The 140,890-nt window shown below is 35.7% G+C and overlaps 4 protein-coding genes across 7 annotated transcripts; 2 read left to right on the top strand and 2 right to left on the bottom strand.

Moving 5' to 3' along the window:
* The first annotated feature begins 23,396 nt into the window (after positions 1 to 23,396).
* LOC149805401 (uncharacterized) lies at positions 23,397 to 25,332 on the top strand. Its single transcript, XM_089936177.1, has one exon. It carries the CDS (start codon positions 23,575 to 23,577, stop codon positions 25,150 to 25,152), a length of 1,578 nt encoding a protein of 525 aa, XP_089792303.1. The 5' UTR covers positions 23,397 to 23,574; the 3' UTR covers positions 25,153 to 25,332.
* A 15,994-nt stretch (positions 25,333 to 41,326) lies between these two features.
* On the top strand, positions 41,327 to 67,056 carry LOC149805400 (malate dehydrogenase, cytoplasmic-like). 2 transcript variants are annotated; one of them, XM_089949932.1, is made up of 6 exons: positions 41,327 to 41,523; positions 49,434 to 49,532; positions 52,213 to 52,309; positions 55,480 to 55,658; positions 56,601 to 56,690; positions 65,196 to 67,056. In XM_089949932.1, exons 1-6 carry the CDS (start codon positions 41,521 to 41,523, stop codon positions 65,430 to 65,432), a joined length of 705 nt encoding a protein of 234 aa, XP_089806058.1. In that variant the 5' UTR covers positions 41,327 to 41,520; the 3' UTR covers positions 65,433 to 67,056. The 2 variants fall into 2 exon arrangements, with proteins under 2 accessions (XP_089806058.1, XP_089806059.1); XM_089949933.1 differs by lacking the exon at positions 41,327 to 41,523 and adding an exon at positions 41,821 to 42,431.
* Positions 67,057 to 67,193: 137 nt separating this feature from the next.
* On the bottom strand, positions 67,194 to 134,357 carry LOC149805398 (protein O-mannosyl-transferase TMEM260-like). Of its 2 annotated transcripts, XM_089949927.1 has the most exons (19): positions 134,233 to 134,357; positions 129,848 to 129,917; positions 123,559 to 123,680; positions 121,999 to 122,030; positions 120,364 to 120,515; positions 117,143 to 117,317; positions 115,464 to 115,577; positions 114,420 to 114,599; positions 111,410 to 111,453; positions 105,866 to 105,949; positions 101,552 to 101,669; positions 88,672 to 88,745; positions 84,620 to 84,701; positions 79,514 to 79,644; positions 78,246 to 78,300; positions 75,277 to 75,608; positions 74,505 to 74,558; positions 68,506 to 68,590; positions 67,194 to 67,692 (listed from the first exon to the last, which is right to left on the bottom strand). In XM_089949927.1, exons 2-19 carry the CDS (start codon positions 129,910 to 129,912, stop codon positions 67,429 to 67,431), a joined length of 2,163 nt encoding a protein of 720 aa, XP_089806053.1. In that variant the 5' UTR covers positions 129,913 to 129,917; positions 134,233 to 134,357; the 3' UTR covers positions 67,194 to 67,428. The 2 variants fall into 2 exon arrangements, with proteins under 2 accessions (XP_089806053.1, XP_089806056.1); XM_089949930.1 differs by lacking the exon at positions 121,999 to 122,030.
* On the bottom strand, positions 93,271 to 100,534 carry LOC149805399 (uncharacterized). Of its 2 annotated transcripts, XR_016419294.1 has the most exons (6): positions 100,287 to 100,534; positions 98,623 to 99,635; positions 95,184 to 95,421; positions 94,533 to 94,704; positions 93,994 to 94,133; positions 93,271 to 93,685 (listed from the first exon to the last, which is right to left on the bottom strand). XR_016419294.1 is itself a non-coding variant. In XM_089949934.1 (5 exons), the coding sequence occupies exons 3-5, from the start codon at positions 94,541 to 94,543 to the stop codon at positions 93,492 to 93,494; spliced, it is 345 nt and encodes a 114-aa protein (XP_089806060.1). In that variant the 5' UTR covers positions 94,544 to 94,704; positions 95,184 to 95,421; positions 99,119 to 99,194; the 3' UTR covers positions 93,271 to 93,491. The 2 variants fall into 2 exon arrangements, 1 of the variants encoding a protein (XP_089806060.1); XM_089949934.1 differs by lacking the exon at positions 100,287 to 100,534 and having other exon boundaries at positions 99,119 to 99,194.
* Positions 134,358 to 140,890: the final 6,533 nt, after the last annotated feature.

Here is a 140,890-nt window from a genome sequence, read left to right as displayed (position 1 = left end):
GCAGGTACAAAATAAGGCGCCGTGCACAGTGACACAGGCGCAAGGTCGTTATGCGTAGCAGCAGAGAGGGTGAACAGACCACTTAGGGGAACGGTCACCCTTGTGTTTTACCAAAAAAAAAATAGTGACCACTCATAGAGGTCAATTACCACGTCTACGATTATTGTTTGTCCCAAACAGAATTGTAGACGAGCCCTCTCTGCTGCTATCAATATTGGGAATCATCATCTGAATCATTGGAATCTTCATCTGTTTCATCCTTATTTGTTTCATCTTTATTTGTTCTATGTTTCAAGTAATATTCAAGTTCTGATGGTGGTTTTTCTATTTTTGGATTTATGTTCTTTCTGTGTTTATAATATATCATCAAACTTCTGTATCGATCTCCACCGCAATTTTTACAAATCTGATATAATCCTCTAACGCCGTTGTTACATCCAACACATCTTCGTGGACCAGCATGAGGGTTTTTCTTTATAAGATAATTATGTTTCTTGCAATATTCTCCACGGCATTTTTTATTACAATTGTTAGTGGTTCCTTGACGCAGCCACGCACAGTTGTTCATTATATTAATGATATCTATTTAATTCAATTTAATTTTATCATCACCCCTCTCTGCTGCTCCTCTTCTGCTGATATTAATTAAATCATTATGTTATAATAAAAATGGTACATCCAGAATCTCATACTGCAAGAACAACACGAGAACGATTAGAAACAATTAAAAAATTTCTTCCTGTCAGAGACTCATTTAGAAAAAATCTGCAAGCGCAGCAAGAATCAAAAGTTGAGTACGAAGAAGACACTAAAAAACTATTTAAACCCGTCACTGCAGCTACTGAACAAGTTACAACTGTCATCAAAGAAGATCTTCTTCCGGTATCAAAACAAACTGCGGCTCAGGCTGAAAAAATAGCAAGAAGAACCAAACAAACAAAAAAGATTTTACGAGATCTTCCAACTGACATAGCCGCAGCTCAACCACCACCTGTTGATGAGGAAATACTTGAACGTATTGGAGAACTTCGTACTGAAGTCGCCGATGTGAGAAAAAAACTTGCATCTGAACCCAAATCAGCAGAAGAAAACTTAAGATTAATTGCAAGATTTAAAGAAGGAGTTGTTGAGGAAATTAGAAACACTGAAAGAGAGATATTACCTGAAGCAATATTAAATAGTATATCTAATAAATCTAGTATTTTAAAACCCGGTCATGAAAAAACAAACGATGATAATTTCATTAAATGGATATATCGCGTATATTACAATAAAAAACAAGCTAGAGGTCAAGAATTTAAAAGACTTAAAGAAGAAGTAGAAAGACTTAGATGGAGACGGGAACAACTAGGACAAGGAGAGTCCTCCCAGTATCAGCTTCCTCCACCTCTGCAACAAATAGAACAACAACAACAATCTTCTTCGCCACAGCAAGTGTTGTTGTCGAAAATTAAAAAAGCTAAAGAGTCACTTAAATCATCTTTTTCGAAGAAAATTCCTGCACCGAAAATGACATTTACACCGATAGATTCACCACATGGATTTCGAGAAGGTTCACCCCCGGACACCACTGAAGTACTTACTCCGGTAACGCAACCACCACCCCAAGATGATCCTAAAACAGGATCTGGTTTATGTCCTGATAATATCATCAATGACGTGTCACGGTTAGAAGTTCTCATAGGAGGAAAACGTGCCGGAAATAATTCACCAGAAATAACCAATGAAGCAGCTGATATTTGTCGGCGACTATTTCAAGGTGGTATCATGGATATTGGCGTTTACCGAGAACTTATTGATGAGCTCGTTGATGACTAGTTGTTAGATAAATGGTAAATAAAATAAGATGATTGTGCATGATAATCATCGTAAACCCACACAGGTTAGAGCGGTAAACTCACGATTACCAATCTATGAAGCAATTTACGGAAATGGACTTGGTGATGTCATTCGAGGATTATTCACGAGGATAGCTCCAAAAGTAGCACCCGTCGCAAAACAATTATCGATGAAGGCTATTGATATTGTTCGTGATAAAGCTCCTGGTGCAATTGTCAATGTTGCTGGTAAGGCGTTCTCGGCGATCAAAGAAAGACTAGCACGATTATTGCGACGAAAACAACAACCACTAGTAAAATTACCAAGTACTGAGGTGATGCCTGCAGATGTTAGTAAAATAATAAATCAGGCTGCAAATCAAAAACTAGCGGCGATATCTGAAGAAGCAGAAAAAAATATAACATCAAATTTAATAGCAGGAAGTGGTCTTCGTCGACGATGATCATCATTTGGAAAAATGGTAACTATAATAAAAATGTTCAGGCGCGAATCAGACCCAGCATTTGATATGGAGGCACCTGTCCTTAAGTACGAGTCAGTACGTGATTATCAATTTTATTCTTATGACGCAAGACTACCAAATCAGCGGGGGAGAATCGAATTACAGGTTCATGATACAAGTAGATATTTCTTGCCCGCTGAAGCGTTTATTGAAGTAGAAGGTAGACTTGTAACGAATGTTGTAGCTAATACGCCATATGCTGCTAATTTGCGTGTTGGTTTTGTCAACAACGGAATTATGGCACTGTTTGATAGCGCCACATACATGATTGATGGAAAAAATATTGAATCAATTCAGAAGGATGTTGATGTTGCTACAACAATAATTGGTCTGGCGAGATATTCTGACGACTTCACAAGATCAGCTGGTCCAACAATGATGTTCGCTAAAGATATCACCGACAACGCTAACCATAATCAGTATACCAAGGTATTCACTCCAAGGGCTACTGCAGTTGATCCACAGGCAGAAGCTGCCAACCCCGATCGTGAAGCTAGACCAGGTGCTGATTTTGAAATCATAAAAGATACTGCCCCGACTTTCAACTTAGGGTTTGCAACACGCCGGGCGGCGCTGTCAGGAGATAATAGAAATTTTTCGTGTGCAATTCCATTATCTCACATCTTTGGATTTTGCAGAAATGTTAGAAAAGTCATCTTTGGAGCTAAACACACAATTGTGCTCGTAAGAAAAGGTGATGATAATGATGCAATCTGGCGAGGTGCTGGTGCTGTTGCTGATGGTAAAGTAAATATATCAAAACTTTCACTATGGATGCCAGTAATGACTCCATCTATTACTGAGGAACAAAAATTACTATCTTTTATGGATCAAGGGGGTAAATCATTGCTATCATGGTTAACAGTAACCACAGATGCTGCTCAAAGCAATATTAATGGTTTATTTACATGGCATATAGCATCACAACAGGGTGTTTCTGCACCACGACATATTTTTATTGCACTACAAGATAATGCTCGGATAAATGATCAACAACAATCACATATGATATTTGATAATCTTGGAGTTAGTGAGGTTTCTTTACGGATAAATGGACATCAAGAACCATCCGAGGATATACAACTAAATTATGCACAAAATCATGTAGCGCGCGCATATCATCGTTTAATGTCATTCATGGGACGTGATCAAAATATAGATACCGGGTTGCAAATATCACAACTAGATTTTACAGGTCTATATCCGATTTATTATTTTTCATTAGAACATCTTGATTTATCCAAACAATCTGTTGTTGATATACACTTTCGAGCTCATGTTACTGCCCCACCAGCTGGTGGTGCCTACAGAGCGATCGCGGTCATACTTAGCGACAAGGCCATGTTACTTGAAGGTGGTAGTGGTCGAATGAGGGTCGTTGATGCACCGGTGGAAAATCTTTAATCGTGTTATTTAGAAAAATATATTTTATATAAAAATGTCGTATGGTCATGTTAATGTTACTCTGACCCCGGGTCAGGTAAAAAAGCTTCAATCAAAAACCGCCAACAAATGCGGAACTAAAATATCACTAAAACGAGATCAGATTAGTGGTGGTCCAAACAAATTATCGTTGACAAATAATCAGATTAAACATTTCAATAAAGCCCTAGAATCAAAAACTGGAGTTCAATTCCATCTCTCCCCGAGCGCCATCAAAGACATGGTTAAAACGGGTGGTATATTTCCACTTCTTGCGGCCATTCCGGCATTAATAGCTGCAGCTGCTCCAGCCGTAGCAAAAGCGGCCGCGTTAGGTGCTGTTGGAACAGCCGCTGGAATGGCACTAAAGAAAGCAACAGGGCGGGGGTACAAAAAAAAGGGGCGCGGTCTAAGATTACCGGGATCTCGTTGGGGGAGAGGCCTAAGGCTTCCAGGGTCATTTCGTTAAATGTTCCATCATCAAATTTTGATTTACTTGATGCTGCTAAAAAATTAAAAATATCCGCCTTTAGAGGTGTTTTTATGCGAGATCAATTACCGAAACAACCAAACAAACTAGAAAGAGGTATTATTAATCTCGATGAACGTTCTGGACCTGGTACTCATTGGGTATCATACGCGATTGATCCGCGTGGAATTGTTTATTTTGACTCGTACGGGTTAGCTCCACCTGTTGAATTTATCAAGTATGTCGCACCACTCCACGCAACAACTAGCGGTTATAAAGTTTGGTATTCAACGCTACCCACACAAACAATGACAGATCCGCCAATATGCGGCCGTGAAGTAATTAATGTACTCGACGCAATATCAAAATCATCCAAGCCGCCACATAAAGTCGTGCACGATTATACAAGCAACCGATATGTTGCGCGTAAAGCATTTTAAACAACGGATCTTATTATAATGGTTGATATTTACGGAAGATCTTCTACTGGTAAGAAAATAAAATCCGACGTTGATCTGTCAAAGTATGCGACTAAAGATGACCTCGCTGATATCATGAACCTTGCTGGAGTTGACCCAGATGAAGTTGTTATTTTTCAAGATCGATACGGTAAACTAAAAACCAGCAATATCAGATGGAATGATATAGTCCGGCGAGTACTCGGTGCAGTTACGGATAATATTCCCGTGTTTACTGATAGCGGCAAAATCAGAGATTCAAGTATGTCACTTAAAACCATCAGAGATGAAATTGTAAAAAGTGTTGCTAATCGCGTGAGAAACACCGGTGACACAATGATGGGTGAACTCAGCATGAACGGAAACAAAATAGTAGTTTTAAAAGATCCAACATCTGACGAAGACGCAGCAACAAAAAAATACGTTGATGTCAACTATGGCACCGTAGACGGTAAATTATCCACGCTACGGGCCGAATATGATGTTCACACGGGCGCGTTTACAAGGCTTCGAAGAAATTTTCAGAAAACCGATGATGCCACAAATAAGTTCTTTGGAAATCCTCCCGTCATTGACATGAAACTTTCTGATATCAAAAGTAACCTAGACACGATCAAACGAACACAACTAGACATCGTAGCGGGAATTCCTGAGATTATCAATAAAACCAATCTGATTAAAATTCCAGCTGAAATAACTCCCGGGCATATCACAAACATCGTATGCACGGTATCATCGGGATTTGCAACATGGTCGCAGCAAAATAAAAATATCAAATATACCGCAACAGTCACTGGCGTGTACAGGCTATCTGTGTTTAGTGCTGCAAAATTTGAAATATTTACAACGTTTCCATGGCGTCATTCCACCGACAAGTTTTCCGGGGTTGTATCTGTTGTATTAAATAGCGGAACCGAAGAAGTATTTATGCTGGTTGCAGATGATAAGAAATTAACCGCAACATCCTTCTGGTGGTGTTTGGAATTTGTAGCTGAAACACCTCAATTGTTTACTGCATAAAAATATATATGGACGGTGCACAATACAGATACAATCAAGCGCGTGAATGGCAGGCGGCGCTAAAAGATCAAGTCGATCAATATACAGTAAAAGTAAAAAAATATCGACGACGATTGGTTATCGTTGATGTGATTGTTTATTCAGTATCCGCTGTTGTTGCTGGAACCGGTGTAATATTATCAGCGTTGACAACGATGGCACCAGTAGCTGTAACTGTTTGTATTTCAGCAGCAACAACTATTGCAGGTGTGCTTGGTATCATCACAAAAAAAATATGTACTTGTACGAACGAAAAATTATCCGATTACAAAATAAAATTACATACAGTGACGGTAGCATACTCGAAATTATCCTCGTTGTTATCAGCGAGTCTCAGTGATGGAATTATATCTGATTTCGAATTTTCAATGATGACCAAAATATACGATGAAGGTATTAAAGATACAAGTATTAATAATGACAGAATTACTCCAGCAGATCGTGACCAACACAACTCCGCCAAAGATAACGATGATCTCGGTAAGTTCAACTAATCCTGAATTTAGTGTTAATTTTCCTACTGCAATTCCAGTAAAAGAAATAGCATTAGCACAATTACGGGTATATTACAGCTGGCCAAATATCAGATCAAAATCGTTTCATGGTACACCAGCAAATAATTCGCTTGTATTTGCTAACAAGAACAAATCCGATGGAACACCTGACTGGGTTGTTGTTGGAATACCAACCGGCAGTTACCAGATTGAAGAGATCGGTGACGAATTTGCGCGTAGAATAAAATCAATAACGGGAAAGGAATCAAAAATATCAATTAATGTTCATGAACCCACCCTGTCCTCGACGGTTGAAATAAACTCGCCTGATTATGCCGTTGATATTTATCAATCTTCAATCAGATCAGTGCTAGGATGGCCTGAAATATCACCACCGATAACACCGATACCACCAGAACCGAAAAAGTCTGATTATGTCACGGATAGACAATCATATCATGAAATTAATCCATCATACGGGGAAAAACTACGTATTATAAAAAATAAATCAATGCTTCACGATTTTGCCTTCTTCGGTGAAATTGAGATATGGACTTTTAAAAATCCGGGAGAAACAGGATATTTTGGGGGTTTTTATCGAGAAGATATTATTGAATATTTTCAGGAAATCAATCAAGAGTGTAAAAAACAACTAGATCAACTAAATCAATATTTTAACGAACATATTTTTGACATATCAGCGTCATTGCGTGAAAAAATCATCACGCGTGTGGAAATATTAAATCAGCTTATATCAGATATGGAATATATTAATAACCGAATAGTTCAGGAGATGGTTAGTCTTTTAAAATCACCTAAAAATTCTGATGCAAAGGCATGGTTAGAAAAATATAAATTAACAGAAGCCGATGTACCAAATTTTAAATTTCCCGGGTATAGTGTAACCGAGTTAAGAAAATCTGTCAGTGATGTCATTGATGAGTTTTTTCCTAAAATACTCGATGCATGGAGAAAATTAATTCCACCAGCAGTTGTTCTTAGATATGATAATGATCCACATGGCGGCGGAAGACACGTATCCCCGCGGATCGTTAATATAACACCGACGGTCGCGGTCAATCTGGTTTGTGACGTAATCGATGGCAGCTATCAAATAGATCTCGGAAGATCAAATCAAGCTCAACAAGGATACATCCTGTACACGTTCACACCACAAGTTCCCCCTGGAAATTTAATCGTGCAAGAACCAACTAATCCCGTGTATTTGCGGTGTCACAATAATATGTTAACACGAATCAATTTTAAACTCACAGACCACCTTAATCGCTTGATTGACATACGTGAAGAAGAGCTTGTAATAAATCTGTATGTGAAGTCCTAGGACTTCCGTCTTAAGGACTTTTGTCGTAGATCTTCATGTGGAGGAGGGTTTTTACACACGAGGATTTCTTAACAGTTAGTAACAGATCAGAATCAAATTCAATCAACTTAAAAAAATATTTTATTATTACTAGCACAAATTTGTGTTTGGATCACATTTATTAATTTTACTGAAATTGTACAAATTACTTGATTTTGACTACCAACTACCCCCTCAGAAACATAAAAATGCACGAATTACTTGATTTTGACTACCAACTACCCCCTCAGAAACATAAAAATGCACGAATTACTTGATTTTGACTACCAACTACCCCATCAAAATCAAGAAAGTTCTAACCTTGTCAAATTGTTCCTAACAAATTTTATTTATTTATTTACTGAGATTTTTATTTTTTTTTACTAAAATACAACGAAATTGCTCAATTTTCCTGATTTTGACTACCAACTACCCCGTCAGAAATCAAGTAATTCGTGCATTTTTCTTTGATTTTGACTACCAACTACCCCGTCAGAATCAAGCAATTTGTGCATTTTTTCTTGATTTTAGTAAAAAAAAATAAATCCTCAGTAAAAATAAAATTTATAATAAATAAAATTTATAATAAATAAAATTTATTAGGAACAAATTTGACAAGGTTAGAACTTTCTTGATTTTGACTACCAATACACGTGGTCAGCGTTGACATGGACCCCAGTTACCAAAACTTTCATTTTCATTATCATCAGTAACGAAGTTACCTTGGATCGTTTCATCAGTAACGAGGTTACCTTGGATCGTTTCATCAGTAACGGGGTTACTCTGGATCGTTTCACCAGTAACGAAGTTACTCGCTGACATTATTTTTCTTAATTGTCTTATGCGAGTACTAATCGTTTTCTTTGCCTCATACTCGTGGGATAATAACGACTTAATTCTTTCTACGGCGGTAGAAAGAGGAACGAACTCCTTCACATGATCATCTTCTACGGTAGCTAGCGACTGAAACATTGCCGATTGAATCCGTTTCATGAGCCTGTATTCAGATGATAGTGTGTGTGTCCCCATGGTTTTACGTTCTTGTAAAATCTCAAAGTCAGAAACTATTTTTTCAGGATTAAGTTCATCAGATATATTAATTCCATCTTTTTTTAATTTTTTAATAGCGACAATTACATCATTGATATTTTCATGGTTCATTATATAATATATGAATCTTTAAAATAAAAAAAATATCCCGGAACACCTATCGAGTGTATTAGCGAGTTCGTCGGGATGTTTCAGGGACAGCACAGCCAAGAACTTGTAGCATGCCACCGCAATCTACCAAGTTCATTAGGCAAATTATTCCCTCTACGAGAGCCCCTAACCCGCCAAACAACGGTCTAGAGGCCCAAGAGGGAGGACAGCACAACCCTCATTAAACTCGTAGCTTGCCACCGCAATCTACCAAGTTTAGAGGTATACACATAACATATAACTAACTAAGGACAGCACAGTCCTCATTAAACTCGTAGCTTGCCACCGCAATCTACCAAGTTTAGAGGATATACATATATACAATGAAATGGTTATATACAATGAATGAAGAGCCCCTATCGAGTGTATTAGCGAGCTCAGATTATGAATGAAGTACAAACATATAACTTAACTAAGGACAGTACAAACATGTACGCTCAGCAAAATCACACCCACAATAATTAATCCAGTGGGTGATACGAAAATATGTATCAACCACAAGTCAATATTGTGGTTTGTGAATTTGCTGAGCGGAGGGGTTATTGCGGTTCCCCCCACTATTATAAAAATCGCAATTATGCGCACCACCGACAAATTGTCAGCCATGGGGATTCGATCCTGGACCGCGAGCGTCACAGTCCAATACCATACTGATCGAGCTATCAAACATTGTTACGAACATATGTTTCGGAAGTTAATATATAGCTAAGGAACCAATATTTACACTAAACAGCGGTTTCTGAATAATAACGGTTTCTGTATTTAACAGTTTCTGTATTTATAACAGTTTCTGAATAATAACAGTTTCTGTATTTAACAGTTTCTGTATTTATAACAGTTTCTGAATAATAACAGTTTCTGTATTTATAACAGTTTCTGAATAATAGTTTCTGTATTTATAACAGTTTCTGAATAATAGTTTCTGTATTTGTAGCAGACCGAAAATCAATAATAACAGTAGCATTAATGCACCAGTCAAAGAACTTTCCAGAATTGTAAGTTCAGTGAACACACAACTGCAGGTCAATTACAATGAGTAACGGTTTCTGTTTACACACAGCTTCCTACGGATCATGTGTTGTATGATGGGAAAATATTTAAAAAACATAAATAATACTTCTACGAGTAATTAGTTACGATGTAATTAGTTACGATGTAATTAGTTAAACTGACTAATTACGATCATAAAAAACCAACCATCTACGAAGAAAACTATATATTACAAAGTAATCTCCCCTTAAATCAAAAATTCAGTAGTGTATGGAGGACCTACTGTGACATAAATTAAAAAAATTAATTCAATGTGGTGATGATAGTTAATAATGTGGTGATGATAGTTAATAATGTGGTGATGATAGTTAATAATGTGGTGATGATAGTTATTGATACTGAAATGTAATTTTCTGTTTATATTTTTTCGAGAGAGCAGATCTGGTTATATTATCTGCTACATTTTGTACTGAACGCGAGTTAATATCAAAATATGTCGCAGCCGCGTTCATAGACTGAAACATAATTACTTTACCGGTTTCTATGTTTGTAGAAATTACCGCCCTCTTTCCGATTGTCTTACATCTTCCTGTATTACCACATGCAGAGTTCACGCTTCGAGTTGTCACTCGAAGGTTGGATAAATTATTGTTTTGAGGATTTCCATCAATATGATCAATAACAAGACCGTCATTGATCAAACCCTTGTGACACTCGTATGTAAATCTATGACATAGATATCTTCTCTTTCCAACTGTAAATCTAAGATAGCCAGTATTAGAAACATTACCAACTTGTCTCTTCAACTTGCGGTGTCTGATGATACCATTAATATTTGATTCATAGTTTGTTATGACAGGATGTGGGACAAATATATTTTGCTCCATTATAATAATATTATATGTTTAAATCATTGTTTGTCTGAAATCTTGATATATAATCCTTCACGGATTTTATAGCGTTTTCACCGCTATTATTTTTTTTGTCATAATATCTTTTGAGCTCTCTGAACCGTTTCCCGCCACACTTTCCACATAATTCTGTCTTTCCACGTACTCCAATACCACACCGTAGACATGGTATTGGTCCTAGACTTCCTCGTCGTATGTTTTGTGAGTGCATCCAACAAAATTCCTTTCTACAGGATTTGTTGCATCGATTTACTGAGCCGATCATCAACCATCTACATTGGGACATTGTATATATATATATAATTTTCTTTATTTAAATATTTGTTTTAATTATATGAACGAGTTTGAGAGATTATCTCAAACTAGGCCTGTTAAGTATAAATTCAACCTTGACAGATTATCTTCTGACTTGCCAGTACGAGATCTGGTTGATCCGAAAAATAAAAGTTTGATCTCGAAAATTCATGACGCTAAGAAAGAATTTTACACGGATGGTGCATCTCATACATGGTCAACGTTCAAGATTATACGAAACACTGACTTTGTCACGGACGCCACAATGAACGACAAGCGAGCAGCAACTATCATTAACTACATCGCTGAATACGAGGGCAATCAAAAATATTTCTTCAGAGTAAAATTTATTGTATTAACAGAAACAGGTAGTTGGATTATCCGTGACAAATATGATCCTGTTCTTGGCAATAATAAAACTATCATATTAAGTAAAAATTCCAGACCGGGTCTATTGACTGGTATTGATAGACCGTATTATGAGCGAGCGTATCCTGTAACAGCAGTTATTTATGGAATTTATGAGATAAATAAAAAAACCTAACGTTGATAAACTAGCGCCGATGAAATTATCATCCTTGACCTTGTCAAGGTTAAATTGTGTGGCTGAACGAGTAATAGAACACTTTACAAACGCGATGCGTGGAAATGGATTAACCGATTTAAGGCGTGAAAAAATAAACTCGTGGGCTGATTCAGTTAGGGATACTGGTGCTACAATAAAAGATGTTGCTGAGTTAGGAAAAATATTAAAATTTCCAATAACCGTAGCAACAATAACGGGAGAAGTACTGTACCAGTCGAAATATAAATCGAAAGGAGCTCCAATAAATATTATCGATCATAACGCGCACGCATGGACTAACGCAGTAACAATATTTCCACGTGATCGAACTGTTAGATTTTACTCCACAGATATGGCTGTGGCAGACATGTTTGATTTTATTAACGAAATAAGTAAAACCGATCCTGTATCGGTATGGTTATTCAAAAGTAATGAGGAGGGTGAATTTGATCAGTTTGTCAAACCGAACGGTGAAATATATCGCACAGAATCCCTCCATGACGAGATGAAAAATCTTGCGACGTTTTTACAGTGCAAGCACGTGGAAAATACTGACAAATTACTAACTAATTGTTTTACCGTTCCATCTGTTGCGGATCATTTCGCCAGAGAACGAAATTCATGGAAACCAACACGATTTGATTTACTCGAGGACGTACGCGCAAGTTGCGTCGAATATGGACATGGCGGATTATGGAATACCAAATACAATTACAATGATGTTATTTCGGTTGATATGGTTGCATGTTATCCGGGAAGTTTTCTAGGATACGGAGATTGTTCTACGTACTTTGAAAGATTTGGTCACCCTACAAACGAGATGACGCGAGTGGCAATTAATGGACCATTACCTGATTTTGATCTGACTGGATTCGCCTGTATTGAGTCATTCGAGTTTAACGAAAATCTTCACAAGATTTGTTATGTTTGGTTTGGCAGACATTTTTGTGAAAAACGTTGGGCACCTATAGTTCTGTTGCGATATATGCTAGATTGTATGATACTGACATCGTTGGTGGTCAGTGAGGCAATTATATCATATCATGCACAGACCAAAGTTTGGTTGCCCATGTCAGATTCTGAAGTTATGGATGATATTCCTAATAAACTCAAAACCGCAAAAGATCTCGGTAGAAAAATTATAGGTAAATTTACTCAAGGTGGTGCATATGATTATAAAAGACATCACGCACGATTAATTTTAGATGATGCCGAGTACGATTTTATAATCGCTGATACAACGGCGAAAAATACATTTGTAAATCGAGAGAGTGTTTATTTATCCGACGGAACAAAATTAGGTACGATCGTTAGTTACATAAATGACGTATCCCCGCAATATACTCATCTAAGATCTTCCATGTTGGCTTATGTTTCTATAAATTTATTATCGATGATTAATAGATTTCCTGAGACCGCAGTCAGAGTCGCAACAGATTCGTTTTATATTTCAAGTAAATATTTAGAACCTGTTATGAAATTTACAAGTAATGATGAACGATGGGGTTCGTGGAGAATAAAAAAGGAACTATTACACAATTATGTAGAATCAGCAGATGTTCCAGTGAGAGATGTTTATCGTGAGGGTAATAAAATATCAGAAATGTCGAAGGCACCATCGTTGAGTGATCCAATAACCAGATATAAGACAGTATATCTCAATGGACCTGGTGGATGCGGCAAAACGACTCGAGCGATTAATGTTTTTAGAAATTCAGATATGATCGTGCTGACACCCACACATAGACTTGCACGTGAGATGAAACAGCGGCAAGTACAATCGTGCACGTATCATAGTTTCTTCCGATGGCGCGGGGATACATGGACTCCTCAACGGATGGGGGAGAAATATATACCTAAAATAATTATTTGGGATGAGATATGCACGGTCTCATTGGATACATTAAAAACGTTTCTTGATTGGTTGTTGACGAAAAATACCGCTATAATAATGTGTGGCGATCATGGTCAACCTCCGCCCTTTGTTGGACCATCTCCACATGATTGGTTAAAAAATTTCGTTGATTATTACGAAGAAATAGATGATGATCATAGAGCTCTTGATGCAAATTTGAAGGAGTTTAAAAAATTAATCAGATTACAATCAAACAAAATTCAGTGCGAAATATTACGTGGAGTGATCTCAGAGACATCAATGAGTGATTTTCTGAACTCATGGAGACCCAACGATTTGATCGTAGCAAGTAGAAAAATAATCAGAGACGCTTTACAACAACAGTTATTTCAGCTGCATAAAGAACAATATTCAGAACTACCCGTACCGTTGTGTTATAGACCATCAGATACACGAAAACAGAATATTAATGTTGATATTCCAGGACCCTTGACAGAGTCAAGGAAGCAGAATCTCGTATTAAATGATATTGTCGCCGTTGATATCAGTGTGGTCGAAGATGCATTACGCGCTGACAAATCTCCATGGGTGTTGGGATACGCTATGACGATCCACTCCTCTCAGGGATTAACTATTTCTGATACACGAGTCTGGATTATAGACGATCGAATCGAGTGGTCAAATTTAGTTTATTTAGCGGTATCGAGGGTCAGAAATATATCTCAATTACGTAGAATTATAATTCCTGAAATCGTTGATAAATTTAACATCATCGATGATGATATAATAAGAAAAAAATTAATCGGATACAAACAATCTGACAAAAAAAATAAACGTGACTTTGATCTTGATGTTGAATTTATTATTGAGTTAAAACAGCAGCAGAACAATCATTGCACATGTTGTAATTGTATAATGTTATGGCGGTATTCGAGTAATGATTCAAGACAATTTACCGTAGATAGAAAAGATAATAGTCGCGGTCATACACGAGAAAATACCATGTTAACCTGTCTTGAGTGTAATCGACGTCGGGGTGCAAGCGCTAGTTAAGTGATCGAAATCACCGGAGTGATCGCGGCGGTAGTTGTGTATCCGCGGAAATTATTTGTAGTTGTTCACGTGTAAATCCACGTTGAGGAGCAGCAGAATCTAATCTGTAGATTGCAGGTCTGGAAACGCCTACATTTCTTCCAGTGGATCTTGTCACGGTAGATATTTTGTGTGTGGTAACACTCCAAATAGGATCAGTTGCTCTCGCGCTACCACCTTCAAGTTCACCAGGCTCATATAAATATCTGACTGTGACATCACCTAATATTTTTTGTTTTCCAGCATCTTTTCGTTGTGTTGGTATATTTTTTTTTGTGACCGCGCTAATGGGTTTCATGTTGGTTGTTCGTGTGATTTCATTATTTAATGCAGCTATCACGATTGGTAATCTTGCAACCCATTCGCGAGATCTTTTATCCTGAATAAATTCCCTCGCGTATTGATATCCAAATAACCGTTCAGCAAGTGTTCGATTAAATCGCTCAACAATTGCTTGATCACGATGAATTGCAGTATGACCTCGTCGTATTTTGGTATTATGTTGTTTCATCAACGATGATCCTGGACCAAGAAATTCCTTACCAGGATCAACCTGTAGTAGCTGCGGCCATCGTAGACCACCTCGTTGATAAATTCGTTCAAACGCATCAGCTACTTCAGATGATGTTTTCGCCGATAGCGGTTCTGCTTCTTTATATCTACTTGCAACATCAACTACGGTTAGCGCGTACTTGTACGTTTTTCCACGTACAGTATCATGCGGTAAAAACAGAATATCAGCTTGATGAACTTCATTAGGAACACTGACATCGAAATACGAGTACTGAATGTGTTTAGGACGTGGTAGATAAATTTGCCATATTGCTTGTTTAGATAACCACGTTTTAGCAGTAGAATGTTTAACCGATGCTGCATCAGCGAGTTTACCAATTGCTGCTTTGCCTCTCCAGTATCCTCTCGGTGAATAATAAATTGATTCCATTATTAATTACCAGCCCCAATCGCTAATTTACCTTTCATCGAGGATCTTACTAACCAATTAGCTAATGATTCTCTAATATTTTTATTTTTTATAGAATTTAATGAATGAATTAATTTTACATCTGCAATATGCCTATCTTGTAGATTTTGACTTTTATAAGCTACATCATGAGCATGACAAGCTCGATCAATAGCATTTATTGGTTCCTCGCCTGGTTTTGGTTGATCTTGATTATCGAGCCTGATATCGAGTCGAGTACCAGGACCGCAATAATTATATCCTGGTAGATGTTTTTCTCCGCTGTATTTAGCCCATGGAGCACCTGCAAACTTTGACATCAAATTAGCAATATCACCACCGCGCTTATTAGGTAAAAACGAAAATTTCTTTCTACAGCATACAGAACATTTTCCACCGTACGCTATTTTTTTGTTTTTTGTTGTAACCGTAGCTAAATCAATAGTTGGAGTTTTAACTTTACAGCGTAAACAATATAAAATCATGTTATAATATATATGGATATAATTGATTTCTCAGCAACTCGGCAGCGAGAGCCAGTTAAGCATCATCCTGCGCTACCGAACTCCATCAGAATGATTATCATAGGACCATCTGGATCGGGTAAGACGCAATTATTACTTAATCTGATAATGAGATGGTTGAAATGGGATAAGTTGTATTTAGTAGCACCATCCGTTGATGATCAACGATGTTATGATGTACTTAGAGATTTCAATGAAAACGCGCGATTACTGGATGAAGGTAATGATGTTATAGAGTTTATAACCGATATTGATGAAGCGCCATCCGTAGATTCCATAGATGGATTTATTAATAATTTAGTTGTATACGACGATGTGATGCTAGATAAACAATCAAATCCAGCCAGAATATTTTCCCGAGGTAGACATAAAAATACAGACGTGATCTATGTTACTCAACGATATACACAAATTCCGAAGGTGATCAGAGACAACTGCAACATTTTAGTTGTGTTTAATGGCGTAGACACACACACGTTGCGAAATATTCATCAAACCTGGTGTGGTGGTGACATGGATATAATTAAATTAAAAAATTTCTTCTCACGAGCGCAAGCTACCCCGCATGGATTTATAACAATAAATTTACATGATCCAAAAACAAGATATCGTGTGGGTATTGATAAAATATTTGGGTAACAGTGGTGATGATAAAATTAAATTGAATTAAATAGATATCATTAATATAATGAACAACTGTGCGTGGCTGCGTCAAGGAACCACTAACAATTGTAATAAAAAATGCCGTGGAGAATATTGCAAGAAACATAATTATCTTATAAAGAAAAACCCTCATGCTGGTCCACGAAGATGTGTTGGATGTAACAACGGCGTTAGAGGATTATATCAGATTTGTAAAAATTGCGGTGGAGATCGATACAGAAGTTTGATGATATATTATAAACACAGAAAGAACATAAATCCAAAAATAGAAAAACCACCATCAGAACTTGAATATTACTTGAAACATAGAACAAATAAAGATGAAACAAATAAGGATGAAACAGATGAAGATTCCAATGATTCAGATGATGATTCCCAATATTGATAGCAGCAGAGAGGGCTCGTCTACAATTCTGTTTGGGACAAACAATAATCGTAGACGTGGTAATTGACCTCTATGAGTGGTCACTATTTTTTTTTGGTAAAACACAAGGGTGACCGTTCCCCTAAGTGGTCTGTTCACCCTCTCTGCTGCTTGCGTCATTAAGCGCAGTCCCCTGATGTACAACCCGTAGTGGTCGCTTGCGTCTGGGGCGCATGCAACGTCCCATACCATCTTAGCGCCAGACAATAGTAGTACACAATATGTTAAGATTGTACAAAATGGTAAAATGAAAGGCACATATTCTGTTGTGAGAAAACCAGATTGCACAACCTTTGAGCCCATCCAACGCAGGTGTAATTTGTATGTCGCTGAACAAGTAGTATACACGGTGAAAGGTCTGAACCATGTATGCAAGCGCTTGTGTCTATCACAGAGAAGTTGACAAATCAGACGCAGCCATGTCGTATCAAACATCAACTTTTGACAGGGATGGTTCCTGGCCATTTTATAAGACCCATTTCGAGGCATTTACCCACCTTAATGGTTGGAATAGCGAGCAAAAAGGCATTATCTGTCTGTTTCCGTTCGGAAACCTGAAGTATGATGTTGGTGAGTATTACGAGCGTCTTTCAAGCGAACACGAGGAACAAGTTTCACCGCCCAATCAAACAGAATTATAGAGCACGGCTAAAAGAGAGAAGACAAAGAGCTGGCGAAACACTTCCCGAACATTAACAAAGTATCGGATCGCTCCGGTTGCCTAGTGGTTAGAGCGTCCGCCCCGGATGCGGGAGGTCGTGGGTTCGATCCCTGGCCGAGTCATATAAAATACTTTTAAAAATGTTACTCACAGCTTCCTCGCTTGGCGCTCATCATTAATAGGTTAGTGTTAGGACTGGTCGGCCTGGTGTCGGGATAATGTGACTGGGTGGGACATAACGCTACATGTCTGCGACATGATGCCACAGTGCTAGACATAACTAAAAACTTCCACACTGCAGACATCGTAGCGATATGACTGAAAAATTGTTAAATGTACGTTAAAAATCCAAATCACACACACACACACACAAAGTATCGGGAGACTTGTTCACTTAGCCTATCAGATAGCAACAGGTGATTTAAGTGAAGTTGTGGCCAAAGAGAATTTTATTGACGCGCTGGTAGATTCTGATATGCGACTTCGTATTTAACAGGCGCGACCAAAAAGTTTAAATGATGCCATATACCAAGCCGTGGAATTGGAAGCCTTTGATCGCGCAGAAAAACAGCGCAAGAGTGATCGTAGCTACTATCGTCAGTTAGGAACCGATGAAAAAGAATGAAAGGAACTGTCGGAATCAGTGCACATGGAGCATTTGCTGGTTCCACTGAAACGGAGGATCGGAGAGGTCCAAGACGAAATAAGCATCTTGGAAAAGTCGTCTGAGCCCAAAAAAGACCCAGTTATTAATGTTAGTGTGCATTCTTATAAAAAATTATAACTCTAAATCCCTGTTTCAAACGTGGCCATAGAGGGCATACTAAGAAACATTGTCCAGAATTAAAACAACCTTAAAAAGATGGTAACAAACCTATCAAGGGACAAGCTACGGCTCGCGGTGCGCGGATATTACGCAGCCACTAGGCCTGGGTCGGCTACGTCCATCGAAACCGACACTGGGAGAAAGAAAACAACTAGCTGCTCTCGGATGCAATCACATCTGTAGCTACCGGTGCAGTAATGTATGTAACAGTCAGCATCCAAGGTCTCGAAACCAAGGTTTTGATTGATACCGGAGCAACCGTCACACTGGTATCTGAGAAAGTTTATTGTCATATTCCTATCTAAAACCGGCCTTTACTCGTCAAAACTAAGCAGGATGTTGTCTCTGCAGGAGGTACCATGCTTATGATTTTAGGTCAATAAGTTTCACATTGTTTTAGGCGGTAATTTTTACCAGAGTAAAGCAGGGGTGGAAAAGATTGATGTCGCCGGGATCATAGCTTAGGACTTTATGAAGAAATATCTTGCGGGAATAGATGTTGCGAACGGCATATTTAAGAGTGGCGACAAGTCGTTGCCCGTCCCGTTTGAAGGAATGCTGGGTTGTTACAGAATACCTTTGGCAGTACCCGTAAACTTGTCGCCTACACACGAAATTGGACACTCTTGATGTCTGCTGTGTTCCTGAAAGAAAACCACCTCCCCACTTTGAGGGGCTGATATAGCCATCTACATCTTCTATGAAGAAATGCCAAGCATTGGTTGCCAGAACAGCTGTAATAGAGGTTCATACTGTTTGGCTACGGAATATGAATCCGTCAAATGGACTGTTAATACTATATCCAGGAACAGTAATAGACGAATTTTGCCCAGCTGAGATTGTATCCTATCAAATAGAAGAAAGCAATCTGCAGGGAGACAGTCTAACGGACTTTCTGAGTGAGTTTACCGATCAACAGCGTCTGGACTGTCGCCGGAACAAACGGAAAAAGTAAAACAATTGCTCTGTAAGCACACAGGAGTACTTTCGTCTTCAAGCCAGGATCTTGGGAGCACAGGTAAAGTGACACATACCATAAACACAGATGCTAAGCCCATCAAACAGCTACTGTATCGTCTGCCAGTGCATGTAAACGAAAAGGCGGATAGGCAAGTTGATGATATGATCATCAAGGGTATTGTAGTAACCTTTTGCAGTTTACAGTCTTCAGGATTCGTCCTTGTCAGGAACAAGGACTGGAACTCAAGGTTCTGTTTTGACTATCCCATACTGAATGATATCACAGTGAAAGAGGAGAATCCTCTTACGAAAATAGACGCATATCTTGATCATTTAGCAGGCACCGAATGGTTTTCAACACTAGATCTATGCTCGGGATATTTGGCAGATTGAGGTTGATGAAGCAGATCGGCAGAAACCTGCGTTCTCTACTCGAAGACGATCGGTTTGAGTTTAATATGATGCCATTTGGCCTTTGCAGTGCACCAGCGACATTCGACTGGTTTATGGAAACGGTTCTAGCAGGGTTGCAGTGTAATATTTGTCTCGTATATCTGGATAACATTATAATCATAGGAAAGAGTTTTTCTCTCGAATTTAGATGAAGAATTAAACTGATTGACAGAGGTAGAGCTGAAGCTCAAGCCTTCGAAATGTTGTTTATTTTCCAAACAAGTCGAATTCCTTGATCATGTCGTTTCAGCGAATGGTGTCTCGACTGAACCAAAGAACGTTAGCGCCATAATATATTAGCCAATACAACCAACCTCGGTGATGTACGTTCCTTCCTGCGTTTGTGCAGCTCCTACAGGCATTTTATCCCAAAATTTGTCGACATGGCAAAGCATTTATACATGCTGACAGAGAAGAGGAATATGTTTGTTTGGATGCCAGAGTCTTTTAAGAGGCTTCGCGACGCTCTAGTTCGCGCACCTGCACTAGCTCATCCTGATGTCTCTTTCATACTTATACACCATATTCGTTTGTAAATACAATGCGAATAAAGCGCGATTTACATGAGAAATCAATAAATACATTGGGATAATTACATACATTACTGTTTTAAGGTGTTAATACTTGCCTGATTTAGGAAAAGTTAACTTTATATTTTCTTTAGTGATATAATGGAATGTTATTTTGGTTAAAAAATCTAAATGTGATAGCTCATATATATTTTATCAGGATTTCTGATATAATTGTGCTAATAACAATATGATTTGAATTTAATAGCCGAATATGGATCTTTTTCATTGTTACTATACATGCGAAATAAGTAATAACTACTAAAATAAATCAAGCGTTCTATTTTATTTCTTGTAGTATTTCACATTGTCCGAATCAGCCTGGCATTTGGAACGAATCAGCCATGGTCTAAATCAGCCATGCTCAGAATCACACATCATTCGTTTGAAACTAACACAATATAATTATAATCCGAACAGAGAACAACACTTAATTAAACGCTCGTTGCAAGCAAAATTTTCATCTGATCGGGCTCCAGTCCCAATTATTTTCCCAACGCAGTCCCTATATTTGTTTGTCAGCTCTGAACTATCAGATGTGTCGATGTCCTATAAATTATAGTAATATTTTAATCTAAATTATCATCAACCATTTTAACCGACATTGTATTTTTGAAATGTTGAACTGTAAACGTACTCTGCTTATTCGGCCCAAAATTACGGGCTGATTGGGACCATGTGAAATATTTAATTTCGTCTTGGATTTAAAGGTGACATTTACATTTGCTAAAAATTTGGTATTTCCCTTTATTTCCTAGATACGTTGAGCTGTTCAAATACGCATTTAAGGAAATAATACCCCGACTTTACGCGAGATAATAGCGTTGTTATAGATACATATATTGAAATTATTGTTGTTGTTGTGTTTAACGCCATTTTTCAGCGCATGATAGGCTATACATGGCGGCCAGTATTAATGGTGGAGGAAGAACCCGGGAAAACCCCTGAAAGAACCACCGACCCACGAGAAGCTACTGGCAAGCTTTCTCACATACCCACATTGGCTGAATCCGAGACTCGAACCGGCGCAGACAGAGGTGAGATGGCAGTGATCCGTAACGGAGAGCGCTTTATACCACTCGGCCACTCGGGGCCCCCTATTGAAATTAAATAATAATGTAAGACGATTTATCTTTCATTTCCAGTTTAATAGTAAATGTTTTCAGAGCAGCTCATTCAAAACCTATGTGATTAATGCCTCTATAATTAAACATTATGTTGATACCGTTTTTGCTTAATACTTTGTTCGACAAGTACGTCCCTAATTAATTTAATTGCAAACATTAATAATGGGATCATCTGGTCATGAACTGGAAAAATATGTTTGATCAAGGCCTCTATAATTTAAAACACGGCTGGTGTCGTTTACCAATTTATAAATTTAATAACAATTAATAACACAAACTATAAGGCTGTCTTGATATAGCTTCATGATCTTTGGTTAATGGAAGTTTTACACACACACACACACAGACACACACACACACACACACACACACACATATATATATATATATATATATATATATATATATATATATATATATATATATATATATATATATATATATATATATATATATATTGAATTAATTGTATGTCTCCTTTTCCAAGAAATGTTTTCGAATGTTTTAAGAGTTGATATGAAAAACAGTTGGTTTACTGGATTGTGACTTTACTTTCAGAGAGAATGAGAGAGAGAGAGAGAGAGAGAGAGAGGGAGGAAAAAGGCAAGGAAAGCGGCCCAACAGGTTGAAATGCCTGAAGGAAAAGGAATACGGGCTTAGAAACCTAAACTGGATACCTTTGTGCAGAAATATTATTTTAAAAATTAAAAATTAAAAAAAAAAGAATATCAGTTCCTAATTCTTTTCTCAAATTATTTTAAACTGGAAAATACAAACACCAAAATAATAAGGGGAGTACAGAAATAATAACACATAAAAGCCATTACATTTTGCTCAATGATCCTAAATCTCTAACCAGTTCGATGTGCTGGGACGGGGCTGCTGGGTGTCCACAAATAACGAGATTTCTCAAAAGGTATAAATTCAACGATAACAGTAAAGTACGTTACACTGTTGCTCATCAATAACTGTTTGCAAATGATCTTGTTGGGGTTGGTGGGTGGGTAAATACATCGTGAAGAAAGCACGATCAGTATGAGAAACCAATAAAATCCATGGGTAAATGTATATGAATTACTATTTTATAGTGTTGAAGATCGGGCACAGTGGCCTGATTTATGAAAAGATTCAGCATGCTCTTCAGATATATTAATTCAAATAATAACTTCCTATTTTTTTAATTGTAAACATGGAAAAGTTATTTTGGTTAAAAATATAAATGATATGGCGCATATCTATTATGTTCGGATTTAGGCTAAACATTTGCTAATAACTATCTAAATTTAAGACCTATAAATCAACCTTTTACAGTCTCTTCATATGTTTGCGAAAAAGTAAAAACTACTACAATAAATCAGGTATGCGTGTTCCATGGCTTTTCTAACAATAGTTCACATGGCCCGAATCAGCATGTAAAGTGGGCCGAATCAGCCGCGGTCCGAATCGGCCAGCATTCCTTTTTAAGAATATATCGCGGTATTATCATAAAGGAGGTAACCCACTATGCGGAGTATGACGGAACATACAGTTCTGTCATTTTCAATCTTTAAAAGTAAAGTACGGAACGTTCGTACCATTTACCCATTATGCACCACGCTGATGCGAATATACCATCCAATCACTACAGTATAGTGGAAGTGGGGAGTTTTCAAACCAGTCGTGATCAGAATGACGTCACTGTTGTGTGAATGACGTCAATAACCAACCAATTGAGAAACAGACAATTTGCTACTTATCAGCCTTTTGCTACTGTCCTGCATGTGTAAGCCGGTATCAGCCAAACAAATAACACATGAACAAACTCTAGCCATTTGAATAAAGCCCGACCGGTATTTTGGGAGCAACTGCCATTTAACATGTCAGTGAGAATCCATCGGCCTAGATTTATCCAAAACAATGCCAGACCGCATAAAGAAGTTCAAGAAAGTTCTGAAGAAATGCAAACATGTTTTTTGTTGCAAGAGTAACAAAAGTAATTTTCCTGAAGGACAAAGTGCGTATGGTACGGATGAAGAAGTTAGCAGTGATGTGCCAAGAGATGTTCTCGACACTCCTTCACCTTCTCAATCACTTATAACATCACCAGCTGCAAACAGAAGATTAGACAAATTAACGAGAAAATATTGTTCCCTTAGATCCAAGAGGACTCAAAAGAATCGTTTCCATTTATTAAAAGAGCCGGGTGCACGCTTCAGATTTGCATATCTTTTCAGAAGAAAGACGCGCAAAAGATACAAATGTAAGTCAAGCCTGCGAGAATTGTATAAATTCATTTATACATCATCTTTCACCAGATCATTTTTCATGGCTGATTTCAGACAGTTTGAAGACTTCACATCTAATTCTACGTGGAGTAAAAGAAGAGTTGTTCATAGCTACGGTTTTCCATTTAGAAGAAATGCAGTTTCACGAAGAATGAATTATTCCAACATTATTAATACATCTGTCTCTGATACCTTTATTCTTGAAGATCGAACTGCGTTAGACGTAGACATTATATCTGGAATAAGATATCCCAAGTTCATACCCATTTTGGAACCAAGCGACCAATTTCATCCAGTATCGTCTGTAGACAAAATATTCCCCCGTTGCTGGATTGATGTACAGGCTTGGTATGATGGCTGGAGGAAACTGAGATACCAAGCCGAACTGGACGCGCCAGAAATAGAAGACTGTAAAGGAAAATCTGAAGAAATGTTATTTATAGACATCAAACAATCGCTGAGTGACTCCATGTTGTACGATGATGATGTTAAATCCGGTATGTGTCTACCGTTATTCATACACACGAATAATAAAGATGCACATTTCCGTTGGAAAGAAAACGGAATTAATATCAGAAAGGCGGATTTTGAAAAAAGTTTCAACTATGACAAATCTGATAAACATTCTGTCTTAGTTGCGAGAAGGGAAAGACCACATGTTCGTTCTAGTCGGCAACAAAAGTTTGAATACATTTACAAGAATCATCCTTTGGCAGAAAGGTTTTGTCGAATCAGCTTGGACCATTTTCGACTCGTCGCGAAATTAGCAGAAGACAAATTCTGCACAAAGCGACAATATTTTAACCTGAATGAGAAGCCATATACAGAACTTTACATAGAAGCAAAGGGTGGCCGTTATGCCAACATTTCTCTGTGTCATCTAAAGACAGAAATGGCACATGCATGTTTGAAGAGTTTTTTCTTCCCTTGTCAAGATGTGGCAAACGTCATGTGGATCAAAGACATTGGCGCAAGGATCCTGCAAAACATATTCATAAATGAAGGAAATGTGTACGATGTCTTCCAAAGATCTGTAAAAACTGCAGACATAACAAAATTTCAAGCGATAATTTTCCTTAGCCAAGGAGCTGCCATACTGCTGAAACATCGACACGTCTGCTTTTTAGATACACTATCCGTCTGTCTTGACATGGCAAAGGAGAACGTATTGCTTATCGACATAGGGTACAAACCTGTAGATATAATATAAATAGATTGCTACTACTGCTACTACTAAGTAGCCTTTCGATAAATAACTGTACATAACTAACTCATCCAGTACCAACTTCAATAAAACATTTCCATAGAGATGTGTCAACATCAACATGTAACTGAAAAAGACAAAGAGATATTTGTAATATTGTAATAACATTTACATGCTTCTGGTACATCGGGTAGTAAACACATTCCTTTAGTAATTATGAAATTATTAATTTTGGTATGTGAAATTTATATACATAAAAGATAACTTTTGATCCATCAATGAATATATATTTTATTTATCAAATACCATATTGCTGTGTGGAGACATAACAGGTGGGATCTGTAGTTGTCTGGCCTTGCAAGAGTCTAATTTTGTCATCGCCGAATTTCTCAAAAAGAATCCGGGAAAATCTTGGGAATACATTTCGACATGTTGTTGATTAAAAATGTCTAGTCTTAAAACAAAAATAGCAGGATATAAAGATTTTCCTTGCTATCAAAGACAAAGGTATAAAAGGATAAAAACAGAGTCAATCACCTATTCAAGGGGTTTCAAACATGCGGTCCGTGGGCCGCACGAGGCTTGATAAGCCGTATCCCGTGGCACGCAAAATGATTGGCGGCACAAGGTGTCATGAGAGATAACAAAGATGGGCCATTGAAAAAGCCTTCAGGGTGGTTTGAGCTTGAGACCTCTGATCTATTCGAATTAGATAGCGGTGTTTGATTTGTTGAATGCCAGTAATAACTTCAGTGTGAAATTATCAGCTTAACTCACGATATAGGGTGACTTGGGCTCCGAAAGTATTTACGAATATTCCGCCATTTTGAAAAATCCAGATCTGGTTTTTCAGCTAATCTGTTTCCAATGGGACCTTTCACGTTCTGGGTTCATTGTGCTCATATAGAATGCATTCTGGGTAATCTTAATTTCCTATGTATGGCCAACATCTTGGATTTACCCTTGAATAAGGTTTAAAGTCTTAAAATGTGCTTCAGGGAAAATACGAGATGGTGGTATATCTCAGACGCACTCTGCAACATCTCCGCTGGCGAGTTATCATACATGTTAAAAACTATCCTAACGACACACTCAGGATAGGGGAAGCGCTGAGTTCATATATTCTACCACGGAACCTTTATTTAACTTTCCATACTGGACTTGGAAATTAAACCAGCGAAACATTAGACAAATGTCTGACAGGATTTAATATTTAATGTGCACATAGACAAATTCAAGCCGCTGAAAGGATTTGCATGAATGATTTAAGAATGATAGAACTTGAACGCTACTAATAAGGTTTGTCTGTGCATGAAAGCGTGTAAATGTCAAGGTCATTAATTTTGTACCAAAAAACAAACAAAACAACTTCAGTTGAAAAACAAATATCCTAATAAAAAGAAACTATTCATACTGATAATTTTTTTAGAAGACTTTTACAATGAAATATACAGTATATGAATGCTATAGCTACTAAAATTTAAACAAAAATATTTGATGTAATTTACATTGTGACTCCGTTCATTCGTAGATTTCGTCGAATCGACATGTTTCAAATGGAATTAGATGCATACATGGATCTTCGTCATTCATATTTGGATTATTTCTATCTGCATTAAGCGCAAGTTTGATAAATTAACCATATAAATTTCAAAAGGTCAAACATAATATAATGAATTTAGCAACACTGAGATATGTATAAGAAATACGTGTACTGGTGTCTTTGTCACTGAATCATTTATGTCTATGACCTCTGTTATTAGAAGCGTGTTACCTATTTTCATTTTCATTTTAATTATTTTTAAATTTTCGTCTTCGAGTAATCTTTGTGACATTCATTTTTTCATGTATCTATTTCAGTGATCTCTGTTGATTTCAATCTAATTTTAAAAAATATTTCAGTAATCTTTTTTCATTCAAATTTATACTTACTTTCGTGCAGTACTTATTTGGGTTTGGTGTTTCGTAGCCACTAGTTTGATCAAAATCGGTAACATTTGTTTCTCTTTTATATTTTTTACACTAATTTTTGTCTATATGTTTTATTTACCCAGTTAAACTTTAATTATTTTTGATTACTCAGACAGAAATATGACTTGCAACTAAATTTTGCTATCATTCAAATATATCTTGAGAAAACCTAATGATTTCATTGCATTTTCGATGGAAGATAGCAAATACAAAAGCGCACTTGAAAACCAAGATGACAAAATATGTGAAAAGGTTTCATTGCAAAAACCACAAGTTCATGGGAAATAATTTGGAAAACGTTTATAAGATGTAAAAACTGAAGCAGGATGCTTTGGAAGAAAGAACTATTTTGCGAATGATTTAAATAAAAACGCACAGCATATTGACACAATCCTTACTACATAGTCTGAAGACACGTTTCACTGAAATTTATTTATGCGTTCATGGAGTAGACAGAAAATAAGACTTGCCATAAATGAAGAATAATACAAATCAATAAGAAATACAAAGCTCTAATTAAAAGAGCTTTTTCTTAAAATTATGACAAGATTGTGATAGGTTCAGTTATTAAGTCCAGTAGTATAAGCGGCAGAGTGCAAGTGGCATTATTAGTACATTCGTTATTTTCATTTTAATCAGAAATGCAAACAAAGGAACCGGGAGGAGGGAGATAAACTTGTGCAAACTAGTTCAATAGTAAACTGTGGTAATCTTTGTACCTGTTAGTATCAACATAAGCTGTGGTTATTTATTGTATTGTTTATATTGTTTATTCTCATTTGTAAAACGCCGTGTGTCATCTGAACGTCGGAATATCTAATCGCTTTGACAGATGTAACTGTGACAGTCATCGCTATAATCCTTTTTCGTAACATGTTTTACTCATTTTGTTTTCTTTTTTTCTGTTCTCAACCATTTTTCTTGTTCTGTCACAGACTGTTTTTCAGATTTTGGACAAGGTTCTGTCTTACGTAGGAGTAGATGGTATGATTTAGCCACCTTTTCAATGAGTCATTGAATTTCATCAAATTCATGTTTCATATGTATTCCATTATTAACAAGATTTTACACAATTTGGTCCCGTAAAGATATTTTACTGTCAGATAACAGTTTCCTTAGCTGAAAAACGGAAACAGATTTAATAAACTTGGAACACTTTTGTTTGCTAAGTGCAAGTATGACATTACACAATCAGAAAGTGCCATTACAATCGCCCAGTTTAGTAGATTATGCCAGAATCAAATATCACACTTTTCTATATTAATCAATTTATTCATCAAGTCAAATCTTAAAGTGTAGTTATATATTTTAATGGTTATATGTGAAGAATTATTAAATATATATTCGATGATCAGTTATCTTGCCAATATTAGGGTCAACAAAATAGTCGAACGCAGTAGCAGGGCATGGAAAAGGTGAATACTTGTTTAAATATATGTAGAATCTATTTCAGGAGCTTTATCTATATGGTAGTTCAAGATCAATAGGTTCTGCAGTTCCATTAAAGAATGCTGGGGGAGGGGGTGGTTGCCATCAGGACCAACGTCAAATTTAAGACCTCAATTGTCGGAATATCTTTAAGCAGGAAATTCTGTAGGTGCTTTCCCATATCAGTTATATATGCAATCATGAATTTCAATTAAATAAAATTAGGTTACAATAGTTATCTATTAAATGAGCCCTGCACAATCTATTTATGTATCATAGAATTAAAATGAAGTTTATTTTTCTTATGCACGCACATTAACCCACACTTTATCGCTCTTATTTTCAAAGTTGTTGTTTTTATTTCAATGTTATTATTAATTTTAATATTATTATTATTATTATTATTATTATATGTATGTAAATCTCCATCTTTTCTGAAACATTGCAGGACATTTTGTGTGATGTTTAAAATCAAACATTTTTATTCTCTAGTACGGTATTTTGTTTAACAACCAGTTTCAATACACTTTTATCACACTCGAACTTGAAAAACATCTTTTGATACCGATATTGTTGTATCTGTGTTAAAATGGTATAGAATTTCCATCACCTCTCAAACAACTGTTAAAATGACTACAATACAGTGTCTTGTCAAATTATCTGTGGTGTGCAATGCCCCGTTCTTTACTATCTAACACCCCACAATATACCATCAACACGTTGTGTGCATTGATCTAAACCCCGTCATCTACTATATAACACCCAACATTATACCATGAACACGTCTAGTGACTAAGACCCCGTTCTCTCCTATCCAACAATCTACACTGGGCAACAGATCAATACACACGGCGTGTTGATGGCATAGTGTGGAGTGTTGGAAAGTAGAAATCAGGACATTGTTCACTACACACGACGTATTAATGATATAATGCGGGATGATGGATATAATATAACGGGAGTTGGTCACTACACATGGTATATTGATGGCATAATGTGAGTTATTGGATAGTAGAGACGGGGCATTGATTACTGCACACAGCGTGTTGGAGGCATAACGTTGGGTCTTGTATAGTAGACGACTGGGTATTCGTCACTACACACTGCGTGTTGATGGCATAGTATGGGGTGTTGGACGGCAGACAGCGGGGCATTGATCACTGCACACGGAAATTACTGGTCTTGGAGAACCGGAATCAAGCGATGACGCTTGAAGGAAGAAATGCGTAGATGATAGCAACATTTCGATGATGAATTCGTTAATGACAACCAATGATGAAACGACCACATTTAGAACTGAATATTCTAATCATGTACAATCGTTTATAAATTTTCGCAAAAGAATAAATAGAATAGTTGACTATTTCTTTGGAAAACGAACATTTATCGGTATTTATCGGTATTAAACTCTGACATCAAAAAGATCACTGACAGTGTAGTATATACCGTAGCGTCTGGATCAGCATTATGGACACCAGTTAATAAATCCATCAAAACTCGCGCTGATGTTACTGGTATATACAGGTTCTCAGTACTTGTACTACGATATTTACGATATCTACCACAATTTCACGGTGTTATCCACTAACCGGATCCTCTGGATATATATTAGTGATGTTTGAGCAAAACGACGAGGAAACATTTGTTGTGGAATCCGAATCAATTTTTTTAAGGCTTGTTGTACTATTGGTGTCTTGAATTAGTCGCTAAACTACCACCTACTATATAATGATCTCCACAATCGACGTTGAACGTGATGTTGCAACGCAACATTACATATCCAGTCAAGTATGTGAGTGGCAAACCAAACTGAAAATATCGTTGTCGATTATACAGTAAACGTAAAAAAATAGCAGACGTGTAGTTGTCGTTGACATAATTGTGTATTCGGCGTCTACTGTTATCGCTGAAACAGGCGTATTGCTGTCAACAATAGCAATGACATCGCCAGCAGTTGTAACAATGTGTCAGCTGCATCAACAATTGCTGGTATTCTTAATATCATTGCAAAAAAAAATATCCACGTGCAGCGAAAATAAACTACACGAGTATACAATAAAATTACATACAGCTATGCTATCATACTCCAAATTATGTTCATTGATATCATCGGTCTCAGCGATGTAATAATATCAGATAATGAGTTCACATATATGATTAAGATTTATCAAGAAGGATCAAATGTACCTCTGTGAATGACCGTGTCAGACTCTACGAATAATTTAGAAAATCAGGATTTTAAATCCTGATTTAAAATCATTGCAAGAATTACTGCCACAGATCGTCGCTAATACACCACCGTCAAAAACCACTATGATATCAGCAGCCTCAACCAATCCCGAGTTCAGCAACAACTTTTCAAATGCAATTCCAGCGAAAGAAGTAACACTAGAACAATTAAGAGTGTACTATAGTTGGCCAAATATTAGATCAAATTCATTCGGTGGGTTGCAAGCAAATAATTCACTGGTATTTTCGTATAAAAATAAACAAGATGGAACTCACGATTGGAATGTTTTGAGTATTCCCACGGGTAATTATCAGATCGAACAAATTAACGATGAATTTCAGCACAGAAGCAAATCTTTTATAAGAAAAGAATCCAAAATCGCTAGTACGGTTCATGAACCAACATTATCAGCAACGAAAACCACACTGCACACATAACTGTGTTTCTCCTCTAATCCCAACACGACACTTCAAACACGGTTTTGGACTCCTTCTTCGCACGCTTTGTAGGTGAAGTCCACATAATTCATTTACGCAGGCTTTGTTACAGGGTGTTGTAGAACCGATCATTAATCATTTACAGCTATTCTTTGTTTGGATCATTATATAGATATTTATACTTCAATTCAAATATATATTTGTCTTAATTATACTAAAGAGGAGTTTAACAGATTATCTACAATCGAAACTCTTAAAGCTAGATTCGATCTTGACAGAAATACCAATGACTTGCCGATGCGAGCTTTGGTTGATTTATGCGTATTCATGACGTAAAGAAAGAATTTAGCGGCGATGGTGCATCTTATGTATGGCCAACATTCAGAATCATGCACAACGTTGACAAACGTCGCGTCGATGCTACAATGAATGACCAACGAGCAGCGACAATTATTAATCATCGACAATCAAAGATATATTTTAGAATAAAATTTATTACGAAAGGAGAAGATGCTTGGATTATCCGTGACAAACGTGACCCTGTTCGATTACACCAAGGCGTTGGAAACGCTGCTGGAATATTGTTATGTTAAATAAAAATTCCAAACCAGGAATGTTGACTGGTATTGATAAACCGTATTATGAACGAGCGTATCCTGTGACCGCAGTTATTTATGCAATATATCCGCTGAATCATAAAGCTATCGTTTATCATCTCAAACTAATGAAATTTTCAAAAATAATCTGTGTAGCCGAACGAGTAATGGAACATTTTACAAATGCGTCACGTGGAAATAAACTAACAGATCTACGACATGAAAAAATAAACAAATGGGCTGAATCAGTCAAAGATAAAGAAGCTACAATAAATGATGTTTTTAAGTTAGAGAAAATACTAAAATTCCCAATAACAGTAAAAACAATGACACAAGTATTATACGAGCCAAAATATTTATCAAAAGGAGCTCAGATAAATATCATTGATCATAATGCGCATGCTTGGACCTCTGCTATAATAGTATTTCCAAGAGATAGAACCATTAGATTATACCAAGGAAATGTATTTTATTTATATTAACGAAATAAGTAAGAATGATCCTGTATCAGTGTAGTTATTTCAAAGTTCTGAAGAAAATCACGACGAATTAATTAAACCTGATGGAAATACATGTATCTGTATCAAAGAAAATAAATTTGATCAGTTTGTAAGATTTAATGGTGAGATTTATCGGACAGAATTTCTTCATATAAAAATGAAGGATCTTGCGTCAGAATACACCAACGATCATGAAAGGTTGCTCAGTAATAGTTTTACAATTCCATCAGTCGCGGCTCATTTTGCTAGAGATAACAATTCATGGAAACCACCTCGGTTTGATTTTCTCGATGATATAATATCAATTTTTTTTCGAATACTGGCACGGTGGATTATGCAATACCAGATACGATTATAAAGATTTTATCTCGGTTGATATGGTTGCATGTTATCCCGGAAGATTTCTTGGAATGGGAGAGTGTTCTGCATATTTTAAGAGATTTGGACATCCAACACACGAGATGACCAGATTATCGACAAATGGACCTCTACAAGGTTTTGATATAACTCGATTTGCACGAATCACATCATTTAAGTTTTGCCGAAGGTCTTCATCCTGTGGTTGCTGTTTGGTTTGGAAAACATTTTTCAGGAAAATATTGGTCTCCAATAGTTTTATAACGGTATATGCTTGATGTAAAATTATTAATCTCGTTGGTTGTAAGTGAAGCAATTATACCATATTGTCCGCAGAAACCAGTTTAGTTACCACAACAAAAGAAATATTCTGATGATAAAAATCCTGATATAACTGATTTTGAGAATAAATCGCAAAAGATCATGGCATTAAAATAATTGGCAAATTTACCCAATGATGATCATTTGATCACAAACGACATTGTACAAGATTAATTATAGAAGACGCTGAACTCGATTTTATCATTTCTGATACAACGAAGATAAACGCATTTATAAGTCGAAGTAATTTTAATTTATCAGACGGATCTAAATTAGGTACAATTGTGTGTTACACTGATGGCGAGTCACCGCAGTTTACTCATTTAAGATCTTCGATGTTCGCGAAAGTTTCGATAAATTTATTATCGATTTTCTGATACCGCTGTAAGAGTCGCACAGATTCATTTTATATCAATAAAAAGTACAGGATTGCTAGAACAACTGCATATCGGCGCTGATGCATCATGGGGTGAATGGAGAATAAAACAAGAAAAGATACTTAGTTATTCTGAATCGGCCGACGTTGAAATTACGGTAATTTATTACAAAAATAATTAAATATCAGAATGGTCATCTGCACCATGATCCTGTGACCAGACATAAGACTGTTTATCTTAATGCACCGGAAGGTTCTTGTAAAACAACATGTGGGGTCGAATTATTTCGTGGACTTGATATAATTGTGTTAACCCCTACACTTAGACTCGCCAGAGAAATGAAGAACGAGGAGTTAAATCTCATACTTATCACATCTTCTTCCGATGGTAGGGAGATACATGGACTCCTGAACAAATGGGTGAAAAATATCTTCCAAAGATTATTAACTGGGATGAAATATGCACAGTGTCGCTGGAGACATTAACAATATTTATGGATTGGTTGTGGACAAAAAATACTGCTGTGATAATGTGTGGTGATCATGGTCAATCGCCACCTTTTGTTGGATTGTCTCCGCATGAATTATTAAAAACATCTGTTGATCGTTATGAAAAAATAACTGATGATCATAGAGTGCTTGACCCAGAATTAAGAGAGCTTAAGAAATTAATCAGACTACAACCAAATAAAATCCAGCGTGGAATAATGCGTGAGATAATTTCAGAATCTCCTATGAACAAGCTTTTGAATATGTGAAGACCAGATGATTTGATAGTTGCAAGTAAAAAGATAGTTAGTGATACACTTCAACAACAATTATTTCTGTTACATAAAAGAAACATTTTCAAATCTACCCATACCATTGTGTTATCGCCCAGCAGATACTTAACGGCAAAATATCGCTGTTGAAATTGCAGGTTGCGCTAGTAAACAAAATCTTGTGTTAAATGATATTGTTTTAGTTCCTGTCAGTGTTGTTGAGAGCGCGTTAACTCCATGGACGCTAGGATATGGTATAACGATTCATTCGTCACAAACATTAGCTATTTCGGATACTAATATTTGGATTGTTGATGATCGTACCGAATGGACAAATTTAGTTTATTTTGCAGTGTCTCGAAAAGAAGAATACCTTAGATGTGGAGGGTTATCGTAAATTTCACAGAAAATAATAATCAAACTCAGGAAATCAATGATCATGTAGTAAGAAAAAAATTACTTATAAACAGTGTGACAACAAAAATAAGCGCGACTTTGATCTCGACGCTGAATTTATCATGACACTGAAACAACGACAGAATAATCATTGTGCGAGCTGTAACACAGTAATGTTGTGGAAGTATTCAAATAAAAATTCAAGACAGTTTACCATAGTTAGAATCAATAGTAGTCTTGGTCCTAGACGCGAAAATATGATGCTGACCTGTCTTGTGTGTAATCGACGTCGAGGCGCTAGTTCATAAAAGTTAACGCGGTGGTAACTGTGTGTCTTCAAAATTACTTATAATTGTTCACGGACAAATCCACGTTGAGGAGCAGTTGAATCTAATCTGTAGATTACAGGTCTACCCGTGGATCTTGCCACGCTGGAAATGGTATGTGTCGTCACACTCCAAATAGGATCAGTTGCTCTTTTCTTACCCTTTCAAGTTCATCAGGTTCAAATAAATATCTTACAGTCACATTACCTAGTACTGGTTGTTTTGAGGAGTCGTGTCGTTGTATCGGTATATGTTTTTGTGTGATAACATTAATGGGTTTCATAGAATTTGCACGAGTAATTTCATTATTTAACGCAGCTATTATACTTGGTAGTCTTGCAAACCATTCACGAAATCACATATCTTTCTGAACTTTGTTCAGGGGTATTTCCTGCGCATACTGATATCCAAATAAGCGCTCAGCAAGTGTTGGATTAAATCGTTCAACGATTTACTGATTGCGATGAATTGCGGTATGTCCTCGTGTGATTTTGACGTTATGTTTTTTCATCAGAAATGATAATGCACCAAGAAATTCCTTGCAAGGATCAACCTGTAGCAACTGTGGCCATCGTAGACTACCTTGTGGTCCGGATCCTCATTGATAAAATCGTTCAAACACACTTGCTAGTGGTCCTGCTTCTTTAGATCTACTTGCAACGTCAACGACAGTCAACGCGTATTTGTATGTGCGTGATTGACGTCTACCAGTTTTAACGGTATTGTGTCGTAAAAAAAATATCTGCTTGATGAACTTCATTGGGAGTGCTGACATCAAAATGTGCGTACTGAATTCGTTTAGGGGGTGGTAGATAATAATAATAATAATAATGAGGACATTGTATAGCGCCTAATCTTTAGAAGCTCTAAGCGCTTTACAACATTAGACAACACCTATAAGATAAAAAACATAACGATATGATAACAAAAACAAACACCATGAAATTAGAAAACATTTTTAAAAAACATGCTGAGAATATTTAACGTAGGAAACATTATTAGGTCTTTAAGTTTGTTCTTGCAGTCGAAATAAGTGAGTTTTGAGAGCCCTCTTGAATGGGATCACTGTGTCTTTGTGTGTAAGTTCAGTGGGCAATTCATTCCACGTTGCTGGGCCCTGGTATGCAAAAAGAACGCTGTCCAAATGACTGTTTTCATAGTGGGAATAATGAGTATACGATTGTCAGAAGAGGAGCGTAAGTATCTTGCTGGTGTCTACACATGGGTGAGGTCGGATAAGTATGTTGGACTAGAGTCCGACAGTGAAACGTAGCACAGAGAACAAATTTTGTATTTGATTCTGGATCGAATGGATAGCCAGTGTAGGGTACAGAGCAGCGGGGAGGTGTGCTCTGATCGTGGTACTCTACGTATGATCCAAGCAGCTGTGTTTTTAACTTTTTGAAGTTTCTGGAGCAGATATTGAGATGAACCAGACAGAACTGAGTTACAATAATCCAGTCTTGAAAGTACTAATGAACACACAAGTGTTTTAGTGGCATCAACTGAAAGATATTTGCGAATTGAGCTGATGCGTTTCAGCTCAAGATATGCAGCCTTGCATATATTCATGACATGTTGGGACAATGTGAGAGTACTGTCCAGAGTAACACCAAGGTTTCGTACTGATTGTGTGAATTTAATGTTGGCGTTGCTGATATTTATTGTTTGAGGTAAAGGATGTCAATGAGAAAGTCTTTGTGTTGTGATCAGAATGGCTTCAGTTTTATCATCATTCATCTGCAGCTTGTTACATGTCATCCATGATTTCACATCAGAAATGCACCTCTCTACACCTTGGATGGTAGCATCAACTTCAGTTGGGTGGCTAGATTTGTATATTTGGGTGTCATCAGCGTACACTTGGTGAGACACTGGATGTTGATTTATGACACTTGAGAGCGACTGAGTGTACAGAATGAAGAGAACAAGTCAAAGAACAGACCCCTGTGGACCACCAAAACATAGATCAACTGGGCTTGAGTGTATTCCATTTGCAGATACAATTTGTGTCCTGTTTACCAAGGAGGACTTGAACCACAGTAAGGCTGTATCATGAATGCCAAATACATGCTGGAGACGGTGAAGTAATATATCATGGTCTATTGTGTCAAATGCTGCAGACAAATCAGGGAGGGTGAGGACTGTAATCTTTCCGCTATCCAACGCAGAGAGAATGTCATTAACTACTTTTAGAAGAGTAGTTTCAGTACTGTGGCAAGGGCGATATGCAGACTGTACATTGCTAAAAGGACTGTTTGAATTTAGATGAGATACAAGCTGGGATAGAACAACCTTTTCTAAGATTTTTTATATGAATGGGAGATTAGAAACTGGGCGGTAGTTCTTTAAATCGTTATGGTCTAGTGTTGGTTTCTTCAGCAGAGGCTTTACAGTGGCAGTTTTGAAAAATGATGGGAATTCCCCGGATGAGAGAGAGGTATTAATAACATCAGTTAGTGAAGGCAATACTGGATCTAAGCACTCAAGCAGCAGTGATGTTGGAATTGGATCAAGTTCACATGACTTTGGTGCACTCTTCATCACGATTGTACGTACGAAATCCATAGAGACAGGTTCAAATGCTGCTAATGGTTTCCGCTCAAATTCTGTATCCCAACTGTATGGTGACGACGAGTTAATTTAAACTGTGGTGTCAAGCTTATCTCTAATGGTTTGTACTTTGTCACGGAAGAAATCTGCAAACATGTCCGGAAGGTCGACTGGAGAGAAGGTAGGTAGTTGGAAGTGGTGTAGATTTGTTCCTTGACATTAGCTTGTTAGTAATCTCGAAGAGCTCTTTGCAGCTGGAACTTTCCATGATCTTAGTAGTGTAGTGGGCTGATTTCGCTGCATGGACTATATTTGTGACATTCTTCTTAGCGGCTTCATAGATATGCTTATGAATAGTGAGTCTGGTGGAAAGCCAGAGCCTCTCAGCTTTACGGTGGTCTCCTTTAGCAGTGCGAAGCTGGTCCCTAACACTGCTATACGACGGAGAACACTTTTGAATTGATAATCTGTACTTGGTAGCTGGTTCATGTTTGTCAAGCAATGAACGCAGGCAGTTATCGAGTTGTTCTGCGGTAGGAGGTAAGCAAGTTGTTAGGTTAGCTTGGATGTCCTGCATTAGTTTGGTTCTATTTATCATACGGAGATTTCTCTTAGTAACAGAAAAAGGTGGAGGGTTAGGGACTGATACGTCAAGATGGCATATAATGCAGAGGTGATCTGATGCAAGGTCATGGGATGCCAGGGAGGACCGTAGAATGTTGTTATCAGGTCTATGAAGAATCCAGTCTAAAATGTGACAATGTTTATGGGTGGGTTGGTTAACTGACTGTTTGGGGTTGAAAATATTAATGGAATCTATGAGTTTTGATGTATCTGAGTTTCCCGGACAGTCAAAGTGAAAGTTGAAATCTCCAAGAATAATCAGGTTGCCACCTATCGAATTTCCATTGTCCAGGAGATTCGGAAACTGCTCCAAAAAGAGAGAGTCAGCCAGCTTGTTTTTTTTTCTACTAGGAGGAGGGCGGTACAGGCAGAAAAAATGGACTGAGCTTTGCTCCAGTGTGAGTGTGGTTTGGACTAGTTCAAACGATGTGTGGTCGAAATTGAATGTTGTGGTGTGGTTAAGACGTTTTATCATGGAGTTGTTTGTGATGACAGCAATTCCACCTCCGCGAGAATTACGGGGGAACGACTTGATGGAGTAACCAGTGGGTGTTAGATCCGCACACTTGGGCTCATCGCCTGATGTTTATAGCCATGTTTCTGTCAGGAAAAATACGTCAATATTCTGGTCGTTGATAAAATTAACTATTTCTGTACGCTTTTCCAGTGGTCGTACTGACTGGGTTTTGAATAATGCAATACGCAGAGGTATTTCTTGGATAGTTGACACAAAGGTTGACGAATTAATAGGGATTTGAATTAAGTTATCGAAATTAACGGTCGAATTTTTTTTTAAATTGTTGAGCCGAAATAAGGGAGATAACTGGAATTCTTCTTCCTGTTTTACCTTTGAAACAACGTTTCTTTTTTCGCTTCTGTTTACATTTAGGTAATGATGAATGTAGTCCCAGTTCGTTTAGTCTAGATCACAATGTAGTGTGGAGAGCCAAGGAGTGATCATTTAAAGCAATTAATGAGGGTCCACCGTAGCATAAACGGGTTGACTGGCGAGTATCACGTGATACGGTTTGTTCAAAAACAGTGGAGCAAGGCAGCTGAGAAAAGTCTAATTGTTCTCATTTCCAAAACAAGGAGATGAAGAAACACATACGAATTTAACAGCCAATACATAATGAACACAATAACGAAGATGAAAACAGGCAACAAGTATAAATATCATGAAAAAGGCACTAATAAAAGGAACAGCTGCTTCAAGCCGGTTAAGCGATAGCGGCCATCTTGAATCAACTTTGCCATATTGCCTGTCGTGCTAACTGATTTGCAGCAACAAAACGTGTGACATTTGCTGCATCAGCGAGTTTACTAATCGCTGCTCTACTCCTCCAATATCCTCTTGGGCTGGAATAAATCGATTTGATTATAATAATAATCGGTTGATTAATTACCGGCCCCTAATACTACTTTACCTTTCATCTCGAATTTTACTAGGAAGCTAGCCAGTTTTTCGCTGATAGATTTAATTTTTATGGAATTTAATGAGTGAATCAACTTCACATCTACAATATGTCGTATTGTAATTCCTTATTTGTATATGCTACATCATGAACGTGACATGCTTGATCAGTCGCATTTATTGAATACTCTCCAGGTCTTGGTTGACCTCGCTCGTCAAGTCGGATTCCAGGACCACAATAATTAAATCCAGGAAGATGTTTTTCCCCTGGGTATTTAGCCCATGGAGCTCTTGGTAATTTTCCTAATGCAGCAGCGATATCACCCCTGTCTTCATACGAGACGAAATAAATTTGTATTCTTTGTACCACATTTCGCACATTTGCCGGTACGCGCACGCTTTTTATAATTTGTTATTATTGTTATTAATCCACTGGTGGGGGTGGATGCTGTACATCGAAAATATTATAAATCCATATTATTTATTATATTTGTACAATATGGATGCCATTGATTTTTTAGCGACACGAAGGCAAGAGCCAGTAAAATATCATCCAGTGCTACCAAAATCTATCAGAGCAATTATCATAGGTCCATATGGGTCTGGTAAGACGCAATTGTTGCTTAATTTGATAATGAGATTACTCAAGTTGGATAAGTTATATTTAGTGGCACCGTCTGTAGATGATCAACAAGGCTACGATGTGCTTAAAGATTTTAATGAAAATTCAAAATTGCTGGACGGGGATAGTAATGATATTATTGATTTTATCACCGATATTGATGAAGCCCCATCTGCAGATAATCTCGATGGATTTTTTAATAATCTCGTAGTATACGATGATGTGATGCTGGACAATCAATCAAATCCACTTCGGAAATTTTCTCGAGGCAGACACAAAAACACCGATGTTATATATGTTATATATGTTACTCAGCGATTTACACAAATACCTAAAGTGATCAGAGATAACTGCAATATTTTAGTTGTGTTTAATGGAGTCGAGACACATACGATGCGAAATATTCATCAGACCTGGTGTTCAGGGGATATGGATATGATTAAGTTCAAAAACTTCTTGTCACGTGCGCAAGCTACCCCACACGGATTTATCACGATAAATTGACATGATCCTCGGTCGTGATATCGTGTAGGTCTTGATACAATTTTTGGTTAAGAAACAGCAGCAGGGAGGATGACGACCAACAATGAGTGTTCGGGTGGGTAAACGAACACACATACAAACTTGAAAACACAAGCGACAAAGATAAAGTAACAAAATGAGCTAACCCGATTAGAAAAAAATATCGGTTTGATGTTATTGACCTTGTATTTGTATTTTTTTCTTTCTCTGTAGGAAGCTTTATTTTCAAAGAAGACTTGCTCCAAAATTGGTCTGTTCACCCTCCCTGCTGTTTCAGATGAACTGTCAACATGAAGAGAGGGTATTAAGAGGCGGAAAGATGCAATGTAGATTGCTGATTTGTGTAAAATAAAAAATAAAAAATAACGCACATAGAATCACTCGTGTATAAATTAATGATATGAACTTGCAGTATTCCAATATCACAGAATTAAAATTTAGAAAGAAAGAGGCAGCCCAGAATGTACATCATACCACAGGAGTCTGACGTTTTATCAATAAAGTACAGCGAAATCTCTGACAACATGAAATCACATTATCGGTAATATAAATGTTCATTTTATATTACCGATAAGGTGATTTCATGTTGTCAGAGATTTCGCCGTACTTTATTAATAAAACGTCAGACTCCTGTGATCATACACATAGAACATGCAAAATAGAATATATATCGCATATAAATAGAAAACATACACAAAAGTATCGCAGTCATCCTCTTCAGACATGTATGGTAAAATGAAACAGTGGAGGAGAGCAACTTGGTTCAAGTCACATGTTTACTATTGACAATTCGCGTGTGCTACATATTGACCCCGAAAATAGAGGGAGACGTCGATATGACAGAGAATACGTTTAGCTCAAAGTCCTTAGTTGCTCAGCTTTGTGCATACAAGTATCCTTTATTCCTCAACGACAGCAGTCAGTTCTTATAAAATACAAAATGGTAAGTCACAGATTGCGAACCTAATATAGCATATCTGCCATATATGCTCCCGAAGTCAGTAACACGACAATTTAGGAACCCTAATTTATAGATTCCACTTTGTTTTAGGTAAACCATAATTGTCTTATATTACTTTCCATGGCCAGTATGAGTACTTATCTGCAAAAGGCAAACTGTGTTTTTATGGTATTGCTGCAGATGGTACGGTAGGTCTACCGTGTAAGACTTAGGTTGGTGGGTGAGAGGGACGGGCGTCCACATCCTTTATTTTGACTGGGGGTGGGGCGTCGACATCTTACATTCTAGCACTACTGTCGCGATTTTTTTTTTTTTTGGTGTTTTTTTTAATGAGAAGTTGAGGAGGATCATTGTCATTGGTGTCATCATCGCAGTCGTTGATGTCAACATTATCATCATCATAATCACGATCTATGACAGCTTGGAATGACTGGGATGCCTCGGGTTACGGATGCACAATGATGTGATCAGAGATCACATTGGAATTAAAAGAGGGGTCGAAACCATCATTGCTGATAAGGAGGGGTTAGGAACGAGGGAAGAACTAACTTAAATATATTGTTAAGCTCCTTTGCCTATCATTTTAATGCCATAGAGTCTTTGTATAACATCAGTTTGTGAACAAGAAATAGAGCCTATATATGAGAGCAAGGCCAGTTAGGCTAACAGACACGGCCATCTTTAGGGGCGGGAAATACAGGCTACTATCCGGGACGCCAAGCTGAAGGAAGGGGGCATTTTAATTTTCGCGGAGTTTCTGGTATATCCTGAGGGGGGAGGTGGCGAAGAGAGTGAAGCTCAAACATCAAGTGCTGACTTGCGACGGCCCTGCTAACAACTGAGCACCCAGGAGAAATGTGTTGCCAAGATATGCACATAAAAGTTGTATAGTATGCATTTTTACCCAATATAATAATTTATGCTTATAATCAGCTTTAGTGACAGAAAGGTAAATTTTGTGTCAATGTTGACGTACACATAAATCAAATGTAACAGTTGTCAGTTGTAAAAATACAGGCACGTGTCAGGTTTAATATAGCTGCACAAATATTGGAGTCTGACATAACTAAGAAGTATAAACGCCTCTCATTATCGGCATTTTAGCATACACTGCAAACTAAGAAAATAAAAACAAAACAACCAACCAACAAACAAACCTTAAAAAAATAAACAAGCAAAGAAATCAGTTTGTGCTTCTGGTTATGGCGATTTTATCCTTTGGTCAAAATCTGTGAAATCAAAATAATAATTAAAAAAATGAAACTGCATGTTGCAACTTGTATCTCGTAATGGAAAGGACTCCCTTTCTCTGTTGGCTGCAGCCTGTGTAAGGTTTCTCCAGCTGAACTGAATCTAATTTGTTACCTTCTGTGGAATTTTACATGATCTTTTCACACAAAGTAAGTGAAAACCGCTGCCTTTAACATTCATCTCCCCCACTGAAGGAAATGGAATCAGACGATGCAGTGCCATGAAACATATACCATTGGATCTATCAGGTGATTATACTAGAATTTCTCTTAGCCTGACTCTTTTTGCCTCTATAGGACTTTTCGTGCTGACAGCAGAAAAACTGGATGCATTGCTTGCAGGTAAAAAATTTAGGATTTTACGTCGTAAAAGCTGTAGCTTCATCATCTTTGCCAAGGTTCCGATATGATCATATCTACATCTTTGTGTATCAAGCAGATATTTCTGTACTTCAGGTCTGTGAATTTCATTGGATTACATGATCCAGACAAGGGGAGAACACAATTTGCATGGACTGATAAATAAGCAATTTTCCTCAGCTGGTCCCAGTTTGCACAAATACTTTTCACTCAAATACACCTATAATAGCTTCCCTCTGGTACGTTGTTGTACTGTCGATGTTAAACTTACAATGCATGCTTTATAAGTCAATTGCCTCTACCATTTCCGGCCGATGTACAATGCACCACAATTATATGCTGTTGGTTAGTTGGCATTACATACTAAGGGAGGCAACTAATGAAATCCAACAGAAGTCACTAGGACAAGGCACTAAAATATATGTTCGATCCGCCAGGATGTATATAGGGTCATCATATCAGAACCTTGGCTCATGAAGATGTAGCCATGTGGATTAGCTCTGTAACTTCATGTACCAATACATAATGTAACGACAAAAACCCATGGACAGTAATTTTCACTTTGTTAATGTAATTTTTGTTTAACTAAAGTTTATATTCTGATTTTAAATGTTAGCGGGCTTTGTAGTGCCATAGTTTTGGGTCACATGATTTTGTATGGGTATATATACGTGCCAACTGTGGCAGCTACGGTGATGTGTTATGAAACAGTATTGTGTGGAAATGTCCGCTTGCCAGAAGAAGACCCAGTCTGCGACCAAGTCTATGATTCAGCAACCAGAGGAAGACCCAGTCCACGATCAAGTCTTCGACATAGTCGATGACTCTGCGACAAGTCTGCAACACAGTCTGTGACTCTGTGACACAGGCAGCAACTCAGCAATAAAGTCAGTGATAGAGTCGACAACTGTGACCACAGTCGACGACTCAGTGACCCAGTTGGCAATTCATTGACACATTCGGCGACTTGGCAACCCAGACGATGATCCAGTTGACAACCCATCGACCCAGCAACTCAGTTGACGACCAAAGGACACCCAGTCAATGACTCAGTGACTCAGTCGGCAGCAAGAAGCCAGGAATAAGATGGTATCCTGCTGGGGTAGATATCTTTTGCACTCTGGAGAGCCAGTCCTCAGACAGATTCAGCGGGGTATCACTCCAAATACAAAGACCTATCCTAAAGAACCTGAGATAGCGAGACTCTTGGTAGTGTAGCCGATGGAGTTTCTGCTACAATAATATATATACTGTAAATAAAAGACAATGTTGTAACTTCCATAACAACTATGCCTAAAAAAAATGGATCTTCAGCTAGCTTTCCAAGACAGTTTGATCAAACACGATAATAATTGTTCGTTAAAATTGGTTTCAACAAATTTATCAGCAGCTGGAGAGCATCCTGGTACCAAGGCTTGTGTCATCTTGTACAAACAAGGCTGATACTCTATTAAATATGGACACAGTACAAACACCGGTAACAAACTTCAAATTGTTGAATGACAATGACATTTCGTGTGATCTTTCCTGTGTTCTTAATTCTGGTAACCGATGGCTAGGCCATGGTCTAAGTTAAGCTGGTATTCCACAAACAGGTGTTACCTAGTGTGATATTTATTAATGGTGTCGGCAGTTTCACATTCTGAGCACAGGATTTCCTGAAATTATATATCCTTTGTCTTCCAAATTCTGACTTCTTTGTATTACCCTAGGTGCGCTTTTTTGTTGGGTGTACACAAATTTTGATTATCTTTCTTTAGTGCATATATGTTCAGGATCAGTGATCCAGTCAAAATAGATCTGTATTATAATGAGAGAGAAAGCTTTTGAAAGTAAAATAATTTTAAAATTTAAAAAATGTTTAGATATACACAAAAAATTGCTCCTATCTTGTCATCCTGCATATGAACAATGAAAAAAGATGAAGAAGAAAGAAAAAAATGCACCAGCACGAGCTACAAACTAGATTACAATGGAAATGGTGAGAATAGGTTTTCTAAATCAACTAAAATAACATGATCTTCACAGAAAATGTATTATATTTATCATGCCATCCTTTAACCAAAGGGTCACTGATACACTTTGTTTCATATCAATGATGCTTCATTATTTCAGGAAGATGCATGTAAATGAACAATGAAAGAAAAATATCACAATGCTATAGAAAGACCCCCCTTCCTAAAAAACAACCCAAGCATTATTATACAAATACTTAAATATCGTGTATTGATGTGGGCAGTTAATATTTATTTCCAGGAATACACCAGAGACTAAACCTGGACAACAGTTACACCAGTAAACCAAATTTGCAATTAGGATCTACTAGTTTCCATAGTATTATTGTACATGAAAAGAGGCATGTATTGTTTTGTTTTTGAAAGCTGAGTGTTTTGAACTGAGAGACCATACCCATCTGAATAAGAATGCGTTGAGTTCAAAGATGGTACTGGTTTTTAGCTCTACTGGTCGTGGATCAGAACAGCTTATGGGATGGTCTTTCGACCATCTGTCAGTTAGCACAAGTTTGTTATCACTACTCCTCATAAATTACTTTGATGATTACCATGAAACTTTATGCACACATTCATCCCATAGCCTAGTTTATCCTAAATGAAAATGGTGCTGCCCGGACATCAGATATGACCACCACAGCGGCTATCTTGAAATCCTTTTTATCGCTACTACTCATTAATAGTCATACATATAAAATGGTGTTTTCACTAAAAGACTTCTTATGACATCTAGTTGGTCCTAAATGAAAAGTGCCACAGCAGTTATATTTGAAAACCCTGTTACTGCAACTCCTTCTGAACAGAAATAGCTCAGAGTTTTCATCAAAAGACTTATTATGATATCCAATTGGTCTTAAACAATCCAACATGGCCGTCATGCTATGGACATCTTGAAAATCTTGTATTGCTACTTCTCCTGAATGGATGGTCTTACCAACATGAGGTTTTCACATCAACCATCACAAAAATGTTACAATCATTCTCACAACTCCTGCAGAATGGATGGTTGTATCGAGTGTTTACTAAAATTCTTCTTATGATGAAAATGGCCCAAGTCTAACTGCCAATATAGCTGCTACAGCAGCAGTCTTGAAAGTCTTCTTACTGCCACTCCTCCTGAATGGAAAGTTATATTGAAATTAATGTTTTTCACCAGTACGATGTCTAGTTGGTCCTAAATGAAAACGGTGATGGGCTAAGCTTTAATAGCCTTTAGTTTAAAAATCTTATCACAACCTTTTGTTCTGGATGGACATATCATCATGGGATTTTTACTAAAAGACTTCTTACATTGTTTTGTTGATCCTAAATTAAAATGGTGCTGATAGGACATCCAGTATATGGGCATTTTGAAAATCTTGTTTTCACTACTCTTCTTTTATGTAAAGTAATTTCGACATGGTGTTTTAATTAGAAGAGTTCTAAAGGTGTCTAATTGATCCTAAATGAAAATGAATAGCCTTCAATATGGACACCATAGTGACTGTCTTGAATTTTTTTATATATCTCTACTGCTCCCAAATGGATGAATATATCACAAGTACATTTCTTTTGATAAGTAAATGAAAATGGTCCCAGTTGTACATTCAATATGGCTGCTATGAGAGCTGTTTTAAAAGTCTTGTTGTCTTACAGCAGAGGAATCTTAATTTGGTCATGTCCATCTGTTTGTCTGCCCTGAGAGGCTCATTTGTAAGATTGTGCAAAAATAAATCATTGCATCTTCGCTAGCCAAGGTTCCGATATGTTAACCCTATCTACATGTATAGATGATTAACATATTGGAACATTGGCTAGTGAAGATGTGACATGTGCTGTCTTCAGCATTTTATGTTATCCATGTTTCGATAGGCATATATACAGACAAATTTTTTTACAAAGTTGGAGTTGGATTATATCGTAAGAACCACTAACTATTTTACCTACTGTACACAATAATATAACAATTAATTCAACAATCAGTTTTATAATACTTACGATCATAATTTTTTAAATGATCTGATTAGATGTTCAGGCCACTACAGGAGTTTTAACCATTATTTTAATATACACATTTATAATTTTGTTTGGAGACAAAAGTGTTGTTAGCATCATACAGTAAAAACAAACTGAGGCTGACAAATTAAATTTGATATGTACGTTTAATGTTCAAAAATGTATTTAAAAAACGTATAAAAAGTGAAAGATTGCCATTATGACCTCAAAATCTAATTAGTTATCTATACATAAATCCAAACACTCCCACAAAATTTCATTGCCTACATTAGATGGAATTTACTTAATCATGCCAACAATTGTTTTTGTTTGTTTTTTTGGCAATAAAAAGAAAATTTAATGTTGAAAACTAAGAAATGTGTATAAAAGAAGATAACAAAATTAATAACATTATTACAGCATCATAAGGGGCCCTGAGTGGCCGAGTGGTCTAAAGTGCTCACCGTTACAGATCACTGCTGTCTCACCTCTGTCTGCGTGAGTTCGAGTCTCAGGCTCAGCTAACGTTGGTACGTGAGAAAGCCTGCCGGTAGCTTTTCGTGGGTCGGTGGTTCTTCCCGGGGTTTTCCAGGGTTCTTCCTCCACCAGTTATACTGGCCGCCATGTATAGCCTATCTTGTGCTGAAAAAATGGCATTAAACCCTACAACAACAACAGCATCATAACATAAATATCATTGTTAATGACATCCTACCAGTGGCCCAGTAGGGATACAAACGAGACACACACACCCTTTAAAGACAACTAATTTGAAGCATCCTGCCTGACTGCATATGACATCCTAACTCAGCATGAAAACTATATCACGTGTCAAAGTTACTGTATAGCCATTAACAAAATTACATCTTATTTTTGTAAGTTTAATATACGATTGCATTGGAAACCAGTTGAAAACAATAGTTCCTCTACGGGAAATCCCATCCTGAAATTACCAATAATTCAGAAGAATAGTGATAACACGATTTTCAAGATGGCCACTATGGTGGTCATAATGTTTGAATGGCACTAATATGACCAACTAGACATTGCAAAGAAATTATTCAGTAAAAATCTCATGTTAATCCAACCATTAATTCAGGAGGATAGGTGATAATGATATTTTCCAGATGGCCACTGTGGTGGCTATATTGGACATCACATCAACACCATTTTCATTTTGGACTAACTATACATTATAAGAATCTTCTGGTGAAAACCCCATGGCAGTAAGACTGGTCATTCTGGAGGTTTAGCTATAACATAATTTTCAGGATGGGCACTGTGGTGGTCATGTTTGACATCATATTGCACTATTTTCATTTAGGACCAACTAGACACCACAAGTCTTGTGAAAATCCTATGGCAATACTACTTTTCTTTTGTGGTGAGTAGTGAAGGCAAGATTTTCAAGATGGCCACTGTGATGGCCATAATGAATTTCATCAGGTCAGCATTATTTTCAAATAGGACTAACTAGACATCATAAGAAACCTGGTGAAAACCCCATGGCAGTATGACTTTCTGTGAAGAAGGAATAATAAAAATATTTTTAAGATGGACACTTTAGTGATCGTACAGATATCAGATTGGCACCATTTTCATTGAAGATCAACAGGACACCATGAGAAGTCTTTTAGTAAGAAATCCCCATGGATATGACCATCCATTTATTAAGAATAGTGATAGCATGATGTTCAACATGGCTACTGTAATGTTCATATTGGATATCAGACCAACCCTATTTTCATAAAGGACAAACTAGACATAATAAGTATTTTATTTGAAAAACCCATGTTGATAGGATCATCCATTCATGAAAAGTAGCGACGACAAGATTTTCAAGATGGTCATTATGGTACCAATATTGGATGTCCAAGTGGCACAGTTTTCAATTTGAATTAACTAGACCATGTGATGAGCGTATTTATTAAGTTTCATGGGAATTCTCCATGTAGTTTATGAGGAGTAGTGATAAAAAATTTGTTGTAACCAATGTATGGATGATAAATGGCAAACAGATCATCCCATAAGTTCTTCTGGTCTAGAGCTATAAAGCTTATCAGTTGGAAAGTTGGCAAATCCTACATCACTTTTCATACCATACCATATTCTGAGTTTCATAACATAGGTAGAGGTATGTCAAAATTCAGAGCCATTGTGGCAAGCTGACTGCTGCTCAAAGTCTAAATCATTAGCAGTTTGTTGTGATCAATTATAACTAGTACTTGATTGACAGTAATTGCTATTGTCAATAAATTTGAGTGAAAGTTATGACATTTTTTTTTTTCTCCAACAGCCCAAGAGACTTGTGGTATTGGTAACAGAAGCCTCTCAACCTATGGGATACCATTTATTAAACCTGCTTGGAAATGGTGACACATTTGGTCCAGACCAGGTAAATCTGACAACCATGAACAGACATGCCCCACCCCATTTAATGAAATAAGCATGACCAACTTAAAAACGTAAACCAAAAATAACAGCATGTGGTTGGTCAAGTTGATCAGAATAACTACTTCTCTCTTGATGCTTCTGTCTTATTCTTTGAAATAAGTACCGTATATACTCATGTACAAGTCAGGTCCAACCGTGTGCAACAACAGATCAGGGTCTACGTTGTTTGTTCTACTGATCAGTCATCACAAGCTATATAGACTTTAATTTTAGGGAGAAGCGATGCTACACACACATGTGCATGCTTGGGGTTCTCTTATTTTTACGGTATCTTCTATTTCCCATTATGTATATTTGCATCCAACTTTGTTTTTAAGTAATACTTTATGATCAAGTAGAAAATTCTCTATGTTGGACATATATCATAAACACATTCTGTAAGTGTATGAATGCATCATATTCATGTGCAGTGTATTCATACTTGAAAGTGTCCATGTTTGGATGGAGATATATACATTGATGACCGGATGGAAGATGCATATATAAGTATCAGTAAAATGCTTTTCATACAATCATCATCATCATTACCCTTTAATTCCATAAATTGGTATAAAAGATTTAAACCTTTTGAAGCTTTAGAAGTCACATGGAACTTAAATGTGCTACTTCTAAGCTATGACAGTATAACTTTACAATTTATGAATTTTTCTCACTTTTTTTGTTTCGATTTTCTAAAGGCTTTGATAAAGTCAAACTCATTCATATTTAGCCCATCCTTGGATACTCTCATTGGCATATTCAAGTTCTTTTCACAAAGTTTTCTGATGTACTTGATTTTGATTCTGTTTTAAGTGTATAAAAAAGCCACATTTACAATGAACAGCAAACAGGTGATGTATCAAATGGTACACAAGTAGCATAGTCATATTAGGAAATGTTTTTCCTGTTGATATTTGTACAATCAGCTAATGAGCATTGTTGACATGTTCCTACCACAAGATTTTTGCATAATCAGTACTCAGTTGTGCACATTTCCTCATCAATCTCAATTTGCTTGGCAGTATGTGTGTGTGCAAAGTTTTGCAAGATTTTCCTTGCCAATGGTGTACTGAGCTTTGCAAGATCTTCCTTACCATTGGTGTACAGAACTTTGCAAGATCTTCTTTGCCATTAGATTACAAAGCTTTGCAAGTTCTTTCTTGCCATTGGTGTACTGAGCTTTGCAAGATCTTCCTTGCCTTTAGTGTACAGAGATTTGCAAGATCTTCCTTGCCATTGATATACAGAGCTTTGCAAGGTCTTCCTTACCATTGGTGTACTGAGATTTGCAGAAAGCTAATGTTTAGTTCCAGGTGACCCAGCACTCAGCCAAGCATCCTGCAACATTGATCCCAATGTATCTAAAACAAATAATCAGTCAGTTTTTATTTTGATGATAGTTACAACACATTGAAGTTTACACTATGAAGAAATGATCATACTTTTTATTTAACTTTGCTAATATCTGTCTATATAAATGACAGACTTCAATTCATGTTTGACTGCATAGTTTGTCAACAATACTGTGTATAAATATATTATTTGTGCAACTGTTTTAAATAAAATGGCAAATATTCAGAAAATATCTAAAATTAATTAAAAGACAAACTCTAAACACTGGCAGAGTCCCTGCTGATTCCTACTCACTGTAAATGCATCTTTGTATACATTTGGAGTGTCCAGCTATTAATACACATGCCTGTGAATGTGTACAGTTCTGTTTTCTTGCTGCTGTTACATGATTAACACCATTTTTGAGCACATGATAAGATATACATAGCGGCCAGCATATTTTGTGGAGGAAGAACCAGGGGTACCCTGGAATGAACCACTGACTCACAGGATGTCAAACTCTATCACATATCCACACTGGCCAAGCCCAAGGCCTGAACCCATGTGGACACAGATGAGATGTCAGTGATCTGTAAAAGGCAATTGCCTTGGATCACTTGGCCATCCAGGACTACATGACTTTAGTTTTGTTGGTGCAATTCATATTGATACCTGCAAAATACTGCAATACAGTTTACCTGGGACTACAATAATAATTACTTGGCTTGGTTGGGAGTGCATTGCAAAAACCATAAAATACTGCCCTAGTGTGAAGATGTAAATAATCACAGGATCAAGTAATTTTTCCTATCCTGACAGAGGAAGACAAGGTTACCATTCTTTTTTCCTGTCTTAGTCACCCACTTCACTTGACAGTATAACCCCCAACCACCACCATGCAGTTTGCTGTTGGATCCATCTTATAAGCAAGTATAATATATACCATAAATTACTTTTGTTGATCCAAAATGAAGAAAATATCTATTATTCCTAAACTAACAGAATGATGTACTTGAATTGAGAAATATAGTATAATATTTTGTTAGCATGTGTTTTTTTTAAATATTCAGCAACACTTTCATCAGTGATTGAACCAACATGAGCTTAAGAATCTGAACACATTAGTTATGAATATCTGATATCCATCTTTGTAACTTTGAATTTATTTTCAGCTTTAGCATCTGTCAAATGGAAGAAACAATTTGAAAAGTTTATCATTTGAAAAATTCTAAAGAAGAAATTCTATGTCATGAAAACAAACAAGTAATCGATTAACTAATTAAAAATATTGATACTATTATTTTTGACAGACTGTGGATTTGATGCTGTGTGATAGAAGGGAAAGAGAGGCCGAGTTACTTGGGGTAGCAATGGAACTTAGAGATTGTGCATTTCCTCTCGTCTCCAGTATGTGACTTAATTTTAATAAATCGCAACAAAAAGAGCCAGCATTCATTCAACTTTTACATGCTATTATCTTTTAGTGGCTAATGAACTTTTAATCAAATTTACAGCAATTATTTTATTATCGGAATCTACTCTTTTAATCAAATTTACAGCAATTATTTTGTTATTGGAATCTAATCTTTTAATCAAATTTACAGGAATTATTTTGTTATTGTAATCTACTCTTTTAATAAAATTTACAGTAATTATTTTGTTATTACAATGTACTTGTTTAATCAAATTTACAAATTTACAGTAATTATTTTGTTATTACAATGTACTTGTTTAATTAAATTTACAGCAACTATTTTTTTATTGCATTCTATTCTTTTAATCATACTTACAGTAATTATTGTCACTGAAATCAACTCTTTTAATTGTATTTACAGTAATTATTTTGTCACTGCCATCTACTGTTGTAATGAAATATACAATAATTATTTTGTTATTACAATCTACTCTTCTAATCAAATTTACAGTAATTTTGTCATTGCACTCTTTTAATCAAATTTATAGTAATCATTTTATTACAATCTACTCTTTTAAACAGATATATAGTAATTATTTTGTCATTGCACTCTTTTAATCAAATGCACAGTAATTATTTTGTCATTGCAGTCTACTCTTTTAATTAAATTTATAGTAATTATTTTGTTATTGGAATCTACTCTTTTAATCAAATTTACAGTAATTATTTTGTTATTACAATGTACTTGTTTAATCAAATTTACAAATTTACAGTAATTATTTTGTTATTACAATGTACTTGTTTAATTAAATTTACAGCAACTATTTTGTTATTGCATTCTACTCTTTTAATCATACTTACAGTAATTATTGTCACTGAAATCAACTCTTTTAATTGTATTTACAGTAATTATTTTGTCACTGCCATCTACTGTTGTAATGAAATATACAATAATATTTTGTTATTACAATCTACTCTTCTAATCAAATTTACAGTAATTTTGTCATTGCACTCTTTTAATCAAATTTATAGTAATTATTTTGTTATTACAATCTTCTCTTTTAAACAGATTTACAGTAATTATTTTGTCATTGCACTCTTTTAATCAAATGCACAGTAATTATTTTGTCATTGCAGCCTACTCTTTTAATTAAATTTATAGTAATTATTTTGTCATTGCACTGTTTTAATCAAATTGACAGTAATTATTTTTCATTGCACTTTTTTAATTAAATTCACAGTAATTATTTTGTCATTGAACTCTTTTAATCAAATTTAAAGTAATTATTTTATCATTGCAATCTACTGAAAGTAACAACAGCACTAAAAACTTTCTCTCAGTTCAAATTTTCCAAATCATACAAGAACCAACTCAAACAAAGAACAAGTTTAAATAGCCAAGTCAAGTCAACCTGTAATAGTTCTTCAGTAACATGTACCAATGTAATCAAGCCTTAGAAATAACTACCTTTGACTTGTGTATGCTGAAAGTTCTTGTATACACGAAACTATTTAAATCGGGTTGTGATATGATGCCTAATTTCTTTCCTTAAATACAACTTACTAGCTTTTTACTGTGCAAACACAACCTACTAGCTGTTTACTGTGTAAACACAGCCTGCTAACTTTTTACTGTATGAACACAACTTATTGACTATTTACTGTGAGCACAACCTACTAGTTGTTTACTGTGTTAACACAGCCTACTAGATGTTTACTATGTAAACAGACTGCTAGTTGTTAACTGTAAACACAACTTAGTGGCTATTTATTGTTTGAACACAACCAACTAGCTGTTCACTGCTTGAACATGACCTGTGTACAGTGTAAACATAACTTACTGACAATTTAATGTCTGAGTACAACCTACAAGCAGTTTACTGTGTGATCATGATCTAATACCTGTTTACTGTGTGAGCATGATCTACTAGCTGTTTTCTGTGTGAACATTATCTACTAGCTGTTTACTGTGTGAGCATGATCTACTAGCTGTTTTCTGTGTGAGCATGATCTACTAGCTGTTTTTTGTGTGAACATTATCTACTAGCTGTTTACTGTGTGAACATGATCTACTAGCTATTTACTGTGTGGACATGATCTACTAGCTGTTTACTGTGTGAGCATGATCTACTAGCTGTTTTCTGTGTGAGCATGCTCTACTACCTGTTTTCTTTGTGAACATTATCTACTAGCTGTTTACTGTGTGAACATGATCTACTAGCTGTTTACTGTGTGAGCATGATCTACTACCTGTTTACTGTGTGAGCATGATCTACTACCTGTTTTCTGTGTGAACATGATCTACTAGCTGTTTTCTGTGTGAACATGATCTACTAGCTGTTTTTTGTGTGAACATGATCTACTAGCTGTTTACTGTGTGAACATGATCTACTAGCTGTTTACTGTGTGAACATGATCTACTTACTACCTGTTTACTGTGTGAACATTATCTAAAAGCTGTTTTCTGTGTGAACATGATCTACTGTTTTCTGTGCAGGCATGATCTACTAGCCATTTTCTGTTTGAAAACAACATGCTAACCATTTACAGTGTGAAAACAATGTATTATCTGTTTACTTAGTGACCACAGACCACTAGCTGTTTTCTGTGTGAACATTATCTACTAGCTGTTTTCTGTGTGAACATGATCTACTAGCTGTTTTCTGTGCAGGCATGATCTACTAGCCATTTTCTGTGTGAAAAGAACATACTAACCATTTACAGAGTGAAAACAATCTATTGTCTGTTTACTTAGTGAACACAAGCCAATAGCTGTTGCTGTGTGAACATGATCCACTAGCTGTTTACTGTGCAGGCATATATACTAGTTGTTTTCTGTGCAGGCATGATCTACTGTTTTCTGTGCAGGCATGATCTACTAGTGTGAAAACAACATACTAGCCACTTACAGAGTGAAAACAGTCTATTAGCTGCTTACGTAAAGAACACAATCTACTAGTAGTTTGCTGTGTGAACATGATCCACTAGCTGTTTGCTGTGTGAACATGAAGAATGAAAAAAAAAGTTTATATATTTACTCAATGTCAATACAACATATATTATTATGGTACATGTATGATGTTCCAATTTGTCTCTTTATATAAGAATAGAAAAAGGTCATCAACTTCTCGTAGAATAATTTTTCTACATTTGTATTTTACAGGTGTAAGAACTACCTGTGACTTTTGTTCTGCCTTTAAGTCAGCTGATATGGCAGTTATTCTCCCTTTTCATTTACAAAGCCTAGCCCCAGTATCGCTGAATTTCACAATTCTTGAGGCATGTTCCTTTCCGAGTCTAGAGGGAGCCCTTAATAAACATAGCCAGAATTCACACTTTAAGGCAAGTGGAATCCAAACAAAAATACTTATTGATAGTTACATTGACACAATCTTCAAAAATTAAAGCTGAAACAATACAAAGAGGATTTTACTCAAGTGTACATATAAATAAAAATAAAACTTGTATGAAACATGTATGGTTGCTGTTCAACCACACCTAAAGTTCATGGTCATCAGAATCATTTTGTACATACATGTACTTTTTTATTTTTTCTTCCCAACAATGGATTTTTAAAAAAATCTACCCAATTCAGTGCATGCACTTCCAACTTTTTAGTTAAAGAATCCTGAGATCTATAACAGCACAAGCAAGCCAAATTACTATTATGTGATACATGGGGGATCCTACCATAGAGTTCATGATCTGACCAGTTTATTAAGCAAGTTCAATATATTTATATCTTTTCTAATAAATATGTTTAACTAACTTAATACATGTATCATGTTATCAGACTTTGTTTCCCATAAATAAGCTTATCCAACTTAATATCATGTTATCAGACTTTGTGTCCCATAAATAAGTTTATCCAACTTAGTATCATGTTATCAGACTTTTTGTCCCATACATAAGAGTTTAACCAACTTAATATCATTGTATTACACAGAATTTGCATTACTTATTTTTATATCAAGGTGATGTTGTTGAGTGATAGTGTAAATCACAAAACACAAACTTTCAGCAAATTTGGCAAGGAAATTGTAAAGTACTGTACATATATATACAACTGAGCACCAACAATTCAGTTTTTCAGCAAAGTTCTGCTACATATGATGACATGCCAGTAGTTTTAAAAAAATGTTATGGTGCTAAAATATAAAAATTGTGAAATACCTTATATTCCAAATGCCTAACGAAACATTTATTATTAGACATTATGAGCTTAATTAGTTTAACTCTTATGTTTGTTTTGTTTTGTAAATGTTTATATACTTCTGTTTTCAGCATGCAAAGAAAGTCAGCCCAAAGGGTCCCATGTCAGGAGCCTTCATGATTGCTAATTTTATCAGTGATACATATGCAACAGTCACAAAAGTAAGCTCCCTTTAATTATCATTAAATGTTATATATAAAAAAACACAAAACAATATTTGATTCACATGTGGTGGAACAGGATATTAAATATATTTTTACTCATAATTTTATTCTTCCTCAGCTAATATAACCTAATCATATGGTTGAGAAATCTTTAAGTGCTTTGAGTCTGTTGTAAGTAATTTTAAACGCTGCTAAGAAACCAATTTTTTCTGTTGAAAGGTTTCTTCAGTAATACTGACTCAGTCATAATACTTGAGGAGAACTACCACTACCCTGCACATCCCGCACTCCCAGGCTAAACATTTTAGCTAAGAAAGCTAAACTTACCTGCCCACATAGGTAGCAGTTAAACTGAGTGATCTTCCTATAACACAGGAATTATCACTAAATCCCATGAATGCTTCAGATTACTAATGGAGTGGAATGCATGCTCTCTTAGCAGGCTGTACATGCAGGGTAGCATGGGAAGGAGCATCTGTATTGTGATCAGGTAAGTCTTATCAAAGAATCTTATTTTAGTAGAAAAAATTGGTTTCTTCTTCAAAAATGTTACCTGATCTTAATACCTTAGGAGAATTGGTAAGAGGCCATTTCTGGTCCCCAGAGGTATGTAAGGGAGCAATTACACCATATACATAGGCAAGGCATTTATGAATGGGACAACTTTCCCTCCCCATAAATCCAGGAGAAGTTATCAGCTCTCATCTTTAGGAAGCTGCCAAATGACTAGGAAGACAGCCTGTTCTGCTGTGGTAACATATTCCAGGAGATCAGTCTCAGCTGTTTGGGATGAAAGATCTCATAAGCAGAAGGTTGATAAAGTTAACTCAGACCTGCATCTCACGGCTTGTTTCACTCAAAAGCAATGCCTGTTGCAACTGCCCTGACTTGACAAGCCAAACACATAGCAAGTCCATTTGATCATGAGGTAATTCTTGATATACAGAGTGGATAACCCATTTTTTCCAGGATGAAAGTGCCTTTCCCTCTTTGAGAGGCAGAATGGATGGTGTCTTGCTTGACACACCAGTTCTTTTCAGTTACCACTGTTGAGTTCTCACCAGGTCCTGTGGAAGACCATGCGATGAATGATCCAGGATAAAAAAGATAGTTCACCACAAGATACTGATTTCCGAGGAACAGGAGCCTGCATTTTCTGTGTCTGCTGCTGGGGTGTCCATGTGAATAATTGGAGCATGGGTCTTATAGAACATCCTACTAAAATTTGATGGATGGTGTCTATTGACACTAGCATCCTGTAATTGTCTAATGTAAGCAACCCAAAAGATCAGCAACTTGAGCAGATATTTTGAACTTTGGTTTGTCTTTCTTGGTTAGTACATAAACTCATGCTGGAATGTTATACAAGGCTGTTGATGGAAATGGAGTGGGAGAATAAAACTATGTTGGCAACAAGCAAAATGCCCAGAAAACAGTCTTTTCTTGTTATAGTGAGATGTAGTAAGATGATAGAGTTTGTGAGCATACTTTGTTGTCTGATGAATGACACTGAGGTCTCCTCTGTAATCTGATATGTAGCTGAAGAAGACAGGGGCAGGCCATGATGCTTGCAGAATGTCCTGATTGGGATATGGTCACTTCTAAATGAAAACTAAGTGACATCCTATGTTTACTAGGGTGCTGAACTGGGCACACCGGGTGGATTGAATAACTAGTAGCATTATGCTGGGAATGCTGATCCTTGGGTGTGCCTATGTGGTGTGGGGTATGCAAACTGGACAAAGACTTTTTTCCATCTGGCTTAAAGGCTAATGTAACTGTTTTGATCTGATATATGGCAGAGCCTGATCATGATGGAACTGTGCCATTTTATCTTGCATGACACTGTCCAGTTTTTTTATGTTGGGATGAATATTTGATTTACAGAACTGGTCTGTACTATTGATGTATGAGACAGTACATGAGTATATGAGTTGGCTTGATTTGATCCTGATCTTGCTCAAATATTGCCAATAAAGATGATTGGTCATCTAACCCATGCAGTATGAGACCTATTGGTTCCACCCAAAAAGAGTTTTCATGTTGAGTTGATATGAGTGGAGCTGGAGTTGCCTCTGACCAGGATAACATGGACTGCTTCTTGGTTGATGAGCCTTCCTGAGATACCCCTTGAAAAGTAAAAGTAAATAATTAACTGAAGTGAAATCAAATGTAATGCCATCCCTCAAAGTGCACGTCTGCATATTACCCCCAGTAATGTAGCCCACTGACATTAGATCCAAATGGAACATACTTGACATGTATTCCGGAGTGGCATCTGGAACACACAGAATGGATTCATTCCAGTGTTTCCACTGTTTAAATAACTTGCACATGGTTGTCCCCATGGTCTAAATCTGTCAACAAAAACAGAGATGACAGTATATACAATATATAACAGGTGTAGCTAGGCATGCACCCTGATTTATGAACTCAAGAGAGTGGACATGCAGTGCTACACTAAGTGAAATTTTCCTGCAAGAAGGGCTCACATACCAAAATTATGAAAGTATGGCTAGGACATGTAATACTCATGAAGTGAAAGCTATAAAATAAATTTCAGGATAAACTTATCTGTACGAATGACCAAATTGACAGTCTGTACAAATGAAGTGTTGCTTTTAATAACTAAGAAGTGGACACTATGATTAAAAACCATGTATAGAAAACTTAACTGTGAATATTCAGAAGCAGAAATTATACAGCAACTTTTACTGTACATAAAATAAAGCTAATCATATGTTGTTAAAAAGCTTAGGCTGGATTTGCTAGGTAGTGGTATTTTTCCTGTGGTATTATGATGAAGTAAATTAATGTATTTGAAGACGAATCACCCAAGCTGAACATTGTCTTGGTACTCATACAGTCTGAGCCAGGAGAATACAAAGTGAATGAAGCCAAAAGCAGTTACTACCAATTCAATCCAGCTGAAATACCTTCATAAATCCTTGGAAACAGGAGTACAATGAACACTTAGGGTTGCAATAATATGCACAAAACCATATTGTGATATACACTGTACTGTGATATAGCAAACTCATACAGTGCTCAAAGATTTGTTTTTAGACACAGGTCCTAGGCTGTTGACTTAAATAAACTCACAAGCCCTGATCGAAATTCAAAAAAAGCTCAGAGTCCAATTTCCACATGCCCAGATTTTCCCCTTTTTAATATTGTCACACAACATTGCAATAGCTTCAGTTCGAATATAAATTCAATTGAGTTCAAATGGGTTTGAAGGTAATGCAAGTGTTATTAGTGTTCATCACTACGCTGGTGTGCTTCACAAAACTTTCAAAAATATAATACATATGGCTTAAATATTCTAATTCAAGGCAATAATATGTATTAACTTTTGTTCTTGTACACACATCTTGCAGCTTTCTGATTTTCTTATTGTCTGTTCTACTTCCTGATCCTCCCTATGCAAATTAGCACACTGGACTCACCCCCTGAAGCCTTCAAACACATCTCACTAGCTATTGGCAGCCAGTTAAGTAATATGTGAAATGGTGGTTTATACCTGACCTCTTTGCCTTTGATTGCTGCTACTTAAACAGCCCAAGGTATAGTTTTACATCAGCTCCAGTTATGTCTGTTTACTGTTTATACATGCTAATACATATACTACATGCTACTACAGGCATATACTGATACAGAAAGTGTTGTTTTTTTTTTTTTTTGAAGATTACTGAAAATTGTGTTTTCTCGAAACACGACTGTGCTGGGGGTTTGGGAGTACAAAAATCGTAATTTTAGCATGATACATAATGCTTCAATCTGATTAAAATCAGATTTCAGTTTCATGAAGGACAGTGGTGATCTGATTTAGATTGATTCATAATATGGCAGGTATGTCAACATCTTGAAAATATACACTATTTACAAATTTGATCAGCGCGATCAAAGTTTCCTCTGGCAAATAATGTTTTTTTTTGTCAACAAGCCTGATGGGCACCTCACTTAGAATACAGGACGGGCCTGATCTGATACTAGAGGGGCATCGGGCATTGGGCTATGAGATTTTTTAAGAACTGGCCATACTGCAATACAGTAACACTTAATGAAAACAATAACATAATCACTATAATATTTACTTCTTGAAAAACACAACATCTCCAAGTGATGTTACCTTGAAAGACTTCAGTTGGTAGTCAAAGGAATATATAAAATTAACATAAAAATGAAACAAGTCTACAAACAACCTGAAAGCAGTCAAATTATCAGCAGATAAAATTCTCACTGCCATTTCTAGTCTATCTGTGTTTTAATTTAAATTTTACAGGAGCATTGTTTTAAAAGTCTCCAAACATTTGATTGATAACTTTTATATTTTTTGGGCAAGAAGCTAATTAAGTCACTGCATATTTTTCTTAAGGAAAATTAACAAACAGAGTCTGAACTCAAGCAACCTTCTGTGCAGTTACAATCTTGTACTAAAGATTCTCTCTCTCTCAGAGCACGAAATAGGCTATACGTGTATAAATGGTGGAGGAAGAACCCGGGGAAAAAAACCCCCAAAAAACCACCAACCCACAAGAAGCTACTGGCAAGCTTTCTCACATCACCACACTGGCCAAGCCTGAGACTCAAACCCACACAGACAGAGGTGAGATGGCAGAGATCCGTAACAGCGAGCGCTTTAAACCACTCAGCTACTTGGGACCCCCCAACATTATTAGCGATTCATTCCTGAACAAGTCAACCTCATGCTTCACTCTGTCATGTCTGGATTAGGTCAGCTTGTCCTCTCTGACAAATATTAACATCACCCAAAATAAAATTCTGAAAATTAAAATTCAGGTCTACACACCTGTCGGTTATTTTAAAAAATGAGTCAAGGTTAATCAGTATTTGAAGACAAGAAAAGGAAGTTAACGTGACATAAGCATTTTGAACAGATCATGTATTGCACACGAAAAGCATCAGATGTTTGTTTAAATGTTTTGCTCTCTTTTTATTTAACAGCAGATGTTGCATGCTGTGTTGTATGTACATTCTGGCCCATTAATACAAAAATGAATTATTCATGGCTCCCATGCTTTTCTAAAAATAAATTTCTGGGTCATTTCCATGGTTTTGTTTCCTGGAAGAAATTAATTTTTTCAGCGTTCACCTATGACCATTACTGACTGGAATTAAAGAACATTTTAGATTGTAAAACATGCATTTTCTAAATCTAAAGACGTTTCTCTTTCCAGACTCTCCAAAATATCTAAGTCAGAAAAGATGATCATGTACAAAACCACAAAATGTATCACATGAAACAAGTTTGATTATATTCCTATAAATTTGCATGTAAAGTTATTTCAGTGTACAGAATAAAAAATTCTAACATTATTTTGCTGACCTGCATTATGTTGCCAGCTGGTAACAACAGAATGAACATAAATTAGTTATCTTTTTCCTTTCAGACCTTTAATTCTAAAGAATTCTATAGCACTATATATATATATGTGTGTCTTATAGAAAGTAAACATATCCTATCACAGTATAAAAAAACAATAAACGCAAATATTTAAGATCTTGTCTTGTAACAAGAAGAATTTAACCCTAAATTTATTTGTGCCAATAAAATCCCAAACAAGATTTTTCAAACAACCTAATTTCCTTAAGACGACCTGGTTAAAAATCATGTAAAAAACATTTTCAAACGGGTTGATTTAAATTTTCACAAAAGTCCTTCAAAATTATATAATGCTGTATAAACAAGGGCTTAATTGTCTGTAAAATTGACTTGTCTTCTTGTAATTCATTAAACCAGTCCCAAAACCTGTATTGATACAGGGGTTCATATAATTTTTTAATATATAATACAATGGATGACAATTTCTCATTTCAGCTCTGAGATTCAACAATTTGGACTACAAATTTGGCTTAAAATGAATAGCAGTCTGTTTTCTAATCTGGGTTTCCTCCGAATATTCTCACACCATTTTTCATACTGGGACATTAAGATTGAGGTTTAGGGTCATTGCATTTGCACAGCGGAAATTCAGAATTTGCCGCCACCATGCATAGTGACCCATGGTCGTCACTTACCAGTGGTCCTAGCAAATTTAAACTTATGTTCTATCGACTCATACCTGCATGAAATTGATAGGAAAATTATTTATTTTCTCAGAAATGACAAGTATTATAAATGTTATGTCTTTAATCCGCTGACAGACTAGATGAAACTACGACATAGATGAAACCTGACCCTGTATTTGCCATTTGCATTACTAGTTTCATGACTTCACAAATCTCAAACGACGACATCCGAAGTCCAATTGTCACGTGATATCAATAAAACAAACTCTTTTTAATATTGTTGTACAGAAATTCAATTATATTAAATGAAAGTCAGATACTTTTTGTAAAAACCAGCAATCTGGCCAGTCTGATTTATCAAGCAGAGAGCAGATGTCAACGTGCTAGTCACGTGATACAACAGAACTCCAGAAGTTGTTCATGGAATATATAAATATGGAGAATTTGGTGTTCTTTCGTTTTTGTATTTTAATTACAACCAGCATACAACTTTCATTTAATATTTTTAATTTTTTTCTTTCACTACAGCATTTGAAAATGTGGGTTGTTAGATTTGTGTACTAATGCGACTAGCAGTGCACATCGCGAGTACCAGGTCACATTTCATCGACGTCGTTTTTATCATGCCTTTCATTAGATTAAAAACATAATGATTTTAATACTCACAATTTCTGAGAAAATAAGTAATTTTCATATCAATTTCATGCAGGTATCACTCGATTTAATAATGTTTAAATTTAGCTAGGCCATCCGGTAAGCAGCTACGCTTTGCCACCACCATTTTGGCCTCATGTGTTGCTAAACTGGTTAAACGAATCTAATCCACTGAGCATTTGGATTGACTCAGCATATGTTTATTGGATGCACCCAAATGATCCATACAACACCCTCCGAATATTCTGGTTAGAACTCGATAAATTTAACTCACGATCAGTTTAGTTACGACTCAATTAAGTGATTGTTTTGGGTGTCAAGTGGTGGTGGAAAATTCCTGAGGTTTTCATCAATATTTGCAAAATTCAAGAACTTTTCATGATCAGGAATCAAATTATCATTTCTCGAGACTTTTTCCACATTTCCCAGTAGCGTGGGAACCCTGTTTATTGTTGAGGGACTGGTGTATTTACAAATATGGACTCTTGTGTACTGTTCATGTAGTGTCATTACGAACAGGATATAAATATCTGAGTCAAAGTGAAGTTTATTACTGGAAAAAATATCCCCAGGTCTTTACTTGCCACCCCAGAATTAAACTTTGCCTTAGTAATGGTACTGTGCATCTTGTTTTACATTCTCTTCAAATCCTGTGCTAAGTGTACATCTTGGGAAAAAAAGAAAATATGTTTGTTCAGTTAAAGTGGAAAAACTGTTTGCTATACAGAGATTTGTTGGATGAAAGCAAGACCATGATAAAAGCATGGTACAGAAAACTGCATTTCAGTATGTATTGCCCAACAGCAGACATCAGTATACTGATACTGGCATGCTGTTGCACTCGAAATGGCACATTATACAACCATGCAGGTTTGATATTCCTCTATGTAGGCTTGAGAAGGGGCATCCCTGACTAAATCTTATTGACCAAGTTCTCTCAATGACCTGAACCTGTTATTAAGGTATGTTTTTATATATATATATATATATATATATATATATATATATATATATATATATATATATATAAAATTGCTTTGCAGAAAACATTATTTTCTAATTAGGTTTACCAAGTCCATGACCTCTGACATTTAGACCTCAGAGTCTATTTGATTCTTTATTACTGCAGGTACAAGCCATTCAGTTTAGTCAAGGAACATATTCTACAACAAAAGTAATGTATAATGTGTATCTTACAAAGTCCATGGAACTATAGTAACCTTGATCTTTGAGCTTTTGACCACATAATGCATAAACCTCTTTCTTACCCTATGTGCAAGCCATTCACAAACTTTGTTCATGGAACAAAGTCCAGAACTAAAGTTATTATACAAAAGCCACTCTTCTTTTTATCCTTCCACATGACCTAACCATTTTACCCCTAGAACAAGTCTTGTTTCTTACCCCAAGTGTAAGTCATCCACAGATTTTGGCTAAACAACATTGTTCAGAACTGAAAATTTTATGAAGAAACCATTTTTTGACGTTAACCTTTGTCTTTTAACCTGAATATTGATAGGCTTTTTCCTTACCCCAAATGCTAGATATTTACAAACTATGGTCTTAGAATGTGACCATGACCTTTTGACCTCCAAATTGATAGGTTTCTTCCATACCAAATGAGCAAGCCATCTACAAAATTCAGTAATTGTAGAAGGTGGAGAACTTGAGTTATTGTGCAGACAAGAAATTGGTAATAGATGGACAGAGAGAGAAAATCACAATATAGCATGCTCCATCCTATGACAAGCAGATAAAATTTAGTTATTTATTTGCTTTTCATCATTTAAGTTAACTATTATTTTCTTCCAATAGAATTCACAAGGACATTTCCCTGCAGAGGATGGGACAGTTAAAGAAGTGCACAACATACCACTTGCAGAATTACAACAAGCTTATAATATGGATGAATCAACAGACAACCCTGTATCATTCCAAGCAGACAATTTCCAGAACTGCATGATGGTGATATGTGACCAAGATGACAGTAATTATACTTCTTGTTATGATGACAGAAAAACTGAATATGATACATTGCTATCCAGACTGTGATTCAGGTAGCAGGATTGTAATTATCATTTTAAAGAAGCCATACTGGTACATACATTAGAATCTTAAAATTTATTAAGAACTAATAAATCAATGATTTACCTTAAACTATAAAAAAGAAAATATTATGTGTAAACTAGATCCAACTGATGTGCTGTACTCCACTTAGCTAATGCAGGGTTATATTAAAAATGTAACCAATCTAAAAACAGTTCATTGTCAGTTGGAGGAAAAGAATTTATTTGTGTACCCTCACATTTTGATTCTAGTCCATAAGTGGAACTAGGTTCATCTTTTCAGCTATCATTTTTGTACTCTCAAATTTGAATTATAATCTAGACAATGTAGAACAGACACCAAATCAAAGAGATGACATTAACTACACAAACAATTTTCATATGGATGGAAGATTAAACAAGATATAAATGCATAATTGCTTATACATTTGCACATAAAAATGTGTACAATGAAAAACATTGAAAAAAGGAATGATTTTGGTGTGGCTTTTTATTTACCTTGAAAAGTTATAAATTAGGTATCCTTTAATGTTTTCTATGGAGATTATATGTAGATAAATACGTGTCATTATGAGTAGAATTGAAAAAGATGAAACAATTTTTTAAAGAACAAAGCTGAAAGATGCACCACACACATGTTGTGAAGTCTGACAAAAAAAATTCTACTTGACATTTCTTTCATTTCTGAATTAAAAAAAGATTGTAGAGGATATACAAAATTAATGAGACAAAGTTATTCCTAGTATTTATTATGCATTTTGTAAGTCTATCTTGGTAACAAAAATATAATATGACAATGATTAGTGAATCAGTAAAGTGACGCAATGCGTATGTTGTTATAAAGTACTCATGACATTAGACCCCTTGTTGAACAAAAAACCTCATGAGTGAAGCTGCAGCTGATTTTGGGATTCATTTTTTATTTTGGGTACATACACTGTCCTAAACAGACACCTCCATCCACTGACTATGCAAGTCAAGTACAAAAGTTATCAATACAATTGCATGTAAAACCACTGAGTAACAAGAAATATACTTGTTATTGAGAACCTATGATGAGAGCAAGACTAAATTAACATTTTGATATGCTGCTACTTCGTGTATGACCTGGTCATTATATCCATCACAACATCTTTGTAGTGTGCTTTTAAAATGCTCCCTTGTGCATCAAAATGTTCATTACTGACTTGCATATTCTGTGCAGCAATACAAGGTTGTCGAATAAAATTACTTGAACAGTCAAAGTTTACAATCATATATCTGAGTACGTTTATTATTACATATATCTCATATATATGAATTTATGTGATTGGTATCATGATATCATGTGTGTGCTCCAGTCACATAGGTTCACATAGCAAGATCAGTTTGACTGACTGAACAATTGGCATGCTTGTATGTGCTTTGTTGACCAAAATACTTACATGTGACAGATTTTTTATATAAACTGAATTGACATTCAGAATTTTGGACTTTCTGGATTGAGCCTATGGAAAAAAGATCACAGGAGAGAGATCCACAATGTACAAATTCCATAAAAATGAGTGATGTTATAGGCACAAAAAAAAAGTTAAAAGGAAATTTCATGAATAAATTTATGACGTACAAAATTTTGTTGGTTATTTATTTTGGAACCAAGAATTTGAATAATAAATTTTTATTTACATAAGCAAATATCTTCTTCATCTGTGAATTTCTGATTCAGATATCTGGACATAAAATGTGACAAATTATTTGAAAAGTATACAATTTCAAACAATTTCAATACACACATAAAGCGTACACATAAAGATAACTTGTAACTGATTGACAGAGATAATTTATAATGAATATTAAATACTTTTTTTTTGCTGTGAAACATACACTTCTCTCTCATATGTTTAATGTATGGTATTGTTGCTGCAGCTGTCAACACTGCTAGGAAGCGAAATATATCTGTCCATTTTCTAGCAGAAAAAAAGAAATTCTTTTTTCTATTCACGCTAGCCTGTTTTCACACCTATATTATTTTCAATTTGTTTCTTCATTGCTTTGATAATCTTCACAATACTCCCATGGTCAGGGTCACTGGGTTCCCATGCAGCGTAGATTTCAAAATGGTGGATACTTTTCTGCAATAGATCTATTGGGTCAAGATGGTGTTGCAGGGAGAGTAACTTCTCGCATACCAGGGCAAAGTTTTTGTGCAGATGACTAGGATATTTCAATTCAGTTCCCTCGACCATTGCTAATACTTTATAGTACAGCTGCAAGGAAAGGTATATTTGTTTTTAAAGTGAAATCACTAAGGTGGTTAATTCAACAGACTATAAAATTCCTTTGAATGAATTGTTATTATACTTTATACTTTAAACTGCAATTTTGTCCTTTTCTCTGTTCAAACATTTACCCTCAACGATCTGATAATTGGACTCAGTTTGATTGGTCTAGCTGAGAAAGTGAGCTTAGAGAAATCTAAATGCTTGGGATAATCTTTTTATACTGAGACTTAGGTTTATTGAGGTCTGTACAAAAAGGTCTTATCGTAAGATCCATGTTTAGGGCATTAAGCAAATGCTGAAACCTGGCTACACCCATTATACCAGTAGCAACCCAGTTAATAGAAAGGGGAATTAACCTACAGGAGCTGCTTCCATTTGTATGACGTAGAAAGAGGTTTTGGTCTTTCAGGGAAGGCTGGATTCAGAGGTAGATGAGATTAGTCCTATCTTAATGTGATCAGGTAAATATTTGATTGAGAAATGACAAAGTATAATGACTTCTTGACCTTGCAAAACCAACACAAGATGCTATATTATAGGCAGTAAGACATGTCAAAGAATGATCTACATCATGTCAATTTACATTAATCTTTGAATGGCAAATTAATTTTTAAACATTAATTTTTGTACTGTTTATTCATGGAGACCTCATAAAAGTCTAACAACAAATCAGATACACAGATTATCCCCACCCCCACCCCCAAGCCCAAGTATTCTTTGTGAATTAGTACTTTTTCGTGAGTCATTGCTAAATGTACTTGAACAACCTAACAAAAAATGACTTTGAAAATCACTTACATCATGGGAATAGATTAGAAATTCTGTTCTCTTTGGAACTGGTAACCTCATGGCTTCATCGTATAATGAGAAAGCTGTGCTAATCCTATAAAATGAAATCACATAAGAACATTTTCATTTATGCAACCTAATTATGCATGGAAAGAAAAAAATGTAACTAATTTGAGAAATTAAGATAACTATCATGATTCATCTAATCTAATTAACTTTCATACCACTGCCTTTGAATAATTATAATATAGTGTCATAATTCATCATTATCACTCTTGTAATGCACTGAATTTTTCCAATTTTATTAATGGGGAGTTGAAATAAAAAGCTATACCTTGATTTATAATAATCCAGATATTTTCACAATCTGGCAAATTACACATTGTACAGAGGGTATGCAAACTGTGATGTCCTCGTGGATATTCCTACTAGGAAACATCAACAGACAAAGGCAATAATATACCAATTCAAATTAATTATATGTACAATATGTTTTTTATAGCATATATTGAATTATATATTTTCACAACATAAATACCGGTACACTAGAGTTTTAGCCATTGTTTGTGAGAATTACTAAAAGTGTCTTTGCAGTCTGCAGCTATTGACAATCAACCTATTTACTTCTTCAAAACTCCTCCGAGTACCATTTGATTTACATAACCATTAAGCACAGGGACAAACTTTATTCATGTCTTCCGAGTTATGCAGATAAATAAATCCATTGTCATAACAGGATTGAGAAACTCTAGTTTAAACATGAAATATGTTCCTGAGATACTTGATGATCCCCTGATGATATTTAGTTTACTGATCTCTTAATCTTAGATTTTAATCTCTTAAGCTCAGATATTCCTCTGCAATCAGGCTCATAAATATATTCTTTACCTACAGTGATTATGCATATATTAATATTTAATTCTGATTTAAAATTTAATATATTAAATAAAAGAATCCTTAATCATACTGTCTCCTATACAATCTAATACATATCACAGGTGCCAATCTGACATCATGTATTACAAACAGAAGCTATTCCAACACTCAATAAACAGACAATATGATGGCACATTACTGTTAATGATTTTTGCATATATTTTACTTACTGAACTCCTGTCAAAGTTTACTGATGGGTGACTACTGTGAAAGTTTATTGAGAATAAATATTATTAAAGCTTATTGGCAGAGTAATTACTTTCAGAGTTTATAGACCGAGTAACTACTGTCAAAGTTTACTGAAGAAATAGCTATTGTCAAAGTTTACTGATTGAGTAACTATTGTCAAAGTTTATTGATGGAGTAACTATTGTCAGAGTTTATTGATGGAGTAACTATTGTCAAAGTTTGCTTACAATAACTATTGTCAAAGTTTACTGAAGAAGTAAATATTGTCAAAGTTTATTGATGGAGTAACTATTGTCAAGTTTGCTTACAATAACTATTGCCAAAGTTTACTGAAGAAGTAACTATTGTCAAAGTTTATTGATGGAGTAACTATTGTCAAAGTTTGCTTACAATAACTATTGTCAAAGTTTACTGAAGAAGTAACTATTGTCAAAGTTTACTGATGAAGTAACTATTGTCAAAGTTTATTGATGGAGTAACTATTGTCAAAGTTTGCTTACAATAACTATTGTCAAAGTTTACTGACAAGAGTAACTACTGTCAAAGTTTAATATGGACAATCAATAACACAGCCAATTCAAAATTTAACATCATTCTCATGCTCTGACCATTTTTAACTTCAGGTAAGAAAACGACTCTGTATAACTGTCATCATATTGTGCAATCACTATTAGCTCTTGCCCATTATCTTCCCTTGCCACCGCTAGGTGTCGACAGTTTTCAGCTGAGTGATATACTAATGATGATGTTCACATGGCAGGGTAGTTGGGAGGGGTTTTAAGTAATGTGATTGGGTAAATATTTTCAAAGAAACATAATTTCCTCACAAATTTGCTTTTTCCTTCCGATATGTTCCCCAATTCCATTACATTAGGAGAATAGGTAATAGGAGGAGGGGTGCTGAGCATCGGACCTCTACCCCTGGCATGTTCTAGGGAATAATGGCTGGATTCCCCATGCAAACGATAACCCATCTAATTACATAAGCAACATAACCTAGGGTCAGTTTATGTATGACCCTTACATATGGTTATTGAAATCTTCTTACCTACCTACCACTGGATGTACCAGATTCTGTGAAACTAAATCTCTAAACCGATAGATGGTAACCTATTTTTGGTTACAAAGCCTGGTTGTGTTAAGAGGACCACTGAACCATTCGATCAGAACTGAAAATAATTCAGGTCAACAGAAAAGGCATGTAGCTCACTTATCTTGCATGCTGAAACTAAAGTTATGAGGAAACGTGTCTTGCATGATAGTAACTTTAGTGAAGTGCTGGCTGAAAGTTCAAATTTATTTGAATTGAGCCAAGTTAAAACCCACACCATATTGCTCCAGAGATTCTCTCCACAATCAAAGGATTAAACTGTTTATCTTGCAAGACTACCCTGATAAAAGCCAAGTGTGCAGACGATGGTCAGGGCAAGGATAGAACACGTGTGCTCATGGTTGCCTGAGAAGATTTGGGTTGGCCAGAATCTTCTTAGGTAGATCTATTGCTAGATCAAGTGAATCAGTAACCCAGGTTTTGTCCCATCTCAGAGGGGCTATCAGAATCATCTTGCACTGTCATCTCCCAACTTTCGAATTACTTTTGGTATCAGGACAGTGAGCATCCAAGGCAATGGGGTCTGGTCTGAGACTGGGAGATGATGGTGGGTAACTTGTGATTCCACTTTGTGACAAAGAGGTCAATCACCAGATGCCCCAAAAGTTCACAGATCCAAATGAAGTCCAATTGATGGAGAGACCACTCCGTGTGAAGGACTTGGTTTTTCCTGGATAGAGTGTCAGCCAGGACATTGAGCCTGCCCAAGCTGTAATTGATTTGTATGTTGATATGGAGATTGTCACACCAATGTAAGAACTGCAAATCAGAACAAATTGGTTGGGTGATTTGGTACCCCGTTTGAGGTGGTAGGTCACCACCACAAAGTTGCCAGACAATGAGGACCGTTTTGCCCGAGAGTCAATCTTTTCAGAGGTGAAAGGCACTGATGGCAGCCTTCATTTCTAACAGGCTGATATGTAGAGGCTGCTCCTCTGGCTACCATGTGCTGTTGATGGTAGTGAAGTCTGTCAACAGGTGGGCATCCCAACTGTACACACTGGCATCAGTACATACTGTTATTTCCACTTGGGGATTCTCAGTTGCACCACTGACACAGGAATGATCCTATCTCTGGTGTGATCATAACTGTTTGAGCGAGGGGCACATAAAAGGACAGCCAAGCATGATCAAGTCTGCTGCCACATTAAATAATCCAAAGAATTGCAAGAACTCTCTCACTTAAGTCTCAGTCCTGATGGAAATGGACTTGATGAATTTGATGATTCTGATTACATGGACAGACTTGATGAATTTGATGATTCTGATTACATGGACACGTGGAAGTGCACCAGATACAGGTTGGTTATGAACTACATACACAGGTGGACAAAATTCTGGGATGGACAGAGGTCTGTCTTTTCCCAGTTCACTAGAAAGTCTAGATGATCTGAAAGAGAGGAAATCATTCCTGTCTTGGAGTAAGACAGAACTTACCATATGTTCCTGGAGGATGTCACGAAGGTACTCTGCCATTGTTGTAGATGATGTCGATCAGAACAGGGTGATAATGCAATCTATAATCTTGGTAAAAACCCATGGACTAATGTTGCTGTCAAATTGAAGAACTTTGAACTGTTAAGCTATGCTGTGGTAAGCAAAATGGAGTAACTCTAATGACACGGGGTGGATAGGGACGTGAAAATATCCATCGGTCAAATTGAGACTAAGGCATACTTATTCCTTTAATCAGAGAGGTGGATTGATCTCACCATCTCCATCTTGAATTTTGGAGACATGACTTTCTGAGCCTTGGAATTACCCAGTTCACCAATCATGCCCAAAAGCCAGTCGTTGATTTATTTAATCTTTGCCATCTGGGAATGGAGCTGGAAGGACAGCATTTATTCCTCCACACCAAAATCTACTGACACCTTGATTTTGTAGTCTTGGATGGTGGTAGGAGGTGGAGGGCATTCTGAAATGGCCAACCTGATAGATTTCTTTGACTGCGGCTTGAAAATTGAATTCAGTCCACTCCATAGTAGAATCTAAATATCATTGATTAGTCGGCACTTTGTCACACTTACTGTGTGTCATGTCTCCTTCTGGGTTGGCTTGCAGGTCTTCATAGCTCATGACAGGTGACCTCGATGACTCTGACTTGTCATATTTGAAGATGTCACTAGCTCTCTCTTGAAGATAGGCAGTGAACATTTTGAAGTCTGGCATTGTCTAAACTACCAGCAAGTGCACGGGGCATATGGTCCGCCCAAATGCTAGTGGTATATAAGACGGTCTGGCCATCATGGTATCACTCCAAAGGCCTGGCTGGACAGATGGATTTTTTGCTGAAATCTCCAGTATAATAATGGTAAGTTGCTAACAGGCTGGCTAGATGCACAAATCTGTCACTAAGATCACCATATGATTTATATGGCTGAACTGTTTCAAAAAAATGTCCCAATAATGAGATGGCTGGACAGCCAGTGATGGTGTATTAGGAATTGGATCCATTGGATCCAGCACATCATGAACCCCATCTAACCTGACTTAAAGCCCGAAGGCGATGCTCAGACAGTGGGGGATGGGGATTTACACCCACTGAGCTGTCTATATTGCAGGAAATACCAATGAGTCTGAAATAGGTGAAGGAACAAGTGAGGGAAAAAGGGGCAAAATTTACAATGGTGTTAGTAGTTGCATTGTTGTCCCCTGTACTGGATGATTCATCTGTTTGAAAGATGGTTGTACCCTCTCCACATCCTCCTCCCCAATGGCTTCACATGACAAACTTCCTGCGGGGTGGGGAAGCCCCAGAATTCCTCACAAGACTTGCAATGGAGATTGACTTGGAATGTATGTCAGTGCTTTCCTAACTCAGTTCAGTCTGTTGTTCCTACCCCATAGCTGTCTTTTGGATCACTAAGGCCGAATGTCTTCCGACCATATCTTACATGTGCTGAATGTACATACAATACAGGAGTTGAGGTTATCCTCCCTTGCTATAAACTTTCTGTACTTTAAGGACTTGGATGACATTCCTACTGAAACAACACAAGAAAAGAAAATAAAGCTTAAATTAGTAATCCATTATATTACTAATTCACTAAATCTCTCTCATTACTAATGGAAAAGATAAAAAGTGTCAAGTTTGAAGCCTATAGCCATGCTATGAGCTGATGCATAATGCTTAGTTAACAATTCTATCAAAACAACATCAAATATGAAACAGAGCATAAATTAGCTTCGTAGCATATTAAAACTCAAAATATCGTCTCTGCTACAGAGTAAACAAAATTATTCAAACTTGCGCTGCATGAGGTCAACCATAGTATAGTATAGCATAGTCTTAAATAGACTAAGGCCCTAAAGGTGACAAAATCACTCAAATTTGGCAGAAATTTTAAAAATAGTGGATAGAACCTGAAGTAGAATGATTAATCCACCTAACAGATCCAAAAGGAACCTTGGATGATTCAATTAGAACACAAAAACTTCTTGGACTTTTAGAATTAGATTGTATGAAGTTACCAGTACAGCAGTGAAGCTAAAAACTAGCGACACTTGGTGGTGGTAAAGGGCAAGAGTTATTGTTCTTTGTCTATACGAGACAAGAAAATATGATTTTCTTCTTTAAGTAGGGCTGGATTTGCGAGGTAGCAGGCTAATATTCCTAATGTAATGTGAATGGAGAACGTATTTGAAGGAGAATAAAACAAACCCACAGTATTACATATCTGTAATATCCAGTGCAGCAAATTAAAACAAGATGTCAACATCTCAAAGAACTGCAACACATATTCCAGTGAATATAAACAAATGCACTTGCCTTGCATGCCACATTTCATTGGTTGCGACTCTTTCCCAGGATGTCTTATCAAACCTGATTTTAAAAAAGAAATTGAATAAATTTGCTGTTTTTCAGATTGCATGTGACAAGTTGCACTAATATTAACTAATCAATTTGACACATAAACCTCAGTATTAGTAGAACTACTGTATAGATATATTAAAGAATGTTTTATTTATTACATCAGGAATGTAAACAAATTTTAAAACAATGGTTATTACCCATTTACAATTTATATTAAACTATTTGATATCCTGCTTCAGAAATTACACAATTGTAAAGCTGTTATTTTTTTGTCACTCTTTTCACTCAACCATCAAAAGAAAATTCACCAGTTATATTTACTTACTCTTTTCACTCATTCATCAAAATAAAATTCTCCAGTACAATTATATTATATACAATTATATTTAATCACTCTTTTCACTCATCCATCAAAAGAAAATTAACCAGTGCAATTATATTTACTCACTCTTTTCACTCGTCCATGAAGAGAAAATTCACCAGTAGTTATATTTACTCACTCTTTTCACTCATCCATCAAAAGGAAATTCACCAGTACAGTTATATATACTCACTTTTTACTCATCCATCAAAGAAAATTTACAAGTACAGTTATATTTACTCGAGAGCAGAATTTATTGTATATTACAGAGAAAATTCTTTTATTCTAGGTGCAATTTAACAACAGAATCTTCTAGTTCAGTAGAATACAAGCAGTTAAAATATTTATACAAAAAATAAAACCTACCCATCATACGGATATGTCCAATTCTGTGACATCTTTTCTGCTTCTTTTGTCAGTTTTTTCCAATCTAGCTTCTCTCCCTTTTTAACCAATCTGTAGCAGCATCCATGTGGAATTAAGTCATAAGACTTTGTCCATGACATCTCATGTTTCTGGACTCCAATACATGCAAATATGGGTGCCCTGTTGTAATTAGCATTTAAAAATGTTGTGAAGTCAAATGACCTGCGCCCATCAGGCATGATTCCTGTAGTAAGCTGTAGTAAATCTCCTGGAAAGTGGATTCTAGGATAGCTATCTCTCATCATAGGCACTGACCACTCATAGGTCAATATCTGCACAATGAAAGGATTTCATAATAAAAAGATATAATAGAAAAGTAGCTACTCAAAATCACTCTATACATAAATTTTCTATCATAAATGTTATGTTTAAGAATATTTACATTTACCAAGTATTTACTAAGAACACATATTTTATCTTTAACAAAACTGTTCATGTCCTCATAAATGCAATTGACTCCGAGCTGCACAGGCAATCCAATTCAGTTCCATAACTGGTCTGCTGTACTTGTATTTACTTCTCAATGCAACAAATGCGTTGAGATAAAGGCTGCAGTACCTGACTATAACCAAACACAGATGTGAAAGAAAAACAAACAGGAGTGTTGTTGCAATGGCAGGATTCTGAGTTTGAAAGTAACAGCTGTGCTTAAAGGTTGAAACACACAGTGTAATTTCTAATTTTTAAAAATTGTTTAAGGAGAAAAATTTAAACATGAGAATTAGATGTTACTTTTTTAGTATTCATTGCATGATGAGTGCAGTGGGTAAATCTGCATATGAATTACTGTATTAAATTCTGCATTTATAATTATAAAGCACAAGTCAATACAAAAATTTCTAAATAAATCATTCCAATTCATGGCATTGTACAAAAGTAATAGCTTTAGGGATTTACAAATACACTTGCCTGACTCCTGGGACAAGCTCAAATTTGGTTCAGGCAGGCTCAAGTTTGCAAGGTATTTACCCATTGGCAAGACAAAAAAATTGAGCGAGGGATACAAGATATAAGAATTTTATTTAATGATGGTGGTCTGGGTAAAATATATAAACACTAGCTCTGTGTTAGCTATGGTACTGACAGTTTTTTAAAAATCTAATGTGTGTGTCACTTCCATCTTGTAGTCCATGTCAAGGTCTATTTTGCATTTCCTTGCACAGATGTGATAAGTAAATATTTACTATTTAAAGCAAATGTTGACAAATATAAGGAATAAATATTTACATTTTAACTTATAAGTTACATTTTAATTGAATATTTCCATGTATTTGGGATTCAACAACTTCCTGGACCTAAGTTAATTAACCTCTGGCAGTTTGCTTACTCTAAACAACTGGCTTTTTTGAAAACTGTTTTTGATGCATGACACCAATTTTATTTGAAGTAGGTGTTAATTGAAAATAATACAACTCGTGTGATATGTTTGACAGGTGCATTTGAAAATAAAAGGCACTTCTCCCTAATGATTAACCATCATGGATTATGTTACAAAAATGTCTCATCCACAAGTGGTGTTTATAATCTGTTGTTTACATGATAATTACAGGAGACCAGTACAAAAATTAAGAGTTCTCAAATCATTCTCAACAATACGATTGTCAAATATTTTGATGTATGTCACTAGATGATAACTATTAAGTAAATAACTAAAATAAGTGTTCACAAATCCTTCAGCTGTGAGTATGAATAAATCATTACAGTCAGGCATTCTCTCTCTCTCTCTCTCTCTCTCAAAAATCAAGCTATTTCCAAACTCTCTTCTACCTACCCATTTATCTATGTACATGTACATGTCTGCTGTAGCTCTTTAAACTATATCTGCATTCTAAATGTTATCTACATCTCTATCTACATGTATTATTTACATATATATTTTGATAACCATAATTATCAGCATATGGTTTTAAGGTTCCAATAAATATAAAAAGAAAGCAAATGTCTACATAAATAAAATGTGATTTGCTTATAATATGTCAAAATTTATCTTATTGTTTCACTCATGTTGGGGAAATTATGTTTGGGGCAAACTTGTCTTTTTCCAGTCAGTTTGCCCTGGGCAAGCTAGCATTGTAAATTTGCAAGCTGGATTAATGAATGTAAAATTAACCAAGCTAGATCTGTATTATGGAAGCATAGTCAAATGAATTTATTCACAATGGTCAGCTAAAGTACACAAGGAATTAACATGATGTTGAGAGCAAGTTACTAAATTCATAGGGGCCCCGAGTGGCCGAGTGGTCTAAAGCGCTCTCCATTACAGATCACTGCCATCTCACCTCTGTCTGCGTGGGTTCGAGTCTCAGATTTTGCTAATATGGGTATGTGAGAAAGTTTGCCAGTAGCTTCTCATGGGTCGGTGGTTCTTTCCGGGGTTTTCCTGGGTTCTTCCTCCACAATTAATACTGGCCGCCATGTATAGCCTATCGTGTGCTGAAAAATGGCGTTAAACCCTACAACAACAACAACAACTAAATTCATAAAGCAGCAGGCATTTTAATATTTTAGTTATTCTACTACCATATATACTCACTTATAAGTCATGTCAAACTGCAAAAAACAAAGATTGTGATCTGTCGTAGCATAATGCATCTAATGATCAGGATTTATGTTGTTTGTTCAACTGACTACTCCTAACAATCTGAACAAACCCAAATCCGCTAGTGCATTCTGTGACAGCAGATCTTGGTCTGTGCAGTTTGAAGTTGGACGTGTTTTATAAGCAAGTACAATGGTATATTTAAAATAAATTACAGCACAGACAAAATTATCAAAGAAAAATCCCACTGGCTTCTTGTGACTAAAGTACAACAAGAATGTAATAGTATGGGAATAATAATGATGATAGAAAGAAATCACCCAATATTTCAAAATAAAGAATACAAAAGATCTATGGTCTTGCAGCATACCTCCTGATCAAATATTTGTAGGTCTGGTCTGTAATGTTCACAAAGGTACAAATACCTGTAACAAAAATTGTTCATAATATTTCAACAGTATTAACTAGATCTGAAAAAGTGTTGGTTGAAATAATCCATATCCTTGTACTCCAAGTTATGCAATTAGCCTGGTTCCCAAATTACAGAACTTAAATAAGCCCAGTCTTATGTGAAAAGATTCTGACCAATCACAAGGTAGCATTTGTTGATTCTGAGTTTGATTTCCTACTCTAAAATAATGTTTGCAAATCAAAATGCTGAGTCAAGTTTTATAACAATGGGATCTGAGGAAGTTCACTGTAGTCTCATACTAAGATGAAAATTTCTTCAGCAAGGAAAAAGTGAAAATAACGTCTCTATTACATTTAATGGCTCTTTTACACATTTCTGCTGATACCATTCATGGGCTGAACTAAATGTCTTCAATTTTGTATGCATTGCTCTGCATCTATCTTTTGAGATTCCTGGGTACAAAATTATGAGTTACTTAAGTAAACATAATATCAATAAAATCTAAATCATAGTGTATGAATAAGTACAAATATACCCCTCAAAATCTGATACGGAAAAATAGTTTTCATATGTTATTACTGCCTTCTCCTACTGGAAATATTCCCTCATACTGGCATTTGGTATTTGGCTTGCACATTATACCCCACCATACAACACTGTAGGTGAACAGTTCTTAAGATAAAAAGGCAATAACAGATTCATTAGTTCACATAATGAAATGCGATGTCAATAGTGCCAGTTTGAATTGGCATAATGACTAGCTAGGTTTAGTATCCTAAGCTCAATGTAGAAAAATGTGTACTACTATCCTAAAACAAATCCCTGACATTAGCCAATCAGAACTCAAAAATGTATCTTATCAAATTATATATTTCTATAAGCCTTCCTTAAGATGTCATTCTGATTTCCTTTCCTTTTTTTTAAAGATGTAAGAGGTATTTATATAAATGCTTTGTACTGGTTTCTCATCCAATGACAATTTCTTGGACAAAACAGTTAATAACTATTGTTTAAATAAAAAATGAGCAATCCACATTGATGTACATTTGGTGCCTCATCAATAGAAATGACAAATCCACACTGACTTTCCTGGTTTTTGTTTGTATTTTCTATTATCACTGCAAATTGTTCTGTAAAATATTTTCATGAACCTTCCATAAACTTATCACTGTATGATTTCTGCTTCTTCTTAAATATGTTGATAATGGGTTACAATTTTGTTTTACCTTAGTGTATTTGAGGGTAGATCTCCAAGGGTAAGAACTATGGCACCTTGTGGCATACTGTCTATCACACTGTAAGCGAATTCCTGCACCACTGTGTTGTTCCTCTGATTGCACACAGAGATATTCTTTTGCTGGAATTGGATATGGTTAAAATCATCAAATTAAATGTATTATTAAATAAAGACTTTAAGATGTCTCTTCAAAGAGATGCTTCCTTTAATGAGCTGTAAGCTTAAATAATTGAAGAATTTCCACCTACCAATTAATCAAATAAAATAGTTGTAAGGAACTCAAAAGGAAACTGTTACATAAATCTACCAGAAATCCTAAAATCACTTATTTGCTGAATATGTCAGACAAATGAACTTAAAACTCATATGACAATTTGCTAACATGACTATATCTTTCACTCAAACATCTATGCTTTTTTAAACCATATTGTGTCATGGTATGTCAGCAGGTCAGATCTTTTGAACAAAATACATGTAGCCTAGGCAGCCCTAAATTAAACAAAGATATCCTCTTGCAATACCTGCTTTGGCACATGACTAAATAAAAATTCACCATTGGACTTTAGTGGAAATTACACCAATTAGGTGTTTATATTTTCTAATTAGCTTGTCTGCTTTTTGTCTTGTAACAAATAACTTTTAAAAACAGTCAAGTGGAATTCTATGCCTTTTAAAGAAAAAACTAATTTTAATTATGTAATACTTACCTGCTACTATTGCACTGATTTCCTTTTCCTGGACATAAAGTCCCTGGGCTAAACTAATATTCCCACCTCCTATTACTAATTGGAAGATATGGAGGCCCAGGATTGAAAAACAAAGGATGATCCCAGTCTGACTTCTTAGTCACAGCTAGCATTGGAATACCTTTTTCTTGGACCTTTGATCTACACCAGGACTGCAGGAAATCAGAGCAAAATGGGAGAAGGGATTCTTTGCAATAGTAGCAGGTAAGTATAATATAATTTACACTAGTTTACCCTCCAACTCAATCTATATTTTAACAGCAACAATACTTTATCTGCTACTACTGCATTGCTGACTTTACTAGTTAGACAGGAGGCTGGTGGCCTCATAAAAAGTGGTATAGGAAATAAATTAATATACCCTTACAGATGGCATGTTGGCTGCTGTGAGATGGTCAGTGGCTTTTGCCACATGGTGTGCTGCTGCCACAGTAAGACCCAATGAATACATGTCTTTGCTCTGGTGCACCAAGAGCAAAGGTAAAATGATGAAAAGGTAGTGTAAGAGTGCCAAAAGGAAGCTCTCATAACTTCATCCAGGATGCAAACATTGCCCTAGCCATATTGGCTTAATTTTTATGAAGGAAGGTCACTCTCTGTGAGGGACTGGTAAGCTAATTAATGAAGATAAGTCACCTGGAATGGAGGCTGCTACAACAGTAACTCTAGAGAGAAAGAAAAATGATTTGGACCCTCATTTTCCCATTTGAGGAAAGTGCAAACAAGCCTATCTTTATCATCTCCAGCAAAGACACACCTGATACTAGGAATCTCAGTAGAAACTGGAGCTACTGAAGGTGGCTGAATCTTAGTCCTAAACCCTGGTTGGCAAAGGTCTGGTCTGGTATTGTGGGTTTTTGCCATTTTTTAGCACATAATGGGCATTACATTGTGGCTAGTATATGCTGTGGAGAAAGAACCTGGGAAAACTGGCACGCTTTCTCACATACACAGAGGCCAAATGTGAGACTTGAACCCACAATGACATATCTGAGTGACCTGTAAAGGCAAGTGCCTTATACCACTGCTACCTGGTATCCTCTAGTTGGCAAAGAAGAGAAATCAAATCATAGGTTCCATTCCACTGTAAATGATCCTTTTCCAAAGCTAAATCATGAATCTCACTCCTTCTTGCTGACACTAAGCAGAGCAGGAAGACAGTTGTAAAGGTAATGTTACTGAAGTGCAAAATACCTGATATGCCTGTGGTAATGTCCTGGGTTTGTCTACCAACAGGTCAATTAGATTGTTCAACCACAACTGCTGGTGGTCCAGGGGATCTACCAAAATGAGCTAAGATGTAGATATCCTGATTTGGATGAAAACATGCAAAATTATTTGAAAGCTGGAAGGCGTAAGAGTACTGATAATCCCATTTCAAAATGAAACCCTCCACCACCCATGCCCTCTCATCTAACACTGAAGACACAAAAGGAGCTTGTTGTTCAATCTTATGGCAAACAAGCTGACTATTGGCTTTTCCTATAGTTAAATATTTGTCTCCATACTGACTGGTGCATTATATGAGGACCACATGGCCCTATCTGGACAAACTGTCTGCCAGGATATTCCTTTTGCCAGCAATATGGCAGACTGTGAAAGTGATCTTTGAGACTGTCCACTGAAGAATATTCCAACTTTCCACGCAAAGAGAAGTAGTATGTATACCTTCCTGACATCTAAGGTTCTCTACTACTGATGTCTTGTTGGAGGCAATCTTAATGCAATAAAGCCTTATAAGATTGATGCATCCTAGTAGGCCAGAAACACTGCCTGTGATTCAAGGATGTTTTATGAAGGGTCACCTCCACGGGTGACCAACCCATGAAGGACCAACCCTTCTGGCTTCAGGTGCACACCCTATCACAAATCTAATGTGTTTATGTACACAAAGGAACAGGGTTTGGGAGTGTGAGATGGAGTTACAATCAGAAACCGGTCCCAATCTAGCCACTCACTCATGATGCGGTGATACTGGTCCAAAGGGGATACAAGTTTACAACCAGTACCTGTTCAGTCTCAAGTTTACTAGAAGCTGTTGTTGTTGTTGTTGTTGTAGGGTTTAATGCCATTTTTCAGCACACGATAGGCTATACATGGTGGCCAGTATTAATGGTGGGGAAAGAACCGGGGAAAACATGTAAAGAACCACTGACCCACAAGAAGCTACTGGCAAGCTTTCTCACATACTCACATTGGTTGAATCTGAGACTCAAACCTATGCAGACAGAGGTGAGATGGCAGTGATCCATAATGGAGAGCACTTTAGACCACTTGGCCACTCGGGGCCCCCTTTACTAGAAGCATCAATGTAATTGGAGAGAGTATTTGTGAAGACTCCTAGGGGAATTATTTCGACAACTGCATTAAATGTTTCCAGAAGATAAGAATGCTGGGCCAACAACATAGTCTTGTCCATAAGAACCACTATAAGTGCCAGAATCTGTGTGATTCTGTCTGGTGGAATGTTAATCCTCCCTTGATTTGGGAGGAAATTCATCCCCACATATAGAAAGGTGTAAGAAGAGGTGAGAGACAACTTGTCTAGGTTGGGGATTAGACCAAGATAAGTCATGACAGGATGTTCCCGGAACAATGCTGGTAACCCTCCAATAAAGTAGAACTGACCCACATATCATGCCTGATGCACAACCAAAGGTTGCAACCCCTAGGGCTAATTACCTCCTTAGGGAAGGGGAAGTAACTCAAAGACTTTCTCTCCTAGTCACTATGACTGCCTCATCAAGGAAAAGGTAACCTTGATGGAGTTCTGATCTGGGCCTACTAGTTTATCTGTTGTGGCTGCACTTCCTGGCAGGTCCTTATGGGCAATGAATCACAGCCAGGGACAATGCTGCTGGTCCCTCAAATCCTGAGATGCTAAAGAAGGTTCTTTCTTTAATCCAGCACATCTTGGATGTCATTAAGGCTGCAACTCTTCAGTGGTGATGAAGTTCCACAAATGGTGCCATTGACATTGAGAGAGCATGTCTGGATGTCTTAGCCATAGCCTCCAGCAAGAGCTGAAGCATCAGTGGAGACAACAATTCCTCCTTCAAGAGACTGAATAGTGATCAGCATGAGAGGCTATCATGACTAGGATGTGGGCCTTTAAACCCCAAGGCTCTGACCAAGACACAAGCTTAGGTCACAGCTGATATTCACACATGGGATGCACCTGTCAGAGTCTAATGTGAGTGGTCTGACAGACCGAACCCAGGTATGCACCTGGTTAGTGGAGGTGGAGACCAATGATCATAGTGAAGATGGACAGACTGACTGACCCTTCTGCTGTCTTGCAGACTTCTGGCCACAGGAAAAATTCTGCACAAGCTCCAGAACCATCACTGAGTGTGGGAGCAGCTGAAGATCTAAACATGAGTGGGCCCCAGAAAGTGTCTCCAGACTGGAAAGAATTCTAGGGTACTCAGGCTCCAGAAAGCCTTAGACAAAGATCTTGGGGAACAAGGTGGTAAACTTTTACCAAACAACCAGGTTTCTTCATCAGACACAGTTGGGAAGGGGCTGGGGACCATAAGTGAATGCAAGTACCCACTGCAGGATGAAGGAATATTATCTTGGACTGGGGACTCAGCATCCCAGAAATTGAAAGAAATGTGATATTAGCAGGTTATGTATTAATGCTATTAAAAAGATTTTCTTCAGTGAAGTTCTATAGTACAGTTCTTTTTTAAGAAGAAAAATGTTTCTGGTGTTATATAAATAATACTGTAAGAGGAAACCAGTGAATCATGGATGGTGGTGGTGGTGGTGTGGGGTTTAACGCCATTTTTCAGCACACGATAGGCTATGTATGGCGGCCAGTATTAATGGTGGAGGAAGAACCCGGGAAAACCCCGGGAAGAACCACCGACCCATGAGAAGCTACTGGCAAGCCTTCTCACATACCCACATTGGTCGAATCCGAGACTCGAACCCACGTAGACAGAGGTGAGATGGCAGTGATCCGTAACGGAGAGCGCTTTAGACCACTCGGCCACTCGGGGCCCCATGAATCATGGAAGGATAATGCTAATGCTAAAGCATCAGCATGTCTGGAACTGAAACACATTTTCTGGTATATTTAGTAATCAGATATATAAATGTTTTCATTTTCTCACAGCTTGTTATACCTCATTTAAATGTTTTTATCTTAAATTTCACATGTATATGCTGCAATGTTAATTTGGGGGGAAAATGTCCAGCAAGAGCCGTTAGAATTTTGAAATCCCTGAGATCATCACAGATTGTTTCATACAAGAGAGAAAATGGATATGTCATAGCTGCAGTGAGGGAATACAGTATTTATACTGGAAAACTGCATTTACAGACTGTTTATTTTAACTTACAATTTGTATTGCTGCTACAGCCAGTGACAAGATTACATCAAATTTAATCCTTGGCATCACACTGTGTATCTTTTTGATAAACCTGTGCAAAAGACAAAATGACAAAGAGATAGATGCTAATAACTTGCCTTATGATATTATAAGCACCTGTCTAAATCTGACCCTGAATATTTTGCATCGCTTTTCTGTCTGGTCTGCAAAATGTAGTCCATTTAAGCCTTTTTTCCTTTTTTTCAATTGGTCTTATTTAATCATGGACCTCATGTGGCTCTGCGAATCTCTGCCAACCAAGGGTATGATAAAAATAAGAGTTTTCTTTTAATGTCAAAAGTTGGAAAAGTGACTAGATTGAGATGAAGTGACATATCATTGTGAAGATGAGGTGATGTCAGATTTCATATACACATGGATAGTTGCATGGTACTGAGACACAATTCCAGCTGTAGCATCTTTTTACAGTGATACTGAAGACATTTTTTCAAGATGATTTCGCTTCAGTGATTGAAAATATGTCTAAATAAGTCATGAGATAGTAAGAAATATCTTGGTAGTTTCACTCTGAGAAAGTTTGATCAAAGACCCTTCCATCAGTAACAGTGAACAATGAAACTATCAGTTCCTTACATGGCAGAGATCTGATATAAAAAGCAAGAGTCTAAATGAGTATATTTTAACGGATTGGACACAAAATTGTCCAGCTCAAAGTCTCTTGGGCCTAACATGTTAGTTGTCTTTATAGCTTATTTACATTACTGTTTAACCTTAAAAGAATCACACAGGTTGTAATATCGTGTTTACTATAAACTGCAAAAAGCACAGACACAGACCTGTCACTGTAAAATGTACTGGCAGATCAGGTTCAATATCTTCTGTTCCAATTTAAATTTCATGTAAAGACCCCATTCTGCTTACATACTCTGTGACAGAAGATCAGGGTCTACACTGCTGGCAGTTGGGTGTGTATGAAATTAAAATAAAGTATGGAAATTATTTCCATAAATAATGAAACATCAACGAGCTTAAAGTACTGAATATTATAACAGTCATAGGGTGATGCCTATTGTGTTAGCCAACATTCTGATAAAGCAAATAGTTTTTTCTTTTTGTGTGAGCAGCATAAATTCCAGTGATAAACACTATAAAGGAAAAATAATTGAAAACATTCTAAAATCTCTGATAAAAAGCCCAGTAAAACTTATTAAGTTGATTAAATGCTTGACAGTCTGAACAGTACTGATCAAAGGTAACAGACATTTTATGAAAGTAAACATATAGTTTTGTCATATTCATATAATAATAATAATGAGGACTTTGTATAGCGCCTAATCTTTAGAAGCTCTAAGCACTTTACAACATTAAACATATAAAAGTAAATGTTCAAACAAAACTGCCTCTGCTATAACTTGAGAATCACATAAAAAATAGGATTTGAGATGGCAATTTGATCCTAAATTTAAACAATGCACATATTGTTTTTCTTATTAAAAAAATTGCATAATGAACTTTCTTATCATCATCAGCAAATTATTATTGCAACTGTTAGATTTTGTAACTGAATTATACCTTGGACAATTAGCACAAACCACAGAAACTCAGATGAATTACAAAACAAATTGCTAGTAAGTAACAAGAGGCCCAAGTTGGCTGTTGATCTTTCATTTAATAGCTGACATCAGCCTAATAACCAATTGCAAGAGCAGTTGACCAATAAGTCTGGGTCAGCAGGATGCTTTCTGTTGAAATTTCTCTAATGCTGTTAACTATATATAATAAAACAAATGTTTTGAGGTATTCCTAGTTTTTGTATATTTAATGATAACTGATCACACATGAAGATTACATACTGAAAGGTCATTTTTCCAGGACACTGTATCAAATTTGGTACAATTCTGTTCAGTATTTATTTGGGAACAAAAAATTTGTAAATATTTTTTAATTTTAATCGATATTGCCATAATTTACACAAATCTGAAAGCAATTTAAGCCAAGACGCTGTCTGTAAGAGTTAGTCATGTGTGGATCAGCAACTTTCGAGGTTCAAAGATCCCTCTACTTTTAGTAAAGGCATCATATTTTAAGGTTGACTGGGATTAATGAACAAATGTAAAGGTCCTCAGGCTAGGATGTTTTCACTCATGTTTGGTCAGATTGTATTCAGCTGTTATGAAGAAGAAGCTGTTTAAATCTCTCAGCAATGGCAGCCAAATCTGATGGTATATCAACATCATTTGTCCGAAATTTGAAGTTTCTGTCAAATTTGATCAAATGCTGTTGAGCTGCTTTTGAGAAGTAATGAAATCTATTATTAGTATCAGCTGCCACATTTGAGGGTGTAAAAATTTGAAAGGTCATTATGCCAGTATGCTCCATGCCAACTTTGTTTGAAATTGTAATAACAATTCTTAAGAATATGATGAAAAACAGCAACTGTTGACAGATGCCTGATGACAGATGACAGATAAAGGGTCATACCAAAAGCTCACTTAAGCTTAACACCAGCTAAAAATGATTAAAAATAAAAGACAGTTTCAAAACTGCCAATAATCAAAGGTACTTAGGGTTACAGAATTATCTCAGAGTGAAAGTGAGGTTCAGGGTGTATGCCTCATATACTTGTACCAAAGACAATGGTGACTATTATAGCCAAATACCTTAATTGGATTTGTGATTGGACATTAAAAACCTAGTATGAGAGAAAACGTTTAAAATCGAATGAAAAAAACTACAAAAAATAGTCTGAGGATAATAACTAGATATTATAATCTTGATTATGTGGGACAGGCATCATAAAAGCAAATGTTCACACGAGTTAGTTTCTACAAAATTTAAATTACCTATAATGACTGTGCATGATATTTACATCATATAACCAATGTATCATTCATCAGCTTTTTTTAAAACTCAATAGTAACATACTAACAAGGGCAAGAGAATACAGCTAAAGAAAGAAAACATCAATGGGGTATGCTTTGTGTGTGTGTGTGTGTGTGATTAGGATTTTTAACGTAGCTTTAAAAATATTTTGAGTCGTATCGCTACAATGTTTGCAGTGTGGCAGTTTATAGTGATGTCTAACACTGGGGCATCATGCCGCTGACATGTACTATATATAATATACCGTATATTTGAATTTCATTATCAATATTCATATGGTTACTTTTACCATCAATCAGTGTCCACCTTTCACTAATGTACTTTGGAAACAATCACTTTTCCTTTCAAAGTTTTATTTCCCTATTACTATCCTTATTCCATTCTAATTGATGTACATTCTTCTTTACAGAGTTGTTAGAAAATCTCTTTCTCACAGCATACACAACGCTCTGGTGGCCTAGTGGCTAGAGTGTTGACCTCAGAAGCGGGAGGTCATGGGTTCGACCAAGTCATACCAAAGACTTACAAAAATGGCACTAACAGCTGCCTCGCTAGGTGCTCAGCATTAAGAGGTCAGTGTTAGGACTGGTTGGCCTGGTGTCATGGATAATGTGACTGGGTGGGGCATCATGCTACATGTCAGCGGCATGATGCCCCAATGCTAGACATCACTATAAACTGACACAATGCAAACATCGTAGCAATATGACTAAAAATTTTTTAAAGCTATGTTAAAATTCCTAATCACACACACACACACAGAGCATACACCATTGATATTTTCCTTCTTTAACTGTATTCTCTTGCCCTTAACTTCATAAATTTAAATGACAAACTACTCCAAAAAATATATAAATTTATATCCTTTACATGGCTCATGTGGGTATATGGGGCCAAAATGATTGGAATTTGTACAAGTGTATCAACAAAGATATTTAATAACCAAACAGTAAAAAAGAATATAAATTTGACACAATGAACTATATGGATCATCATTACAAGTTTTATACACCCAAAAATATGACAGCAACATGTTGTGCTCCAATATGTTCTTTGCATCACAGTGCTTTCAGGCAATGATTTTATACCTTCAACCTTACTCTCGATAACCTCCTAGCTTGCAATGATCCGAATGGAGATTATGAGACAGGTCTCTTAAACAGTGATTAATTCCTTACCTACATGCATCTGCAAAACCAACTGCTGAGATGAAAAGCAAAACTGCATCACTCTGCATCCAGAATCGCTCAACCTATTAAAGTATACAAAGAAGCATGTATGTCATGTACACTGTGCCTCTCTTGATAGGCCTCCTATAATATAAGGCCTACTTACCCAACATTAAAACAGTGTAACAATTAGGTTTCTTTTCTGAGAAGCCACCTTTTTATAAGGTAGGCCCCCTATAACATAAGGCCTACTTACCCAACATTAAAACAGTGTAACAATTAGGTTTCTCTTCTGAGAAGCCTGAGAAAGCCTACTTACCCAACATTAAAACAGTGTAATGATTAGGTTTCTCTTCTGAGAAGCCACCTTTTTATAAGGTCCTATTTTCACTGCAGATGGGGTGTCCGTATAATAGTGAGGATACTTATTTTGGGCTACATGTTTATTCACCACTAAAACTTTAGCAACTTAAGCGCCATCTGTATCCAAAATTAAATGTACTTCTCCAGTTTGGTTGGCACATAAACACAAACAAGGCCTCAGGAATGTTGAAGCAATTTTTGGTACCATTTCTAGGTTTATAGTAACATGTGGATAGCAATGGAGACAAAATAAAAAGCCCATAACATAAAAGTCATTATGGATACAAATATTACATGTTTTGTTAAATTTTGTTTTAATTGTGACTTATTCAAATAAATGAATACTTCAATTTTGATTTTTAACATAAATATTCTCTTTTTAGAATTTGATTTTACTATCCTGAGTAGTGAAATTAATCAATATTGTGGTCCTCCTCTTTAGATTTCCTCTCAAGAGAGGACACCCATGATATAAGGTCACCTTGCCCAACACCACAATAGCACATGTGAACTATTTTTCCCACCCCCATTAGGCCAACCTTTTATAAGGCCACCTTTTCACTGAAGAGTGTGTGTGTGTGTGTGTGTGTGTGTGTGTGTGTGTATGTGTGTGATTAGGATTTTTAATGTAGCTTTAACAATTTTTGAGTCATATTGCTATGATGTCTGCAATGTGGCAGTTTATAGTGATGTCTAGCACTGGGGCATCATACCGCAAACATGTAGCATGATGTTCCACCCAGTCACATTATCCTGACACCAGGCCAACTAGTCCTAACTCTAACCTCTTAATGCTGAGCGCCTAGCGAGGCAGCTGTTACTACCATCATTGTAAGTCTCTGGTATGACTTGGCCGGGGTTCGAACCCATGACCTCCCACTTCCAAGGCAGACGCTCTAACCACTAAGCCACTAGAGCAGTTTTCACTGAAGATGCGAACCATTTAATAAAGTTAAAATCATGTCAGGTTTTATATCATCTGCCATCACCTAGGCTATCACATCATAAAACTGATATGACCTTTCTGATGAGACAGTTAGAATTCCAGTAATAGTATGAACTGCTATCTCAATCATATTTTCAATGTATGTATGCATGAAACAGGTAAAACCAAAATTTGTGGCATGACTGTTTGTATGATGCAAAAATAGCAATCTAGACATATCCTGATCTGCAAAAATTGCAATCTAGACACATCCTGAACTGCAAAATTAGCAATCTACACATATTCTGATATGCAAAAATTGCAATCTAGACACATTCTGATATGCAAAATAGCAATCTAGACACATCCTGATCTGCTAAAATTGAAATCTACATACATCCTGATCTGAAAAAATAGCAATCTAGACATATTCTGTTATGCAAAAATAGCAACACAGACACATCCTGATATGCAAAAATAGCAATCTAGACATATTCTGATATGCAAAAATTGCAATCTAGAGATATCAAATTATGCAAAAATAGTAATCTAGACACATCATAATATGCAAAGATAGCAATCTAGACACATCCTGATCTGCAAGAAATACAATCTAGACATATCCTGATATACAAAAATAGCAATCTAGACATATCAAGTTATGCAAAAATTGCAATCTAGATCTGCAAAAATAGGAATCTAGACACATCCTGTTATATCTTATTATTATTGTTACTGGTTAAAATTATATCATTGCCTCGATACCAACACCAGACAGCCATGACACATCTGGTACATGCAATTTCAAGTATTACCTATATCTGGTTAAAATCCTAACCATACCTTGATACAAATAACAGACAGCCAAGACACATCCAAAATCCTACCATTACCACAATACAAATTACAGACAGCCAAGACACATCCTGGTATGTGTAAATCTCAATATAACCAGTATCTGGTTTAAATGAGACTAGAAATGAAAATTTTCCTTTTATGCATGTAATTCTTTACAAATTCTAATTCGAATATAATGTTTATAAAAAAAAAATTGTGAGCGAATATTGATTATATTGCCAAGAAGATACCACGATTCTGTAAACTGCCAAGTTTTGATGAGCCGACAGATCACATGGTCCCACGACGCAATACTAGCCAGTCCTCGTATGCAAACAGAAACATGGCAAGACATACATCAAGCCGTACCAATTTGAACCATTTAGGGATGACTCTGCATTGATGATGATGATGAGAATTCTATGCAGTCTCAATCTTCAAGTGATGATAAAGATAACACTGACATAATTGGAGGAAGAATGACATACACCAATTGGTTTGTATCTACCATCATCATATTGTACATGTAACAGCCTAATTATCGTCTATCATCTAATAATAGTACCGTTATGCTACCATGTAATAATTTTAATTAGGGCAAGCCCACGGTAGCAAGATCCACAAAGAACAATACCATATTTAGACATTCACAAATAATTATGTTTATGTATGTTTGTAACAGTATCTTGTGATTAAATGAATTAAATGGAACTTCCACACAATAATCAACAGTAAATCTGCCATCAAATCACAAATATAGCCACTGACGATGTTATTCAGGATCTCTCTATTGAAAGACAATGCATCAGCTCAACTGTACCACCAATAATTTCTACCCCGCCTCTCTTTATTAAAAACCAGACCAATTATACAATAGGGCAATATATCCTGACCCTGGCATCACTGCATCATAACCACAAGATTTCCTTGTCAGGGACAGACATGTACATTGGTTTAATATGGGTCATTAATAACACTATAACCATTTGCTCAGGCAATGTGTACATATGCATGTGTCCTTGGCTAACACACCACCCTCCTGGTTGTTTGTCTCCCTCCCCCAATTCTGTAAACTTAGGAAACGAAAAGGCATATTATTCCTTGATTGTACACTTTATACATGTGTAATGAAATATAATGTTTTAAATCAATTAGAAAAAATTTGTGGACAATATCTAAGATCAGATATGTGCTGCCCAGTGTATAATATACATTATCAGTATATTGACTCATAAGTATACCCATGTTATTATTGCCAGCATCTTAGTCCTGTTTTTGTGCATCTGCATTCATAAGTAATGCATATACGTGATTGAGTGCATCTGTGCATGCATAGGTAGTGTGACCAGATTTTACTTTTAAAAATGTGTATATTTGTATACCTACTGTATGTATGTCACAGAGAGAGAAAGAATACAACCCTAAGATAAGGAGCTTGCTGCTCAGTTCTAGGGTAAATTATATTTTTGTACAAATCTCATGCATGGATATTTGACTCATTTTGCACGTGTGACTGTGAGCATTGCAAGGCCATGCCTTTGGAAGATTAGTGTTTGTGTTGTACTGAAGTGTCTATCATTAGTGCCAAGGCAGGCATTGCATGCATCAAAGAACATGATGCATTCCATGCCTGAACAGATACTGTGTGGAGCTTGGAATCATTACAATGGTTAATCAAGATGGTCCTCTGGATGACAATGAACCCATGAATGACTAAGTCCTTGCCCTTTTAGGCCATTTGTAACTACACTAGTGTTTAAGTTGAAGCTTCTAGATATCAATCATGTTATTATAGCTATAGAGAATGATCTCTTTCATAGGAACTCTGTATTTATTCTAGGACCAAAATTGCACAAGTACCCCTTCTCCACTGTTCATTTCTGAAGATAAAGGGGGAAATTTATAAAGGTAGGAGAGAAATAAGAACCAGGAAAAGACTGCTATAGGAAAATAGTAAATGGGAAAAAGGCAATAATATACAATCCAAGAGAACTTGTAAGTCTGAGTTGAGAAGTCACACGTCAATGCCTATTTTCTTGTGTTTCTATTTTAAAATATACTGTGTTGGAAAATCTAACAAAAAAGTACACAAATTCAACGGTAAAGCTCTTTTTATTAATCACTGTTGAAAACAAATAAATTTTTGTTCATAATTAATTATTGAAGATTATGACTGATGAAAATAATGTTTTGAATAACAACAACTTAACACCTTTTTCTTCTTTCTCAGGACATACAGATATGTAGCTTATCGCCAATTTGTGAGTTGGATCTGGCATCACCTTGGAAAGGGAAATAGAAAAACACTTCCATCTTATGTGGTCTGCAAGATACGGGACACATATCCTGATCCTCTGTCAAATTATGCTGGATTCAAGTACATGACTATTTAATAAATAAATCTGAAAATCAGATATTAGGCCTTGTGTACTTTATATATATATATATATATATATATATATATATATATATATATATATATATATATATATATATATATATATATATATATATATATATATACCACGTTCCTGTTAAATCTTGAAAGCTATTTAAAAGTATGAAAGAGAATTTATTCAACTTTTTTTCTCTCTATAAATACATACACCCCCTAACAAGACTGGATTACTATTATGGCTTCAAAGATTTAAATAGAAAATATGCTACACCTATATGCAATCTCTTCCAGTCGGGAATAAACAGTCTACATAGGTTTGAATGGAAATCTTGATTTGTGCTCCTCTACTAGACTCGACTCTTTATCTACTTCAGCATAGTTCTCAGTTAGGTTTTCTGGGATGTCTCCTAACATTTTCTGTGCCTCCCTGAAAGCCTGTTCATACTTGGGTAATGATGCCCTTCTTGTCACAACTGCTTCTTTCAACTCCTGGATGTAATCTATAAAAGAATAATCATGACCAAGTCACTGTTTAAGTTTGTAATTACCGAATACAAATTTCATGACAATGATCAAAGGAGAGAAAGGAGAGAATTATGTTATATTTAACAATTTTAATTAACAAATGCAGAAATATTTCAGTAAAGTTTATTTGTATGCATGAATGTGCTGGGGTGTGTGTGTGAATGTTGTATGCTATATGGGAACTATATTGTAGCGTATTCTGTGTTATGGCCTTCAAACAACATGATGCTCTTGCCATTACAATATGAAGTTAGTTATTGTAAGATTTAATGAAATAACAAACCATATGTTAACTTGGCTTGACAACTGCCACCTGTCTTTTTTTGGATTTGGGGTAACACTTTCCATCTGAGTTGTCCAGCACTAGTCCTTGCCTGTTGCTTTGAACAGTTTTCATTATAGTGCAATGCAGCTGTAAACAGTCTGAAAAATTATAAGATGTTCAGTTTTAAGCAAGTGATGATAACTGCCCTCATTTTTAAATAAAATATGGTTGAGAAGTCAACTTCACTGTTAAGAAATACTAATAGCAATTCAATAATAAATACCTATATGATGTAGAATATGTATGTTCTCATCTAATGCAAAAGGTAAAATATCATCAGACAAACTCATTTAAATTTTCTCAAAACCATTGCACACACCACATAAACACCATATGTGGTGAAGCATCTAATATTTCCTTATTTTTTAAAGAAAGATAGTTCTTTCTCATAGTGTATTTTGTGAAAAGGCATCAGTGTCCTTGAAGTAAAAGAATGACAAGTATTTAATCTCTGCACTTTTTCTACACATTCCTGTCCCAAATGGATGACACCTTACCTTGCTTGCATTGCAGGAAAGAAGAAATGGGTGCTTTTGGGTGCATAATGGGTCACAACACTGTGGAAGACTTCAAGTCCATATGTCCAGTGGCAGGGGGATAATTTTTCAATATCTCTTAAAAGATATGGACTTTCTACAATCTCCCTTAGCTTCTTGTAAGCTCTTGACCCTGAAATATAAATGATCAATGTGTTGGCAAATATAGACAGTTTTTTAATTCTTCAAAATTACTTTTTTTGTATAGAGTAAAATTTGGTAATAAACGTGAAAATAAAGGATTGACAGGATTAAGCATGTTTCCCTCCCTAAAGAATGTAGCATGGTTGATCATGTACCCGACAGTAGCTCACACAAAAATAATTAGTCATTCACAATCATGCCACTAACGATTACTATAATTAATATGCAGACTTCTGAAATAAATGTTCTTGATACCCACCTGAATGTGGCAAGTAGGGTGAGTAGGGGGAAGAGGGTTTAGAAAATGCAAATTGACACATTATGTGATTAATCATTTATGAAAAGGATTTCTGTGGCTATGATCCTCTGGTCAAGTTGCAGGGAAAAACAATAAACATATACAATAAAAACTGTATATTCATCATTGTATGCCAGGGAAGTAGTTGTACTACATATGAATTACTGTACCTTTTTTAATCACTGATGAGAATCTAGTGGACCATGCTCACACTTTGGAAACTCCAAACTATGTTCTTCATGTCTGAGACATGGTTAATGATGGACAACCATTTTGCACGTTTCAGCTGGCCATTAGAAGCAGAAGATGATGCAACCCAATAAATGTGATTCACAATGGATTTAATCCAGGGTCGAATATCTCTGAATGTTTTCCTCCTTGCTGCCATCTCCAGTTTGTTTGTAACACCTATTAAATAGAATATGATAGAATTTTTCAGACTGTTGCATCTTAACTACCTACAAGCCTACTCATTATCAAAAATAAAAAAGTGCAAAAGTGTTTAATTGCTGAAGAGGTTCTCTTTGCTGCTACATGCAAGTCATACTGTTTTCAAATTGTACAGATAGAGCAGATGAGACATTAAAAAATAAAAAAGGTGACAAATCAGTGGAAATGATCAGATGGGAAATTATTATGAATGCATTTTACATGGATCTACCTACAGAAGCTAACAATTATTTATTCAAGTTTACAAATAAATTATTTTGAAGCCCATATGTAAATATCTAATACCGTATTTACCGCATATGTTGGGACACGATAAAATAATTATTTTTTTTCCTGTCCCAGAACTTATGGTCAAACATTTTTTCACTTTGGTCATATGTCCCAAGACTTAAGAAATGAAATAAATTTGTATTGCATTTGTGCCCCCCAACCCCAACTGCATGTCGCAATAAAATAGATAAATAAAACGCTTAATTGATAATAAAAAGAAAGAAACTAACCTTGTGTTGTTATCATTTATTCCTTTTTTCAACATGAGCATTAAATAATAAAATATTTCCACGAAATCCATATAAGTAGCGTAGGCTTCCATACTGTAGCGTGTATCAATTATGTCCGATACCACACACCATGTTGTTCATTGACATGAACACTGAGAAACAATTGTGTGTGGTTGTGCTCAAAGGTTTGAACATGTTATCCGACTGAAAACTGGAGCCAACAAAATCGCATACAAGAGGGAAATAGTCAACTGATATCTTGAAGATGCCATTCACGCATGACATGGTGTTGTGTGCAAAATAATCAAGATTGAATTATATCCAGGTCTACTGTATGACAATATCTCACAAAAAAAAATCATCATTTGAAAACACATTCACTTGAGTGCAAGTGACAGTCTTTTCACCAGCTAGGGTTACATAATTATCCTTACTATACCAAGCACATATAAGCCCTGGTGGTGAATAAACACGACTGGCAGAAAGCAGTTAACTTCTTCTTTGAACCTACCGACAGGACATCAAAAGACAAAAGGTTATTTTTATTACAAAGCAGGCCACCTCAGAAGCCGACCCCGGTTACTTTATTTTGTAAAGGATATCAATACAAAGGTTATTTTACTGCAAAGCAAGCCGACATCAGAAGTTGACTATGGATTCTGTGAAGTGAGCCTTTTTTTTTTTTTTTTTTGTTTTTTTTGAATATACAAAGACGGCCGAGATATGGAAGCATACTTGGGTTCCTTTTCAACTGTATTCACGGGAATTTTGAAAATAAATTGAAACAATGGAAAAATTTTAAAGTGACACAATATAGTACTTTGTGCACAGATGTCGATGACCCAGCGTCACCCAGAATATTTGGAGAAAATAAAATCATGTGATGAATTCGTTAAGGCCAGAAGAAAACTATACTGTATGCCAGTATATCACAGATAAAAATCATTATTTTAAAACACATTCACTTGAGTGCAAGTGACAATCTTTTCACCAGCGTGGGTTACATAAGTATCATTAATATTTACCCGCAGACATTAGTGCACCTTTGTATTAATTATTACTAAAGATGCCAACCACATATAAGCCCTGGTGGTAAATAAACACAACTGGCAGCCAGCAGTAAACTTCTCTGAACTTGCCGACAGGACATCAAAGACAAAGGTTATTTTTATTACAAAGCAAGCCGACGTTGGAAGCCGACTTTGGACTCGGAAGCCGAATTTTTTTAAAGGATATCAATAGAAAGGTTATTTTATTGCAAAGCAAGCTGACCTCAGATGCCGACTACTGGATTCTTTTAAGTGTGCCGATTTATCTTTTTAGCTTTGAATATACAAAGACGGCCGAGATATGGAAGCTAACTTTGGTTCCTTTTCAACAGTATTCACAAAAAGTTTGACAATAAAGTAAAATAATGGAACAGTTTTTAAAGTTGCACAATATAGTGTTTCGTGCGCGAACGTCCAGAAGATTTGGAGAAAATAAAATCATGTGATGAATTCGTGATGGCCAGAAGAGAAACAGATCATTTCGCCGACAATATGATCATTAACATGGATGAAACTCTAGTGTACTTTGATCGCATTCCTGGATGGACTGACGATAAGATGGGCATCAAAAGTGTGAGAATTAGCAAGACTAATGCAGATTTGAAAAAAAATCTCTCTTTTGTTCTTGCAGTTTCCACTTCAGATGGTGTGTTGCCTCCAACAATTTGTCACGGTATGAGAAAGTTAAAAAAGTATTCATGTACCAAAATGATAGACCGTACGTGTGCAGGAGAAGGGTTGTGTTGATGAGATGCTGCTGCAGTGGATTAAAGAGTTATATCTCAAGTACAGTTTTATATTTAAAAAATAAAATTCCAGTTGGATTGCAATTTCCGACATGTAATTTTCGAATGATTTAAAAGGTGTCCCACAACTTAAGACTCGAAAAAAACGATGTGTCCCAGAACATACAGTGCACAAAAAAATTACTTTTAAAATTAATTTATGGTGTCCCAACAAATACGGTGTCCCAACATATGCAGTAAATACGGTATTGCTCCTTTTAAGAAATAGAAAGTTTGTTTTAGTGTTTGATAGTGATTATCTTTTGTAAGATGCCATACATCAAAATAATGACTTTTGTCCTTGTGCTCTTCCTTCATGAACTTTTTAACCTGGACATGGTGATCAGTGACCAAGGTGTCCACAGTAAGCCCAAATTCCTCCAAGTTATGGAGACACCTCTTCAACCCTTCCAATTCCATGTAGAATGAAATTTTTAATTTATTAGACTAAAGAAAACAAAACCTGATTGTAAATATGTACTAGTGTTGCTGCATATTAAATCTTAGGTTCAAGTCAGTGATTGTCACTTTCAAATGTTATTATTTCAAACATGCAAATGAGACGTAGAAATGTGCACAGCTTCTGAACTTTCAGTTTCTGCGATAAAGTCATAAGTGTGAAAATTTATCTGATCAGTGATCCAAGATACTGATATATCAAAACGGGACCTTTATAAGTAGTTGGCAGTGTCTGTCCTGAACTTCATATTACAAATTTATATTTATACAGAAAAGCATGAAAGTTTAGATCATATCCAACTGCTCTGATTATAATGAAAATGACCAAATGTGCAATTTAAAGAACTGATGGTACAACTTTATTACCTGCACAAGCTGCAAGTCCTGAATAATGTTGGTGTCCAGGTCAATGACAGTATAGCTGCAATATTTTGCAGAGTGACCTGGACTGTCACATCTTCCATCCCCTCCTAGAATCAACATTGATCCCTGTGCTGCTGTGATGTTGTCTGCTTGGTGAAGATCCCACAGCCTGTAAACACTTGGGATCAAATAATTTGTCTGTAGATTGTCATATGTTCTCTGACAAAATACAGGACAGTGCAATGCGTAGAACAAGCTGATGATCTGGGCAGCACTGTTACCCGATACTAAAATAGCATTTGATTGTAACAAATTATGCAATGGCATTTTCTGACGCATATTCTGACTGTGCCATGTGGAAGTGTGACCATGACTACAGATAGAATTTACAGTTATCATAGTTCCAAGGACACTTTTGACTTGTACAAAACAGTCACTTTTACAATGCTGACATATTTTTAGAAGTTCAAACAGCTTGGATTCAGAGACAAGGAAATACCTTTCATCTACTGGTTTAATGCTGCCTAATGGTTGTAGTAGTTCATCAGGATCACTTTTCATGTCTTCTACATCATTTCACTCTCAGGTACATAGTCATGATCCTGATCTGTGTTTGAAGGCATATCTGAATCTCTATTTCCAGGTTCATCTAAATCTGAGCAACTCTCTGGATCTTCATCTTCAGTTTTATTCTTGCTCAAAATATGCAGTGGGGGCAGTTTTACTAGGCTGCACTGTATTCCAACATCTGATACACGTGCCACTGCTTGTGTGCCTTATGACTTTACATCAGGTCTAACCTGCACACGCCTTTTTCTACATTTTAATATTTATTTAAAATTTGTTTGACATTGTATATGAACGCATTTTTGTTTTTCTGGTGGAGGAGACCAGATCTGAGTTGCATATTCGAAAGCTGAATCTGCTTCCGAGATATGCTCATGACTATCTGTGGAATTGTGTTTTAAAGTGTGTTCAGCTTCCCCACTATTGTCTGTTAACAATGTGTTCAAAACCTGAAGGTAGAAAAGGACAATGGTAAGAAGGTGCTCATATTTCATAATTTGGAATTTAAAAGGCAATGTCATTTTAAAATAAATACTTAAACACTGTGTGCTGTGGAAAAATATGATAATGATTAAGTGATGGTGTCAGAAGTTAAAAATCAAAATTTACCACCATGTAATAAATTCATTCAAGAAGCATGAGGTTCAATCATATTATATGTAAATGACATATTCATACCCCCCCAACACACACACACATGCCACCTAGGCATAATATCTTGAAAATGTACATCTAACACTGAAACAGTAAGAGATAATATTGCATTCTGGACGAAGAGACTAAAACAGGGACCATTATGTGTGTGAAACGATATCCATTACCAGGGAGGTGTAAAAGACGTTGAGAACGGTTTTCATCAGTCGTAACTTAAGCATTGATTCTTGAAACAGACAAAAAAACAACAAAAATCTGCTAAGCAGAACTCAGAACGTAATCAATATAAACATTAAAAAGCTTCCATCTTCTGATTCAGTTACAGTGTATTTTACATGTATGCTACAATACAGTTAGCGTATGGACAAATCTGATACTATATACATGTCTGGTACAAGTGTAGATAAATGTCTGTGAATGGATTGTTGCATTTTGTGGTCACTTACCTCAGCTTTCTGCCTTTTTTCATAACCCAAACATTTAACACTTTTCCCAGGATTTAAAATATCCAAAGGTATGTCTGGAACAGCACCAATTTTAAGTCTTGGCCTAGCATTTGCGTATCCAAGAGAAGCCATTTTTTCAGGATCCCTCTTGTAACATTCCTTTGAGAAATGTAAGGAGCACAGAGTGCTGTATGGTGTTGCTTTGAAATCAACTCGCTTGCAATAATGTATCCATGCTTTTTTTTATGCCTTTATCTTTTGGAAAAAAAAAAAAAATGAAGTCCACAGCCTTTTCTTAGTATGTTATTACACCCGTAAGCAATGCAAAATAGCATTGTTCTTTACATGAAATGAACCTAGCAAATGACAGTCTGGATGCTGGAGTCGCTACTATGATGTCACTTTACGACGGTAACTGAATAGGCGCAGGAATTTTGCATATGAGGTCATGGAAACTCAGTGCCTAGAAGATATGCCAATATTTAAATACTGGCAGTATGGTCGCACATGATGCTTCAGAATAAGGTTTTCCTCTACAGTGCATTTATTATTATTGTTTATTTCTACTGATTTCTAGTCTCCTTTAAGTACTACCATCACCTTCACAAATATAACAGACAATTGAGATGCATCTTGGTACATGTAAATCCAAATATTACCAGTATCTGATTAAAATTCTACCATTACCACCATATAAATAACAGACAGCTTTTACACATCTTGGTGCATGTAAATTATAATATTACTGGCATGCTCAAAGTCCTGCCATTACCTTGAAACAAATAAAAGACAACCTAGCAAAACTGCAAAAGATACGCCTAGATTGCAATTTTTGCAGATCAGAATGTGTTTAGATTGCAATTTTTGCATATCAGAATATGTGTAGATCACAATTTTTGCAGATCAGGATGTGCATCTGGTTAAAATCCTACCATTACCTTGATACATAAAAAAGACAACTTAGACACATTTGGTACATGTAAATCCTAATATTACCTGTAACTAGTTAAAATCCTATCATTGTCTTGATAAAATCTCATGTATAGTATAATTCTGAACTCTTGGAAACTATTACAAACCTGCTATGAAAACATATGGAATTGCCTTACTATTAAATCTACATGGACTTTAATCATGATGGGTAATATAAGGCTTGTTAGTGATACTGCAATTGGTAATTTCAGCTGTTTAAGTTTTGCAAATTTCATATTTGAGTAAAAATGGTCCAAACCAAAATCTCTTATACCAACAACACTAAGACTTACCACTCCCAGAAAAAGTGGATTGTCAAGGTCCAGATTTGCCCTCCAAGAGAAAAACATGAGGTAGACCACACACATCAAGAGGGACACCAACAAACAATGTTTCTTGCCCAGGTGCAACCTGATATAAATCAGAGATGAATCTATGGTATAGTCTCAACTGAAAACAAATGTGAGACTAGTTGCCGCCAGCTGCAAATCAAAAAGGGCAATAACTCTTACAAAAATTAGAAAAGAACAATGATTAGTCAGTATGCATGTGATACCAGGAAATTCTGTTATAATGTGATGGTTGGCATCCACAGAGCACCATGATGTTATGTATTGTATCATGCAATATAGAATTAAATCAGCTAGATGAAGAAAATGTTGCTTGTTTAGTTTATCCTCTAGGCTCTACAAGATGTGTGTAGAGGTAAACATAAAACAGCTTTTTGATGCTGAAGTTACCAACTAATTAAAACATTAACAAACAATTAAAACATATTACCAACCAATTAAAACTTACTAAATGAGAAATTGTGAAAATGCAGTCATTATATATTTAAAATTTTATTTTTCTGCTGAGACAGGCATTAGTATAAAACATGTATGGAAAAAATAGCAAATGAATAACATGAATGGATTAACCCATGTATTCATCACCAGTCTTACTGCCTGAAGTTATAGACAGGAATGGAAAACTTAAAATAGTGAGCTGTGATGCTGACCTTGAAGAAGGTCCCAAATGTGGCTCAGGACATTGACTAATGATACTGCTTTTACTACCAAGTTTATTCCTTGATCTCAAACATCTTGAAAGATATTGATTGGAAAGTGAGGGAAAACATTAAATATTGAGTGACCTTAGCCTTGAAGATAGGACCACAATGTGGTTCACTACATACTTTCAAATGATGATAAAATATAGCTATATTTCATTTATAAATCTCAAATAGAATGAAAGATATTAGTGGAAAGTGTGAGTGAAACATAAAAATACTGAGCTGTGATCATGACCTTAACAAGAAGTTTAGATAAATTTCAAACCTTCTGAATTTGTTGCTAGGTTTCATTGAAGCACAAATAACTAACCAGACAAAAGCTTTCAACATTGTGGCTAATGTAGGGTGTAGACAGATGTATGAAACAAAGCAACCACTATGCTGAGATTCTGTTAAGGCAGGCTCAACAAATTTTTTTAATCTGATGAAGATCATAATATGTACAAAGCTTCACTGCAATCCACTGAAAACTGTAGCAGTAGCTGCAATTATAAGGTTGTGTGATAGACCACATTCAGCAATGAGTAACAGAGGGAAGTAACTCTTACAAAAACATTAACGCATAGTGAATTATAGACAATATCTTCATATGATGATCATTATAATTAACAAGTTTCAAAGCAATCAATCAAAAACTACATGACAAGATGTATTCATATAATTCTGGCATACACTGCATCATGCTGCAAGACAAAATGGGTTATAATATAAAGAAAATTGCAAAGTAAAATTGGCTTGTCCAGATGCACATCTTCAAATGATGACCATAATACTTACCAAGTTTCATGCTGATCCAATGAAATCTGTGAGACTAGTTGCAGTGACAATATTCTCTCATGCACTGATTTGACAATACATGTGTATTTTCTGGTGATGACATCACTATCTACCAAATTTCAAGGCAATCCATTCATACATGACACGGTGTAACCATAACCACAATTGTATTATATCCAGGGTAACAATATGACAATATCTCGCAAACTAAAATCATTATTAGAAATACATTCACTGTGAGTACAAATGACAATCTTTTTGATTCCATGGATTAAACAAATAGTATTATTAAAGCAAGTTAATGCTGTGTATACTATTTACACTGAAGAACTTGAAACCCATTGGTGTCAATTATAACTACAGATGGCATATAAATGAAAGCCCAGGTGATGAATAAACACACCTTGTAACAGCCATGAACTCACTGTTTGAACTTACCGGTAGGATATCATATACAAAGGTTAATTTATTACAAAGCAAGCTGACCCCATAAACAGATTTTGGATTCCTTTTAGTGTGGAGATTTTTTAAAAACATATGTATACAAAGTCAGCCGACATGGGGAAGCCAATTTTGATTTCTTTGTACCAGTTTTCACTGGGATTTTGAAAACAGAAACAATGGAACACTTGGAAACGATAACTTCTCACACATTTATAAGAAAAAGCGATCCCTCTCAGTCATTGTTATCGCGTACATAGCATATATAAAGGGGAATAAAAATAAAACAAAATAAACCACCTTTTAGATCTCTGCTATTATGGATACGTTTGTAGTGCTATACTCAAGCAGTGATGAGGCCTTGCCTCATGCATGGAAAGAAAATGCGTTGCCTAAAGCTTCACCTAAGAGGCCCGTAGGTCTACCCAAAATGCATGCTAGAGAGAAGTGATGAGAAAAAAAATGAACAAGCTGCAAAAAGACATTAAATTGGAGACCCCAGTCAGGAGAAAGATGAGGCCTACAAAAATGATGATGTCAGGCAAGGACATTACAAGCGTTAGAGCAAAAAGAGGAAGTTGTAACTTTCGCAAAATTGCATGGTACTCGAGTAACAGCAAGACATTTCAAAATCCCCAAATCAACCATTGCAAATTGGTCAAAAATAGATTCTTCTCAGCAGCTGAATGAATGGGGACGTTTAGCAAGGAGTGGGAGACCAGTATCATATGGCAGAGTTAGATGGAAAAACTGCAAAATGGGTTCTCGTTCAATGTGATCTGCAGATCCCTGTTAGTGTGGACACTATATGCGCTTATGCCATGGAATTTGTGTCAAGTGAACATCCAGAAATTGACTTGCAAGCCAGTTGTAATCGGGCAACTGGTTTTTTAAAGCGACACAACATTGTGCTTTGTTCACGGACAACAATGGCCCAGCATCTCCCAGAAGATTTGGAGAAAATAAAATTAATCCATGAATTCATAAAGGCAAGAAGAGAAGATGATTTTGAAGACAAGATGATAATTAACATGGATGAAACTCCTATGTACTTTGATCTCATTCCTGGGGTAACACGGTGCCTGCAGTTATTCCGATGGATGCACCTCCAAGCTACACCAGTAGACATCAGTGTAATTAAACCTGAGTAAAAGCTGAACAAATTTTATTCGTAAAGCAGCAAAGGGCCTTTCCAAGGAAAATGACAACACATCTCACATTAAGAGTGCAGATAAAAAACACACTGTGGACTGGATTGTGAAAGCAGTCGAATCGCTTTGGGACAAGCCAGATCTGATCCAAAAATCATTTAAAGTTTGTGGTATTAACAATAACTTGAATGGATGTGAGGACAATATCACAAGAGATACTGAATGTGATGGTAGCGAGAGTGAAGACAAATTGTATGGATTTGAGCCTGAGGAGGCTGAGTGGGCAATTAAGAGTGTGGACAGATTGAAGAATTTAAATTAAATATATTAGCGGCATTCATGTTTGTTCAGCAGTACTTGGATTATGTCAGATATTACTGCGGTGTAATTAAAAGATGTTCGGTTTCAGAATTAGTATGTTTATCAATCACTCTGTACCGTCACTATCTACCGTTATCTCTTTCTTTCTTTCACTCTCTCTCTCTCTCAGTATAATTTTAAGTAATTACAATGAATAGTTTATACTGTGCTCATCAATAGTTCTTTTGCCAAAATATGTTGTGTAACGAGCATGAACGATAAATAAACCTTGACATTTAATTAAAAAAAACTTTGTTGAAGCATATTTTTACAAAAGTTGAACTCGTTCTCATATAACAAAGGATTCATTCTTACCTGAGCTCTTGTTCTTAGTAAATTTGCATCTAGGAAGAAAAGTGTAAGCAAACAAGACTCACTGTGTTTTCTGTTTTGAAGTTTTCTTTAATAAAACTTGATTGATTGCATTTTCTGACATGTAATTTTCAAATGATTTAAAGGGTTCCACAACTTACGACTTGAAAAAAACAATGTTTGTCAGAACATACAGTGCACAAAAAAATTACTTCTAAAATAAATGTATGGTGTCCCTACAAATACGGTATATCATTGTCTATTTCATCGCAAATTTGAATGAGCCATGTCCATAAAAGCAATAGCAATGACAATGAACTTGATCTAACTCTGCAATATGTATTATGCTGAATGTTATGTCTCAACTGCTCTGACAATGCCATTGCAAAAGTGATGCCTAATCTATTTCCAGTTTTCCAACCCATTTGGCATTCTTTCTTAACAGTCTCCATGAAAAATGATCATACTGAAAATATTTAAATGGATATAAATGTAGGCCTAATATAACTTACCTGCAAAAGAGTGCATAGAGTCCTATTAATGTAAAACTGCATCCAATTATTGAGTATTCTTCAATGTAATGCAACAGATAGGCCCTGCAATGACATAAGCAAAGCAATTCTGCTTTATTCATAAATATCATATTTTAAATAACCAAAGTAATTAGCTTCTCATAGAGTTATCTTTATAACTTCATTTTCTTTTCCATGAAACCTGACCTCACTTTTGTGTTCTTAATGTACTCCCCTTATCTCACTTCCACAATCCAATGTTTGAAGAAAAATGTTTCTTTTTGATAATGATTATCTGATCAAAATATGTTAGAAGTAGTTCCATTACCTGGCAAATGCAGCCCTCCCAAGTGAAAAAAGAAGACATTAATATATTTTGGCTTGTTTTAGCATGAAATAAAAATTTCAGACACAAGATATTAATGTTTGATTAAGAGCTATAGTCAGTGTTGAGATGGAGTATACATTGGTTCCACTTTTGAGAAGTCATCCATGTGAAAATGCCCCCCCTCCCCCCGCCTGACACCACAAAAGTATATTTTAACCAGTCTGTCTCCTAATGCAGTGTGACCCTGCTATAACACGATAGTTGGGAGCCATAGAACCCGACCACGTTATAGACCGAACTGTGTTATAAGCAACCAGGTCAGTTAGCTTAAGAAAATTACGCATGTACCCAAAAACAAAATGCAGGGAACGGGTGTAGGTAATAAATGCAGGCGGTAAAATATGTGCTTCATCGGCAGTTACCATCTTAAATTGATGCATATTAAATGAGAAATATACCTGTAGTGAAAACAGAGAAGATATATATAATAGTTTACTTTATTTAGAGAACCACGAATTGGTACATATATGTTAATACTGTTTACATATACATGTCTAATATAAAGAATGAATAGTATCAACACCGTGTACTCACCCGCGAACCTCATCATATACATTGAATCCACAATACAAGTGATTCCATTGAAAATATGCACACACACAGAGCTTTAAAATATTCAATAATTTTGTCACAGGTCATATTGGTCCGATTTCAGTGGAAAAATGTAGCAAACTCACGTAACAAATGATGAAGAACATTTATTTTTCAGTATGTCCCAAGTCAGTAAAAGTCAGTTTGCATTTTAAGCCGCCGTTGGTAGCGTTTGTAAGCATAAACTTTTTCCCTACAAAAAGAAAACTTTCACCGTACAGTTAACGTGTTCGAGTCACATTGCAAAATGCAAAAATCCGTCAGATTCCATCACTTTCATTTAAGTCTGGTACTGACTCTCTTTATTGGAAAGTTCTTTGTTTTTATTGAAAGATTGTAGTCTGCTTTCTTTGATGAAGGGTGCATGCATTATTTAAGTCATCGCTAAAGAACAGCTTTGGAGAACCAAACAAATGCCCATTTCTTATTGCGGCAGCAACATCAAATAATTGTATTGTACAATTGAGACCGATTTTTTTTTCATTTGCTGAGTATGTTTTCATAACAATCAGTGCTTCAAAGGTAGTCTGTTTCGTTTGAAATTTCAGCAAACTATTTCATCTGGGTACATTTTTAAAAAAGGAATAGGCCATCGTTGGTCTATTCTAGTTACTGTCCCACCATGCCTATTGAATAAACCAGTAAGTAAGATGTAGTTTTTATTTTTATTTTTTAATTTTTTTTTACATTTGTGGTAGCAGCATGATGCTGCCTTCCACGTATGCGTCTGAAAATTAACAAAGGGTCAACGGACAATAGAGATGCAGATGTTCTGGTTTGATGACAGGGATTATTAGAGAAAATGTGAGTATTCTGAATATTTAATTCTGAGTGAAAAGAACAGGAATTTTACTTACCATCCACATACAAATATCAGTCTTTGTAAATATATTAATTACAGTAAAACCTGTCATAAGCGACCTCTGCTATGAGCGACCACCTGTCATTTCCGACCACAATCGTAATGCACGGATCGATTTTACTATATAAACGCTCTGTTATGAACGACCACCTGCTCAACGCAACCAGCGACCGCGATTTCTTGGCAAAATATGCATTTTGACACTGCTATGAACAACCTCATCACCAAAAAAACAAAACAGATTGACACCACTGACCTTAACTTAATCCTTTGTAAACACTAGACCTCGGGATAAATGTAGTATGCAAACAAAGTGCACATTAAATAACACTATAGTTGAACAACCATATATCGAGATAAACACCTCTAACCATCATTTAATCCTTTGTAACAAAGACTGCATACATAGTAAAGATTGCTGTAATAAAGTATTTTTAAAAAATGTGTCTTTCTACAGTATCAGTTTTGTGAAATTTACAACTCCAGCGTACGGTGTCATTTGTAAACTGCAGTAAACCAGACTAAAGTACACGTCACTAACCGCCATTGTAGTGCCGAAGTCATGTGAATTGCCAGTAAGAGTAACATCAAAGGGAGTAATGATGGATATACGCAGTCAATTTAGAGGTTTGTATTTTTTCTTTATCTTTATGAAAACTCACAAAACGCCGGTAGTCCTTATGTCCCAGTGAGAAATTGTTTGAAAGGGCTTCAGTGTAGGTTTGAGTACATCGTTTGTCTTTCCAGTTAATCCATAAGGCCTGGAGGGTGAAAGAGCTCATTGTCTTTAATACTAGTAAGTGAGAATCATTTCCGGATTTTTTTAAAATTATTTTTTATTTCTTTTGTTAGTGTGTCACCAAGCCACCATCTGTTTACCTGGGTGCAGATGGTCGCAACCTTTGTTTATCGAGCTATAACGCTCTTGATTTAAACTTCGTCTCAGAATAAATGTATTGTTTCTTGATGAGTTAATTATGTCTTTTGGTTTCATTCATTGGTACATAATATATATTTATTCCACATTTCCCCAAAACCTGATAAAAACCGATAGTCTTTATAACGTCAACACTAATAACAATGTAACAATGGCAGAACCTCCGCTGAAAAAAAGAAAAATTTTAACACTGGAAGAAAGGATTAATGTCATTGAAAGAAATGTAAAACGGGAGACTGCTTGCAAAATAGCAGTCAGCTTAAGCGTCGGTAAAACGCAAGTTCAAAATGCAATCAAAGACAAGGAGTCCATTAGAAACGAATGGCAGAAAGGTGCACAAGCACAGAGGAAATATGCCACGGCACGACAGACAGTTTACGGAGATCTGAACGAGCGAGTATGGGAGTGGTTTTGTGTTGCAAGGAGTAAAAACATACCAGTAAGTGGAAAGTTGATTCAGGAAAAGGCAATAATTGAGATACATGTTCACACCAAACAGCTGAGTAAAACATGTCAACAAAGTATAATGGATTTTTTTTAAAAAAACAAGTGAATAAGTGTATAGAATTATATACATCATATCTAACTGTTCATTTTTTGTACATATTAATGTGATGCTGAAATATAAATTTTATTCTTGTTGTTTGATAGATGTATATCTTTATTATATAAAGATATTTTGAGAGGAATGCATGCAATATTTAACAAGATTTATGAATAAAGGATATGATACATGTACAGTGAGTATGGGTTTTATTTATTTGTCAACAATGCTAACTAGTGACCGTGAAAACCAGTCCATTTTCACACACCTCTTATGAGAGACCACCTGTCTTGAGAGACCGCTTTTGGTTGGCAGAAGGGGCGGTCTCTCATAACAGGTTTTACTGTACTAGCAAGCGGCCAAAAATCCGATGAAAGATAGATCACGAGATAATACCTTGTCTGGTTGATCTCCACTACCAGAAATGCCAACAACAAAAAAGCAGATATTTCACAACATACAGTACTCATGCTAGATGTCATAATAAGCTGATTATAATATAACAATGCACTGTTTAGATGGTTTGTCAATGTGGACAAAGAATTTGTTTAGGTAACAATATATACATTTCAGTGCATTTTATATCCAGTTTGCGGCTTCCTTTCATGGGGCCTCTGAATTTCTGCACTCGAAACCAATGGTTGTATATAAAAGTTTATACAGCCTACAACGTCGCAAATAAAAAACAATTGCCACATGATATGTTTTGCCGCCAATAAGGAAAAACAGTCCAAATCTGCAACATTGGCGAAGACCTACGCAATCCCAGAACAAACTTTTTATGCGTTACTTTTCGTAATTTTAAAAAGAAAAAACTACTTTTTCATGTACGAGGAGCCATGCCACAATCGTCTTGTATTATTCATATGTGATCTCTTCCCCAAAAGGATAATAAAGTTTTTACCTTTTTTTTGGTACTTTTCAGAAAGAATTTTTTGTGTGCAAGAAAAATACATGTATATGAAACTTCGGGAGCCACACTGCGACCACGTTATGTCCGAATTTGTGTTATAACGGAGCGCGCTATAGCGGGGTCACACTATAATAGGTTACTTCTTCCATAAAGTTAACTTTTCACTACAGAAGAGGTTGCCTTACAAAGGGGATCCCTGTACATCTCGCGTGATGTGAAAACTTCTAGGATTACTTAGCTTTGAGAAAGAGCACAGAATTGATGAGAATTTGTGAGGCCTCTGAATAAGTGTGCTGACAAGGCAGAAGTTGAAGAAGTAATTGACAAATGAATGAATTTGGCATCAGTCGCTCTATTTAAGGGGTGACCAGTCTTATCTGACTTTGATCTTGATAAGCAGTCAATATTTTTTAACTTTAATGCTTTTATAAATGGTATTGTTATTATAATTTTCATTGCTTGTATGAGCCATGCAGTGGAAGAACCATGAATGTATTAATATCAGGTAATGTAGCTAAAGCATCTTCAACATAAAACTTTACATCCATGTCATCACCATCTTGCTGGAAAATTTATATTTGTCTGTAGTAGCCTTTTATGGTAAGTCAGCACAATAGTGGCTATAATGGTGCCAATTGTGTGTGTGTGTGTGTGTGTGTAATTTGGATTTTTAATGTAACTTTAACAACTTTTCAGTCATAACGCTACAATGTCTGCAGTGTGCCAATTTCTAGTGATGTCTAGCAATGGGGCATCAAGCCACATACATGTAGCATCATGTCCCACTGTTTAACTGCAAAGATGACACAACAGGGGCTATAAGGTGATAATTTTAAAAATGTTTTACAAAAGAATGGGGAATCCTATGAAGACTATCACACATTTCTGAGTGTCAAGTAAAGCTCTGAAGCATTAAAATGATTGTTTGAACAAGAGTTGTCTCCATATTGATATCATGTACGACTACAGTTCTCTATGATATTTGGTTTAATGTCTGTGTAATGGTTAATCAACTAGAACTATGACAGCTATTTCACATCATATAAACATTGTTTCATTATAAGCTGGGAACTTATAACTGACATAAATTACAGTATGTATTTTTTTTCTCTCATAAGAATGCAGTTTTTTTCAAATTAGCAAGAAAACCATACTGACATCATAATTATACAACATACTGCAAAACAACAAATTGCTTAAAGTTTAGGTTTTGAATATGCTTGGGGTATACACAGATAAAAATGAACTGATACTCAAATATTATGATTTGAAGTGTCTTCTCTGATGTTACGGCTTCAAGATCTTTTACCTTAATCCATTCAAAACACCTGCACCATCTTTTTTACTTGAACTCTGGAAAAAATATAGTTAACAGATATAATATGAATTAAACTGTACCTTAAATATTCTGATCTTGATACCAATGATGTGGTACAAACTTTACATTTAAGTAATTTTAATTATTTTAATAGATCAATCTACACATTCCCAGATGAGAAATAAGGATGATGTCCCTTTACAAAAGATCACAGGTCACCAGGGAAAAAAATCTGTTTTGTAGTAATTTTCAGAGAATTCATCAAAATAAACAAAATTAGACATGCAACGTTGATGTTTGCTGCAAAATTATATCAAATTATTGCTTGTTTATGTATTTCTAATCTTTTCTAATGCATTTGAATATAACACCTCAATGTGAGAAATGCAGTGTTTTCCCTAAAACCTGAGACCTATCGCAAAGGATATAACTCTTATATCACTTTAGATTATGTGTTGACTGCAGTAGACAGTAAAACCTGACTTGAAAAACTGTTATTTTGTGAAACAAGCTGTTAGTCAGGAAAAAAAAATTAATGCAGGGGCCAAATATATTATTTAATCTGATGACCTCTGCTGTGAGACCACTTGAGGATATATTATAATTGGCAGTAGTGGTCATTCCAAAGAGGTTACAATGTACATGTACTAATTTTAATATTCAAAGCAAAATCTAAAATGAAATTATAATATTGACTTGATGCATATTGTCAGCATAATACTGTAATTTCTTTATTTGTATCTGATCAATATTTATAGTTTTTCAATTGTAACTTTGGGATAAATGAATCTTTAGAAGATTATTTTATGCATTCTGAATTAATGTCTTTTTTAATGAGGAAGTTTGATTAAAATCCATATATGGCAACAAAGATGTCTATCAGATGAAATTAAATATAATTTGGATTAATTGTGGCCACATTTCATGAAAAAGTACCCCAAAAAATTCCATGCTAAGCCTGCAAAAAGTACTGAATTTGCAGAAAAGTTCCTAATTAAGAGTAACCTCTACAATTGTCTTAATTTGATATATCAACAGTACTCAATTTTAACATTATTATCCATATTGAAATAAGAAATAAACGAATAATACCATAGTAGTATTGACTTAGGCTATTTGTTATTGCTATTTACACAGTATATGACTGTAGTCTATTGAGGTTACTACATGTACGAGATTTAAACGCAAAAATTGAGTTGTTCATTAAATACTTTAGATTTGGACCAATGACCTTACAGCATTTTGTTTTACAAAAACTAATGGTTACTGCAAAAATGTTTGCCTCAAAAGTCCATCCATTACAATACAAGGCATATAATGGGCACAAAAGTCACTTGAATGGAACGATGCTCTATTGTCAGACAGTTTATACAAAATCTATGAGAAGCCCATTTCTTATGTCCTTTAATTCTCTACAACTGCTGATTATTCAAACCCTGCCTCATACTCTAGAGACAATAAAACAAATTTTGCAACAAAATATTTTCTTACGTGTTCAAGTTAACATATACAAGATAGCTGTGTATGCAGTACAAAATTATTTATTATGGTATTAGACCTTGAAACCAATATAACACATAAAAGTTCATTAACTTGACTGTCTCAGAAAATGTCAAGACAAACACACATGCTAAATTTGGTTAAAGGTATAATTCATACTTCCACAAACTGAATTTGACAAAAATCCATTCATACTTGTTCAAGTTATCATGTTCACAAGCAAGTACAGCTAAAAACCTTTGCCCTTACAAGCAATGTATAGTGCAACTAAATACAAAGAAATGTTAGAATTCAACTGTAAATGTACAAGACCCTGTGTTCACTAGTGCAATAAAATACAAAAATGCAAACAATTACATGTGACATCACTTGACCCTATGGTCAGTTAGATCCGACTTTCAAACACTAAAAGTGTGGCTAAGTTGGTAGTCAGATCTGCACCATTTTCATTCAGAACCAATTACATATTGTAAGAAAGTGTTATTAAAACACCTTGTATCAATGCTACATTCCAGAAAGAATAGCAACAAGGTAACATTGCTACCATTGTGTTTTGTTGGAATTCAGAATAGTACCATTGTCGCTGAGAGTAACATATTACTCCAGTGTGTTAGTGAAAATGTCAGCAATATACAACCATCTGTTCAGAAGCCACCATATAAATATTTTCAGGATGGCCATTCTGGAGATGTAACAATAAAACAATTTCAAGCCATACATTTTTTTCAAGATGGCTGCTATAGTAGTCATATTGGAAATCAGATCAACACCATTATATTTAAGCCAGCTAGACATAATAAGAAGCCTTTAGTGAACTGGATTTTACAATCATCGTCCATTAAGGAGAAGTACTGATAATTGGCAGCCATGTAAGTGGTCAGATAAGTATCATTTTAATTTAGTACCAACAAGACATCAAGAGAAGTCTTTCAGCTGAAATTAAAGGCTGATATGACAATTTATTTCAGAAGCAGTGATGACAAGAATTTTAAGAGTGTCACCAAGGCAGCTATATTAGATGCTGTATCAGTTTCATGCAGGCCCAACTAAACATCATAAGAAGTCTTTCAATGAATACCCCTATGTTGCTGCTTTCATCCGTCATGTAAAAGTAATGATAACAAGATGGCTTCCTTGGTGGTCATGCTGAAGGTCAGGCTAATATCATATTTATTTAAGACCACCTACATGTCATAAGCAGTGTTTTTATTGAAAAACCCAGGTTGATATGACTATTCAATGAGAAGGAGTAGCCATAACAAGATTTTCAAGATGGCCACCATGGTGGTTTTAATGAATGTTCAATGGGCACTATATTAATTTAGGACCAACTAGATCTCAGCATAAAACTGTCTGCCAAGTTCTGTGACTCTCCTCCAAGGAGTCAAGGAGAAGCATTGATTACAAGCAACTGCCAATTGATGACAGACGACAAACACAGGCCCGCCTCATAGGATCTTCTGGTCTTTGTCCAGCAGAACTAAAACTTTAAACTGTTTACCAAATCAAATGTTCCATATTCTCTCCTGAGAAAATGTGTTAGGAACCCAGTCAGAGTTGTCTGGTCACCCCAGGTCCATCTGCCTGGCCTCAAATATGCTGATAAAGGTAGATACAGGTAGGGAACCAATCCACACAGGAAACACAAACCAAGTTGGAATAATGCTGGTAAATTTAGAATCTGAAAGCAGAATTGAAATTGGTCAAATAATGAAGATAAAAAACTCACAAACAGTTATGTGCTAATAATTATTTGGATAATTTATTGCATAAAAATTCAAGATTTATATTCCCCAAATCAGTATTGTCCTGTTCTTACCTGTAAGCTGTGGTAATGTTAGGTTCTTATAGAAAAAGTACCTCAGAGCTCTGGTAATGTCAGGTTCTTGTTCTCCTTGAAAGTCAGAATTATATATCCTACTATAGTCTAAAATCTTCAAAACACTTACATAAACAAAATGATGGATCCTCTCATTTACTGGGAAATTGTAGGTGCTGTCAATCATTATTTAAAAGAATAAACAGAATTCCACAAAAAGGATAAATGACTTGGTGGCTTTCCTCTCCCATGGCGCTGAGGAAAACTAAAATCAAGATTTAAAAAGTACAGTTATAGCAGAGTCAAATACCTCCAGAAGATCTGCTCTTCGTGTCACATGGGCCCCGAATGGTGGAGTGGTCTAAAGTGCTCACTGTTATGGATCACTGCCATCTCATCTGTCTTTGTGGGTTCGAGTCTCGGGCTAAATAAGTGTGGATACATGAGAGAGCTTGCCAGTAGCTTCCCTTGGGTCGGTGTTTTTTTCCAGGGTTTTCCCCGGGTTCTTCCTCCACCATTTTATACTGGCCACCATGTACAATCTATCTTGTGATGAAAAATGGCATTAAACCCCATAAGAACAACAACAACAGCTTTGTGTCACACAAGAATCATTCCACATTAAAAAAAAGACAATGTTTGTCACAAATCAGGTAATATAATAGTATTGATTAGATCAATACATAGCTTCTTGATTGAGCATTACAAATTCTAGTTCTTGTTTACCTTTCTGGACTTTAAACTCAAAATCACCCAGACTGCTACACAGATCACATAAACCAAAATGGTGTGCTGGTTACACAGTGCAAGACCACAAACAAAAGCACCAATTCTTGAAATCTACAAATAAAGTTGAAGAATAATTTAAATATTTAGTACTGATAGTGACCATAATGGAATTCAATAATGTATACCTCCAATATCCTTGATGGTATAACATCTGAAATGAAAATTCAATGGTATTTACTCTTTTTTACATTTGCAATTCCAACAAAAAGTGATGGCAATAAATACTGACAAGGACTAACAAAAGAATAATACCGGTATATGTTGTAAAAGTGATCTGTTTTAATATCTTTAGTTACCTAAATGAACCCATCTGCATTGTTTATCTATAAAAATTATAAAGTATTACAAAGTTATTACTTGTGAGATAAGGGTGTGATTATGGAATATGACAATACACATTAAATTAATATAGGTCTTCCATATATGCAAAGCAAGGTTTATGCTGTAAATGGCCCTGTTTGGTCATACTAATTTAGTTTTGGTATGGCTGAGTTAATTTTCTTGAGATTTAGACCTTCCAGCAACTTTTCATGAAAAAGTGGGGATAGAGGCAAGACACTTTTTTTTAAAAGTGTAGGGAAAATGTAGGGATATTTTACAAAGAAAATTAGTATGAATGTATGGAAAAAATAAAATATTTGTCTTAGCCTCATAAATTTTAATCAAAAGATGTTCTTACTCAAACACAAGCTGTCTCTTTCATCCAGATTTCTTCAAATGCACCAATTTTTAAGGCAACTTTGTCACATATTTACATTTCTAGTTCATTATTATTGTTTTTTCTAGAAAAGAAATGTAACAGAATGCTTATGTAATATAATTCATTTCCAGCTCATGTGAAAGGACAATGACAGAGACAAAATAGAAATCTCTAAATGTATCATTAGCAAAACAACAATTTTTACTGTATGTCAATATAAAATTGAAGAAAAGTAAGGGTAGTAGGGCAATTTTGGGAAAAGGAAAGAAAAATAAGGAGTCTGACAAAAAAAGTAGGAAAAAAAGGAAAGCTAGTGCTGCTCGAAAGACTTAAATGCATCAATTTATCATCGCAATTAGTGTAGGCAAAATAAGGTCCAAATATTGAGGGTGTAATAAATAAACAGCTGAAAATATACAAGTCATTCAAGCATGAAAATTAGGTCATACTGATTAAGTTCTGGTAATGTTAAGTTACTTTGCTGGAGATGCATCCACATACCAATTTTCATGTATTAAAGTGAAATAGGAAAAAATAAATTGATAGGTGAAAACAAACCATAATTACTTAGGCATGAAAACATCGTCCAACTAAGTATTTTTATGGCCAAGTTTATTCTTCCTAAGACCTATCAACATAAATATTTTCAAAAGTGTAGGAAATACAGTCCAAGAATTGAGGGCATAACAAATGACTCGACTGAATGAATGAACAAAAAAAACCCACAAAATCAACATGCAAAACACAATGTTCCCTTCCAAATTTATTGGTGAGGTGATAATTATATAAGGGTTCTGCAGAAACCAGTGTCTCACCTGCAAAACATGCTATGATGTACCCACACTGTATCTGACTTAACTTTTAAAATAAAAATTTAATACAGAATCTATTTCAATCTATAAATCTAGATAAATACTGTAAACTGTTTTGGTCCCTCTGCATCTTCAAAGCAGATCATTAAGTACAGTAGAAGAGCAACAAATAGATTGTTCATTCCAAACACCTCTGCTGTTATTGACCATGTCCATGTCAACTTGCCAAAGAAAAACAGAAACGTTCCAAATACAGCAGCACATAAACTGCACTTCAATCTGAAAATAAAAGTAATAAAATGAATTTTATATTTTAATGCATTATGAGCACTACATGAATAAATGTGAAAGAAAGTGTTGTTTAAACACTAAAAATCTTTGAACACTCAGACCAAGTTCAAGATCTAGATCTGTGGAATATTAGGCCTATATCAATTTTATAATTTTCTTACAACAGATAAGAAGCTAATCCCTATAAATATTAAACAGGAATGTTAGCTATAAGAATCTTAATCTAAACATAATAACAGGAATATACAAACCTGTCAATAGCTGCCACCTATAGGAAAAGGCAAAATTAGACTTTGTACACAGATGACCTATGTGCACATCATTTTATTATTATTATTATTATTATTATTATTACATTATCAAGACTGTTTTATGTGCACTATTGTTTTAAAAACTTAAAATACACATATATGTTCTTCTCTGCCAAATTTATGTATTAAACAAGACTACTGCATACTTCACATTTTAATCCTTCCAATAAATTAAATCATTACTGACTTAAAATAATTACTGATCTTGGTTTTGTGACAAAATACTAATTTCACTACTGATTTACTGCAGACTGTGAAACAGTGGTCTTCCAACTTGTATAAATTAGGTTTGGAAACAGCCATTCAGGCCGCAGATACATTACCTAGATTAGCCAGTTTTGCTCAAGACAGTTGCTTATGTGAAACGTCTGTGATGAACAGGGAATAAAAAACATATATGGTTATTCTTTGTGATGCATACACTGAAACTTCCACTGCCTTTTCTGAAAAGTTTAAAAAACTGAATGAGCCCTGACACTGATGGAAAGGGTTGTAACTTGTATCACTTCTCAAAGATGAACATTTTTCAATCGAGACAGCTTTAATTCACTGTCAGTAGATTAAGATATTGATATATACCTGTCACACTGGCACCAGTGGCAACATACATTTTTGTCGTGATAACATATCTACCTTACACACTATCCTGCAAACAAACTGCTTGACCCTCTATTCCAAAGATAAACTGTCTCACTTTTGAATCTGATGCTTGGAACTATGAGTTACATTGACCCAATGTCTCTGGAGGCAGTGAGCACAAGCAAGATAGGAAATACATGTACATTGATTCACATGAAACACCTTTATCTAAACAATGCCTTCTTCATTAACAAAATTTTAGTTTGCATAGACTGAGTGATACTACTGATATGCTCCAATGGCTGCTCAAGACTTGGAAAAACCAACTATGGGTCTGCTATGTAAATGTGACCATTAGGCCATGTTTGATTGTACTTGTATTGCATTTTACATCTGGCAGCAAGCATAGTTTTTTCAGCATAGTATAATTAACATTAACTGCTTTCTCTTCTGAACTTTCTTAGCTGGTGCTAAGCTAGCCTGATTTCTGATTGGTCAATATTAAATTACTTTTGTGACACAAATGCTTAGTTATGTATGTACAGTGGTACCCCTTCTTATGAGGCCACCCCTTCAGTAACAGGAATGTAGTCTTATAAGGAATGGCCTTTCTTTAGGGGATAACACAAATATGAGTTATAATTACATTTAAAGTATGAAAGGCATAATTAGTATCTGAAGATTTGATATTTTCTTTTACAAATTATGACATGTTATGGAAACATTCAACTTATTTTATTGTTTTTTTAAAATAATTATGACAAACCATCAATTGCAGTACAAAACCATTTGAAAATCTTGTCAATAAATCAGGGCAAAAACATCTGGCTGAACTGTTTATCTAAATTTTTCTGATGTAAAAGCAATGAACATTGGGCACCCTTTCTCTTTTCATTAAGTCAAATTGCTTTTCTTTTAAACTGATAATATGGGATGACATTTGGCACTGTTTGCAGCAACTTATTCATCCCATGGCAACTATAGCAATGTCTAATTTTGCAATTACTGTATGATATGCTATGTGTTTACAAAGGAAGTTAGCTTGTCAAGCGATAGACCGGTGATAGTTTGATATCCTGTTTAATACATTTCTTAATCCATGAGAGAGAAGCTAGCATAACAACTTTACACTATGGCAACTGGTTGTCTTGCTACAGTCAAGCATGATCTTACTAAAATCTTGTATAACTAGTGTAAGACGTTCTGATCAGCTTTCCAGTCTGTATTTGCTAAAAACTTGTATTAAATCTAGGGCTATGTGAGGCAGAATCAGTATTATTGTTGTGTTCAGTTTTAAGTTTGAGTGGATTTTATTTATTCCAATTATTATTCACTGGAATTATAAATTGTTTAATAATATTCTTTAACTGAAAAATTAATTTGGAACTATAGTGAATTCAGACAAGAACATTTTCGATCTTATTAATTCCAATACATAAAAACCTATTAAAACATCACCACTTTCCAAGCCATTGACACATTAGCTCATTCGAGATTACAGGCACATCAACACATTCTGTAGCAGAACTTATTTGGAATAACACTGGAATTCAGTTGGAACTTCATACATTTGGACATGTGATACAAGTTTTAGAACTATTTGGGATTTAATTCGCAATACTGCAAGTTCTTTTTAAATTTTGTATTCTAAAGAAATAAATTATTTGCTGAATTTCAATAAATCTTGTTGGTTTTTGCTCTTTTCTGTTACTTAGTTTAAGACCATAGAGTCATAACACTCCTGTGTACAAAAGTTAATGATTAGCTACACTTAGTGTCTCTTGTTAGGTATATTCCATTTTTAAGACCCTGATAAATCCCAAACTTTCAAGCGTCTTTGTTGTTGATAAAAAAATTAGATGAAGAAATCACAGTGAATATTACTAAAACTGCTCCCCCTTCCCTCCACCCCTTCATTATGCATAATGGCCATATATTTTGGTCCATATAAGATCATTCTAAAACCAGCTGAACCTGTTTATTCTGGCCACATGAACAAAAGGCCAAAGTTGTTTTTCCATCATTGTCTAGGCTAACAAAGTTTTAATGTATTAGTTTAATGGGAGTATGTCAAAAACTTTCATCACTTCATTGATAGAAAATACGTTTTTTTTTTTAACAGGCTCACAGTCATTAAATCTCACCTAAGAATAGCAGCAGAAAATACTGCAGCTGCTACTGCAGAAAGAATGCAATTTAAGAAGCTGACTTGCCAAGCAACACATCCTACTGGTAACGTATGAATTGCCAGCCAGGACAAGATGGTAAAGAGAGGATACCCTGGAGGATGGCTGACCTGTAAAACATGGTGGATATCGTCAGGATAAACAAGGGGTGGAAATGGGTGGGCATTTGGAAAGGTGTCTGAATCACGAAACTGAACAATGTGGCAGATATTTACTGAAGCCTAGAAGGGCCTGATCAAAAGAATATTCAAAATATTATAAACAATGCATGATATGTTGGATGACTTGTCTATCAGATGCAAACAAAAAGTAAAAGAGGGTGAAGACTTAGTCAATTATAATAACAATTTCAATTACTAACAGTTATAATCATTCAATTATATTTATATCAAAAATGGGTGATATTCAATTACAATTAGTGTAATTATAATTAATTACTTAATTACATCAATTATGCTGTAATTGAACTCAATCTGAATCCCACAGTTGATTATTTTAGTCATTTATATACACAGGTTTCATTTCTAAAACTTAGCTTTCTTGCCTATTATACAGTATTTCCTGTATTATTAGCCTAACACGTGGCAGTTAAGATAAGTATTAGTGTCATAATTTGTTTGGAATTAAAATACATATTTATCTTTGCTTTTTTAATTGACTTGTGATTGAGCAGTTATGCAAAATCTAGACCTTCATTTACAATTACTATTACACCATATCAGAGATGTTCAATTATAATTACAAATACAGTTCAAGTGTAATTAGTTACTCAACTATACCAATTATGTTGTAATTGAACCCAAGTCTGGGTGAAGTGAAGTGAATTGAAGCCCAGCTTGGGACTATTCTTTTTCTTCAATACAAATGAGACAAATATATGGTATATAATGGATGACATAATATGTAAGTTTTAAATGCTGTGCTGCTTTTGTATGCTAAGGAAGGAAGACCAGAAAATGTACAACAATGAAATGACTAGTCATAGTCTGGTAATGTCCCAAACTAATCCAAGTGCAAAATGGATGCATATGACAAGCTTTCATGCCATACAATAATTATATTGTACAAAGATAAAGTAATAAGAATAAAATGTTAACATTTTTTTTAAACACTGAATCAGATTCTGAACAAATGTCAAATGTATGAATGTGTGCTATTGTCAAAGAAATATGTGCAAAGTACAGGTATGTAATCTTTTTACCAAATATGTGCAAAGTACAGGTATGTAATCTTTTTACCAATGTATATATAATGTTTACAACAAGCTTAACTAGTTGTGCATATCTACTAATAGCTGCATCACACAAATTTCCAGAAAATGCAATAGATGGTTTCAAATTGGCTCAAGTTTACAGTCTTGTTACACTGGTAATATTTTGTAAACTGTATACACCAGAGAAGTTTCTTAGTGATTATTCAGTGAAGGACATGAAAAGCATACCATACATGGCTAATGAATGATCAATAATGAGCTAATGCATTGTGTAATAATGTCAACCCAACAGGATTAACTTAAAAAATTATAAAATGATGCAACACAGTAATAAGATTTCTTATTTGATTAGTTAGTCAGTTTTAAGAAATGAAACTTACACCTAATTCATGGGCAGCTGTGATCAATTCTCCTGTAAGCAACAGAAAGATATTTTCTAAAATGTTATAAACAATACATTCAAAACAGGAAAACTACTTTTTTCTTCAACATTAAAAGATACAGCCAACTCCAGTTAAAGACCATTTTTTTAAAAAGAGATGATTCTTAAGAGACCACAACATTCTCTACTTGATAATTTGAAAGTCAAAAAGTCTTAAAGGCTCATCTTCAGATACAAATTATTTTGGTTTCCACTGGTGGTCACTTAAGTTTAAAACTGAAGAAAAAGAAAGTAAATAAAACCCAGTGTTCTAAAGTACCACAAACTTCATCTTAGCACATATATTTATGGGAGGGTCCAAAATACATTACAGTCATATACTTTATTACATGTAATAAAACATTAGCAGAAGATGACAATTCCGTAGTCTAACAAGCCCAGGCAAGTAAAAATAAATGTTGGGCAAATTAATCTTGGTGTAAGTAGCCCAAAATTGACATAAGAAAGAAAGATTAAAAAATAACAATTCACAACCATTTTCCCTGAACAAGGATTGCCAGGCTAGTAGATGAAACCTGGAATTATTATCTCCTGCAAAATCTCAACCATTTAGGTATCCGTATAATTCAAACACTACAAATCTAATATAGCTTTCTCCCATTATAGGACCACTCTGGTGGCCTAGGGGTTAGAGCGTCCACCTCGGATGTGGGAGGTCGTGGGTTTGATCCCTGGCTGAGTCATACCAAAGACTTACAAAAATGGTACTAACAGCTGCCTTGCTTGGCGCACAGCATTAAGAGATTAGTGTTAGATCTGGTTGGCCTGGTGTCAGGATAATGTGATGGCTGGACATCATACTACATGTCTAAGGCATGATACTCCAGTGCTAGACATCACTATAAACTGCCACACTGCAGACATGATGGCGATATGACTGAAAAATTGTTAAAGCTACATTAAAAATCCAAATCACACACACACACAAACACTCCCACTGTTGCATGGTAGTCCATATCTGCAAACCATGATGTGTTCCCAACTGCATTATAGTGGGAACTGCAGCATGTACAGAACTGTGATATATTTAGAATAGCTTAATATACCAAACCATGATATGATGGGAATTATCAGAATTTGCCAAATAATGGTGTTTTTAAATGGAAATAAAAGACATAACACCAAGCTTCACATTGTTTTCTTGCAACCCATATGATGATACTGCTATACACTGGTATGATTTTAGACATGGGGTCTATCGTGGTACAACCTTTTATTCGGAATTGCATTATAACGAAGCATTTCAGATTAATGGAGAGTTGTATTACCAGATCCATGTAGCTCTCAAAACTGAACCATTTCTAACTGCCCTGATCACTAACACAAACATAAGAATCAAAGTTCAGGGATGATTGGCTTTTATGCAGGTACTTTGCAGGCCTATGACGTATTTGAAAAGGAACTTATCCTGATGAATCTCTCACTTATCCCAATGTAACTGAAGTGACTTGATGCAAGCTAATTTCTTGGTTTTAAATAGCTAACTAGAAATGCATACCTGAGTCCCCTCCAGGCAGACCAGGGAATGTAGTATAGGTATAGATGACCATGGCCACTCCTCCAATACTGCTGCAAACATAGAAATCAGATATTCCTTCAACAGGATCATCTTCATCAGTACTGAAAAACAAAGAATTCTATACATCTTTATTCTCAAATGACAAAAGCCTTTATTACGGTTGGTACAGATTTATTCTAACCAGATGAACCACTAAGAAATAATAATAATAATAATAATAATAATAATAATAATATTAATTTTTATAGCGGATTACACATTTAATTAGGGACAATTTTCCCTTGAGGCAATAACAATCTGTATCTTAGAAAAGATAATGGTACTGGGGTAATTACTATTTTAACACGTCTTTAGAACAACAGATACTAAATTCTTTTATAATATTTGAACAGTATATACAGTGTCATGATATCTCTTCTTAAATACTGTAATATTTTCTGCAGACTGTACATGCAGTGGAAGCATGTTAAACAGAACTGTACCAGAGCACTGAAAGCTTTTTTTTAAAATTGCTCTTTTCTTGGTTTTGGAGCTTGAAGGTTTCCACATGACATTATCTCAACTGGTACTGTGTTAAATAATACTTGAATGAATCCTGATGATACTCTGGTGCAGATCCATGTAGACATTTATACACAAGAACTGCCTTGTGAAAATCTATCCTTTCCTTTCATCATAAGCCATTTTAGTAGTGTCAACAATGTTTTCGATGAATAGTCAATATAATCAACACATGCACCTAAAATAATGTGTGCTACCCTTTTCTAAAGTTCATAAATCCTGTCAGTCTGTGATCTGGCACAGTTTTCCAAAACAGCTGAACAATGATCCATTGTTGGTAGAATATATGAATTGTAGCAGAATGCAAGTTTCTGTAGGTAACTATTTCTTGATTCTGCTGAGTAGGTCAACTTTGGATGATAGTGCTTTATAAAGCTTGTCAATATGGTCATCCCAATGTAAATTATTATCTACAGACACACCTTCAAACTTTTAATGTTTTACATTTTGTAAATGATTATTTATTGTAAGAGATAATTCTGGGTTGTGCAGTTTTTGTGATGTCCCCAAAATCACATTTTGTTACCTTTTGTTGTGCCCAACTTCGAACTCTAATAAGGTCAGTCTAATCTTGTTTGGATAACTTCATTATTAGAAATAGATGTAGATGCATCATCCTCATACGATTCTGTATTTGTCGATTCATTATTTAAAGAAAGACCTTTTATATAAATATAAAAGAAAATAGGGCTTAAAACAGATCCTTGAGGGACACTAGAATAAATAGTTAATGTTTGTGAGTTAATATTGCCAATGGTTACTTAAGACCTTTGGTCTAGATATGCTCTAAAGAAGTTTAAAGAAGAATCTGTAACTGTTCAACTTCAACTAGATTAAAGGCTTTCTTCAAGTCAAGGAAAACAATCCCAGTCCAAGAACCGTTATCCATTTCTTGTAGTCAAGAATCTAAAAGATTGGTGTCACTTTTGCAAATTTCAAAGTATCTGGAAAGTTACCACTCATTATACTTAAGTTTATAATATGTGTTAACGGCTTTGTTATTACTGGCGCATCAATTTTAAGAATTCATGGACCAATGCCTTCCACTCCTGAGGATTTATTAGCTCTCAGCTTATTACCTATTGGAAAATATTTATAATCAGGAATTTTAGTTCTTATAAATGATGCACCACACTCAACTGGGCTTTTAGTCTGGTTCTGAATAGTTACTAGAGATGGCTATAAGAAATTACTGAATATTTCATTGTAAAGATGTTGCTATGCCATCAATTTGTTGTGGGGGAAACAACTTTTCTTTGATGGGGTTAGCTCTCTTAGATGCTTCCACAAAATCTTTTTACTTTATTTGTCATCAATAGTCTGTTTATAGCATTTTCTTTTGATTTATCAATCAGGTACTTAGCTTTATCCATCCATTCTCTATGTTCTTCATGTCTACTTTCTTATGGAATTCATCCCCATAGTTACCTAGTTTCATTGATCTCAGGGGTAATACACTTGGGTGTAATTTGGTCCTTTTTGTTTTCATTGGGGGTATGCTTGTCTAAGACTTATTAATAACTGATACTATGTGACTAAGGCAGTATTGACATCAGCTATATTCAGCGGTGTAGTGCTAAATAAAGAAGTGAGAGAATGCAATAAAGAAGTGAGAGAACGCTTATTAAACAGATGTGGAGGGGGCAAAGGCAAGTGTCAAAATAGGGAATGCACAAAAAAAAGTAAGAGAACACCATTCTCACAGCACTACACCCCTGTCTAAATTATTGAGTGGAAGGGCTTGCAATCAAATAATTTTCTTCATCAAACTGTATTATGTTTCATTGTGATCATAATGTTTCAAAGCTAATTTCAGAGCCTGTCTAAACATACTGACCTGATAGTTGGTACTCAATGCATACATTGGCACTTTAATTTCACTTATGTTTTCAGGTTTATTGGTATAATCAATGATTATAACACTTTTATCTGTTACCCGAGTTGGAGTATTAATATTCTAGGAAAAGCTGTAAGTAAGTAAGTTTTGCCCATCACCCCTGCCAGGGTATAGACTATCCACAAAAGTTCGTCAGAGGCTTCTGTCCTGTGCCTTCCCCTCAAGCTGACTCCAGGTGTGACCCATCTTAGTGATGTCCACCTCAAGGTCATGTCGCCAGATGTTTCTTGGTCGTCCCCTTCTCCGCTTGCCTTGAGAGTTCCATTTCAATTTAAGTTTCAATCTTATTTATCCATTTCAGTGCTGGAGTTTTCACGTAGTCAATGTTAAGTCACCAAATATGTTAGTTTCTAGATCCTCCTTTCTAAACTTGCTGCTCAAATCTATCAAAGCATCAAGCTAACTGTAGAACTAGGTGGCTGTACAACAAGCATAGGAGTATCAACATATCTGTTATAACTAATGGGACTCTCAATATAGAGAAGAACATCCCCACCCTCTATAGATACTCTATCTCTCCTTTCAAAGATACACCCTTGTATTTGGAGAGAAAATTTATCAGTATCATCAGAGAGAAAGGTTTCACAGATGCAGAATATTGACTGATCTAGTTTGCTCTAACATTAATTTACTTCCATTTCATTTAAGATGGATATTTTGAATATTTTGGTTGGCTACTTGCAGACCTTTTTCAAGCAGATGCCAGACTGACACAGGACAGTTTTGATCATATGATTGTTATTCAGGCATGACACTATGCAATATACTGCTTTTTAGGCATGACACTATGCAATGTACTGTTATTGGACTTTTCAGATTGCCTTTGATCAACTGAAAACTATTTACATAAACAAACAAAGAACATAACATAAAGACTCATCTGTTTTACCATGACCACATGTACTAGAGTTAGGTATGTAAGACTGTTTAATGTGAGACTGATTTTCATATTTTCAAGATGACAATGACATAGACACTTGAGAAGCCTCAGAAGGAGAAATAACATCAACTTTATATGAAATTCACCAGTATTATACAAAGCTGATACAGTACGAGAAACATGTTATACCATATTAGCTAGGTTTTTGATTCCTTTCATAATTACATGGATCACTGCAGTAATCTAATGATACTATGTGAAAAACACATGGATAGAATTCACTCTTTGCATACATCTAAATAAATCTATTTCTGACATTATCTGAGAAACTATTGAGTTTTCAAGGTGAAGTGTTAGTCAACTGGGCATTTTCTTCTCTGCCACATTCCAAATCTCTATGAAAGCAAGATACTGGTTCTGTTTGAGTTAAAACATGTACGTCTAACACTGAATCATCTTCCCATGTCAGCATACATCAGAGATGTGGTCCTGTTCTCCACAGCAGTAGCAGTAGTCAGCCTTTGTGGATTTCAAAATGTGAATGTAATAGCTGTGATTTCTGAGATACTGTGCTATTTCTTGTGAACTCAGTTAAATGACATCTCTCTGAAACAGTAGGTAATTAATTTCATTTCTGTTCTGTGTTAAGTATATGTATGACTCGTATTGTAAACATAATAAAGACTGAAGTTCTCACACAATGCTGTTCACAGGTTCCACATCAGCATTTGCATGAGTGAGAAGTCGAGATATAACTTTGATGCTCCCAGTATTGGCACATGAAGAGAATTAAATAGGTTTTCAAAGTCTTTTTGAATTTTGGTCTAAGCTGTGTCCAGAACTCACACCCTTCCCTCCCACTTGCATAGCAATAGTAGATTAACTATATAGATCCATATGTAAAATGAAATTGCTTGGTTGATTTTATTATTTAATTTTAAATCCCACAAGTAGTTACTGTCAATTAATTTATTTTCATGGGTATCAAATTTTGTGGCTTCTGGAAAACAACATATTGACTGGTACTTACATTTTTAGTTAGGGAAGAGGTCTTATTGTTTGATAGATGGATTGTTGATATGGATATTTTTCATTAATACAGCACAAAATCACTATTATACTCTTCATTATAATATTACTTGTTTTATGGCATGTACGTTCATGCATTCTATTTCATTATCTGTTGCAAATTACATATCATAAACATCACAAATGGGTGGTATCCTCTGTGGATCCCATGGATTGCATTTTCAATAGGGAGTGCTACAATAATAATAATAATAATAATAATGATAATAATAATAATAACGACAAATTTAATGAGGGTAAATAAATTATTGTGTGTGTTTGTCTTTTAGGATTTTTAATATAGCTTTAACAATTTGAGTCATAACTATATGATGTCTGCAGTGTTGCAGTTTATAGTAATGTCTAGTACTGCAGAATTATGCCACAAACATGTGGCATCATGTCTCATTCAGTCACATTATCCTTACACCAAGCTGACCAATCCTAACACTAACCTCTTAATGCTGAGCACCAGGCCAGGTTGCTGCTAGTACCATTTTTATCAGTCTTTGGTATTACTCGGTTAGAACCTGCAACCTCCCAACTCGAAGGCTGACTTACTGAGGTGGACTCTGATATTTGAGATTTTTATGTTCCTGACACATTGAATGATGACATCCACATAACATCATCATCAAAACATACCAAAAAGATCATACAGGTAAGTTTCAATGATCACTTGGCTTGGTGTTGTTGGCCGTTCACTTCGACAAAAACATGATGTTATGGACTGATCTTGACAGGTTTGCTATGTGTGGCCACAGAGGTTGTAGTATTGTTTTAATCACTGAAACCACCACCATTGTTGTCAGCATACATTTTATTTTATGTATTCCTTATTTTGGGTAGAGAAAAATCCATGAAGTAATATACATATATTCAAACTCTGACTGAGCAAAATTCATGAAAATATCTTTTTTTATACAACCCAAAAACTGATATCCACAAAAACAGACAAAACCACAGTAAATAGAATAATAAATAGATGTATAAATAATTCTTGTTTTCTAACCTTATCTAGATACTTCTGATAGAAAATCCTCATTATCTCTGCTGACAATATCATATTACTCTACCAATATACTGCAAGGAGCATTTGAATTGTCAGCGGTTATCTTTGGTAATTTCAGATTTTTATGATTAACTGATCTAAAATAATGGACTGAACCACCATGGTGACAATGTTCTGACATATCAGAATGAAGCCGCCTATTAATATGTTTTGTACATTTGATAATCAACCCTTTTGTCAAAAGTAAACAAGTATAGAAAAAAAGACTTGTAGAAGGTTTATCATCTTGGGAATCAATAATGATTTCTGTAGCTAAGTTTAACAATATAGTCAATATGGTGCTAACAATAATTAAATTAACAAGGACAGGTACCCTATATTAAACCAGTAAATGCATAGTATCATTATAGTGTAAAGTTTTAGACACACTTAATTTACATGTACATCAGAGCATTCATTTCTAGACACACTAAATTTACACATATAACACAGTATTCATTTTTTGACACACTAAATTTACACATACAACATAGTATTCATTTTTAGACACACTAAATTTACACATACAACATAGTATTCATTTTTAGACATATTAAATTTACACATACAACATAGTATTCATTTTTTGACATGCTTAATTTACACTTATATCACAGCATCCATTTTTAGACTCACTTAATTTACACATATTTCTTGCAGTACCCATCTTAATTCCTCTTGCTTTATAACTCATTCATACCATGCAATTCAAGAAAACATCTTCAGACTAATGTTATACAATTTGAAAAAGTAAGATCAACATCGCAAAATTTTCAAACAAAACGCCTTGAGAACCATATAAAAAAATCACCTTTCTTTCTGATGGTCATTTGAGAACTTGGTGACACTTTCTTCTCTTGGCCTTTTCTTTCCCATCTTTGCTATTAAGAAAAAGACACAGGGTTTCATTATAAATACTTGCATGAATATCAATATTAATGTGACTGTAATAATTTACTGAGATAATTGTATGATAATTATATGTTAAGTACTTTTTTTCTGCTGTCTTTAATTTGTTTTCTGAAAAAGACCCTGACAGGCCATGAATGAATTCATTTTCATGGGTAAAATTTTTGAGGTTTTGCTAAAAATGGCATTTTAATGGAAGGGTAACAAGCCTCATTGTTTCCACAGAAAAGCCACTTTTCCATGAATCTGTAAATTTGTGGTTTGTAGCAACCCATCCACAAAAAAACCTTGATACCTCACAAAACCGGAGCATTCAGAGTATCTTTGAAATACCTAGCTTTTGGTCCCTGCATTTTCTCCCCTTCTTTAGCACCTGTGCATGGGAGAAAAATCTCCAGCACTTGAAGAATTTCAATGATGATATTAACAATATTCATGATTATGCAATGATATTTTGTACAAGCTTTTCTTTATTTTATTGTTAACGCAAAATAGAAAACAAAATGTAATTCTCTTAAAGATTCCATTTGTAGTTTTCAATTTTTATTGAATATTTTTTAAATAAATAATTTTTATCTAGTTACATAGTCAGAATAATGGAAGACTTGAATTACCATGACACAGTCAGAATAAGGGAAGACTTGAATTACCATGATGCAGTCAAAATAAGGGAAGACTTGAATTACCAAGATACAGAATAAGGGAAGACTTGAATTACCATGATGCAGTCAAAATAAGGGAAGACTTGAATTACCATGACACAGTCAAAATAAGGGAAGACTTGAATTACCAAGATACAGAATAAAGGAAGACTTGAATTCCCATTATGAAGTCAAAATAAGGGAAGACTTGAATTACCAAGACAGTCTGAATAAGGGAAGACTTGAATTACTATGAAATAGGTAGATCTTTACATCAATAGCAAAATGTGGTACCATGATATATCTTTGTTGATGATCTTATAATCAGCAAAGTTACCATTAGTTACATCATATAACTTTCTGTATGATAGATATTCATAAAAACATGGAAATTTGGTGTCCTTAATGCCATGTTTTAGTTTATGCAAAATACTGGAATGATTAATAGTGCTGAAGGCTAAAAACATTCTGCTGATACAGCCCGAAAGGTGAATTTTTAGCTTCAGCTTAGTGAGACTTTCTGCAAAATACACAATCAAGATTTGATAAATTGTGGAATTTGTAATTCAACTTTAACAAATGCTTTGAAAACATTAGCAATTGACCTTGAGTCACAAATAGAGTGTGTGTGATTTGGATTTTTTATATAGCTTTAAAAAATTTTCAGTCATATCGCTACGATGTCTGCATTATGACAGTTTATAGTGATGTCTAGCACTGGGGCATCATGCCACAGACATGTAGCATGATGTCCCACCCAGTCACATTATCCTGACACCAGACCGACCAGTCCTAACACTAACCTCTTAATGCTGAACACCAAGCAAGGCAGCTGTTAGTACCATATTTGTAAGTCTTTGGTATGACTCGGCCTGGGATTGAACCCACGACCTCCCGTATCTGAGAGAGATGCTCTAACCACAACGCCACCAGAGCAGCGAGTCACAAATAGAATTTCCTGATGTAGTTCATGAGATGCAATAACATGTCTTGCCTTTTACCATATTTGTAAGTCTTTGGTATGACTAGGCCTGGGATTGAACCCACGACCTCCCGCATCTGAGGCAGATGCTCTAACCACAAGGCCACCAGAGCAGCGAGTCATAAATAGAATTTCCTGATGTAATTCATGAGATGCGATAACATGTCTTGCCTTTTACCAGACCACATTTATTTGCTGACATCTTTATAGTTATTAACGACAGAACAAAATGTTAAGGGGTTTGTTTGATCAGGTTGTTGGTTTTCTTAATTAGTTTCTATAAATATTGTAGTGTTCTGGTGTATTCAGTTTTAGCGCCTTTCATTACGCATAATCTGTCATGACTTGTCTGGTCAGTTTTACTGATGTAAAATGATTATTTTTGTTTCTTCCAGATATCCTCAGCCCAAAAATTTGTTTTTTATTGCACTCATATATATATATATATATATATATATATATATATATATATATATATATATATATATATATATATATAACATTGCAATATATAATATAATGATTAGTGTATATAATGTATTAAGCACCTTTAGTACTGGGCAAACCCAGCTCAATTAGATGCACAAATAAATTTTGGGAATTTCTTTTGTTTTGAACATTTTTTAGGCTTTATTTTCTTTTACCTTGGGGGCAAAAAAAAATTGATAGTCAGCAACAAAAAGTGGTTATCTGACCAGAAACACGCATATTTTTTTTGCCCTATCCTTCTAGAAGGACAACGCTGATCTAAGAAATTATTGAAAACATTATCCATACAGCATAGTAAGGCCGTAATGATTACAAGGATAGCTGATGGTTCAAGTATTAGTGGCAACTGGTTACAAAATCTGGTAACTGTTTGACTGCCTCTACACCCACCTCATAATACCAAGTACAACTATAATTAGTGCGCTAAAAACAATTTACATACAAATTCAGAATGGTAATAAAGTCTTACTTCTACCATCTTCTTCAAATGCAAGCTTTATACATGAACATAATCATTGTAATACATATGTCCCAGATGCAACCATATGCATTTTGTACATGTACCATGATCTGCTATTCTAAATTATCACACAGAATGATATTAATATTCTTCACTCATACTTTATGCATGTGTAGTACCTTTCTACGGAACCTCAGCACAATATTGACCATATGGTGCCAACTAAAGGTAAATTTATTAACTTCATGCAAACACGTACTCACGTACATGAACACACAAACCCTGTTAATTTGACAGTTCAGGCATCTAAGTCATTTAAACACTAGTGATACATTACTTTCATGCTTTGCATCTGAGTGATCCTAACAATCAACAATTACTGCATGAAATAGTGAAAACATGATAAAGTACATGTAATTAAATGTATAATGTATATCCAGACCTCTGCAAAAACAAAGCAAAAAAACTCTGTGTCAGCAAGTGTACCACATAAGTTTTACTAGATTTTTGAAAATGGACACTTTGATTATGTTGCTAATTTCTGCCAGTTCACACTATGTATAAGATGTATTTTCAACTGTGGTTAACCAATTATAGTTCATTTATGGAATTTAGTAGCCATTTCAGCCCAACTACAAAGTAAGATTGAATATCGTGACATCTGATTGAATCCCATGGAACATTTCTGAGGTCAGTGATAAGACTGATTTTATCAAGCTTTTGAAGGTTTCTAATAGTAATAATGGTGTCAGAATGTAGGCATGCTTACTCAAAAAAATAATAAAATTTATGAAATCTGTGTGGAAGACAAGTATCATGCCTGATTCAAGTTTCCTTGTGTCAAAGTATTCAAATGTTAGATCAATGCTGGTAAAAGAGTATTGTGTTATTCTTGCTAGATTTTCAAAGATATGATCAAATCAATTTTGAGGTTTAAAAATTTCTTTAAACCTATTCATCAAAAACATTTATTTTCAGATCATCATTTAAGAAACACTTGTTATAATCAAGATCAAGGCAGTAATTCCAAATCTGTGTCCTAATGATGAAGAATCCAACACCTCCAAATTCTGGAAACTTTTAGTCTTGTGTCTGTGGAGGAAAATATACTGATCAGGACTAGTTTTCATGAGGTACCAAATGTTGCTATAGGCTAGCCACAGGGCTGATATTTCACAAATTGATGAGAATAGTTATTATGCATACCTTCGAAAAATTAATATTTGAGGTTCTTTTGAAAGCATACATAAGTAAATAAAATCATGTCTTACTGAAGATATTAGCCCAATGGTGACAACTATACATAGCAAAATCTGGTTTTAGATGAAAGATTACTTTTTTGTAATGTGAACTGTATGTCCTCCTGCATATACATAAATCTAAAGATTCATATGTATATTTTTGGTTTTGCTTTAATGGACACAGGCATAGAGGTTCGTAAAGTTGATCGCCATTAAACTATACACATGTATGATACATATAATAGCAAGTTATTATTTTATGCAGAGTAAATGTGTATAGATAAATTGTGGACAAGGGCATGTTTTGTTTTGGCAGGACCTATTGTATTATCAGTGATGTAGACTTAAGACAAAGCACGAAATTGTATGACAAAACGAAAATATGAGACTATCTTGTAGCTAATAATCCAATGTGTGTAGTTCAAGTATACATCTTACGGAAGTGAATGTATGGAAGATTATATAATTCTTTACATGAGGGAGAAGAACTATTTCTTTTGCTTTTGTCCTTATTTTATAGGTTGCCTCAAACTTCAAAAGTTCGGTGTTTTTCAACGCTTATTTCGCGGCAATGCCTCACAGTACTGTTGCCCTGCAAGCACGCTACGGTACCAGTCAAAATCCACAGGAAAATAACACTCGAACCAGAACCTGTCCTCTCCCAGAACCGATCTGCGCACGAAGAAAGCTACGATGTGTTCCTTTTAGCAGAACCGTAGGAGGAATGACCAACGCAGAAATACAGCTTCTTATTAGTGTAAGCAATTCAAATGTGGTAAACACTTAAAAAAGGACCAGTGCAATCAAGTTCTCTTCTCCTCCCTTTTCATAAATATGTACCCATGAAATCGAAATACACGAATTACAAATATAATTTTATATTTTTTCATTCACGAGAAAAATTGTGAACAACTTTGACATGGTTAATAACAGTAAGTAACTAAAAAAATGACATGGAGCAAGAACCGTTCTATAATATTTTTGCCGTACCTTAAAATCTTACCTGAAAATAAAATCGTACCTTAAAATGCGTCTGCATTAACATAACCATAGTTTTGAACCATCCTATTTGGAAGAAAAAAATATTAAAATGTGATTCTACGGTATATAAAGGTGTTGTTCTTTTGAGACATATTAATTTAATATCAAATTAAAAATTGGTTATTTTATTTTTGTTACTTTATCGCTGTCGTTTGTTTTTTTATTCTTCAAAATTTGTATGCGCGTTTCCGTTTACCGCGGGACGTTTCATTGAACTCACACCCTCTCTGCTGCTATAATTATCAGTCTCTCAACCAAAGATTTTATCAAGACCTACACGATATCGTGATCAGGGGTCATGTAAATGTTATGTTATAAATCCGTGCGGGTAATTAAATCATCACTGATAAAATAAATGGCACCAGCTAAAGAATCTTACACGGCTATATTAGCTCGATCGCGACTAGAGACAATAAATAAATTTCTTCCTGTTCGTGATTCTGTCAGATAAAAACTACAAGAACGTCAAGAATCTCAGATTGAATTTGCAAAAGGTACAGAACAGTTATTTAAGCTGATCACGAAAGTAACTGAAAGAGTTGCAACAACTACTGAAGGTCTTCAACCGGTAAGACAAACCGCTGAGCAAGCTGAAAAGATAGCGAGAAGAACAAAACAAACGAAACAGATTTTACGAGATCTTCCTACGGAGGTAGCTGGCGCACAACCTCCCTCCGTGGGTGAAGAAATACTTGAAGACATTGGCAAAGTTCGTACTGAAATTGGCTATGTAATAGCCGATGTAAAACAAGATTTTGCACCTATACTTAAAGTGAGAAAACAAAATATTGAATTGATTAAAAGATTTAAAAAAGGGTGTTATTGAAGAAATTAAATAAGTTAAAGAAGGTGATTTTTCTCGTTTTGTGTATGATAGTTTTTTTCGAAAGTCTGAAATTTTAAAACCTCAGTATGTTAACATAAATGCTGGTAGTTATTTTAAATGGCTATATCGGGTGTATGGTAACAAATCCCAGGCCTGATGATGAAGTATATAATAAATATATTGACGACATAAACAGATTTTACTCAGAGGATACACAACAACAAAAACTACAACCTCTCCAGCAAGAGCCTTCATATCAACTTCCTCCACCGCAGCAAGATACGATGTTAGAACTTGAACGGTCTAGAGAAGAATGGAAACGGAGAGAGAGAGAGAGAGAGGGGGGGGGAGAAATGAAGCAAAGAGAAGACAAAATGAAACGAAGAGAAGAATAACTGAGATTAAAAGAAAATAAACGATGGGAGAAAATTCGTTCTATACTAAGTGAAGAAAAAGCAGAAGAAACAAATGGTAAAGAAGAAGGAGCAAGTGGAAGTGGTTTTCCTTCACTGCCTACTCAAATAAGTGGTTTTATTGCTTGTCCTAACAATATTCTTTCTGACCTTGACCGACTAAAAATTCTGACTGGAGGAAAACGTGCTGGAAATAATTCTCCAGAAGTCATTAATGAAATCTCTGATATTTGTCAACGATTATTTACAGGCGGTACCATGGACATAAATGTTTATCGATCTCTCATCGATGAAATTGCTGATGATTAGTACAGTGATTAGATAAAGTAATAACAATAAGATGATTATACATAATGCTCAACGTGGACCGATCATGGTCAGAGTTATAAACTGACAATTGCCAACTTACGAAGCGATCTACAGCGATATACTCGGCGATGTTGTTCAGGGTTTATTTGCGAGGATAGCCCCGATGGCAATACCGATTGCGGAACAGCTAGGAATGAAATCTATTGATCTTGTTCGTGAAAAAAATTCCTGACGAGATTGGTAATGTTGCCAGTAAAGCGTTCTTGGCAATCAAGGATAGACTAGCACGATTAATACGACGAAAATCTCAGCCACCAGTGAAATTACCCAGCAATGAAGTACATCAAGCTGCGAATCAAAAACTATCCGAGTTGGCTGATGAAGCAGAAAAAATATAGCTTCAGGTTTGATAACAGGAAATGGTCTTCGTGTTAAACGAAGATAATTATAAATAATATGTTCAAGCGTATATCCGATCCCGTGTTTGACATGGATGCGCCAGTTCTCACGGATGAATCTTTACGCGATTATCAGTATTATTCTTATGATGCACGACAACCAAATCAGCGTGGACGAGTTGAATTACAAGTTCAAGACACAAGCAGGTATTTCTTACCTGCTGAAGCATTCATTGAAGTTGAAGGTGAAATTATAAAAACAGATGATACTGAATACGCAGGTGATGTTAGAATTGGCTTTGTCAACAACGGTATCATGGCGTTGTTTGACAGTGCCACGTATATCATCAACGGAAGAAATATTTAATCAGTTCAGAAGGACGTCGACGTTGCCACATCGATAGTAGACCTAGCAAGATATTCAGATGATTATAAAAGATCAGCCGGTCCGACAATGATGTTCACCAAAGACGGTACGGACAGCCCTGACCACAGACCGCATAATATAAGACGACCAAGAAACGCTGCCAACTACGGTGACGCTGATGTGGGGCCGGTGTGTCAAGGTGCTAATCAAGATTACAACTTAGGAGTTTTAGCACGACGATCAATTTTGAAAGATGATCGTAGAATATTTTCATGCGCAATTCCACTATCTCACATCTTTTGATTTTGTAGAAATGTTAGAAAAGTTATCTTTGGGGCTAGATGCAATTCGGCGCCTGCTGCTGAGGCTGGTAAAGTAATAATAACAAAAGTTTCGTTGTGGATGCCGGTAATGACTCCAACGATTGCCGAAGAACAAAAATTACTTTCTTTTATGGATTCAGGTGGTAAATCATTGTTGTCATGGTTAACAGTAACCACAGGCAATGTTCAAACTAGTGTTAATGGTTTATTTACATGGCATATAGCATCACAGCAAGGTGTTTCTGCACCTCGACACATATTTGTTGCTTTTCATGATTTTACGTGATTAAATTCACAAACACGTTGTCATATGATATTGGACAAACTTGGGGTTAGTGAAGTTTCTTTACGGATAAACGGACATCAAGAACCAGACTGAATTTTGTTCAAAATCATGTAGCGCGTGCATGTCATCGATTAATGACGTTTATGGGACGCGAGTAGTGAAGTGTGATACCCTAGGGACAATGGGACTTTAATGTTAAACTAGGAGGGTTGTACCATGGAGACAATGATAATTTAACATGGGAAGTTTTAACAGGGGTGGGACTATAGAGGGACAAAAAGTATTGGGACTGTCTAGGGACAATAGGAATGGAACAGGGGAGGTGACGTCACAGTATTGCTGATTAGCAACAATGTAGCAAGGGGTTGACCTCAATCGACCAAACAACGGGGGAAAAACCTAGAATGCTTGGCGGGAACGGGCCTGGCGGGACACAGACAGAGATAACGCATACAATAGACATTATACAAACAACTACACAGCACACTAAAAAGTATTGAGGCAAAAAAGCAAATCTTTTCGAGGCACACGAGTGGCCGGGCCTTTGGGTTCTTCTTCTATTTTCTCCAGTTGTTCGACCAGCTCCTCACTTTTCCAATTATTCCTTTCATCTTCTTCTTCTTCTTTTCATCATCTGCTATCCAGTCAGGATGGCCCATGGCTCTAAATTTTTCCTACACCTTCATCCAATTCTTATTCAGTTTGTCAAACTCCTCTTTCTTTATTTTGTTTTCTTTTTCCTTTCTATCTTCTTCCCATGTATCTTTAATTTTCTTTACTTCTTCTTCCATTACCTTTTTCATAATTTCTTCTGCTTTCTTTAGTCTGTCCAGTCCCCTTTTGACAAATGACCACTCTGTCCAATTGAATCCAAACAACATCTCACTTTGATAACAATATCAAGGGTCTGCTTCAACGTTCCGACTCTTACATATTTAGGATTGATAAAACATCTCAACTTCTCTACTTCATCTTCTATCATCCCTTGTATATGGTCCCTGGCTACTTTCAGGCTGATAACAAAGTCCAGGCTGCCTGGGAACTTCCATTATCTTTCAAGTCTTTCTACTAAATACCATCTATCCTTCAAATTGTTGAACAAGTGTATTGCCATCTTGGTTTATTCAAGGTTGAATGGCGCGAACGACGAACGCTTTGACTTTATATTTGTCAAGCACGGACGTGAAGGAAAACATCCCTTACATTCACATATTATCTGCTATCCTCACAGAGGTGAGAAGCAAAATCAAACCCCAAATATACTATCCACACACGCGAAGAACAAAAACAAATCATAAATAAACTACCTACACACATGAAGAAGACAAAAACAAATCAAAATATACTATCCACACACAAGAAGGAGAAAAAAACAAACCCTTACTATGCTATCCACAAAACCAAAATATACTATCCACACACGGGAAGGAGAAAAACTAACCACAAATATACTATCCAAACACGAGAAGGGAAAAAAACCACTCTCTACTATCCACAAAAACGTACGTGAGCTCATGCACGCACACACACACACACACACATCAATAAACGAGTGAGTGTTTATAATCATACTACTCCACATTTACACAAATTGGCAACTTGAATAGTGTCTCTTTTCTAGAGATCTGGGTAGCCCTGAAAAGGGCTTTTTTTTATAACTCCAGATGCACCTGATTAATGGTGGCACCTTCAAGGTCGGGCACTACAGACACATCGTCGGATCCAGTCATTGTCCCAACTGACTGTAGCTGCAGCGAGTGCGGAGGGAGCTTGTGTGGCATCATCATCCCAAGCTTCAGTTTGCGGGACCCTGAAGACTTCCTTCTGTCTTCTCATGTACCAGACCCCTGGATGCTGTGGTTTTCGTTGTTGCTCTCGCAACTCCTCCCAGTTTTCCGTCAGTGGGATCACAGTCCTTTGTTCTGGTGGGAGAGATTGTAGCTGTGGTGCACGTGGCTGTGGTACTGGTGATCCCTGTGGAGGTTTACTCACCATTGGTTTCAACTCACACACATGCCTCATCATTACGTGAGGCAGGATAGGTTTTATCTTTTCCTCCTCTTCTTTCGTTTGTCTCTCCTCCTCATCTTTTTCTACTCTTGCCTTTTCGGCTATGGCCTCCATAGCCAGCTCATCAAGGAGTCGCGTGGCATATTCCAGGTGCATCTGGAGTTCCATTCGTTTTGCGAGTCTGTTGCTCATTCTTCACAGTTGATAAATCAACAATGTCAGCCAGACTTAGTTAGTTAGTTAGTTGGATTATAGTGGTTTTCGTTCTTTTGAACATGTACCACTTTTTTATTCACGCACTGCGTGATTTTTAATTACTCCTGGGGGAAGGAAAAGGAGCCTCATCCCCCAGGCTTTTATGTACTCAAAGAGTACTTTTTAATTTAGCCACTCAGGTGTAGGACTAACTAGTCCTTAACAAGCTGACTGAAAGGCTAATAGACATGAGTGGGAATAGTCACACCACACACTCGTGTTTCTTAGTTGGATTGAAATGCCCCAGGTGTCAAACCAAGCAGTATGTGACTCCCGCCACGATTGGTCGGCAGCGATGAGGTCACATTAGGACACCCGGTCTTGTGGCATTGACGAAGTGGCCCGCTTTTTTGATATCATCAATTGCCTTTCCCAGTCCGATATTCCGGTAGACAGAGCCTTCCTTTTTTCCACTCTGTTTAGGTGGTGCAGGTTCATCAGCTTCATCGCCGCTGGATGATGATACTTCCAGGGCCGCTGCCAGCGTGGAAGTTTCAAATTCTTCAGTGTCGTCTGCCAACATTGCCTGGATTTGGCTGAGTATGTTAGTAGAAATAGCTGTGGAAGCTTGATTTAAAAGTTCAGCCAGATGTTGTTTAAGAGACAAGGAGACGGTTAGGAGTATTTTTTTTTTTTTTTTTTTTTTTTTTTTTTTGTTTTCTTTTTTTTTTTTTATTCATCAATTCCTTATTTATTTTGATTCCCTATCTTATTGGTTTGGAATGAAAACTTGTTTTTATGGTTGTTTGTATGTTATTATGGAGTCCTGTTTTAATTAATTCCTATTTTCCTATTTTAATTTTTTGTGGCCTTAATTGGTTTTTATTATTCGGGGTATGAACGGCTGTGTCAGTTTGTGAACCTACGAGACCTAGCAGGCCGTCATAATTCCCAAACAGTAATT

The sequence above is a fragment of the Sinohyriopsis cumingii genome, chromosome 2 (assembly GCF_028554795.1).
Source record: "Sinohyriopsis cumingii isolate HCF-2022 chromosome 2, ASM2855479v2, whole genome shotgun sequence".
NCBI classification, from domain to species: Eukaryota; Metazoa; Mollusca; class Bivalvia; order Unionida; family Unionidae; genus Sinohyriopsis; species Sinohyriopsis cumingii.
The sequence above is the reverse complement of the archived record's forward strand: the minus strand, read 5'-3'. Positions and strand labels throughout refer to the sequence as shown.

Coding starts and splice junctions, on each gene's coding strand:
- LOC149805401 (XM_089936177.1), top strand. CDS start 23,575: ATGCCAGACCGCATAAAGAAGTTCAAGAAAGTTCTGAAGAAATGCAAA.
- LOC149805400 (XM_089949932.1), top strand. Junction 49,533..52,212: donor ACACATTTGGTCCAGACCAG/GTAAATCTGACA, acceptor TATTTTTGACAG/ACTGTGGATTTGATGCTGTG. Junction 52,310..55,479: donor TGCATTTCCTCTCGTCTCCA/GTATGTGACTTA, acceptor TGTATTTTACAG/GTGTAAGAACTACCTGTGAC.
- LOC149805399 (XM_089949934.1), bottom strand. Junction 93,686..93,993: donor TCAAGCCAAGTTAACATATG/GTTTGTTATTTC, acceptor ATTCTTTTATAG/ATTACATCCAGGAGTTGAAA.
- LOC149805398 (XM_089949927.1), bottom strand. CDS start 129,912: ATGGGAAAGAAAAGGCCAAGAGAAGAAAGTGTCACCAAGTTCTCAAAT. Junction 114,600..115,463: donor TGAGTTTAAAGTCCAGAAAG/GTAAACAAGAAC, acceptor TTCTGCTTTCAG/ATTCTAAATTTACCAGCATT. Junction 79,645..84,619: donor CTGTAGCAGCAATACAAATT/GTAAGTTAAAAT, acceptor ATCCAATTCCAG/CAAAAGAATATCTCTGTGTG.